Source organism: Buteo buteo, chromosome 6 (genome assembly GCF_964188355.1).
Source record: "Buteo buteo chromosome 6, bButBut1.hap1.1, whole genome shotgun sequence".
Lineage (NCBI taxonomy): Eukaryota > Metazoa > Chordata > Aves > Accipitriformes > Accipitridae > Buteo > Buteo buteo.
This window is the reverse complement of record NC_134176.1, coordinates 42,520,253-42,664,431: the sequence shown is the minus strand read 5'-3', so window position 1 is coordinate 42,664,431 and position 144,179 is coordinate 42,520,253. Positions and strand designations below refer to the sequence as shown.

Here is a 144,179-nt window from a genome sequence, read left to right as displayed (position 1 = left end):
ATGGAAAGAACATTTTATCTTCAGCAAACTTGAGAACAAAGATATGAACAACATGATGCAGCTTTTTTTTGTTTTGTTATAAGGAGTGTATATATTGGGAAGAAAAGATTCTTAACAGTGGATTGGTAGAGGGAGATGGTAGAATTACCACTAGTGCAAAGAAGGTTGGAATTCAATAAGTATTTCTCATAAAATGAGGGCTTCAGGCCTTTTTCCCATCTCTCATGCACATGAGATGATTGGCATCGCTTTCTCCAATAATCTGTTCCCTGTTTGCTACCACTCCTGGCTTAAGCAATTGCTCTGGTTGCTCTCACATAGAAACTTTGGATTATGTTACAGGAAATGGATCTCACCAAACCAACTTACTATTTTTGTTTGGATTTGGTTGATTAAGGTAATAACATTGATATAGTGGATTTAGAATTGTATAAAGCATTCAACTTGATACTGCAGCATGTTTTAGCTAAGAGGCTAGAAAGCCATCAAATCAGCTGGACAAACATTGAAGGAATTAAACACTAGTTAACGGACAGGCCTCAAAAGGTCTTATCACCTGACAGAAATCCTTCTGAAATGGTTCTGCAAGAAAGAGTTCTATGAGGATCTTTCCTCTTACTGCCTGGTTTACTGTTTAGTAATGTCCAAGAAATAGTCATAAAATTATTTCTGATTAAATCTGCAGAATCCAGTAAGACAAGCAGAGTTGAAAATATTAAGCCATAGCTATGATGGTTGATATATCATGATGTGATCTGAAGAACAAGCAAAAACCAACAGTGCGGTATAAGGCTGTTATCTAGATTCTACACTTCATTAAAAATTAAAAAAGCAAAAAACAAAATCCACAAAACCCCCACGACTATGTGTAACAAGAACAAAGCAGATTAATGCCCCTTTTTTAGTATTTTCTACTCTCTTTGGGGATATGTTAGTTCCAAAGAGACATTTAGGTTTCTGACTCCTTGCTGTGTTACTTTTCACTAGAAGATATTTCTGCCTTTCTTTTGAATCCTATGGTACTGTCTTTCCACCTTGCCTGTGGGACCCCATTCTGCTGCCCTTCGGTTACAGCAGAACTAGACTATTTATTATGGAGTTGTTGTGTTAATAGACTCACCACACCTTCACTGAAGAATGCCTTGTAGTTACCAAGTCACCTTAAATCACACTTATTCAAGGTAGGATGAGGTAAAATGCAAATAGAAGTATTAATTCATTACATCTAAAATAGACAACACAATTACAAATACCTGGAGAAGACATAAGTGAAGAAATAGAAGAAAAAGTTCATCTGATCTACTGACAATGAATGTATCACAAAAGTGGGTTTGTTTTGGATTTTTTTCCCCCTTTTTAATTTCCAGGTGACTCGTCCCTCTTCTGACAAAATGGCTCTCAATTTTCTTTCCTCTTATTCCTCAGGTTGCTCTTAGGTGATTTTCATCGTTGGAGAACTTGTATTACACAGAACTCCGTATTGGGGTATCCCATCAGAAAACAACTTCAGAAGAAGCCTTTGGACTTCACCTTTAGGTAGCTTCTCTGAATCATCATGCTGACCTCACTTTTTGATGGATGTTTTTAGCTCTTACAGCCAGTCTGCACTTTGAAGTTTTCTAAGGGGTCCAGACAGATTTCACCTTGGACCTTGTCTATCCCTCCTTATGGTCTGACCATTCTCCTCAATTAAAAGGAGGATTCTTTTGCTTCCACAAATATGCAAATGTTTTAGAAGAGGAGTTGTCTCCTGTGTTTGACTAGCTCATAAACAGCTTCATAAACAAGGAAGCAAGTCTCTTCCATTTCCCTCTGGTGACTCATTGACATGTTTCAACATGAAATGTGTATTATGGCAGACCTTATATTCTGTACCAGTAATTTAATTAACAAATATATATGATACAAGTATCTAAATAGGGTAAATTAGTTTAGTTCATTTTCTGATTCCTGAGACAGGTATGATAACAGTAACTACCCTGAAGTGATAGCATTTAAGGTAAATTAAGCCCAACCTCTTTCTCCTAAGCATACTCTAACAAGGAGTCCCTGTACAGAATTATTTAGTGTCATATTTATTTTAGTTGCTACACAGTGTGAAATTGTGTCCTCAAACCACTTTGAAAAAGAATGAAGAGGGATCACTCAATCTTGGACCTCATGAGATCAATGAACAATCTGACTGACTTTAGGTGGCCTTGAGAACAGCCTTTGATGTGTTAGAAGTCAATAGATCGCACAGTGAAGGGAGAATTGATGTGCAGTGAAGAAAAAGTTAAAGGCCAAAAATCAACCCATATTTTTTCTTGTAGCCTTTATAATGGTCTTACACAGCCAAGAAAATGCAAAAATACTGGCGACATGCCATCGTGTGTAAAAATACTGCATTCATTTGAATGAGTATCATAACAGTATAATGTAAACACAAGTAAATTGTTAATATATGTGACTGCAGATTTGTTCATAACGATGTTTACAGGTCAGAGATAGTGAACAGGCATCCCTCTCAGGTCATTCCTACACTAAGAGAGGTTTAATAATTAGTAATGCTGTTAACTGTATGAGTTTGAAGATATTCTGGTAAAGATGTGTGGTATAATAATCACCCGTCAGCTCTGAAAAGAAGAAATCTTGTGTGCAAGTACATTTTCAGCAATTTAACTAGGGCTGTCTCTACTGCTGTCTCAGAACACACAGGAAACCAGTTTCCATATGGCAGCTGGGGTTTATGTACATCCACACTGCTGGGGAGTGGCGAGGACCACAAGTAACTTCCAGAGTGGTCCTGTTGTATCTTTGTAAAAACAAAACAAGAAATTCAGGCAATGATGTTTTTATTGCCAGCAGATTCAGGGTGAAAAATTGAAAAGTGGAAAAGGAAGACAGTGTTGCTTGACTTTTTTGATGGTGCAGACTTTATGGGACAGAAATAGAATGTCGTGTTTGCCAGTAGTTGTGGCTTTGCACTTAATTTTGCTACTTCAAATAAAAAGTGATTAAAAGCACACTGATGAAGAGCTTTCTAATGGGGGCAACACAGTAAGATTGCACAGAGGACTTAGAGAGCTCTCTCTCCTGGAAGTGCAAGAGGACAGAATGAGTGAGCACAGGAGAGGAAATATGTTGAGTGTTGGACTGCATTGGCCTTCTCTCCTTTTATCTGTGAACAAGGGACATCTCCTTTTCTGTTGTTTCATTTGCTGCTTCTATATGCTTCCTGCCATAGTGAACCATTTGGGGGCTCTTATGCTGCAGCAGCAATGGCAGCAAACGTATATACACTGCAGTGTCTTGAGGAGAGAGAGAATGGAAGAATCCACTTATTGTTAGTAGTTAGGATTCTCTGCTGGAATGTGGAAGAGTTTCTCCTGCAGTGAATATTGATTTATTTGTACAAAGTGGAAAGCTTCAGGGCAAGAGATGGGAAGAATCTCATCCTGAACACATCATAGGCTTATGGATAGGCCTGTTGCAGGTTACAGAAAACTTTGTACTCCCAGACTCCAAGTAAGGTTAAGTAAAAAAAAATACATCTGTGTAATCCTAAATAAGGTAATCATTACACAGTGTGAAGGGAGAGAATGTTTGCTTGGCAGGAAGACCAGCTTTAAATGAGGAGAAAGGAGAAGTATTTGCTCATACACAATTCGTTGTTATGAGAAAGGGGGGAATTTTGTAATACTTTGAAATGGTCATATTATTTGTCTGTTTGGTTTAACAGTATAATTGTAGTGAGTCTTTTTCATAGGAGAATTTTTACTTATTAGAAAAGCCTGTTTTTATAGGGCTTGAAAGGTCTTTCTGCTATCATAAATTCTGTAAGAGAATACCATGTTATCTTTGTTATATCAGTCATACAAAATCTAACTTGTACTATCTTTCCTTGTTGACAGAAAGGCAGATTTCCACTTTAGAGATCACGTCATCCTCCTTCCTGTAAAAATAATATGAACCAGAAGGTGTTAGTTTTCCTTCTCCCAAATTTTATTTTTGGGATATTTCTTTTTGGGTTTTTCTGTAGGAGACAAAAAAACCTAACAGGTGAGTAAAGAATTTACCAACAGAAAGACTTAATGTTTTCTAGAACCAGGGACACCTTCCCCAAATGTATTAGAAAGTGACTATGGAGCCTAAGTGATGAAAATATCCAAGGCCCTGTCACGGTGATAGCTATCTTAGCAATCTATGAGAGGAAGAGCACTACAAAAGCCAGTTGATATTAGAAGTGTTAGAACATCCATCTTACTTAAAGTAATATTGCTAACATGTTGAACGTTTTAATTTAACAAACTTTTCACTAAGCAGGATAGTTTATTGCATGTTTGCCATAGTGGAGTCCGGTGACAGTAAGCAAAAAATTGATTTTAGCATCTTCATCAGCTTTTGTATGCAGGGAGATAGATTGAGTGCTACAATTGTCACAAAGAAAGAGGCTTATATAAGTCTGTTTCACACTAACGGTTTAAATTTCTTCCTTTGCTATAGGTGCTTTTCCTGATCCCACTGTAGATTGGCTGGCAATTCAAAATGATCGCAAAAGCACGCTGGCTTCTGTCTGCCTGAAGAATAACTTTCTTAAATTGAGAAGCAAGTTAGATTCTCATGTTGCAAACCAGCTCTTTGTGGAGCACAAACATAAATTTATCTACTGTGAGGTGCCCAAGGTAGGTTGCTCCAATTGGAAGAGAACTATTTTTCTTCTCCAAGCAGACCTGAATGCAGAAGCTTCTGAAATTGAGCATGATCACATCCACCAAACCTCGCTGATCAAAAAGCTGGGGACTTACCCTCCTGCCATACAAAAGGAATTTCTGAATAATTACACCAAAGTGATGTTCACCAGACATCCTTTGGAACGGCTGGTTTCAGCTTACAGAGACAAACTTCTGCACTCTGAGCCGTTCTACAGTATCACTGTTGCTAATGAGATTAAGGCAATGTTCAGGAAAAACAAAAATTCTTCTGAAAAAGTGAGTTTCCAGGAGTTTGTCAACTTCATTATAGCAAAACCGCCTAATAGTCTTGACATTCACTGGAAACCAATGTTTTTGCTCTGTGATCCTTGCAACATTCACTATGATATTTTGGGTAAGTATGAAACCCTTGGGTTAGATTCTGAGCATGTTCTGAAAGTCATTGGAGCACCAGAGAGCCTGCACTACCCCAGCTTGAAGAGGTATGGCTCAGAGAAACGAACTAACGGTGATATCACCTTGGAATATCTCAGACAGTTGAACTCAGAACAAATCAAGAAAATAAAAAAATTGTATCAAATGGATTTTTTCTTGTTCAACTATACTATGAAATATGAGGATTATTTTTCTCTGAATGACTAATGTAGGTTAAACAAAGAACAGTTTCCTTTGTACAAAATGGGCTGAACCTGTCCTCATGGGTGCTTGATAGATGGGTTGGTGACTGACTGCTGCTGAGATTTTACTGGTGTTTGGAGACATTGTTTATCATCCTAAGCACTCTTATAGCAAATCCCTGGTGTGATCTGTTGTACTGTGCAGTATTTTACCTGTATGAAATTATTGTCTTCCTGTTGATCCTTAATGGCCTATCTTTGTTTTAGGAAGACTGTTTATAAATTATAGATTTTGGTCTGTTGGTAAGAGTTAGGGGAAGGATGAAGAATGTTGTTTTTCACAATGAATATTTTTAGAACACCATTTTTTTATATAAATGATTTTAATTTTTTGTTAGACATATGAAGCAATAAATAATCTGCTTTAGAGTCAAACCACTCTTTGTCTGCAAGAGCCTCAATCATGAATCTTGTAGGAAAGGAGCAAGTAACTTCAGATGCTTGAAGCTGCATTACACAGAACTTAGTGCCAGATTATATTCCCCTCTAGCAGTGCTCTCACCACAGTCCACTGGCCTCATCCCTCAAGCAGTATAAGTGGCAGCAATCCAGCCAGGGTTTCCCTTGTATCTGTTCACCAGCCAAGGTTTCCCTTGTATTTCTTCAAAATCTTCTGATGAGCAGGTCTGGTGTTCATGGTGACTTTGCAAACTCTTTCACCACCTTTGAGAGCATTATGGTCTGATTTAAGAGGGAAGGTCTGAAAAATGTATCTTTTTTTAGAGAAGTTGTTAGAGATACCTTCTAAACTGTACAACTGGGGTGGTGCAGGATCTAAAATCTCAGTGGAAAGGTGACTCTTACCCATTCTCCAAAAGCACTTACCACCCAGTCAACTGACTGGCCAGTCAGCACAGAGGGGACATTTGGGCTTTCCCCATTTTTGCCTGCTGGAGCACATGAGCCCTTGGGACTTACCTGAGCATGGAACTTAGGTGCAGCTGGGTTAACCTCAGGTAATACCGTTGTTCTGCCTGTTGCTTTCTCACCTCACAGGAGGTTGAGTGCAAATCAGTTGCAGCATTATGGTGAGGGGAGCAATGAAGCATGTGGGAGAAGCAGCTCAATCCATTATCCACTTTTTATACACGTAGATGGCTTTGGTTTTAGATCACTGAAGGGTCTATAACTGCTACTATATTAAGTACAAGACTCGCCCCATTTTTTTAAAAATCTATTGCCTAGTCACATGGAAAATTAATTTGTGACCATATTAATTGTAGCAAGTTTTAGAAACTAATCATGAGTATTAGCACCACCTTTAGGAGATGTCAGTCTCTCAGGAGCTAACTTGAAAATCTCTCAAATGCACTTAGTTCCTGTCAGCTATATCTGCAAATGTACAAAGGCTGGCAGGCTAGTCTTGGACCCAAAGTTGGCTGACAGCTTCTCATTACATAGAAAAGGACAGGGACAAAATAACTTAATCACGCTGCAGCTACCAATCTGTATAGCCGGCAGCATGGCCAAGGGACAGGAAAAAGGAGTCTGGGAAAAATGGATACAATGAGATTTTAGTCATGAGGGTTGTGAAGAGAGCTCCCAGTGCAAGGAGTGGGATGCAGGGGTGGTCTACACCAGAGGCAAGATGCATTGATATATTGGACATCAGCTGGAGACACTGATGAGACCATAGTGACAGAAGGAGGCAGAGGAAGACACTGTCTGTGTCCCTCCTTGAAGGCAGATGGTACACAAAGCCAGGACTACTATTCAGTACATCTGACAGCTCTTGCATGGCTGACTATTCCATAAATGGGGCAGCTTTGGCACAGGGAGAGATCCAAAATGAGAAGACCAAGCAAGAACAGCAAAACAATTTTTTTTTTTTTTTTAGCTTGTGATTTTATGTGGAGTGATTCATGGTTCTGGATCTTACCCTCACCACCACCATATTTGGTGTCCCCACAGTCCTACTATCCCCTGATACTGGATTGCTCATGTCATCCTGGCAACCCTGGAGTTCACGTGGATTTTTTTTACTTTTTAATTGTGCTGAGGCAGAGGAAGCTGGAAATTACTCCCATCAAAGTTAAGGCTATGCAGAGTGATGCAGTCTCTCACTCTCCCTCTTTCAGAGCCCTCTTCAGCTATGTGCTTCTACTTTCTTTGCCAGGTCATGCAGAGGAAGAGGCAAACAAGCCTTGCTTCATAACTTGCTTCTACATGGTAGATCCCTCTAGAGCTATAAGCTTCAGCTTTCTGGCACCATCAGCCAGCCTAGGAAAACTCTGAAGAAATGATGCTGACAGAGTTTGATAGGTGTCTCTGCTGTCAGAACTCTAGTGTTAACACTCCCCTCCAGTTTCTTGCTGTTAGATGTGAGTGGCTTTCTATTCTTATTTCCTCTTTCACACAGGATTACATATTCTTCCTACAGCGGTGGCAGAAAACAAATGGCTAATTCATTCATCACAAGCACTAGTCAGTAGCAGAAGGCTATCTGTTGATGCAGAAAAATCTCTGTAACTATTCACAATGGACTTTCAGATTTGACATTTGCCTATAAGAAACTGTAAGTAGCACATTGCCTGGAACCACTGGCTGCTATAAAGCTGTTTAGCTGGTGTGGGTCTCAACAAAAAAACCTGTGGAGGACATGTATGTGCATGTGTGCACATATAACATCAGTTTTAGGAAGGAGTGTCATGCAAGAACAGTATAAGTTGTGCATTACCAATGCTAGCAAAATGAGAATAACGGGTTGATATCTGTTAGAAAAGAGAAAAAACAGACATTAGCTTATAAAGGATCTTGTAAAATTTCCCTGCAGGCATCTTTTAATGTTTAACCCAATTTACTGCATTTCCATTTCTGTGCTCTTGAGAATACTTCCTAACACCCTCACCCAAGAGCTGCTGTGCAGTGGTGCAGGAAACATAAGAGCTCTGCAATATGTTTCAGAGTTAATGAAAACAATGGCGACTTGCTATAGTCACTTGTAAAAAGCTTTCACAGCTTGTGAAGATGGGCATGGAAGTTTGGACTGAGCTAAAAAAATGAGTCTGCAGGAGAAAAATTGCAAGGTCTTTAGTATTTGCATTGAGTTGGCTGTATTTTTTAGCGGTAGTTGTCAAGCAGCAATGCTTGCAGAAAACTCTGGTCTATAATACTTCCTAATGTGTGAGCGACAACCCATTGCCCCAAGCAGAATAGGGACTGTACCACCTTGTTTATTCCCCAGGTGAACCCAAGGCTCATTCCACTGGACAACCGTATAAGTTTGCCGATGAAAGGACTTACTGTTATTTCATTCTTGATATTGTAATGTAATAAAAGTTGATGAAGGCTCTGGACCTTGTCCTAGTCAGCCCACAAGAGCTGCAAAACACCTGTAAACTTTATGATGAAAATGATAAGATGACTGTCCCTTCATGGCCTGGGAGAGAGATTTCCTGTACTGTCTTCCCTACAAGTGTACTGTCCAGAACAAAGGCTCTAAGCTGAGCCGGCCTCCCTCCTGCCTTTGCCTAGAGAAGAACCCCCAGTGGAGCTTCCTTCCTTTGGGTGCTAACTCTGGGTGATGTTTTCCTTGGAGGAAAGTGGGTGCTTGCAGTTGGGAGCAGGGGTGGAAGCAGCGTGGCTTGACTTGGGGCTCGGGCCCCAGGGTGAATTAGAAGGGGTAGGGGGTGCCATAATTCATCTTCTGATTTATTGTTATATGCCTGTGCTATGACTGTTGCTATGTTTCATTTCTAATTACTGTAATAAACTGTAGTGAGTTAACACATTAATCTCTTTGTTCATCCTTCAAGACTCAGAGCTGTTCCATCAATTTGTAACATAGACCACCCTCTATTAGACAACAATAAATACAAAGCCATTTGGCTCTGCTTTGGTACTTTAATATAAAGCTGTCTCACAGGACTTTTAAAGAATTGAAAGAATTAGCAAATACTTATGAGTGTTCCTGTTTGGAGAAAAGATGGAGCTAAGCGGGGAAAGGAAGAGAAACAAAAAAATCTTGCAAAGTCAAGCTTGCAGCTTTCCTACAAATCTTTCAATCAGCAGTGAGGAACTAAGAATTTTTCCATTCTCATGGATATCCACACACACATCCTTTCAGGACAGGTATCCGCAAACCTGACATCGTACTTTCTTCATGAAAGTGTAACAGATCTGATAGTTGATCAGTGTATGTCAACAATGGAGACCATGTCACCAGTTGTTCCTTGAAGCAGACGTTTCCTCCACTTAAAGGTGATGATTCTGCCTGTAAGCAGTTGTAATTTTTCACACAGTTTTGAATGTGAGTCTTAACAGGTAAATTGTGATTAGTGGATATCGTGGTTTTACCCCAGCCAGCAACTAAGCCCCACACAGGTGCTCGCTCACTCTCCCCCAGTGGGATGGGGGAGAGAATCAGAAGGGTAAAAGTGAGAAAACTCATGGATTGAGATAAAGACAGTTTAATAGGTAAAGCAAAAGCTGCACACACAAGCAAAGCAAACCCAGGAATTCATTCACCACTTCCCATCAGCAAGCAGATGTTCAACCATCTCCAGGAAAGCAGGGCTCTGTCACATGTAGCGGTTACTTGGGAAGACAAATGCCATCACGCCGACCATCTCCCCCCCTTCCTCCTTCTTCCTCCAGCTTTATATGCTGAGCATGACGTCATACGGTCTGGAATATCCCTTTGGCCAGTTGGGGTCAGCTGTCCCAGCTGTGTCCCTTCCCAACTTCTTGTGCACCCCCAGCCCGCTCACTGGTGGGGTGGTATGAGAAGCAGAAAAGGCCTTGGCTCTGTGTAAGCACTGCTCAGCAGTAACTAAAACTCCCCTGGGTTATCAACACTGTTTCCAGCACAAATCCAAAATATAGCCCCATACCAGCTACTGTGAAGAAAATTAACTCTACCCCAGCCAAAACCAGCACACTGGATTCCTGTTCAGAGAACTTCCTGTAGGGTTCAGCGTTCGGAAGATCTCGCGATGTCACGGAAAGTTAGAGGGTTAGTCGCAGCCTTGTGATGTACCTGTAATCCCGCCTCCCCTTGTTAGTATAAAAGGAATTAACTGCGCAATAAAAGGGGGAAGTTGGCGCTCACACTGTGTGTGTTATCTGTCTCTTTCCCTGGTCCGGGCCGACCAGTGATCTAAGCGAGGCACCTTGATATGTAGTGAACGCTACACTTCCCAAAGCAGGACAGCTGTGAACAGAATAAAAGACGTAAGCAATGAAACTTTGAGTGTTCGCTGCTCCACAGAAGTGTCCTCTGACCAAGGGGAAGAAGAGGAAACACGACCTGTGCAAGTCATTGCACATCGAGCAAACTGCAGCCCTCATTGATCACAGCTAGAAGGTGATTCTATTTCTGTATTCAGACTGTTAATGCATCAAAAGCTTTTACCTCTATGATCTCCAGTTTTCTTTGCTTGTCTGTCATAGGGGTAGAAGAAGAAAAGCAATAAGAAAAAGGAAATAAGAAAAGAAAAAGACACTAATGCTCTGTGATTGTGGCGTAGGCCTGGCATGATTTCTCCCTGTCACAGCACTTCTTATCTCCCTTCTTTCCAGAATTATATGCTAGGCCATGCTTTAGTGTAAAACAAAAAGTTATTAAATTACATAATGCACATAAATTAATGTAAACCAAATAAAATCAAAACAGGCAGAGAATTTACCTGCTAGAAATGCCTGCAATTTCAGGAAGTCCTCTTGGAAGTTTTGACTGGGTATCGAATGTATACAGGTGTGCAGTTACAATGCCGCTTCTAGTAAGAACTTTTTTTAAAGAAAAAGCTCACGTGATCATAAACCTCAGTCAGTACACTGTGCACTGAGTCTAAAATTCCAATGAATCATCAGATCAAAAATGAGTGATACATCACAGGATCAGGTCTGTGAGAAGGAACCAGCTCAACACCGTTTAAGCACTACCCATGTATGCCTCACTTTTGCTCACACTTTCTTTATACCACCAGGATCCTTTTGTAGCTTCTTCTGGAGATGTACCAAAGCTTAGCAAGATGTAAGGACTTTCTCAAAAAGTCCCATCATCCCACCCTGCAGAGACATTGTTAATGAGATTATACATCGTTTGTTCATGGTGTCCCACCAAAGGTACAACCGTTCAGCCATTACTGGAGCTCAGAGAAGAACTTCCCATAGCCAGGTAGGCATACTCCAGTTTATACTTCTATGATTTAGCAGAAGTATGGGGAAAGCTTTTTACCTACATATATATGACTAATATCCAGACTCCCACCTCAACTAATTGCATTGTCCCCCCTTTTTTCCCCAGATCCCTTCTTCAGTATTCACCTGAACTGCATGTATGGACTCCTGTTGAGTTCCCACAGTTAGGGGCCACCAAACAGGTGCTGCAGACGCCTACTTATTCAGGCACAGGTTGTTGCCAGGTGCATGGTGCTGGATGTATTGCAACTATTGTAAGAAGGGTTTTTGTGTGAGAAAGTCATTCAAACACCTGCTCCATGAGTGAGATATTACTACAGGGTGAGATGGGAATATAAAATTAAGGACATTTTGAAGGCATTTTCTTCCCTAAAAACAAACTCAGCTTCCATTCAGATAGGTTTAGTGGGTAAGGGGGAAAGCTAATTTTGGGATCATCAACATCAAGTCTCAGAGGCGCCTCTTAATTATAAACAAAAAGAGACAGGAAACCCTCTCTCATGAGGGGCCATCATTCTCTGCAGGATTAAATTTTGTTTACCCCCAGCAATTTTTTAAGACTTGTCCCCAGGAGTGCCTACCTGGTAAAGGAGCCCGTCGAGATTTCTGGCTTTTGATAAGCATGGAAAAGTAGAGTGGTGAAGCTGGGAGACAATCCACCTGACACCTGAGCATTAAACAATTGATTCTGGGTCCACCCTGTTCCAGAAAGACAGCATAGGTAAGAAACAAAAACAGGGGGAAAATCAATTAAATTAATATCAACAAATTATTATCCTGAAGATTTTTGGTATTCAGTAACTGAATCGTACATTTTTTTAGTCTTTGTTTATCAGGTTCCTGTCTGGAAGGCTGAGATTATGGGTCTGGCTTTTTGGGGGTCTTGCTGCACAGCAACTATTGCTACAGGTACAGCCCTTTAGGTTTTGTAATTTTAAACAAAGCGTCACAGCGATGCTTTCATTTGTAGTAATATTCTTTTTGCTGTGCAGAGCAGACCCACTTAGCTGTATACTATGTCAGAATCTGGATTTGTTCCTTAAGTTCCTGTTGCTGTGGTTTACATGCCGTGGGACTCTCAGGAGTACCCTGTCTCACTGCTGGAAGCTGACTGTGTGCTACGTGTCAGGCATTTGTTACAGCCTCTACCAAGGCTTTTCATTCTACCCAGGTTTGGGGGTTTTGTTTGTATCTGAAACAGAATTGGCCTCCACATTCTGCAAACTGCAGGTTTAGGAGTTGATGAGAGTATTTAGTCTCTCTAAAATTGTATCAATATACATAAAAATAGGCCTGAAATAGCTGTTTTAACCACTTATTTCAATTGTAAACTGCTCTATAAATTCTTTATATGCATTTAAGTCTTGCAGCCTTAGCAAAGATCATGTATTACAATTCCTGTTTGCTTTGCTTTATCTTTTTCCTAATTTGTATTCTAATACACCTAGGATTTTGTGAGTTTAGAATATTTTTCTGCCTTTCAGGGCAGCACACTGTAAGGCAAAGGTGTAATCAGGTCTACCTAACAGGGCCCATAACTTGGGCACACACAACACTCTGCAGTAACAATTAACAATTGAAATTCATCATTGAAGGGGAAGGTGTCTATATTGATTATAATGATTTTGTGGTGGTTGAAGGATAAAATATATAAACAAATCAGTACATCGATGAATATTTCCTGCTGTCTCTCTCAAGATAAGGCATAGCCAATGTGTGCATCTCTATCTGAATGCAAGGAAGGGATGTACTGTTCAGTTATTGGTAATATTTCATAGGGCTGTACTGCAGTGCTTCATGTTCCTATCTGACTATGGAGACTTCCACAGGACATTGTTCTGGGGTGGGTGACACACGAACTCTGAAAAGCACAGCAACACTTTCTGATACAGGTATGCATTAGCAAATTGGTTCAGATGCTTACACGGCATTATATCAACCTGTCAGAGGACTGAACATGACTCATGCTACAGCTATGTTTGTGGAGTGCTTTCCACATTTGAATCAAGGCTAAAGAGGACAGTAGATGAAAGTTTTTCACTTCCAGGGTTAATGTTCCAGTCTGAAAAGATAAGTAGGATTTGGTTGCTGTGGCTGTTGAGTTTTAGGAAAATCACAGTCCTTTATCTGTGGGACAGATGTATCCTGTGCACACTGACCAGCAAGAAAGCCTCAAGGGCTGTGAGCTCAGGTTTGTCCAGCCTGGAGATTTCAAGTGGTCATAGGCAGGAGACAATACAGATCTTGGAAAGTACCACAGTAGGAATTCAAGCATCTATGAGAATATATTCATGAAATGCTTGGCTCCAACAATACAGATGAGAGATTAGAAGAACTGTACTTTTGACCTCTAGTGCTTACCTACCAAGTATAACAACGGTGTTTTGTTCTTGAGAAATGAAGAGCTAGCAGAGGTCTCCACAACACCTTGCACCTGGAAGAGAAGGACTGGGAAGGCTGAGTTGAATCCTCTTACTGAAGTGTGCAAGAACCTTTGGGACACCAGTGAGGGCCAGAAATTGAGCGTTTGGAACAAGAAGCCAGGGGACTGCAGCGCAACACTGCTGCAACTTGAAGTGGGGCTGATCACAGTCAACACTGATTCATCAAGGACTCCTTGCCTCTTAAATTCCGCTCTGTAATTAAGCTTACATTCATCTGACCTACCCCTGTCTAAAGGCCTGGGGTGACAGATACACTGTACTTCACCTTTTCTAGAAAAGTTTTTGGTGGAATTCCTGCAGGTGTTGAAATTAGCATTCAGTACTTTTCCACTGAATGTGGATTTGTGTGATTGTTAATTCCCCTGCACAGAAATCTCCTAGACATCTTAGAAAATGAACCTGAAGGGGTCCTCAAGAGGCAGTCTGTTCCAGGATTTGTTACCTCCCATTTGCTGGCTCATGGCACCAGAGCCCTAGCTCCCCACTAAACTTCCAGATTTGTCTCAGGGTCCTGTTCACAATGCCAGCTGCTGCCTGCAACTGGCCAACAAAGCTCTTCATCAAACAGCTTAGCAAGCCATTTTTTTTCAGCACTGGTTATGTTTCACAGGACTTTTTTTCATCTTTGCTGCCCTCCTTTGAATCCTCTCTAGTGCCAGGTGGCCTCCACCTCTCCTGAAGCGTGATGCCCAAAGCTGGGTGCAATCCTGTGACTTTACAAGTGCTGCATGGATTGAAAGCATGAACTCAGGTATGTCACATTATAATACATTCCCATTTGTACTGTGAACTCAGTGTCACCCTTGCCTCACCTCTTGTGTCTTTAAGACTGGACCATGATATTGCATCCAAGCATCCCAGGACTCGAGACGTGGATTCTAATGCAAGCTTTTGACCCTCGAGCTGTTGAAACTCTCCAACCTCATATGGCCAGACTTCTGGACGTTTGGGTTTTGGGGTTTTTTTGTGTTTGTTTTTGTTTTTTCTTTTGGCAGCTTGGAAATTAGACAGATTTAAACGCCGTATGTCTTTGGAGGAGTAATCAATTATTCATCCAAGTTCATACGGGGCCATCTGGTGGTTACATGTGGACTAGGCAAGAGAGGATTGCCCGGAGAGGTACTTGATGGCTGATGTGTTTCAATTCTTTTTTTGACTTGAAAATCTTTTATCTCCAGACTCTCATGCCTGTACTTTCTCTCCCTCTGCTTCTCTCCCCCTCTCCCTCTGATTATCTCCCTCTTTCCCTGGAACAAGAATTCAGTTTCAGCTTGGCCACTAGTGGCTTTCTTGTCCCAGTAGTTTGTTCATCAGTTTGCCACAAGCGTTCCTCCCTAACTTGCTAAGATGTGAGCACGGTCCAGCTTCTGACACTGGAAAATACCTTGTGCTGCTCCAGCAAGGAATTCTTGTTTCTGTGTTGCACTTAGCTTGTTCCATGGTGAAAGCCTACTAGCTCTTTTTTCCTTTTTTTTTTTTTTTTGACCTGCACCTGGGCAGGAATATATGGCATTATTAATTTGATTTATCAGCACCCTCATTAAGCTCTAACTGAACTTTATGGTTCAATGTTATATAAAAATGAATTATGAAGACAGTTGATTTTCAGTTGCCTACATTTGAAAAGGCATTTTCTTTTGTGTCCTTTGATTCATGTCTGTCATTTTTTCAGGGAGACTTTTATCCATTCACCTTCTTTGAATATCTCTTTATGAGTTTGAACTTCATGTGACAATCTGAAAAACAGGGTGTGGTGTATGTTTATGTATGAACATCTGACCTGCCATTAGGCATTATCTGTCTAAAGTCCAGCTCAATACCTCTATTATTAATCTCAGCCAAAATTCTGCTGATGTATTTACACGATGAAATCTGCAGATAACATTGTTTTCCAGGAATCCACATTGTGCATGTATCAAAGGGAAAAGGGTTTCATGAAAATGACCAAAAACATCCTGTGAGGGAAATGCAGTTCTCAGAATGAAAATGAAATCTAGCAAACAAACCTCTAGACACTTGATATCAGTGTCCCTATATCATCTTAGCCCCATATTTCCATATCTGAAGGTGCTTATGTCCTCATAAAGCAATTTCTCAAACTCTTTGGCAAGTAATTTGATAACATTGTAAGAGAAATAGGATTCATTACTCCTCCAACTGATTTACAGAAAAAAAACCACAAACCCATTAAGTTTTAGTTAGTAATTATAACTAATTAATAGTCACCCTTGCCAACATTAAAACCAAACCAAACCAAAAAAAAAAACAAAAAAACAAACAAAAAAAAAAAAACCCAAGCTAAAACAAGAGTGTTTCTTCAGGTTGATAACAACTCCACCAAGGAAGCAAAGGTCTTCTCCTTGCAATTTCAAAGAGGATGTGGTTTTCTTTGCTCCTTTTCTGGTCATCATGCAGCCTTGCGAAATTGTACTTACCTAAGGCAACAATGTATTGGATGCATGAGTAAAATAACCTTGACATTTTTTCTTTGTTTTGCTTATTTTCCCCATGATGTTAAAGATCATGTTAATAGTTTTTTTATGCCACTAAAAGCATGGAGTATTTTTTCCCCTTGTACTTTTGCAGGGCTATTTTGTTTATTGGGACAAATTGTGTAACTAGTCCCATCAAAAAGATGAAACAGTGGAAAGCACCATGAGTTCAGGAGGTCAGAGGAATGCTTGATTGCTGAGCCACCTATTCTGTCAGTGGAATCAGAAGAATTTGTTGAAAGATTGACCACCCCTGGCTTATAATACAGTAATGTAGTTCCTCATGAGGAAGAACGGATGGTTTAATCCTGTCTTGCCTTCAGCGTCTTTTCCCAGCAATCTGCTGTCTTGGAAAGAGAAACAGAGATGGAAACCCAATCTAATGATCTGCAATCCCAGTTTAGTTACTGAAGAGAACTCTTTGTGCTCTTAGTAATGGCAGAAACACCAAAGACAAGTGCCAGACGTTAGCTCAGCACATGGATATGGCAGCACTAACTTTTGCAGCAGGATCCTGGGTAGTTTGTTCATGTACAGAATCAAAGAATCCCATCAGAACAATGGTGTAGGAAATCTCAGAATTTATCCACTAGGCTGAAGGAGAAGGCAGAGCAATTTCTATTCTGAGATGAAAAAAAGTTACGAATGAAAAAGACATATCTGTGGCCCTAGGGAAAGTAGACCTTCTCATGGTCCCCATTATTGATTTACTTCAGCACAAATTGAGAGTTGATATTTCTTTAATGCAAAAATATGAGATTATTTTCTGCTCAGCCTATTACCTGCTTTATTTTCAAAATAATATGGAAAAAAAGGTAATTAAAACTTCATACACATTACCACAGAAAAAGCTTGGAAGAACAAGACTTCAAGCATACCTTTTACATGTTTTTTTTATCTACTTCTTATACTGCTTTACTCTTGCAATATTTAGTGGAAGAGGCTGTCCACTGTGATCAGTTACACAGCCCCAATGGTTATGTCGTGCTTGCCTCAGCAGCATCATGACAGTTACAGCGTTATCCTTGCTTGCCTGTTTAAGAACCCTGTCAGGCACTTTTTAGAGGCATTACTAGTAGAAGCAGTTGTGGGGACGACAACAGCATATGTGTTCTCCGTTCTGAAGACAGAACCCCTAGCGTAACTCAGTAGGAACATTAAGCTCTGTTTCGGTTTGAAGCGCTGCTGCTGCGGTACCAACAGCCTCGCAATGCCCGGCACTGCCAAAGCAAGCTACTTATGGCTCGTACGGACACCCGAGAGCAACACACTGGCCGGGAGGACGGGGTCTGCCTGGGGTTCTGCCGAGGCGCGGGGGGGCGGCAGGACCCGGCGGGGTCACCCTCCGCTCGGGAGCTGTCCGCGGTCCTGAAAGGCGGCCGCAGGGGCGGGGAGCGCCCGCCGGTGACATCGGGGGCTGAAGTCGTTCCTGTCACTTCGGGTACAGAAAGCGTGTGTCAGTAAGTACTTCTCACAGGCAAATAAATAAAAAGCATCCAGAGGTTTAATTTTATGAAACAACAAAAAACTCCCAGGGAAAACGTTTCCTGAATGTTTTTGCAAATCGTTTTCATTTTAGTTCTGTCTTGTATTCCTATTTTTATTCTGTATTCCAGCTGATTCCAGAGGACGAATAATCAAGTCCTGTGAATTAAAATCCCTGTCAAGTTCTTCATCGTACTGTGATCTAGTCTACAAAGCTGGGCAAGTGTGTGGATCAACAGGCATGCTGGCAACAGGCAGGAAAAAGTGAGCATTGTTACAGACAGATCGGCACTAATTTGCAATTAGGTCATGCCAAAGACAACCTGTATATCCTAAAAAACTCTAAAAAACATTCTGAGTAATTTTTTGCACAAGTGCAAACTAGACCCTTACATTAAAACAAAGCTGCTTGCTCTTTCCTTAGTAATTACTACAGCTTACCTTTTTCTCAAAATGCACTCACATGGCATCACTAATATCACTAGAATGTGTCTATGACTTTTCGGGATGTATTTGATTTTTAGTGCAGCACTGTCAAATGAACTGGCAAAGCAAACTGTGTGGACGAACAAATCTTTTAACACACTAAACCTCTCTCCGCCCCCCCCCCCCCCAACTGCCCCCAGCTATTCAATTGTTCAGTAGGAAGTTTTAAGAGTTTTCCAGAAATATCCCTCTTGAAAAGGGAAATAAAAGCCTGTGACTCTCGGGATATAAACTTTTGACCATGTTTGTGTAGTAACATCCTTCATTTAAAAGACTATTTCAATTCAGCTACAATGCCAGATTCGTTGTTGTAATAAATACTACCAGTGATGGTTTCTGTGGAAAACATTAGATTCTGCTTTAATCTTTGTTAAAATCTGAACTAGTTACTTCAGACTTTCAGTTTTCTCCAAAATCTGGAGGTGGTTTTATAATTTATATTTTTAAGTGTTTTAAAAGTGGAATAGCCTCTTGCTGAGATGTCTTTTAATCTCTTCTGATAGGGAAGAAGCATCATCTGTTCTTTAAGTACACCCCCGGATTGCAGGGTGAACAGGTGAAATTAAACTTGTAGAAACTGTCTGTATACACAGTGAGACATATCCTGCTCTTTTTTACACTATTATAAAACAGGAGTAAACCCACAGAATTTAATGTAAGCATCACTGTAGGCACAGGCAAATATGTCCTGATGTTCTGAGGAGCTATAAATGGCTAGCTAAAAATAACAGCTGTGCTTACTTAAAGCGTAAAGCTAATAAGCAGTTTCACTGGAGTAATTATCTTTAAATCAATTCTTCATACCGAAGTTCTCACAGTCAGCTCACAGGGAACTACGAGGAACATGGTTGTTAGGGAGAAGTGTTACCTGTAATCATCTCAAACACATGACAGCAAAACTTCCTCTTGTTTTGTTACAACAATTCTGTGTGGATTTTCTGCTAAAATGACAGTCGTGGAAGATGAATCTTTTATGTGAGCCAAGAACAGGCAAAACACAAACAGAAATTCAGAGTATCTCAGATGCTCTTCTACAAAGCTGCAGGCACTTTGAGGAGGGAGCACACAATTCACATGTCAAACTAACAACCTGCAGCCAGTGATGCTGCTACCTGGCTGCTCCTTCCAGCACACGCTTCCCATCATGGAATAGCACACACGGGGCCCCTTCTCCTCCCCTATTTTATTCTGTTCCCTGGATATGCTGGCCCCCAGGCCAGCAGTAAAAGTGTGGGGGAGAAAAGTTGCGGTGACAGGCTGAGAGGGAAGTGGGGAGAAAAGGCCTTACTATTCCCCTTTCATGAGAAAGAACAGCAAGTGTCTGCAGCATGAGATGGGGCAGATGTGGGAGAAAAGTGTTTTTTCTCCCAGGTGTTTTCCCTTCTGTTGCAACCTTCTGTCTCTTCACCTCCTTTGTAGCTCTTATTTCCCATAGTACTTTCCTACCCTTCCCTATGGAGTAACCCTACGCTTTACATACTATCAGACCACTGTGAGTCATTTTGGTAGCAGGGGTGCTGTGTACCCTCCTCCCTTCCCCCTGGCCTTATCCTTGTGTCTTTTCTCACCGTCATGGCTGTCACCTCATGATCTCAAGCACTTGCAACCCCTTTTCCCAGAGGGAAGTGGCATCTGGCTGTGCTTGAAGTATGTTGTCTCCTCCACTAGCTCCCCCTCTTGCATCTGAGTATGTGAGGTAGCTGAATATTTCAAGGTACTGTTGTTCAGGTATATGACTTCGAAATATAATTTTAATTCCAGCTACGAGGGGACCTTCATAGTTTATTGTCTCTTTCCTGCAGGTTCATCTGATCCATACACTGAGATCTACACAACCATACTCACTTCCACCAACATACTACATCTCCCTCCTAGCTGAGGATCTGCTCAAAACCCAGTATCTCCTGCTGAGTCAACTGTCATATCCTTGGAATCTCCATCCAACTTCATTCCACTGCTTAAACCTAACAGTGTCTTTCCTATTTCCCCAGCAGCTTTGGATTCCCCTTTCATGTCACCAACTTTCCACAGCCTCTGGGTTGCTCAGAAGTAATACTATGGGTGGGGTACTAGCAGCTGAGCTGACAGCAAGGCTGGGGAATGGAAAAAGTGATTTCTGCATGTGCTGATCCACAGAGTCTGGGCCAGAGATCCAGGGCAGGGGACAGCTGAAGCATTGTTTGTGTCACTGCACGTCTTAATAATCCAGCCACAGTATGATTTTAAAAATTGCTGCCTGAGTTACCGCTATGCTGCTTCTTAGGTAGAAGCAGATTCCTAAATCTTTTTTTCATATGGCATTCATTGAGAGTTTTCCAGAGTTTGTATCAAAAAGAGTCCAATTCTTGCATAGACAAATTTGGCAAATAGCCTACAAAACTTAATCTGAAAAACAAGTGCTCCCATTTGTTGCAGCAATTGCTTTCACATCAAATAACCTGGGTTTGGAGTCCCATTCTCCTCTTGCGTGCAGTAACTATGTACTTGGATAATTTGATCTGGTTATGTCTGTATGACAAAAAGGATGTAACATGCACTAACTTGCTCACTTAATCTAGTGAGCAGCAAAGAGAGAGCACCTAAAAGACCCAGGCGGGGTCCCCAGCCGGTTTGTAGTCGGTGGCTAGCCGATGAAGCTGTCTACCCTCGCTGCCACTGCTACTCTGCCAGCTACACCAGGCTTGCCAGCTGGTCAGCCCAGGACCTGCTCTGCTCCCACCTTCTCTGTGCAGAGAAGCGTCCTCTGTCCGCAGAGTTGCTCCTGACTGACACCGCTCCTGACGGGGAGCCAGCCCAGCCGGTCGCTTTTCTTTTTCCCTTTCCAGGTGGAGCTGTGATCTTCATTTCAGCCGCTGGGGGGAACCTTAGCCTTAGTCACGAAGGGCTGTGGGCGACGGGGGATCTTCCCTTGGGTCCGACCAGCTCTCAGGCCCACGTACCTCCCTTCGAGTTCTGAGAAAGGGCCTTCCTATGTGAAAACGTACCCATTTCCTCCCCCAATTACATCCTGAAAGAGCTATTATAACTACTTATAAACGTTATCTTGCTTGTATCCAAGAGAGACACGCGAATCACAACTCTCGATTACTTTTCTTCTTAGGTCATGCTCAGGTTGGAAGTGAAGGACATGGTGTTTCTCAGCTGTCATGCTCTAAGCCCTCTGAGAAGTCTCATGTGGGCGATGAAGTATTTTGTATGTGCTAAGCAGGCCAAGTTAACCCCAAAGCTCCCCTCTAGATCATATTTAAACTGTTGTCTACGTGAGAACTTTCAAATATGTTAGAAGTCTCCATAGCATCTTTGCCTCTGTATTGTCAAGGCTTAGACACCCTATGGGAATGCAAACCAAAAGGAAGTAAAAATAAGCAATATGTTAGTGATAACAATGTTTAGAAAGGGATTTCATGGGAATGAAATAGTCTTTTTTTTTTTTGCCAATATAAATAAAGGCAGAAAGTTCTTTATGTAGCAGAAGTGTGTGAAATGTGAAACCCCGGCAGTGAGAAGCAATACCGATATGAATCAGAATGACTGAGATAAACAAAACTCTTTACCCCGGAAGTGGGAACGTGATCTGGTGGTTACAGTAGCAGAGAGCAAATCTGAAGCGTCTGTTTCTGCCCCTGACTCACTGTATGTCTGTAGTCAGCTCATGTACTGTCTGTACACCAGTTTACCCATCTGCAAAATAGAGACACACATATCTCTACCTTATCAGATCTAGCTCTTGCCAAGCATCATTAATGGATGCTGACAGCCCTTTGCTGTCAGGAATGCAGGATTTCACAAGTGGAAAGTACTAGTCATTACCACTTCACCAGGACGGGAGCACCACTCCTTTTCTTAAAACAGTTGTACGCTTATAAGCCAAAGTGGTGATACCCAACTGACTGAAGAATCTCTTTATTCTCCTGGTAGTGTTGAAACACTTCCAGTTAAATCTTACATAAACTTCAGAGATCAGTAGCTCTCTAAAGCTGATATGCTATAAAAGCAGTCAATCAAACCTATCTAATCTTATCCAACCAATCACCACTAATCAATATCATTAAAAGGACATTTTTCTATTTTTATACATGTATTAATTTATTGAAGTTAAATGTATTGCACATATTTTCTTTCTGTCTTCATTAGTTGAAAGTAAAACCTTTAAACTTATAACTGAACTATTAACTAATCTTAGTCCTATGTGGAGTGAGTTGGTGGTCTCAGAACCATTGCTAAGGTTAAGGTTTCCTAAATAGGGAAGCATTTTAAATAAGGTTTTCTAATCATAGACCACACATAATACTGTAACTGCAGAATCAGCAGACAGAGCAACAGTTAAAAGAGGCTGGAAACTGAAATGTCTTTCCATGTGCAGCAGGGCTCCCTAAAGGAGTTCCTGTTTGGCCTGTGAAAGCTCGCACTTAACCTCTCTCCTGTGAATAAACTCTTTTTCTATCTTGCTTGTCTATAGATAGAAGCTGCCACAGCTGCACAAATTAGTTAAATGGGTCCCACCTGTGTGTGTGTAATCTTGGATACCCGTTTAAACCTGTCCTCTGTGTTTCTGCTCTGTAAATTTATCACTGTGAGTCTTTTTATAAAACCATCAATTATGAAATCATGCTTTTGATTAAACTGTTACGACTTTAGGTGTGTATTAGGCCTAATCAGTCTTCACGTTTTGAGACTGCCTTTCTGCACTATAAAATTTGAAACTAATTACAAAGTTAGTAATAAAAGTGGTGACTCTATCTTCTTTCAGAAAGAACTTAAAGCCGTTATGGTCCACCATGAAGGAACACCCTCCTAGAGGCCGTTTGTTTTTTCTCTCTCTCTGTCGGTGAAAAGCTGCACTGCCAGCCATTTTCTTCTGCACCTTACTGCTAGTGTTTTTACATAATTTGGTGGTAGCTCACCCACCACATGCACCTTGGCAGCTCCTTGGGACAACTCCCACAACTGCTTCTACACAAAGAACTAAATCCACCACGGGCTTGGCCATTTAAGCTGGAAATTCAGACTGTCCAAATTCCTGGCTAGGCACCACCTAATTCTAGAAAAGCATCTGAAGGCGCCTTAATTTTTATTTATGAACTTCCCCAGCTGCCTTCGTCTCTGCTCCCGGGCATTTGCAAGCCGTGGGCTTTGCGAGCGGCATGGCAGTTGCCTCACGAGAAGGCATGTCACGTGGTGACTGTTGAAACAGACTTTTTCAAAGACTACCTGCACGATCAAGCCGTAAAAGTCAACTGCAACCAAATAATCTGAACGAATTGACAGATTAACAAATTATTTATAGTATCACAGGACCAAGGAGTCCCAGCTGCGGCCCGGGCTGCGCTGCATTACGTGTTGAGCGAGCACAGCCGCTTTTGCAAGGAGCTCGCAGCCCAAGTACCAGGCAAGAGACAACAGATGGCAAGGGACAGATGGGAGAGTACAAAGAAACAATGAGATAAATGAGCAAAAACTAAGTTGAAGACTTTAGCATTTGGTTCCAAAATTATTAGTTTTACTAATCATCTCAGCTGATGTAACCCAACGGTAGGACGCCTTTCCTGTTCCAAAGGTCTTAATAGCTACGATTACAGCACATGCCGCAGCCCAGCACGGGGTACGTTTTAGGTGAAGAGTGGGAGTTAGGCAGGCAAGAAGTCCCGAGGTGGGGGGTGTTGCTTGCAGAAATCCATTCAGTAAGGGTGGCTGGGGTATCTCAGCAACCTGGGGCTTAAGGCGACCTGCTTAAGCACAGCTCAGCAGGTAAAGCGCTGACTGACGGAAAACCCAGGCTTTCCCGGAGGACGCCTCTGCCCTGCAGCCTCCGCCACAGGCAGGCCGGGCCCGTTCGCAAACCGCCCGAGGATGTCACACGCCAGACGTGAAACCCGACGGCCGCGGTCGGCGGGAACCTCCTGCGCTGCTCCTGTGGCACCGAGGGCGGCCCACGCGAGCGAGGCGGGCGCCCCGCACCCCTCAGCGGCTCCCACACCGCGCACTTCGGCCGTCCCGACTCGCTACGCGGGGCCAGCTCGGCCACCCCCCAGGCATGTCCCCGGGGTCCCGCCACGGCGGCCCGGGCACCCACCGGGGGGGGGTGTAGGTGTCACACACGGACCGCAGACCGCCACGGGGGGGGTCGAAATGCCGTGAGGGCGTGAAAAGCCGCCCACCCCTCCACTCTCCCCCCCTCAGAGCTGGTAGGGGGCTCAGGGCGGGCCGTACCGCCCCTCCGGCCCGCGGGCGCTGCGCAGCCGCCGTGCCCGGGGAGCCGTTACCCGGCGGGGGGAGGGAGGGGGGGGGGGGCGCGAGGCAGCGGCCGTTGGAGCCGGGGCGGCGGCGCGCGCAGAGTGGAAGGCGGGAAGCGCCCCGCCGGGGACACCCCGAGGCCGCAGCCCGGGGGCCGCCTGAGGGGAAAGCGAAACCAAAAGGGCGGTAGGCGGCGGCGGCGAAGGGGCGGGCAGGGGCTCCCCGCCGCTCGGCTCGGCTCGCTCCTCCCCTCAGCGCCGAGGCGGAGCGGGGCGGCGGTGGTGGCGGCGGCGGGCTGAGCGGGCTGCGCGCTCCCTCATGGCCCTGGCGCCGGGTCAGCGGGCACGGTAGCCGCCTCCGGCTGTCGCCGCGGGTGAGTCAGAGCTGCCCAGGGAGGGCGGGCTGGACATGAGCCTCGCCGCCGGGCTCCGAGCAGCGGCCGGAGACTGAGCCACAAAGAAGTTTCCCCGGCGGCGGCGGCGCGGCGTTCCCCCATGCACGCCCCCGGCCGCCGGCCCTGGGGCGCTGCCCGGCAGGCGCCCGGAGCCGACCCCGCCATGGAGCCCCGCGCCGGGCTGCACAGCAGCCCGGACCTCAGCCGGGCCAAGCGGCTGAGCGTGGGGGAGCTCCGCTCCCTCTTCGAGGCTCGCTGCGCCGCCGTCGCCGCCGCAGCCGCCCGGCAGCTGCCCGACCCGGCGAAGAGGGGCTGCCGGCCCCCCAACGGGGTGCTGCCGCCCGTCATCCCCCGGCTCACCGTCACCGCCGAGGAGAGCGAGGAGGCGCAGGGCAGCCCCCAGGCGCAGCCGCCGCACCCGGAGAGCGGCTGGCTGAGGACGGACAGCTCGCTGCACCTGCAGTCCCGCAGGCTTTCCACCTCCTCCCTCTCCTCCACCGGCTCCTCGTCCCTCCTGGAGGACTCGGAGGACGACGTGCTGAGCGACACGGAGGGCAGGAGCCAGGGCATCGTGCACCTGGAGCACGGCGAGGACACCAACCAGGTAGGGAGACGCGGGGGGGGGGGAGGCGGTTCGCCAGCTGGCGGCGGGCGCTTGGCCGGGGGGCGGCCAGGCGGGCCTGCTGGGTGCCCCCCTGGGGAGCCTCGGGGTCACCAGGCGCTCCCGTTTGGAGTGAGGTTTCCGTGACCCAACTCCACGCAAACTCCGGGCAAACTCGTGCCGTGGGGCCACCAGCAGTGCGATACGGTATACAGGTTGATGCGCCTGTTTGAAAAACGCTGCTGCTGCACGTCGGCTCTTCTAAAACCCGGCCAGGTGTGCGCTGTTTCCTTTCTGCAGTGAAATTGTGCTTGATGTCCCAAGAATGTGGGGGCACGTTTTTTGTTCATAAGTGGGTTGGGTTTTTTGTGTGTGTGGCTTTTTTCTTTTTTTTTTTTTTTTTTTTCCCCAGTCTCCTTTATCAGATCTTCAAAATAAAATTTTTCCAGGCATTTACCAGCAGGTATTTTTTGTCTCTTCCAATCCTGGAGTCTGGGGTTGTCAATTTTTGAGCTGCTGCTTGCTGTGAGCATGACAGGAGATGGGGAGGAGCTTGGAATGGGTAGAATGCACGCTTTTGTCCATTCTGGCAGTAACACATTCTTCTCAGTAAATCCCCTCTGTAATTTGGCAGCTTTCATCCATGAAGTACACTTTTAAAGGCATATAGTTAGTTGTTTTTTCATGATCTTTAATATATATTTGCCTGACTCCTTATAGAATGCTTCTTGGGGTTTTGTAACTGAAATATGTTGCTTTAGCAAATTTCCCCTCCTACCTTTATTTGAGACCACAACTTGAATTGTTTTGCTGCCAGCTCATTGGCACTGAATTGTTTTCAAGCAGAACATATGTTTTGAAAAAATGTATAAGCAAGAAGTAATGCAACTTGTAGGTGATACCTCCAGCTGGACTTTTCTCATGGTAATTGTGGGTTTACTACTTTAGAGGACACATAGTACAGGAGCTAAAATGCTGTGCGCAATATTGGTTTTGTTTGCATCAACTTGTGGCCTGGTTTTGGAAGAGAAAAAATAAAGAGGTTTTGTACTTTGTCATATTGCATATCAAGAAACCGGTAATAATGCTACTTAATTTGTACTTTTGATCCTGAGAGAGAATCTGGTGTGTAGGGGAAACAATTACTACTGTTTTGCTTTCTTTTCTAAAATACATGCTATGCTAGTGGGCATTTTGTGAAAGTAGCAGAAGAATAGAAATTAAAGATGGAAAAGGGCTATTGGATTGTTTGACTCAATATCCCTGCTATTGCAGTGGGCTGTTTGCGTGGTTAATAGGGAACAAGAATTTACTGATAACACTTCAGTAATATGGAGAATGCTGAGATAGCATTGTGGCATCTGGTTAACTTGTCTGTGAATATAGAATGAAGCAAAACCAATTCTTCAGACAAGAAACTGTGCTACCTTTAAGGGTTTGCTTTTGCATCTCTGAACTCATTGGTATTGTATGCAATATTGAGTCCTAAATCATTCATTAGAACTATATCCTTCCCTACAGTCTGACATACATGTATCTAAACCATACAGGATAAGTGGATGTGAGTAGTATTACTTTCTTTGAAATTATATGAAGTTTCTAGGCACTGCAAAATTGGAAAAGGCTTTAGTCACCTTTTAATTACAAGAAAAGAAAATTTTAAAAGTAAAGAAGGTCTTTAACAATGATTTATAGGCAAACTAAAAATAGCTGTATTATGAATGTTTTAAACTCCAAGAGAATTTTCTATTCATTTAGGTGTGTGGGAAATTCAAAACTTTAATAGTATTATGCGAATTCAATTTTTGAAAAAGTTTTTGCGGGTTTCCCAAGTTTAATGCGGCTGCAGGATTTTTTAATGTCTCATTGGTAAAGTAAGTATTCACTCAACTGCTAAAATACTTTGTTTTTAAAGGCTGAGTTACTTTTCCATACTTGCAGTGTAGAGGAAGATGGGGCAAACTGCCCACCAAGAGCCTGCATTCTGACTGATGTTCTTTATCTCGTAATCACTTCTGTGGCAGGTTGGCAAACCAGAGCTGGGACTGGTACCTAGGACTCTAAACTAGCAGAACTAGGTATCACCAACTTCATGACAATGCCTAATAAATTAAGTGGGCCAAGTCTTTCACCTGCTTAATGTGTGCTCAGGTAGTTCGTCCCTCCCTTTCCTTGCCACATTGCCCACCAAGAGCTTGAATCCCAGGAATCTGCTGTTTTCCTGGTGGTCAGGCACACTGCCCTTCGTCTCAAGTGGCTGCACTGTGTGCTTGCTGATACCTGGAGGTGACCAGGACAGCCTTGTTCTTGTGTTTGATGTCTTTTGGTACTGGTCAATGCTGTGATACTAGCAATCCCTATGGCCAGCTGTCCAGTCTTCACAGACACTGTTTCTGTAGTGAAGTAGTGAGTACATAGCCTGCCAAAGTAGGAGCCTGTGCTTTGAACCTCTGTGGGTTCAGCTCTATGGCATGTGTCCTTTCTACTAATTCATCTTGAGGCAGGATGAATAAGTGTGTTTTAGAACGGAAGGCTTTGGGTTCAAGGCAGGCGTGTATATGTGAAAATAACTAGAAATTTTAGGATAACCCAAGGAATTATATTTTGAAGATGCTATTTAGGAGCAAATTGGCATATTTTGTTCATATTTATTGGTTTTAGTATATGTGTTTTAATAGATGAAGGCTCGTTCTCAGAGTGGAACACAAAGGATAGAGACTTTTCTGAAGGAAACAGAAATCAGAGGTGGGCCAAACTTGCTGTTTCCCAATTCGAGGGAAATGGTGACGTTTTTAAATTTTCCTTGTATTGGAATTTCCTTAGACTTTTCTTTGGAAATGTTAGAAATTAATTTGGAGCCTGGCACCTTATGACTAAGCTCAGACCAGTGCTCAGAGGACTGCTGGACTGTCAAGCCTACCAGACTCCCCAGTGCCTAGCAGGGACCTTGGAAACTTGCCCAGGTCTTCAACTGCGGGAGTAGAAGTTCCGATAATGTTCCTGTTATCAGGGCTTCAAGGCTTCCATCTGCAGACCCAGGAACTTGAGACCTAAGCTGAAGAAGGCCCTCCCAGGCCTCTCGGCTGGAGGCCTCTCTACTGTTGACCCAGAAATCAAGACCCAGTTGGGTCTTTGCAATATTGTGGGCTCTCAAGTTACCTGTGCAGGCCTGTATGAGAGACGGGAAACTCTGGAACCCTTCCTCTGTGTACGGGACTTGCTGCCATGGAGTTATCAGGCCTTAAATCCTGGGATGGTAAGCCTGGGAGTGCTGTCTCCAGCTGTGCCCCCGAAGGATGGTTCTCACTGACAGCTGACTAGGCAAACGGAGAGCTCTCCAAGAGGATGAGTGATTCAGTTAAGTGTTTCACAGAGCATTCTGGATTGGAGGAGTTGGCACATCATGACAGCGTTAAATTTTTGTTTCTTATTGAGCGCAGTATGTGGGCATCCCCCTGGAGTGTTAGGGCCCCTGTTGGGGGGAATGAATACCTTGGGGCCAATGACTGACAATTACAGTACGGTCCCAGCCTGGCTCAGCAGGGACAAAACACTTGTTCTTGTTCGCATCTAGGCAAGCCCACCTTTGAGAGAAGCTCAGTGGGGTGGTGTTCCAGTTCCTCTGCACAAGTTCCGCATTTAATTTTGCAATAATTAACAGAGGCTTTGGAAACTGGACTGCCCTGGCTTTCCTAGAGGAAGACCCATCCAGCAATGAAAAGTTGGAAGTGTGAGAGAAGCCTGTTCTGCTGCTGTCCTGTTAGCTGAACTTGTGGTTCTGTGAAAACCAATTGCGCATAGCTGTGCTAATGTAATTTGCATAACGCCATAGCTGGAGCTTAACAAATCTTGGCAGTTAACTTAATAAAAAATTATTGGTTATTTTTCAACTAGCCAATTGACAGAATAGATTTTACTCTATGACAACCGTTAACATTCTTGCCTTCCCTTGCATTTAAATGGGAAGCGTGCTTTTCTACCCTTGCTTCATGCCATCTGGGAAGTGTGTATACACAGTTGAATCTTGCAGTGAAAGCACCAGTGGTCCATTTATAGTAATGGAGAGAGTGAAAGAGTTATATATTTTTGTCTTCATTCTGTGAGTGAGCAATTTTAAGAAATACGTGAGTCTGGTTAGCACCTTCTTTGTTGGGACAGAGACTTTAAAAAGTGGTTTTCACAGAGAATAATCACCATGATAATGTACAGCAGCCTCTTGTCCTCTTCATAAAAGAATGTTATTTACTAGATAGAAACATGCCAAATAAATCTACTTGTTCTCACAACTGTGACCTGTCATTCCAAATTCCTAGATCTGTAACCATGAGAACAGCTGACAGCTTGCTAGAGAAAAGGCAGTACAGTTCTTGCTTGCAGTGATACCAGTCCAGAAACTTTGGAGGATAGCTGTTAGTGAGGCTTATTTGGTTTCACTGATCGTCTTGCCATTATTTTTCATAATACCAAGCACCTTAAAATGGACAAACATATAGAGGGGCACACACACTTAATAAATACAGACCGCAAGTTTCAACTACTTCAGCTCAGGGGTGGGTTACATAAGCTAATGCAGTAGAATAGAATTGTTATTTTTAAGTGAAGAATGGGAACGAAGGGATGACATAAGTAAGACTGTTAATGGGTTTTTAGCCTACTTTCCAGAGGAAAGATAGCTTGTGTAATCACTCTATCAATTCCATTTTAACAGCTTTAGTAGATTTTAGCTGAATTTGTCAGTGGCATAGACATCTCCAAGTTTCTTCAAGAGCTCTTTAAAGTTCCACAAAGGTCAGCTTCTGGGTGGAAGAGAGGAAACCAAAATAAGTGCATACCTTTTCTTCTCAGGGGGAGAAGGTGCAAGATGAGTTCAACAGTTGTCTTCTGTTTTGCTTGTTAACTAGCAAATTGGCATGTGTGTATTGGCTAGTTGATTAGTGCTTATGTGCTAGAGCCAGCTGCAGCAGGTAGACTCTCGTCCTGAGGGTAATTAGGAGAAAGTATGGGAGAGAGCATACAGTGTTATGAGCTGGTGAGGTTAGGGAATGTGGAAGGCACTAGCTGAGGAACAGGGGAGGAAGGTGAGGAAATTGAGGGGTGGTGTGTGTGTAAATATGAGAGGGATTGGAGTTCTTTTGGCACAAGTTTATAGAGGACAGTGACAAGCTGTAGTTACTCTGATAAGGGTGAAGGACAGTAGAAACCAGGCTTCATTAGTTTGCTGCTCATGGAACAACTACTTTTTAATGGAATATGTTTCATGGTTCTAAAAAAAAATGCTGATTTATAATGACAGTCCTGTATACTGAAATCTTTCTGTTGTATACTGAACACATATGAGGTGAACAGCAGTAGAGTACATTCCACATTTCCATGCCACACAGTTATTGGACGAAAACTCTGAATTGGGAGCCTTCTCTCAGTTTGAGGGTGGCTGCTTCTCCACTGTACACTCAAGTGGTGGAGTATGTCGAAACATCAACAGTATCAGTTCTAGTGGTCATTAGTGTTTATTAGTGGTCTAGTGTTTATTAGTAATGTGGATTCTTGTCTAGTAGGAAATGATTTAGCTCTTACCAAATCATTTGAGAGGGGCAATTAAATGTCTTATCAGTTAAGAGCTTCTGTTCCTGGATACATCTCAAATGGTGACTTAGAGATTACAGGATTTTTCTCTTTTGAGTCAATTTCCATCTGATAGTTTTCACTTTTCTTATGTTAAAGGACGTGTTGCTTGGGTGTACAGTTTAAAAGTGAAAGAGCTCTATTATAATTTTTTTCTTATGGACCTGTTGGAAACAGAAGTTTCTCTATATGTGCACTTCTACAGTTCAAACCTCCTTATAATTCTTATTACATCTGGAAAGAGGGCAAGAAAGTAACAGCGACTCCTCACCATCGGGTGATGCGTTCATATTTAAAGAGGGCATACCTAAGCAGATTTTTCTCAAGCTATCATTGACTCAGCAGAGTTGAAGATTTATTTGTGAAAACCCATGCCAGTCTCAAAAGGAATAAGGGTAGTGGCTGGAGCAATAGTTTGGAAATTGTGCCTATCTGTATACTTCTGGGTTCTGACATTCTGACCCTATTGGACTGGTCTGTGGAGGGTCAACATTTTTTTAATTGAATGTATGGTAGTTAACATAGAAAAAAGTAACTTCTCAAATCACATCTAAGGTTTATTATAAATGGAATGTGTTAAAGTGAATCAGTTTGATTAAATGCTGACAATGTGATGCAATTTAATACCACTAATATTTCTGGAAGCTGAGAATGCACATAATATTTATGTGGTAGATAGTTGGTTTGTTTAGCAGTGACTGAGAGGAGAACTAAGGATCATCATACAGCATTTTGTGGTGATTACCTATAAAATGTGATGGCAGAAAAGGTAATATTATTCTTGCACATCTTGGAAGGAAAAAGTGATCTTGTCTTATGTACAGCACCAGTTGAGTCACTGTCTCTCTTCTACCTTCTCTGTCAGTGTAGTTTTTGCAGAGAAAGGGGGCTGAGGCAGAAAGAATTGGCTTGTCAGTCCATGTTAATTTGGATCTTGCATAGCGTAGGTTTAGATTGCATTTTTAAGTGCTCTTCTCAACCTTCTCTACCAACAGAGCTTCCTCTAAAAAGCTCATAAGTTGGGCAAGATGGCATTGTCTGCCCATAGCATAGCATACCTGGGGAAAAATATCATTAAAAAAAAAAAGTGAGAAAAAAAAGCAAGAAAAAAAAAGCAGGTGTTAGTCTCCATCAGTTCATTCTGAGCAAAAGCATAGGGAAAGGGGAGAGGCTACCTGTTCATCCAGTGTCAGAGTAGCAAACACATTGGTATGTTGTTTCCACTGCTTAACTGATCCATTCTTGTTAGTAATGGAGAATGCTTTCTGGGATAACACATAGCCAGCAGCATTTGGGTGGGTTTTTGTATGATAAACACTGAGCTTCCCACAAGGGGTGAAATTTTCCTTTACATTCCAAAACATGGAAGTGTGAGACTGATGCTATAGAAACCTACCCTGAACCCATCAGGCCTGGCTATTATTGCCTGTTACCAAACCTTCTATTCCTTGGCAAGCTCGGGAAGAAGTTAGCCAAAGACCAGTTTGCAGCTCATTTGAAGCAATATCGTAGACCTGGCGTGATCCAGATTTAGAGCTTGGGACAGAATCTCCAAGGCAGTTGGTGACTATAGCAAGCATGACACAGACACTGCTTTGCGGGAGCTTGGCATTAACCCAGAATCCAGGAACACTCCTTATCTACAGGCTGAAATACCCAAGTAAGGTGGTGCAGTGAATGCAAACTCTTCAAACTGTTTACCCCAGCCCACTGTTATCACCTTTATTTTACTCACATTCAACTTCAACCTGCCATTCTTCATCAGCCTTCTGACCTCATCCATGCTTGAGCCACATTGATAACAGAGGTGTGGTTACAGGTGATGAAGAATAGGTATAGATACATGTTATGTCTGCATCTAATTGGCACTGTGTATGATTCATCAGTGCACTAAATGATTACCTGTTTAACAGGAAGCTGGGATCTTGCAGAACTATGTGAGTAAGAAAGCTAGTGGCAATGGCACAGTTCACTTGTGATGTATCAGAGGAGAGTGCAAACCACTGTAGTCTTCATACAACTTTCATATGATGAGGGTAATACCTCTTGGTAAATTATGTGGAACACTGCAGAGAAAGAGAATGCCTTTGTTTTCCAGTGATGGTAGGAAATCATCGTTCATTGTTAGTCTGATTCTGTCCCCTGATCTCTGCCATGTCCTGACATAAAATGATCCGGTCTTAGCTTTAGTTGCCTTTGCTACTCTGAGCTGCTACAGAAAACACAGCTTTCTTTGTGTCTTAGCTTTTTTCAAGCAGCTTCATATAGTTCAGAACACTGCAGTGGTTCTTCTCAGTGATGTTCACTGTGGACAGCATGTTATTTCTGTGCTATACTTTCTTTGCTTCCTGTGGTGGAGTGCTGAATCAAATGTAGGTTTCTACTTCTCGCCTCTGAGGTGCTGGTGGTAGTCGAGGTCTGTATGTAGTGTACATAAGGGATTGATGGAGCTCAGCTGTGAGGAGTGTGCTCAGCCATCCCACTCTTCAGACACAGGCAAGCTTGAGGAGGCTCAGCTGTGCACGAGGCAGCTGTGACCTAGGTTTGCCTGATATAAGAGGGCCACCTCTCACTGGGCCTGAAAGAGCCTGTCCAAGTACAGCACTCCTTTGAGTGCCCTCTTCAACACAGGCATGTTAAACAGGCCAGCCAGCTCTAGCTTACTTTGCAGCACACACTTTGGAAATGAAGGGAGGATGAAACATCATTGCCATGTGTCGGCGCCTTCCGCTACTGGAACGTGTTCAGATGCTCTGAAATCACCAGCTCTGCTGAAAATATTCAAAGAACCCCTGGGCATGTGGCACAGGTAGTGGTCTTCTCTTGTGCTTTCAAATGACCAGTCTTACGGGCAGGCACACTGCAACGAGAAGCTGTGTGATTCTAACGCAGGCTAGTTAAGAGCAAAACTTTGAAGATGAGGGAGGTAAGAGGGTTGTGATAGGTACAGGCTATGTACAGGCTAACAGGAGGGGGAGTGATTGGGGCTGGTTGGGAAATGCCACTGGAAATGCAAGGGGAAAGACTAGACAGAAGATCAAAACTTAATAGGCAAACAGACTATTGCTTTAAAAACTAAGGAAAATGTATTCTCAAAAAAACCACATCGGGAGAACATGAGACAACTATATTAAGAAATCATCATTCAGTCAAGCATTGAACAATATATGAAATAAAAGAACTACAGTGATTGCGGTGTGTGTATATTAATGTTCTACAGTCTTTAATTATGAGCAGGTATAGTACTTGATGCACAGAACGCATGTCTGTCAACTGATAAGCAGCTGTTTTATATTTCTGATCAACTCAAAGGACAAGTTACAGTTCCATAGTGACTGATGCCATGTGTTGCAGGACCTCTGTTTCTTCATAGATAGGTATGCAGCCAATCAGGCAGATCACAGGAAGAGAAAGACTGACTTCCAGATATAAAGCTGCTGAATGCTGATGTGGAGAACTGCTTGCCTTTCACAGTGTCCCTTGGAGAGACTAGGCAGATTATTTATGCAGACTTCCACCATAGCCACTAACTGTATTTTTCTCATTCTCCTATTGACTGACTTGAGAGTATGGGTCTTAGTAGCAGAAATGCTGATCGTTTGTACCTGCAACCAAAGTTAGTGGGAGCTGTTCTACAGTATTGTGTAACACTAGGTATTAGGAAAAGCAAAAATTGACACCTCAGATTGGGCTTTCAAAATTAGTGGGTACTTTTCATATTAGCCTATCTTTCCTTCAGTATTTTCCCTATAAGATATGAAAAAAACAGTTTGCATAATAGAGATTGTGAAAACATTCATTAAAATTTGGAAAGCACTCTACTACTGCAGTGATGGCAGTCTTAAAACTACCACACACAACTTAGTAATTATGTTTACAGTAGATTTCTAGGAAGTGAAGTAAAAATGGTAAAGCCAGTGAGGACAGAATTAAAAACCCCTGCTTTTTATAGAATTGGGAATTGTTTGTTTACACTGAATGAATAGGAACTACAATATGTTATTATATAATTAAAGACTGTATCATAAGTTCTGCAGAAAAGGGTTAGCTTTGCCGTAAAGCTGATAGCTTAAGTTTGCACCAAAAACTTTAATTCTGAAAATTTCTAACTTGAGTTCTCAGTTTTGCATTTAAGACATTATTAAAGTTCCAGTGCAAACATAATTATGCATCTGAACATGTTCCAGTAGTGGAAGGTGCTGACACATGGCAATGATGTCTCATCCTCCCTTCATTTCCAAAGTGTGTGCTGCAGAGTGAGCTGGCTGGCCTGTTTAACGTGCCTGTGTTGAAGAGGGCACTCAAAGGAGTGCTGTACTTGGACAGGCTCTTTCAGGCCCAGTGAGAGGTGGCCCTCTTATATCAGGCAAACCTAGGTCACAGCTGCCTTGTGCACAGCTGAGCCTCCTCAAGCTTGCCTGTGTCTGAAGAGTGGGATGGCTGAGCACACCCCACACAGCTGAGCTCCCTCAGTCCCTTGTGTGGGCTGTGCCCAGCAATCTCCACAGAAGGTAACTTCTAAAGACTAAAAAGTGTCTACTGCAAATGAACTTGAGGATCTTAGAGTTTGCCAGATTTGGTCAGGTTGACTTCTGCTCTTCCCATGGCCTACTTCTGCTTTGAAAACTCTCTTCTTGCCAAATTTCAGGCTCCTTCCTCAAAACTCAAGGTTAAAAAGCTTTTCAGAGGATTCGTCAGAAATTTTGTAATAGGATCAATATATATCTTTTTCTAGCCTTGGAAATGGCTGAAGTTTAGTTGGAATTTTTCAGTCTGAAGCAAACAGTTTTTGCCCTTCTTTGAGGTGAGTAACTTTGAGCAATTCTCAGGAAAAAGAGACACACAGAAACAGAAAGACTTCTTGTGCATTTGTGATTTAGAGGCTGTACAGGAAATCTGGGTTTTGAGACCCTGATCTTCTGAAAGAGGCAGAGCTAGAGCAAGTCTTAAAAGGTGGCCTCTGTATTTTTCTCCATTGCTGTATGCTGACGTGGTAGCAGTGATAGAAAGGATAAAAATCTGTGAACAGTGTTCCTGCGTGCAGATTGGCTGTTTGTTATCTTTTGCTGGGTTTGAGTGGGTTGTTGGCTAAGTGCACTTGACCTGAATGTTCTAATCATGATAAGCTCTGCTTGCTGTGGGCTCCCTCCTCAGCCATTCCCACCCATGCACTTTCTGTAGGAACAGCAACACCAATTCCACGAAGGGTCAGCTTTGTTCAGAAAAGAATGTAATCTGAAGAAACTAGGAAACCTTCCTACGCTCCAGCTTTCACTTTTCGTAGCGCAAAATGCTGAGTGTCAGAATTTGGGGCTGATAATTGGATACCGTTTGTATTGTCTTGCTCTATGGAATTTAGATAAGGAACACTTTTTGCCTTCTTTGTACTAACCCAGAAGGAGTAAGCAATTGAATCCCAAGGTATTCATTTCAGGATAGATCTTGCCATTCTGTTGAAAATCCTATGAGAGGATTTTAAAGTAGAGATTCCTGACTTCCAGGTGCTTTTGCCTATCACTTGCTCATGATGCCACCATGGCTAGCAAAGGCATTCAGTAGAAAAAATAATGAAGCCATGTTTTAAATAAGTTAGGAAGAATTGAGTCTCTGGAGTTCTCTCTGGCCTGATAATCTGCATGAATCTGGGCACTAATCAGGCCTCTGTAACAGTTTCATGACTTGTTTTCCCAAAGTTTATAGCAAGACCAAAGAGGATATGTGACTTCAGCAATGAGACGAAGGAGGACGGAAGTCCTGTGCTATCTAACAGCCCTGTGCTTGCTAATCACTACACCAACAGCCTCCAAGTCTTTTTCCAGCAGCAGGACTGGCTGATGTCCTGAGCATCATTTTCCATTGCAATATTAAAACTGGAGTGACAGAAAACTAATGATCTTTTTCCCATCCCTGTTTATCCCGTGGGATTTTCTGCATTATCTCTAGAAATATGTCCTCTCCCATTGCCGTAGTTGTGTGTCTTGATCCCACTCTGCCTTTTCAGTCCTCTGATTGTATAGGCAGCGATCCTGTCTAGGACAGGGGATGGCTGTAGGATGAATGTAGCCAAGTTGCCAATTTTCTTTTTACATTGCATTCTTCAAGAAAAAGAGCAGACAGGGAAGCAAAATCAGTCTTGGCTTGTGAAGTAACTTCTCTGCATGGCTTGTTCCCCTGTGTGCAGCATAAGCTAGAAACCACCTGCAAATGACATTTCAAATGTCTGTCTTTTCTTTATCTGCTGAGCCCTGGTGTATTGGTGTTGGTCACTTGGCTTCTGTTACCTATGTCCAATCTGGCATAGAAGCTGCTGCTTTCTCCATATTTCAGGAGGCTGGTGTAGGTGGTTGTGCAAGATACGGGAGTGTGGCTTGCAGTTCTGTTGCTAGGAGGCAACAGTGTGAGATTCTTTTAAGTTTTATGGGGTTTTTTGGTCTCTTTTACTGTGAGATAAAAGTTTTGGTAGATAAATGGTCTCTTTATAAACTACACCCTGTTTATTTTAGTTTATTTTTAGGTGGGTTTGTGTCTTAATAATTGGCAATTGATGTTTGTGCTTCTAAAAAGGTGGGATCTCCAGGACCTTGATTGTAAACACATTTGTTTACCTTCAGGGTAGAGGAAACATACTCTGTACAACACATTCACTATTGTTCAGACGCCCACAACTCTTCAGGAAGGCAGATGCCTTGTTTCAGTTTCAGTCTTTCGTTGAGTCACTCCTGCTTATGTAAGGTCTGAATTTGACTCTCTTTCTTAAGGCTACATTATGGAAATTAAAATCTTAAATAATCCCTTGTCTGCTGGGACTACCTGCTTCTGATACGGAGGAGGAATTCAGCTTGCCTTTCTTGTGGTGTTCTGTTAACAGAAATTCTCTTTTGATCCTGTAGTTTTGCTCAAGGGAGAAGTCATCTTTTCTCCAGATTCCTTACATAGTTCCTAGTGCTGACTTGGGGCAGGAAGCGTTTCTCTGATCTTAGGTTTGCTCCAAAAACAAACAGCTACCTCATAACCTGAAGGCCCTCTCACTGCTATGGGGGAAGGTGAAGGGTCTCCATTTCCATGTAATTCTGGGTTTCTCCATCATTGCCATGTTCCATTTATGGGCTTCCATCCTATCTGGGACACTGGCCTCACTTGTTTTGTTCTGATGCTAACCCAAATAGGAGTGTGTTTCTTGTTTGTGTGGGATTTTTTTGTTTGTGGAGTTTTTTTGGTGGTGTTTTGGTTGTCTGATGGTTTTTTGGTTTTGTTTTGTTTTAAATCCTTTCAACACAGTGGTTTGGAATAATCTCACAGTTACTATGTTAAAGCTCAGAGTTATTAAAGTGGTTGCTGAAGGATGTGGCTTTCCCCTAGGTAAATACCACACCCTGCTAAATAACAGTGCCTATCGTATGTTGACACTTGCATTCCATTGCAAAGGGTGGGCCGTATTTGAACAGTGGCGTACATGATAGGTGAAGCAGTAACTGCTTACGCTTCTTTAGAGGAAAATGGAGGTGTGAGTTTGGAGGAGACAAAGGAGAAGAGGCAGAGTACTGGACCTTGTCTTGTGATAGATTAGAAGAGCAGATGACAAACTGTTACTAGTGTATGTCTGATCCGTTTTTTACATGACAAATTTTTAAACTCTAATAATCCTTTCCACTTAACACTATATTGCTGATGATTTGAGTACTTGAATGCCTTATTTGAGTGCCTTTAATTTAGTTTACAAATGTTAATTACTTAGTGTTCAACAGTGTTCTGAAGTGGAGCTCTTACAGCCTGCAGTTGTAGGAACTGGAGCAAATTCAAATTTAGGATGTTAGAAGCTGAATTATCATGGTAGGAAGGAAAAAAGTCATGTAAGTACATCTTAAAAATAAATATCTGTAAGTAATCTCTTTATATGTATGTGTATATGTACATGCATGTGTACAGTAATTTCAGAAATCCTGATTTGCAGACAAGTGTTGGTGTGAGGGACTTAATTGTTTAAATGAATGTTTTACTGCATTTTAGGAAATGAAAATGAAGCACAGAAAAGGATCATGTAACTTTCTTCACTGTCCTGCAGGAGATGAGTATCTTTAGACCACTGATGATGAACCAGCTTGGTGCTTGTGACTAGAACTCCTTTAAAAGTACCACAGCTCATTCACACTGGGATCAGCCCAGTTCTGTCTTGGTGGCAGGTGTCCTCTGTGACTGAGCTAGACCACAGTTTTACAGGCATTTGTCAAGCCTGTTTGAAAATTCACCGATAGCCCTGGAAAGCCCTTTTGTGATATCTCACCTGAATGTTCTGGTTTTGTTGCAAATTAAAACCATTTATTCTTGTCCTTCCCAGTGGACATGGAGAGCAATTGACTGCTCTTATAGTTATGAAAACTTGTATATTAGAAGACTGTTGCCATGCTTGGTCCTCTTGGGATAAACAATTCTTTCAGCCTCAGTGATACGCTATTTGTTATTCGTCACTGAACTTTCCTCCAGTTTGCCAAAACTTTCATGGAATAGTGATCAAAATGGAGCACAATCATCACGGATAACCAGTAGGTTCTTAGAGCAACCTTAGCTCTGTCCTTGTGCTTCTTATCCTTTCCTACAGGAAAAAAAAATGAATTATAGCACCATAGTCTTCCACTGTTACAGTGTTACACGCCTTTCAGGCAGAATCTCAAAGTTATGTGGGATACAGCTTCTGGGGCCCTAACACCAGGATACGTTGAAAGCATGGTAAGCTTTCACCAAGCATGCACTAACCCAAGCTGATAGGGATAGGAGGAGAGGAGTCTTTGACCAGTTAATAGAAGACAATTTTGCAGTTTCTGTCTGATGATAGTGGTTTGTGGTGAATGGGGAAGTGTAATAAAGGATAAGCATTAAAAATTCCTTCATTTCTCTTTATCTGTTCGGACTGGACATTCTCCTATGGGCACTGAATCACTGGGCTGTTAAACTGGTGGTGAGCCTAGCCCTGAACTGTTGGGCAGTTAGGATAAAGCTATGTGTCTAGGTAACAGTCTGCACCACCTTAGCAAATAAGATGAAGCGCATGCTCAGCTTCCTTCCCAAGTGCCTGGAGTTCACTCAGGGCAGATTAGCTTCTTGAAGTTATTTCCTGGCTTGTTGCCAGAGCACGGTCTCTCTTGATGTTATGCAGAAACTACACCTGATTTAAATGGATCGGCACTTGTCATAGTACATTTGAATTTGAGGTCATACACAGTTCACAAATCACACGTTTGTGCCTTAACAAATTGTGCTTATGTTTTAGACTGAACCTATTTATTGGTCTCTGTATAGAGAAGTGTGGATGTGTTTGGGTTTCAAATATTCCCAAATATTCATCCTGTTTGGAACTGGTAATTCTGTGCCCTACCTAATAGGATGTTGGGCTCATTTCTTCATCTGAAGAGTGTTGTCTTTCTAGATGTCCCTTTCTCATGACTGGTAATGTCAGTCAGTGACCTGTGACAAGTGGAGAATAAATGGAGGATGGGCAGAGAATTCTCAAATTGCCAAACTGTGGCATAAGAAGTTTCCAAAGACTTAAACTGCAGTTGTTTTGGAGGTTAAGAAAGATTTCTTTCCTTCTGCCACACCATCTGTGAAAGTGAGTTTGATTTACCACAAAATTGTTCTGGGTGATGGACAGCCTGGATAAATCTCAAATGTCTGGGCTCTGAAAGTGAGTCAACTTTCCTATAGTGAGGAACGTTCCATTTACTTCTTGGATAACAACATTTCAGTTTCCAGCAAGACTGATATTCTGGCAGAACCCTGGTAGGGGCAGAACCTCTTTGGTTCAGTTTTCCTGTGCTCAGTAGGGACAGGTGGCAGAGCTCCATCCTGTTAGAGAACCAGTGTCTTTCAGAGCAGAGCACAAGCTGCAAAGGTAGAGATAATGGCCACGTTTAATGCCTGCTATCAAAGGTAGACATTTCAGTATCCCTTAAAACAGAAAACGTTGATTCTTATGAAAATAAAATCTTTCAGTCAACAGTACTGGCTTTTACAACATCTCTGTGGGAAAAGTGAAGGAAACCCTTGTGACAGTGCAGCCATCTAATTCCTTGGCCCTTTTGGCTTTTGGCCTGGGAATGACATAAAGGTTGTAGGTATTTCGCTTGATCGGAAACAAGATGCTAACGTTGATACCTGCAGAATAGTCAGCAGACTGTGACTCTTGATGCTGTTTGCAGAAAGGCAAGCAATGCTTTCACTTCTTTGCACTTCATTTTCCTCTGATTTGGAGAGGGACTGCTGCTGGAATTATGAGTAGAATCCAACTGTGGAGTGGGACATGGGATCCTGTGCTCCTAGTAATTCAGTCTGATAACGACCATCCATTTCTCCTTCCTTCACTTCTTCTTTTAGTCCAGACACAGTGAATATCCAGCAAGCTTACCAAGTATCCGAAAGGGTAGTGAAGCCAAATGATGTATGCATCCCACTGAATGGTGAGGCATGACAGAGGAGAAAACAGAGGAACCTGAGGCTTCTGTCTTGCAGCGTCGTTTCTGCTTATTGCATTAAGTGTTTCTCATGACCCTGGAGGTTTAGCCCAGCCCATCTTGAGTGTGGTACAAACAGGAAACGAAAACCTTGCAGTCAGAGGATACACCTGCCAAATGCTGGTTGAGCAGCTGTGGCCCTCACCCATGGTTGAGTGCAAAGCCGGAAGCATCAAGGGCTAAGTACGGCCTGAGCACCGTTTCCTCTCAAAGGTTTGGAGGCTGGATGGTGAAAGAGAGGGAGGGAGAGATGAAGGTGTAGTCACAGTTTGCCTGGCAGGTCTGATGAGAGGTGCTGATCAGGAAGTTGCCCCTCTAGCGTGCAAACTGCCGTTCTTTAGGAGCGTGCGTTCTCCTGTGCTGTTGATCATCAGTCTTACAGCTCCAGCTGGCACTCGTACACCATAGGAGGATCAACTGTGTGACAAAGCAGTGAGTGTTAGTTCCCCTGGGGACTGAAGCAGATACAAGGATGGTCAAGGCTCCCAAGGCGTCTGGCACGTGGAGATTTCTCAGTGATTTCCTTGATCAGGGACATGGTTACACTGTTTGTATACCTTGAGTGACAGCTGACAGCATTTGAAGTAACACAGCTGCCCTGGCAGAAGGCCAGTTGCAGTGATTTGGCCAAATTATCCGTTGATGTTGGTTGGCATAGCACCTCTGACAGCCTGAAGAATGATGCTGTTGCATATCAGGTCAGGGCACAGACTTTTTAAAGCCTATGCTCAAATCTCCAGACTCTGGGCTGGGCTACCCATTGATGTAAGTTATCATAGAGCAACATTTCGATTCTGGCCCTAAATAGCTTTTTTGTTAGTCATGAACAATCACTACTGTACGGACTAGCGTTTGTGTGCATCAGGAACCTGTTTACTGCCCAGAGACAAAAGAAGATGAAATGTGGTAATAATGGGGCTAAGTCAGTTGCTGTAAGAGCCTCATCCTATCTTGGGAGCTGAATCAAATGTTGTACTCGGAAACTTAGTTCTAAAGGTTTGTGTGAGAGTTTGCTCACATACTCCTGTTGGAGCTTGCTTGGGAGCATTCTTCTTGTTGACTTGCTCTTTCACCTCCCACCCATTGAGATCTTTGTCTCGATTTGTGATTCATGTCTGATTCAGCCAAGTGGGTAGTAGACTTGGCAGCAAGAATCTCCTTAGTTTGAGGATTCCAGAAACCTTTAATAAGGGGCAAAAGCACAGTAACTGGCTGCTGAAAGTATAAAGTACGTACATTATGTGACAAATTCAGGGATTTTTTTATTTGGGGCATTTTTGTTTTAGTGATAGGCAAATCTTGTACCTTGCTTACCTACACAGAGCCTTTGTGGATATTTAAGTTATATTTCTCCCAACAAATAAGGGAAAAATGACACATATGTCTCACTTTCTCCATTGCAGTACAATGCCTTGTTAGGCCTTCTAAGTTTCTTCAAATACTGAATGATCCCAGGCCTAGGAGTTGTTATATTCTGGACAACTAAAAAAAGTCATGGAATTTTGATTGACTGCAATGAAAAGCTTTTACTACCTGCTTTACATATTTTAAAAGTGTGCATGTATGTGTATATATATATATTTATATATACACATCTGTATATACTAGAAGAAAAAACAAGGATAATTATAATTTGCTTATACTGGGCATTAAAATGTCCTTTGTTCCAGGATCTGGATCTGACCAAGTCAACTGCCTGCTTCTTTCAGATCTGCAAAGACAACTACACTAAGCCTCAAACTGAAAGAACTCAAAACCAGTATCCCTCAGTAGGCAAATTCTGTGACTGTAACCGGAAAGATACCATGTTGCTCAGCAACTCTCACTATCTTTTAAAATTATTTTTTTTATATAACATCACTCAAATCCCCAGATCTCTCCACAAGATGAAACCATGTAGTTGGCTGTCCCAGAGCTGCAATCCCTTGAAAAAATTAAATACCTAGTAACCGTTGAAGCTGACTGCTGTGAAGCTGCACCCATGCAAAACTTATTGATTTGGGGGAAATAACGCTGATAACAACCTGTCTTGGTAGAATACTGTGATTCTGACAGAGCAGTACATTCTTTTTTAAAGTGTTTGTGATTTATTTTTTTTAATAGGTTGTAATTATAGTATTTTAGTTATTGATCACATTCACACAGAAAGAGAAGCATATCTAATTACAGGGTAATTAAATTAGGCTAGTAATTGTCTTGGTTGTGGTCCACTCAGAATGATTTCTTATGGAAGTTTTTTGTGGTAATGGCAGGTAGTGGCTGCATTGAGACAGATGAAAGCAAAGTTTTGTTCAGGCTAGGCTTAGTTCATTAAAATAATATGGTTAGTAGCTTTGGACCTACATTTAAATTCTTTGTGCAGGTCCAATATGTCAGGTCAAAGCCAATTCAAATGAAGTGACAAACAATACTGAAAATGGAGAACAAATCTGAATGTTAATTTCATTTTCCAAATTGAATTAAATAATTGAGTAAAGTGGCATAAAGAGTTAAGAAAACAAACTAACTTTCAAGCTAATTTATTTCAGTTTTAAAAAACTAAGTTAAATAAAACAGTCAAAGATTTTGTAGATAAAATTAACTCCTAGGGTTTTAAAAACATTTTATTAAGTAAATGTATATACTATAAAAAGCAAAACTGAAACAATAATAAAACTGTAAAACATACCCAGAATTTAGAAGGAACAAATATTGACAGAGAGCTATTTGCAGGACTAGACCCTACCACCTGCTCACACTGATACTTACGACAGCTCTGTGAATAATCTTACAGACCTCATGAGGATTTGTTGTATCATTCAAAGAGTAATACAGGTGCTAGTGCATGACCCAGAAAGGAAGAAGGAAGGGGGGGGGTGTGGGGAATCAGAGCCAAAAGGTGAGCTACTGGAGAATGACTAATACTGTGCATGGATAAGTCATAGCTGATACCCAGCTTAGTAATGCTTAGTGTTTGCTTAGGGCCTGCTTGCAGAAGGCAGTTCCAGCTAATGGTCTGATGGGTTCCCAGGTGTTACTTTTTCAGTCACTATTGTTTGGTTACTGTGTCCTGACAGAGGCCAACACCCATCACCTTCTCACACACTTGCTCATTTGTACTGCGTTGGTTGAGATGGCCAGGCAAGGTATTGCTCAGGGCTTTTGTGTTTTGGGCACATGGCTCTTACAGAATTATTTTGAAACACATGTAGTAACTTTTTGATAATTATAGTTTTCTGTACTCTTTGCGAGTCCCTGTGGAGGAACCTTGTTCCTTCTAGGAGTCAGTGAGACACTGAGCAGGCGGTGGCAACCAGCATTACAGATCAGATTTCAGCCCCCATGTCCCAGAGTGGCAGAATTTAGCCTAAATGATGTAAAGACTTTAAGAGAACAGTAGATTATGATGACTGACAATTAAGTAGTCTTTCTTAAAGCCTTTTAGGAAAAAAAAAAATTACAAAGAAATTTCTCACTATCCTTTTGTTTCTTGCTGTCATAATAGCTCTCTGTAGGCTTGCGTAGGCTTTGTACTAGTGCACAAAAAAAGACAACAGGATCTTGGATAAAGCAGCTGCTGAAATTTTCCTGGAAAAAGGATTCAAGGGTCATCATTTTACTATAGTCTAGCAGAATTTCCATGAAAATTTACCAGCTCAGGCAAGAAACTACTCCTCCACTCTGCTGCTGATGGAAGAATGAACAGTTTTTCAGGGACCTAGTTGATTTATGTTACGTTTCAGTGGACTTTTGTTCTTTAACTCACTATAGTTTCAAGTAACGTGCTAGGATTATTAAAACTGATTTTTTTTTTTCTGAAGAAAAGGTTTTTCTTATTTCACCTGTCCCTCAATACTTACTAGTTTAGATGTGATTGGTGTTTTTAATTATTGTAATTGCTTCACTTCAGACTCAATTCTGCAAATTCCTGTGTATGTCACCTGTTTGTCAGTGCTTGCCTGAGGGTAGTTACACGTCTTTAAGGTGTTCACCGAACCGAATCTTTGTTTTCATTTTACCCTTAAATAAGGGAGATATTATACTTATTTTTCTACAGAACAGCAGAGGAAGGTTCAGGTCCCTATCCCCCGTTTCCCTTAGCAGTCAGAGTGGCTTTCCTGTCCCTGAGAGATTCAGCATATGCTCAGAGAGATATTTCAGTTGTTCTATACTGCCTGTAAAACAACAACAGCAACCAAAAAAACCCCACCCCATTTGAGGAGTCTGCACTAATCTGTTCAGTGAGCTTGGCTATTAGCATGTTACAGCCCTTGGCCTGAAATGGTGGAAGGCTTTCAGGAAAACCTGGTAGTTCCTGGGGATTAATTCTTGGGGACAGTGAGACCTGAGCTAAAACCCCTTAAAATGGATGAAATGCCTCCCAGTGAGTTTAGTGGGTTTTCCTCAGCCAAGTCCTACTGGTGTATTTGAGGGATCATCGTGGCTGTGCTTCTGCATACTAGTAAAGTATGAAGTTGTGCTCTCATCATAAGAAAAGGCCTGGAGAAAGCTGTGCTTGCATGAACCAGTGGCTCTCAGTTGCTGCTTGTCTTTGCTGTTTCTTAATGGATAGATATGATGGCAACAGCTACCTTTATCCAGGGTTGAGTAGGCTGGGAATACATCATCTGGCCAGCATCTTGTCTGCATATGCCAGTGCTAACACAAAGCAAGTCTGCCACATCTGCTGCATGGATGTGTGCTGCTCCTCAGTGCTGTGCTTCAAATTCAGAAGAGTGATTCAAAAGAGTAATCCAGATAACACAAATCAATGTCAGATACCAAGCCACAGTCCTTTGTATGCGTTGTGGCTGTATTGCAGGCATCAGTTCTCCCATTCTCTTCCCCTGAATTTTTGTTTGTTTGCTACCAGGGACACAATTCCGGTGGCACAGCCCATCACACAGGCTGACCTATTGGCAGGGAACTAGCTTTTCCCCTCTTTAGCATCTCACACCTTTTATCTTTTAGGAAGATATATATATAGTGTGTCAGTTACAGTTCACACTGAGTAACTTACATGCTGGATCTAAGAATGTTAATATTTCTCACGTTTGCCTCTTGGCCCTTTTGGAATGGTTTCCTTTTTCCTATTGGAAAACTCTTGTGTATATTGATCTCAAGAAGCATATAAACCAACACTGGTGATGTCAAGGGCATCTGATTCAGGCAATCCTGATGCAGAGAGATCTTGAGTTTTCCCTGCATATATGTGAATAGCATACACTGGCTGGGAATCTAGAAGAAATGAGGGCTTGGAGAAACCCAGGCAGAGCAAAAGATCAAGGAAGACTGAGCAGCAATCTAGAACAAACGGGGACTGAGGGAGATATGGACTGCAAATACAGATGGGCAGTGGTAGCAGGCCTCTTTGCCATTGCAGCGTAAAGCAGTGATTTGAAAAGCACATAATACCATTGCTAACAAAGGGGAAGAGATCTTGCTTTAGAAATAGAAGTGAGAAAGATTCCTCCTACAGCAGGCACACAAAGTTTTCATCATCCCACTCACACCACTGCTCCAACAGCATGCAGCCCTGTTTGCCTCCTGGCAATTTGCATCCGGGGTTGAGTGAGCTGGGAGACTGAGGAAGATGCAACTGCTGAACCCCTGCTGGTGGCAGCACACCCCATGGGACGGGTCTGGAAGCAATTATTTCCCTCCTAGCTTGAGCCTCATGCTTGCCCTGTCTTGGGGGGGGGGGGAGATTTGAGAAGAGATTATTTAAAATTAAAAAAAAAGTCTGTGTCTGCTTGTTGGATGAGTAGTTTAAACATATTCATTCAAGGGAGCTGTAGAGCTGTAACCTAAGCAGCCAAAATCCACTTGACCTGGGGCTGAATTTGGCCCATTGTCTCTCCTTCACACCCACAATACAAATAAAACCTGCAGCTTCTTAGGGCTAGCTGGGAGGCAGGAAAACCACTGGAGTTGCATTGACAGTTGATGTGCATTCCTGGAAAACCTGTGCTTCTTATCACTTCTGGATATAGCAGTATGACAAGTTGTTGCGAGACAGGCTGCAGTTTGTTAGGAGTGGGACATAATGAGAGTATAGGATCTTTAGGAGAGAGTTATGGAGCAATGCTGACTTCTGATTAAGGGATGGGGAAAAAGCAGTGTTACCCTGAAAATTGGGCTGGAATCTTCAAAAACTAAATCTTTGGCAGGAGTTAACATTCAAAGGGATCATTTTAATTTAGAATGGTGTTTACTTTCAACTGTTATTTAAATAATTTAGAGCTGTGTCCCTCTGGAGTAGAAGCAGCAGAGTAGACTAAAGGGCTTCTGCTATCAGTTAAATCTGGCAAATAGACTATACAAATGTAATTTATCTTTGCTACTTGAATAAGAATATTTACATTGCACTTTCCTGCAGAAGGAGGCTATGGACATTTATAAGTGGTGTACAAGAGTGTCTCATCCTCACTAAACAGCAGCCAGCTCTGTGGTAGAGCCAAGTCACTGTTTAGCACTGCAGGGTTGTGGTTTGGAACAACTTAAGGCAAATAATACAGAATATGAAAGAGTCATTTAAACCTGTAGAAGGTATTTATGAAACTGGAGTTTAGCTAGAGTTAGTAACATCTGTGGAGTTGCAGTAAGTGCAACTGAGTCTTCATGAGTCTCAAACATCCAGGATTTTCTTTGGATGCTTCCTCTCACTGTCACAGTATGTTTTCAGAAGTGTTACTGCTGCATGGGGGCACTTCTATCAGACTAAGAGTGACTTCATTTCGGTTTGAACTGCGTTCAAAACCGAAGTTAGTTAAATAGGAAGCAGCAACCTTATTTCAGAGTAAGTATGCTCATATGGTGATTATATTGTTATGACAGCAGCATAACTTAAAACTTTCTTGTGAAGACAAATCCTTAAAAGAAAGATCACTTGCATCTGTGAGTTCACGTATCCTCTTGATACATTCTAAGATAGCAGCAGGGTTTTGCCCTCACACAGTGAACAAGTTGCTAGAGGATACCTTGTAAAAAATGTGACATAAGTGAACAAGTTTGGGGAAGCGTGGCCAGCTCAGAGTGTGATCTGGAGAGCTATGTTTTGCCTGTGTATCATTGCCTGCAATTTCACTTTTTGTATTTTTCACTTTTGTAGCAGTATAGTGTAGAAGACAATAAAAATTGGGTATCCTAAGCACCTAAATCGTCAGATCAGTATTTCTGCTAGAGAAGGTGTGGTTGTTTTGAAGGTGGATTTTTCAGGTGTTGAGCATGACCTAAATTCATTTTCAGTGAAATCAATGCCTCCCATTGATTTTGATGAATCCCGGTTAGGCCATTGATAAGCACTTCTGTAAAGGCAGCGTAATCCCCAACTATACTTGATCTCAGCAAAAAAGCCTCAGTACTACGTTGTGCACGAATATTATGCAGCTCCATTTTTTTTTTTCTCCAGCAGGGTATCATGTTCTAGTGACAGAAGAGGTGGGCCTGCTGTCCTTGTTTGTAAAGCACTTTGGGATCCCTCAGAGTGTAACATGAACGCCAGTGGGCTGTGGTTCTCTCCCACCCGTGTTTCAGTTCCAGAGCACAAGACTTTTTTTCACATTCTACATTTTATTATTTTTTTTTTTCCTTTCTGCCTTTTTGACAGAGCGCTCAGCTGGTGTTTGTGAGCAGCTGTTCTGTTTCCCTATCTGCCTGCAGGGGTACCCAGACAGCTGCACTGTGGGGCAGCCAAAGGTGGCCAGAGCAATGCCCAGCTTTGTTAAAAAGTAACAAGATTGGGAAAGAGGAGAGGGAGCAGGAAAATCTGTGACCTGGAGTAGACTCTACAGCACACTGTCAATGGGTGCTGAGGGACCTGAGTGACCTCCGTGTCTAACTAGAGATCCATTTTCTATGCGTCTGTCACAGTAAGACTCACCTGTTGACTCGGAGAAAGCAGTTAATCATGAGGTGATGATGAAGGAAGTATTGATGACAGTGGCAAACAGCTCATGTTCATGTCTCACGGAAACTTAAATGTGCATAAGTGTGTGTTCAGCATCCGCTGTCTGCATACTGCATGACTCGGACACGGAGAGGGTCAGGTGTGGCTAAGAACAGGCCTGTGATGTGCAGTATGATTTTTTTAAAATTTTTTTTTAATTTCTTGCAGGCAGCTATCTTGTGGATGGTAGGGCATTATATTTAAGTATTTGTCTATTCTTGGTTTTATGTGCATATTTTTCCAATGATGATCATAGCATCTGTTTTGTGGTTCCACCTTTGAGCGCTTACAAATTAGTGAGGAACAATTCAATGTGTATGAAGCTATGTGGTATGTTTGTGGTATGTCAGGATTTCAGCTTTTGCCCAACTTAATGTTTCTTTTCTTTGTGTTCCAGAAAAAGGCGTGGCATACAATTAAAACCATGGTTAACTTGCCAGTCATCAGCCCCTTCAAGAAACGCTACTCATGGGTGCAGCTGGCTGGGCATACAGGTGAGATGGATATCTTCAATGTGTTTGTCTCTTGAGTCGGGATGGCAGCAGCAAGGGAGACTGTTTCAGTGTTTCTCTATTTCCTTCTTTCACGTAAAAAGGAAGCAGGCAGTATCACATAAATCTGTGAACTAGAACATCTTTCTGTTGTGGTGGGGATAGGGAAGGGGAAGCGATATACCTGAATAATGAGATGAGCAAAGAAGCAATGGTCAGACTGTGGGGAAGGGCCAGGCTCCCGATGCATCCTTGTAGGGTGATATATGTAAAATATGTGTTAGAGGGAAAGAAGAGGGACTGAGGAGTTGAAGCCCCAGTCCATCTGTTGCTGTTGGTTGTGGCATGGGATCATCTTTCTTGACTGAGTAGCCAATGTGTGTTAGTTCCCTAGAGACAAGGGTTACTGCCTGTACCTGTATGTGCCTCAGCCCTGGCAAGGACAGTGTTTCAAATACCAGCCCCAAACCCCTCATCTCAATGTAAACGCTTGGGTAGAAAACAAATCTGGTGAAAATTGACTTGCTGACCAGGTGTTTGCATTGTGAGTCTGTCATTGTTCGCTGTATGAGTGCAAGGAACAGTTCAGTCAGCTAGTTCTAGTTTTGTGTCTGTAGAAGTTGGTAAGTGTGCTCCCGATGTAGGCTTTGTTTCATTGGTAAGGCAAAAAAAACAACAAAGAGAAGTCATCAGGTTTGCTTCTCTCATGCTTCATTTAATTCCTATGCAGTCCTTGTTCCTAAAGTGCTAGTGTGGGGTTTATTAGTACACATGTGGGCAGGCACCTACGCTGCATCGTGCTTTAATGCAGTACCTGAACCACCTCTTTATATGCTAATGCACTAATATGGTGCACTTTAAAGCTGTGCAGAGAAACGTATTTAGTCCTAGAAATGGAGTAGCTGTGTTTTGCACAGTGGTATTGGTGGGGCTGACTTGTATCATGCAGAGTGCCAAGATGACCCAGTCTTATTGCAGTTTTTATCATAGTGTGTATGGGGTTGGCTTGATCTGTGTGGAGTGATGCACTAGTCATGTAATCATAACCCTTCTGGAGGCTTGTGTACTAGGGTGGAAGAGGAGGATTAAGAGGTTACTAGAAGTTGATTAGGAGAGATATTGCTCCAGTTTGCTTTAGATAGTTTTCTGTGGTTGCATTTAGTCCATCCTTTTTGCAGCTGTTCTTCTCTGATATGACAAGTTCTTTCTAACCTAAAACCTGGGTCATCACCACCTTCGCCCTTGTGCTGAGGCAGTGCTGGTTCTAGGATTTGTCAGAGAAGAGCCAGTTTGCAATGGCTGAAGGATTCTGCTGTGGTAAAAGTTGAGCGTTAATCCCAGGATTAATGAGGCTCCTACTTTGGCACCTATTTTATGTCATGTAGACTAAAGGGTACCTCTGAATGAAAGGTGTACTTTCCTCAGATGTTATTGGCAGGTTGCAGGACAGGAGGGCATCTGGACAGGAGATTCTAGACAGCTGGAGTCTAACTACTGCCATTCTTGGTCTGTGCAGGCTGTTATTTGTACTGGATACTATTCAGACACAGGTTGTAAAAAACCAATTGCACTACAGGCTGTACCTGCAGATTAGCAGGGCTCCGGAGGAGAGGCAGTACCTGGAGGTACAGGCATGTGCAGTCACAGCGTGTGTGTGTATGTGTGTGTAGAAAGGGCAGTGCTTGGCTTCTGGCCTGTTCATGGCTGTTTAGCGATCACTGATTGACCGTTCTGTCTCGGTATGTACACGCTCAGCAGGTATACCCTATGTGAGGATTAAGGACAAAGCCAAGACTGGCAGTGTTACGCAGCTTTAAAATAGCCTGTCAGAGGATTAATGAATTCTGGCTTGTGGCTTCTTCCTGTGCATTTTAGTAAGTATAGTAGTGTTTTAATATCATAACAAAGAGTTTAGCATGGAAAAAAAAAGATGGCCTGGAGCAGCTGCACTCCTTAAAGCTGTAAATTCTGACATGGGAATGTATCCAAACGGACTTTCACTGCCAACGGCTGTGTTTGTCCTGGGTATTTTATTTTTTATGAAAGGCATGTTATCTTTTCTGTTCAGGAGAAATCGTTAACTGGTGTCATGAGGCCAAGGCAGATGAAGCTCGAGTGGTGGGGGATGGTGTTTTTCTTTTTTGCAGGTCAGTCTTGTCAGCATGTGTTTGGTTTTCTTTTTTAGGGAGTTTCAAGGCAGCTGATAGTGGGAAGATTCTCAAACGCTTCTCAGAGAATGAAAAGGAGTGTTTTGAGCGATTGATGAAAGACCCACTACGCTCCTGCGTCCCTTGCTTCCATGGTGTGGTGGAGAGAGATGGCGAGAGCTACATCCAGCTGGATGACTTGCTTACTGATTTTGAAGGGCCTTGTGTGATGGACTGCAAGATGGGGATCAGGTGGGGTACATGAAAGAGAAAGTGCTTTCTAACCCAAATACATTTGAAAGAAGGGGGGATGTGATCTGTCTGGAGGAGTTTGGTAATGTTTTTGGAGCCTTGGGATTCATTCCAGACAACCTGGTGTTGGTATGGCAATCACCTTGGACAACCTGAGGAGAGTATATCCCACTGTAGCCTGATTGTACATGGATTCTGGAAGCTAACTGATCTATAGCCTCAAAAACTATCCACATCAAGAAATTTTCAGGGGCAATTTAAGACAAAGTTTCTCTGCAGTGGCCTGATAATATGTGGGAAAAAAATTACATGATTCATTCACTGCCAGTTCATTTAATCTTTGTGTATGCAGTGATTCAAAAACCTCACAAAGAGTAAAATTCCCATCTCCAAATGCAAATGACTGAATAGCAGTGTGAAAGCCCATTTCCAACGCTTGAATGAGTCTTCACTGGTATTGATCTTTTCTGTAAAGAAAAGAGTTGACCATCTGCTCAGGACTGACCTGTGTTTTTCCCTACTCTGACATCTCCATGATGCTATCACCTTGTTCTCCAGATTCTCACTTTCTTTTCCTTATCTTGTCTGTGATTAAGAGGAAAACCTCAAAAATGTTATCTAAGCATAACAAATAGATAAGGAATCTGTTGAGAGCCTGGAGTAACAGTACAGAGAGGTATGAACTGTCATAGTAATCTTTTGGCTGCCAGCTCAGATTCTCAGAAGTTGCTGTCATAAATGAGTTATTCAACTTACAGGACTGCAGACATGCCTTTTCAAATAGATGCAAAACCTTAAATGAATTGTCAGCTAAATCAGAGTAGAAACGTATAGCACTGGTATGGCTGGAAGAAAGAGGAGAAGGATTTGCATCAGTACATATTTTATTCAAAGTAGGTGACATTCTGGTAATGAGTGACAGCATCTCCTAAACACCAGCCTGGTTTATTATGCTGTGATGAAGAAAGTACATTGCAGGCACCTGACAAAGTGCAAGCTTTAGGAGTCCAGTGGAATGTAGAGAACATGCATAGTGTCTTTCTAATGGTTACCAGATTAACAGGTTGAGTGATAACAGCAAAACATGGAAGGTTTGTCACCCTTCACCTTCCTGTTCTTAGTTAACCTCTTCTGGTTTGGAACTGCTGAGATAATCTACTTTACTCTTTGATTTTTACTGTATTAAGAATGATTCTGTCTTTCACTGTGATGCATTAAGTAAAACATTAATTGCATTCTGAGGCCTAAAAAAAAAAATCACACATGGCTCACGTTACGGGGTTTTTTTGAGGAGAGAGAAGACAGTAAGACTTCAGCAGCCCTATTTGCTTTTGATTTCATTGTAAGTGATCTCTCCTAACTCTTCTCTTAAAATACAGTTCTCTTTCATGGCACAGTAGGAATTCAGCTTTCTCCCATTCTGTAAGCAAGACATAACAATAGCATAACAGTAAGTTAATGTATGGTTAGAACAAGAAGTGAATGACACAATTCCCGATTCCTGCGGCTGTTTCACTAAATATGCCTGCACAGTCATTAGTCTGTGTTCTTTATTTTCCCTATAAGCAAAACTGGGGTAATGATAACACTCACTTTCCTGGTTGACATTTCTTGAGGCCAGTTTATAAGTTGTAAAAAGAAATGTTTGGGGAGTCCTTATAGTTTTGTTGGGATGTGATGTTTTTGCAGGACATACCTGGAGGAAGAGTTGACTAAGGCCCGTGAGAAACCAAAGCTGCGTAAGGACATGTACAAGAAAATGATTGAAGTGGATCCTCTTGCTCCCACAGCTGAAGAGAATGCCCAGCATGCTGTCACCAAACCCCGATACATGCAGTGGAGGGAAACCATCAGCTCTAGTGCCAACCTGGGCTTCAGGATTGAAGGGATTAAGGTAATAGTTTCACTTCTGCCTGTTCTTGGAGACCAAACTTTGTTTGATTTGTTGATTAATCAAAAGGCTAGTGCACATCAGTAGCCAGGTTTTCCAAAGGATTATGTGAAAATGCACTAATTGAAACCACAGAGTTCAGTGTATTGTGTTTTTAAAGCATCCATTGTAATTATAATAGAGTAGTGTCAATGAAATTAAGCATCAAATGCACATCAGCCATACTTGGTTCAACCAGAGACATTGCAGGAAGGACTCAAGCAGGTGCACAGCGTAGATAGAATGAAAATGAGACTGTTATAAGGAAGAATTCAGAGCTGAAGAAATAACTGCCTCTCCCTATGCAATTACTTTTTTTTATCCAGGAACTATACATATTTATTCCAATCACAGTAAAGTGGTTTTGTTCCAGTTATGTTTATTTGCAAGGCATGTTAAAAGTATTAGCTTAGATATTCTTAGGATTGAGGAAACCCCTTTTCCTTTTAAATACATGACAATATCCAGTATAGATGGAGCTGGAATAAAGCAAAAACCACCAAAAATAAAATTTCTCTATCAACAAAGTCTATCTGCTGTTCTCGATAGGTAAGTCTGTGCCCCTATACCATTCCTAGGATACTACGTTACAGCCAGAGAAGAGCCTTGGCAATTTTCTTTCATACCCATTGATTCTTTATATTTGTTGTGCCCCATGGCAATGTCAGATACCTACCCAGAAGCCTATTAGGCCCTACTCTCAGAATATCAGCCACCTGACTCGGTTACTTAAATGTTAATGCTTGCGGGAATCCAGAAGTGTGCTTTCTGCTTGCATAGGCCTGTCATAGCTAGCCTTGAACTAGTCCGCTTGGCTTTAGATAGTGGCGTACCTGTAGCAGCACAGAGCATGGTGAGAGCTGCCCAAACCCACCCTACACCCTGGATGAGTATTTGTCACCTGAAGCCCATGATGGGACAGCTATGAAGAAGTTAGTGTGGGTTACCCTGTGTGATTTTGGGATGTTTCCAGAGCATATATGTTTAATTTAGGTATGTTAGGACATTGTAAATTATAATCTGGATTAGTTTTGCTTCCGTTTCATAGTTCAAGCACATAGGAAGAAGGAAGGGGTAAAAGGGGGCGATGCTGACGAGCAGAGGCTCTTTAAACACCCCTTTTTTCTCTGCTTCCCTGTGTTGTCTTCTCCCTTCCTCATTCACAGATTCTCCTGCTGTGACACAGGAACTAGGGCTTCCAGCTCATGCTGTGCTGGCCCCCTGTACGCTGTGCCACCCACTCCTGGCTGTTAGACACAGGCATCCTCATGCAGGAGCTGTCTGGGTGGTAGATGATCTGGCTCCCATCCAGCCAAGACACTTCCTGTCTTACCCTTTAGCCATCTAATGATGTTGTCAAGATATCTGTTTTATTCCTATACCACTTAGGTCTTCGGATGCCCTGTGTAATGGAATCAGAAATTCAGATGATCTTGAGACCTTTTACATACGTTCTTGGAAAGATAGTTGGTCAGGGTAGAAGACGTACAGATTTATGTTGAGTCATGGAGAGTGACTGAGCTAAGGGAGCACAGGGGAGCTCCAGTAAAACCTCCTGGCTTTTTCTTTGTGGTTTGGTTGGTTATCAGAGGTGGGTAGGAACAGTATGGCACACAGACTGCATGATATTTCCCTCTGTTGAGATAATGCTGTTAACTGTGCAAAACGGGACACAAATACTTAATTCTTGATTAAGCACAGGAAATGCTGTAGAGTACTGCAGTACGTTACCTTTTCCTTTATCTCCATGTGCTGTTATGAGGGATGTAGGTGTCATTCTCTTATTTTTTTACATGGAGAAATGGTGACACAGTGTGTTGTTCAAGCAATACAGCTAGTCAGTACTCCCTACACTGTTTCACTATAGCTGAACTGTACATCCAGTTCTGTGTATTTGCAGAAAAGCAAAGCCATGCTGCAGAGATCCCACTTTTGAGAGGAGAGCCTGTAAGGATCAGTGGTGCCAGCTAGTGGTTGATGAGAAAAGGGGGTTGTTCTCCCTGAGTGCACTGATAACTCCTGGAGTGAGCCGAGCAGATATGTTGGGTTTGGTTATTCAGAAATATTCCTGCCCTGTGGCTGCTGGAGTAAGAAGCGGAAGCAAAGAAAGTGAAATCATAGAAGCCATTCTGTGAAGTGGCTGCCGATAAATGAGATCTGATTCACCATATGCACTCCTTCTTCATCAGTGGGGTACCTTTTCTCTTTAGGTCGATCCATCTCTTTTCCTTGCCTTGCTTCCATATCTCTGAAATCAAGTCAGGTTCATTTTGGGGATTTGTCACTCTTCCTCTTATCAAAAATAGTTTGAATTGTTGGGATTCCTTACAGCTGGCACCTGACACTCAGTCTCTTGTGCCTGTCAGATTCAGAATGCAGGTTTCCTCTCTGGAAGGGGCTGTCTAAAAGCTAGGCATCACAAACATTGTCTCTACAACACTAAGCTAATAGTTTTGCAAAGCAGAGATGCATGGGGCTGAGAATCAGGAGTTCTGGTTTCCCATTCTGTACTGAATCTCTCTGCAGTTTGGGAAGTTACTTCTTCCTTTGATACCATTCCTTTAGCTGTATATCAGGGATAGCCATTTTCCCAGGAGGACATATTTGATTCATAAATCTTTGTGAATCCAGTTAGGTCACAACCTTAACCCAGAGCCCTCTAAGGGAAGTCTGCAGAGGAGTCTGAGCAAGACCACACAGGTTAAGATAGGTAGCACTACTTTATGGAGCCGCCAAACCTGCTAGCTGTGTCGCTGTCACATCTAATGAGAAGTGCTGCAAGTGGCCCGCTAGCTGCACTGTGCAATGGACTGCTCTGCTGTGCAGGAATGTATGTAGAGGCCTTGACAAGGGTACAACTTCAAGGAGCGAGTCAGGCAAGCGCCTCCTGGGGATCAGGCATATCCAGAGTTGTTGCAGGGACCTGGGATAGAATATGAGGGATGGTGTCATTCAAAATCTGGACGTTGTTTACAGCAAGTAAAGGCAGGCAGCAGTTATGCTTCCTGCCAACCACTGCAAAGGAAAAAAAATCATAAAAGTGTTTGTAAGCAACAGGGAAGCAAGCAACTGGTCTTTCCAGACAAAAAAGGATGAAAAGGGTACACAGAGCAGCTATTCCAGACTTTGTTCTGGGATTTGGGGCATGGGGAGAAACTATTTTTAAAACAACCTTACTCCAGTGAAGAGGTACGAGGCAGCAGACTAAGTTCCAAATTTCTATGTGCTGTTGAGTATTATCACACATCAGATCAGTTGGCTCCTAACTTTCACTGCCTACCTGCTGAACTTCTCTTGCATAACTTACACATCTCATCAGGCTGACATGCCACACTTGTATCTGGCCCACAGCCTTGGAATAAAATTCTGTTTATTCTGCTGCTAGAAAGTCTGGTAGGTGGGAGGCTGTTCTGCATGGCTTTGCCATTCAGTCATTTCATTCTCTTGCATGATAAATCTGGAAATTTAGCATTATTGGATTTTTTTGTGTGTGTATATACTAGGAGCGGAATTCTGCTGTGGAGTAAATAGTGTTTCACCTGCTGAGACTGGAGCTGAATTTACCCAGTTTTGGTGCAGTGAATTCTAACACGTAGGAGGGAACACATTTTGATGACCTGTTGATTTACTCTTGTAATGGAAATGAGGGATTTCATTGGACTGATACAATGGAGAGGAATACAGTTTGATAATCCTGCAGGCTTTTAGTGGATACAGGCTACCAACTGCAATAATTGCTGTATTTTACGTGCATGTCCTGAAAGCTTGTATTTGTGTCTCTTGAAGCAACAGGGATGTTCTTGGAGAAATGCATATTCATATAGTCTATGTTGACAGATACCTCTGATTCATGCACTGTTCTTACTTGTAGCTCCACAAGCACGAACTGGTCACTATTAGTATGTAAAAAGACTAGTTTTTTTCAGTAGCAGGATGCTTCTGTCCTAAGCCTTACTGCTAGAACAAAAATACTCTGAATTTCTCCAGGACCCAGCTGGATACAAGCATGACTGCACTGTCCTTTGCCAAAATTCACACACCTGATTGTCAGTGCTAGGATTTGTGTCACTGCTGGCATTGCAAATCCTGAGTTGTTCTTATCTGCAACTAGCTTTCCGTTCTGTGACTTCTGGGTCACATTAATGTGCAAAGGTGTATTGGGAACTGAGTCTTAACCACAATTCTTTGATTTCCCCACTGAAAAACAACAACAAATAAAAACCAAACAAAAAGAGCTAGTAAAATTGGGTTTGAAAATGTCCCCTTACACCCCTAGCCAGGGTTTGACTACACCAAGCTAGATGGGAGAACAACCAAAGAGGTCACTGTGGTTTGCCCCATTGAACTTTGCACTGCTAGTACTGCTGTGTGAGAAAACCCTCCTGCAAGCTGGTAATATCATGAGTTGTGTTTTTTCTAACTGCACTCAACAGGAAAGGAAGTGCCATTTAAAGTTATCCAATCAGCTTTTGTATCTTTTCTCCTCCACTTCTTGATTGGTTCATCTACTCTCTTCCTGTGCAACTACTCACTTTCATCTGGTTAGCAAGAGCTGAGCTGTTGATGGCTCAAGAGGATTGACTGATGAGGGGAATGATATGTATGTCATATAATGGTCTCTGTGTGTTTTTGTGCAGAAGGCAGATGGAACATGTAACACAAACTTCAAAACTACGAAGACACAGGAGCAAGTTCTACAGGTTTTTGTGGAATTCATTGAGGGCAACACAACTATTCTGGTGAGTCTGAACTCTTCAGGTTCACTGATCTTTGACCCAATGAACTTGCTTCAGGGCCATGCAGCAGATGGAGTGGACACGGGGACTCGCTGGGCTGTGAGAAGTAGTTGGCTGAGACCAGTTCTGTCAGCTCTTGCCATGAGTTCACCCCGAGTTCCTCATGCTAGCAAAATGTCAGTCAGGCTAATTTATGGCTTGTCATCAGCTTCGACCATGGGTGTTAGATGCATCAGAGGGATGAGGATGTCTAAGCAAGTATTGTGTTGGCAGGAAAACGTGTAATTTGGGAATTCAGTCTGGAGAGGATAAAACCAGAGCATGGGGGCAGGAAGTGAGATCGGTGGCTGGCTGTGCTCTGATGTGTGAGACTTGCCTCAAAGAGCAGTTCCTGTATGCTGCTTCACAGGTAGCACAGCAGGCATATGGTAGATGGCATAACATGTCTCTTGTCTTTGGAACTTCAAGGGATGCCGTAGTGTTCTGCTGCAGTGTAGAAGCTGTTATGAAGGCAGATTAGTCCTCCAGGAGGAGCATGCTTGGTAACACAGGGCAGCATTAAAAATGTATACTAAAGCTTTATGCATTAGGCCTTGATTTTTATTTTTTTTTCAATCTCTCCACCTGCCCCGCCCTGCCCTGGCTGGAGCTCCTTGTCTCTCTAACACAATTTCATTCTCTTTTCACTGTGGAGAACTGAAAGAATTTTAATTGCTTGAAATTTTTTTCTCTTTATTAAAAAGAAAAAAAAAAGGGGGGAGGGGGATGCAGAAAGTCTCACTGCATCCAAAGCAAAAGGGATGCAGGAAGTCTCACTGCATCCAAAGCAAGACAGAGAAGTATGCTTGGTGTAACACAGGCAGCAGAGGAACTCCAGTCTGTTCATTCCCTATGAAAGCCTGTTGAAGTGTATTTTCAGATTGACTTTCAAATGATGAACCTGTTGTTTTGAAGGACTTCTAGCCTAAAATTAACATCATCTCTTCATTATATTGACTCTTGTAAACATAGTAACTTCATTCATTCTTTACTTAAATGTTTATGGGTTGGGGTTTTTTTCCCTCTTCCTCCAGAAAAAATACCTCAGGCGTCTGCAAGAAATTCATATCATTCTTGAATCCTCAGACTTCTTCAAGCGACATGAGGTGAGCAGTGAGTGTAATGCTGTGGCGGTGCATTGCTGCTTTGTTTGGCAATTCAGATGTACCTCGGAATAGCCTGCTGTATTAGTAGAAAGGAGTTTGCGGTAGAAGAAAACTAATATATGTTAACAACACAGATACCACAAACCCTCCACCACAACGATACAGAAAATTAAACCAGTTGAGGAATAATAAATCCTCCCATCTTTGTAATATCCCAGCACTTAACAGCTCTGAGCCACTGCAGGGAATGGTTTATTACTACCAGTTTCTTGTGGTTTCTCTAATCTTGGTGCATTCCAGTGGGAATCTTTACAGAGGAATGGTAAAGTGGAAGCTTGCATTTGGTACAGTAGCATTCAGTTATAGTTTGACAATGAAGGTTTTATTAGTTATACTGGATTTACATTGAAACACTGTATAATTCTGCTCTGTATGTTCTCCTTGTATGCTTTGCTGTGGAGAAGGCATCACTAGCATTGTAAGTTTTGCTTGTTACAGCTCAAGATTTTGAGATCAGGCATTTTTTTTTACCTTGTTGAATTCCTCTTGTTGCTAGAAGCATTTTTGTTAATCATGGGTCATGGTCTTTCTTTGAAAGTAGTCACTGGCTTTTGCTGGATTGCTCAAACTGAGATCTGCTGCCAAGTGAGCTGGAGAACTGCTTTTCTTCCCTTTGTTTACTGGGTCCCTTTTCCCATCTACGTGCCTATTTATACGTTACTGATTGATATGGTTATACAAATGGGGCATGTAAATTGTCAATGTATAAGTGCAGCCCTAAAGTCTGTTGGGTCACAGGTGAGAAGGTCATTAGAGGAAGTCATCTTCTTAGTGGGAAGTGTTAAGTGATGGGGAGAAGAGGAAGTCATCTTCTTAGTGGGAAGTGTTAAGTGATGGGGAGAGCTAAAGATGTGTTTTTAACCACATCATCTCAATCTGTCTTCCAGGTTGTTGGAAGTTCACTACTTTTTGTACATGATGGCAGTGGGAATGCCAATGTCTGGCTGATCGATTTCGGAAAGACCACTCTTCTCCCTGATGGGCAGACACTGGATCACAGGATCCCTTGGCAAGAAGGCAACAGGGAGGATGGGTACTTGTTGGGGTTGGACAATTTGATTGGCATCTTGGAAAGCATCACTGAAAGATGAGTTGAGATTGGCACAAAACTTACAGGGCTTCTCTGTAACTTTCTGCTCTACTGGGATCACTCAGAAAGAAACCTTTAACTCCCTCCAAACTCCTGAGGTCATCAGTGCAGAGGGAGCTGCATCCAGAACCCAGCAGTCAGTGATCAAAATGACTTTGCATCAGCCCTCTATGAACCTAAATAACTCCAGATTGGTCTGTATTGCACCAGCCTAACTTCAGACTGGTCCTCAGAGAATGAAGATCTCCATACTCAGGAATCACACCAGCGTGAGTCAAGAGGTCTACATGGTAAACCAAAATGATTTTCATTTCTGGCAAATGGATGGGACTCCAGATTACCTCTTAGTGAACCAGAGCAAGTGCTTGGGGATTCAGGGTAGGAATACAATTTTTCAGGGAGCTGCATAGTTTTGAAACCAGCAAGAGTGGTTTTTTCTCCCCTAATTCCAAGTCTCCTTGCTCCTGTGTACACCGTAGGTTGGACCAACAACTTCTGCTGCATTGTGTTACAGTGTGCACAAGGTGGAAATGGGTGATAATCACAAGAAACCTGGAGCAAAGGGAGACAGCAATTTGTAGTGGCTGGATGTGGTAACTGCTGTTGACCATTCTTCCGCTTCCCTACCCTAGCCTCGATTCACTTCTGTCCAAGAACAGCCTTTGCTTTTTATGTAGCCTCTCAGGAGATTACAAATACTCTAGGGAGAGAATAGCAGCCTATTGTCTCCAAAAACATTTGACTTTCAGACTGGGTGGGCTGTTGGAAAAGTGCCTAGCTTGGCAAGTTTGGCCTCTTGCAGCTGAACTGCAGTTCTGAAAATCAGTAATGACTCTTTCGCACGCGGACCAGGGAACCTAAGGGTTTTTTCCAAGGTTTGTTTATTTTTGAAGATAAAACTCCTATACACGTGCACGCACTAGTAGCCAGCAACCACTGTGATCTCTTAAGGTCATGGTTTGACTGTCTCCTAATGCATGTGACTTCTTAGCCATGTTCCTGTTCCCAAATACAATGCTGCCACTTAAGCGTGTAGACTGGTGCAGCGATCAGGAAGGTAATGTTTCTCCATTCACAGCACTACACTAATGATGAGATAATTCCCAGGCATCCTTCCTCCATGGTATCAGCTGTTAACTCAGGGCAGTTTGGGGGAAGGAATGTCACTATATCACATCCCTGAGTCCCCATCTGGAATCACAGGGCCACCTGTGGTTCATTTTTCTTTTGCTGTGGCCCAGGCACAGCCACAGAAAATTCACAGTGTTTTGGTGAAAAATCAAGAAAGACTGATGTGATTTCTTGTAATAACTTCACATACCTTCTCTGTTGGTTGCCTCTAGTCACTTGAACAGTTCTTTAAATACTAGCAGTATAAATACTATCAGTATTCACATGTTCACTAGCATTCCAGGTTTTAACATTAATAATGTGATGACGCAGTTTTCAAAATGAGGACAAGACTTATATTACTATTTGATTGTTAATCCCCCTTTCAACATCTAAAGCTAGTAATGCACATTGATCAGAAATCTTTTCCTGGTGTCCTGTGCTCAGGAGAGATTCTGAGAACTTTAGGATATATGAAGGTGACTCTATGCTTTGGGAAACTGCTATTTCAATAATAATCATGATCATGAGCCAAAAAAGACTGTAGACTCTGGATCTGGAATGAAATCTAGATATAACAATTGTAATTAGAATTGGAGAGCCTAAAATAATTTCTAAAAGGAGTTCCTTTAGGTAACACACTACTGTACTAAGAGATCAGTCAGATTTAATGGGTTTTTCATCATCTCTAAACAAAACAGCAGTATTAAAAATTCAAGCTTACTTGTTACCTAAAAGATGACATAGAGTGGGTATTCTGTAGGAAGTAATGACACTTGGAAACATTTCATCCTAAAACAGAAGTTGTTTGAAACTGGTAATTATTTTTGCAGTTCAGACTTCTTCTGTGGCCTCCCAGAGTCCCTCTCAGTTTTATTTTCATGGTAGTATGTTAATGAGTTTTCCACTTGGATGTTTCAGAGAGTTTACACCTTTTTTTAAGTGACAGCAAGCCTTCAATAGAGTGCACAGATATTATCATTCCAGATGCGTCCTAACTTTTGAACTGCTATGAGATGACAAATTAATCTGTGGTGAATTCCATACAATTTAAAAAAAAAAAAAAAAAAGTCATCTTCCTCCTTTCCTGCAGCCAGCAGGTAAGCCATTGGTTAGCAGTGCTTAAGGAGAATTGGAAGTAAATAGGTCTCACGGGGGAGGACTTTAATAACAATACTTTTTCTATGAGACTGCAATTGCAAGCAGTCCTACTGTAATAAAATTAGAAAAGTTAGAAATGAGACTGTTAAGGTGATAGAATTCATTAGTAGTTTGCCTAATTAGTCTTCAGAGTTAAATTTCTTTCTTGTTTTACCACGTATGTGAATCTTCTGCACTTATTTTCTAGAGGGGAGATTTAGAGGGTAAAAGTTGATGCTCAAATGTCAGGTGAGAATTTGAGACAAACTTCTGGAATGACTGTCCACTTCTGAAGGGGAACTAGAAGCAATGTGGTACCAGTAGCTTCAAAAAAACCAACTGCTGTTAGCACCTGGATGTTTTGCAGCATGTGGTCTTGGGGGGGAAAATGCAGAGAATAATCCATTCCTCTGCAGTAGTTGAAAAGGTCAGGGAAAAAAGAAAACCTCTGCTATAGCAGACCTTGGTCTGCAAACTCATTCTACATGATAAATAGTTCTAGCAAGTTAGTTTTGAAATGGCCCTTTGGCTTGCTAAGGGCTTAGAAGGGAAGAAGCCACAATTGGCTGCTGCTGTTCTGGGGAAGGAGAAAAGGAGGCAGCTTTTCATTGGCAACCTGCAAGTGTAGGACTGCAACAGAGCCTGTCTGTGTATACTCACTTGCTAGTGTGAGGAAGCAGTATCGCTGCCTTTCACGATGGAGTAATTTGCCTTGAATAAGCTTATATTTACTAGAGAGTCAACATGGTGCCTTTGCACAGGCATGTAACATAGATGAGTTGATGCATGATAACCAAGGTACTTGTTCACATACAAGTCCAGAATGTAGTTCTTTAATGCCCCTGCTGAGATACTGCCTCACTCTGGAGACACCAAGAGCACATGTGTTTCCACAGCATGGTAAGATATGCTGGCCCAGAGGCACTTTGGTGCTGAACAGCTGACCTCTGATGTGGGCACCAGTGTCTTTAAACTCACTAGTTAGTTAGCTAGTTAGATGGAGCAATGCTTACTGTTGTAGCTGCTGCATTCCTGTGTGAATCTAGCAGTAGGACTTCTCTCCCTCAACTTTGTCAGTGACTTGGTTTTTTTGGCCTTGGACAACTAGCCTAGGCCTCAAGTTTTTTTCCCACTTCACAGATGGGAGTAGTACCTACTTACGTCGCAGGAATGGTGTGAGGCTGTCCTTCGTTATTGCTTGCAAGATGCTGTGAGATTCTTTGGAGGAAGGTGCAATATAGAAAGAAATGCACAAGGAAAGAGATACATCAGCTGAATTTAAAAATGATGAGTGTTGGGGCCCCACAAGAATATAAATTTGGATGAAATTTAACCAAAGTGGTAAAAATCAAATCCCTCTTAATTTTACACAGTGGGGGGAATTCACTTAACATCTGATCCAGTTCCTGTTATAAGAAAAGATTTCAATGGGAGTTGGACCAAACCCTTAAGTATCTCAGAGGGCTCTTGCTATTTTTTTTTTTTTAAATTGGTGGTGTTATTATTTGTTATTCTTAAGGTACTGAGATCAAATGGCCTGTATCATCCACATGCATCCGTTCTGAACACTACAATGCAATGCTGACCATGGTCACGTTTGACATTGACTGTACTGGTTGAGTGTTTGTTACTTTGAAGTGTGTATGCTACTAAATAAATGAGACTGAAGGAAATAACACATCCACTGTGATTTGGTCACAGGACAGTAATATCTTTTCTCCAAGAATTTCCTTAGAGAAGGGACAAAAACTATTTATTTCTTGTGCTTTTAGTCTTTAGCATCTAACATTTCCTAAACCAAAACCAGTTCCAAGACATCTAGAAGCTAACGTTGGAGCTTGGTTCCAAAACCCATTAGGTACGTTTGCTTTAGAACCTGATCCACGCGAAGCTTGAAAGCTTCCTTAGAGGTAAGCTGTCTCAAAAATCTCAGTTCATAGCCTACAGTCTATCAAAACATTGTACATCAAAAGACACTTGGCAGACCCGGAGCAGTTAACTGTTCCATGCGGCAGTTTTGTGTGGCACCAGGGAAGAAGCAGTCAACCCTCCAGGACTGGCAACACTTCTCAGCAAGAGAGAGTCCTCTTACCTGTGTGCAGAGTACTTCGCAGAGAGGGAAACAAATAGCCACTGTTAGTGTCTCTTTATTTTGTGTTGCAAATATAGAAGTATACACTTGTCCAGGTTTAAATTGCATAGAAGCAGGTGTGTCATCTACTTATGTACAGTAGTCACCCAGAAAGGTAAGTTGGCAAGAATTGCTGCCATGGTCAGAAGTAATGACAAATCCAAACCAATTCAACTAAATGAAAAAGTCACATGACGAGATGGGAAGATGTTAGTGATGTCATGCCTAAGGTCTCTGCCTCAGATTGAAAAGGGTAGGCAACCGGGAGGAGAGAGCATGGCCACGTCTACAGGAGAAACTGCCTTGCAGAGCTCTGCTGCTCAAGGGTCTGAGGAAGTGTGGTCCCTGGCTGACACAGCGGTGGAGATGCAAATCCATTGGGGAAAACTGTACTCCCAGCAGTAGCGTTTTCTTCTCTTTCAGGTAAGTAGGGGTATTGGAGGTGGAATAAGGTACGTTTGCAGAAGCCCATAACTGTTTCATTAGACTTGTAAAGCTTTCTTAGTGCACACCTGCCCATTGGCAAATCAGTGGAGAACTTACCTCAGGAAAAGGATTGATATGAGGGGGACACCTTAAATCTGTGCAGTTAAAAATTCTGTTTCTTGAAAGGGAAAATGATGATACAAAACACTTCAGTTGAGGAGAGAAAAGATAACAAAAAAATCTGAAGCACAAATATCAACAAATATGAAAAGAAAGCAGAGAAAGACAAATCGAAATTTGCATTATTATTTCATCTTTTGTTATTCAGTCCCCTCTTTAAAATGTAGGTATGAGGTTGTATGAAGCAACATAAAGTACTAATGCTGAGCCCAGAAGAAAAAAACCCCAACAACTATATACACATAAACCTAAGAACAAGTTGGTAACATGTTGAAAGACAGACACCCCTCAGGAAGAACAACTTATAATAATCCTATAAATGGCTGATTCTCCAGTGGGCAAGTGGTGGAAGGCTTTTCACATGGATTACAGGACTGAATTAATGCCAGATCTCCAGCTCATGTCATTCCTCTAGGAAATAAAATCAGGTTTTGGCTTTCAATTGCCAAAGTAGTCTAATTTTGATACTATGGGTTCAACTCATTGATTATGCACTAAAAGTGTGTCCTTAAAAAACAGTTTTAAGCAAGTTACATTTTGAAATGGTAGCAGTTGAGTGCTATGAAATTTGTGATTGTATGAACAGTAAGTTTCAGTCTTGGAATTGTAGGACTGAAGGTTGTAGAATGTGTCATTGTGATTGTTATTTTTATTTTTAGATAATATGGTTTGGACAGCATATAGCATTCTAGCATCACAACAGGAGCAATATTAGCATCATTTCCTCCAGGATATTAATTAAAAATTCATTATCTGTGAGGGGTTTTAAAAAGCAGCTAAGAGGGCAGATATGCACAGAAAAACTGTTATAGGTCAAAGATTCATGGTAACTGTGCTGACAGAAGATCATTTACATTTAGTTCCATCTGAGGGAGTTGAGAGCTTATGTAAAATGCAGGTTGCTAATGCAGATTCTTTTAAAATTCCCAGCTCTTTCTTTTAGGGCCCATTTGGTATGTGCAGCTCCGTGTTCTGTCTTGTTACAAGACAGCTGCATCTGGCTCCATATATGCTGTTGTAAACCAGCAAAGTATGTCTAGGAAATAAATAATCACTACATGCTCACTCTACTCTTAGAATTGCCCTTCAACACCTGACTATTGGTCTTATCTTAAGAGATAAGATACTGGGCAGGATGGAGTTTTATTCTAGCTCAGTGCAGCTTTCATCTATGCTCTTCCTGTAACTAAGTACCTTGATGCAGCTGTTCAGTAAAAACAGGTATTGTCCAAAGTGCTGGACTGAAGAACTTGTATTTTGTTTATAGAATGAAGGCATAGCTGCAGCCAAGACTGCCTGTGGAATAGGTTATAGAACTGTGCTCTTCTCTCACTTCACTTTTCAGTGGCTTACCTAGTTTTATCACTATTGGCCTTTCTAAATTTGTGAGTTATGTTGAGGCAAGTGCTGTGTATGGGTAAAACAGTTGTAGCTCAAGCTGGTTAACTGTATGGACAGCAGGGATCTTACCTGCTTCTCACTGGAATCTCAGGGTATTGTATAGTCATTTCCACATGAAAAAAATGAAGAACTGTCTTGTGCCTGCTATAAAAAGTCTGCAGGAAGAAAAGGTGGTATAGTTAAGCATCCCATGGCTTCTGAACAGGTCAGTATTTCACTCCTCTAATTTCCTACCTGTGCTGATGGCTAAGGAGAATTGAAAGCAGAGTCATAATATGCCTGCAAAAGTGTGGTCATGACCACCAGTGCTCTGCTCAGGGTAGAGCCTGTTACAAACAAGGTTTGGAAGGCAATCTGGTGTTAGGTCACTGCAGCTGAACTAGGGCTGCTACACTCTGCTGTGGCCTTATCACATATGCAGGGCCTGAGTTGCTGATGCCCAGTCACAACTGTTGGAGAGTTTGATAGCTTACCCTTTGGGGAAAAAACTACTTTACATTAGTCCTATGGTTTATGCATATCTGAAAGGTAAGGGTGGTGAAGATAAACCAATTTTATTCCAATTAGCTAAGATTAGATATATTTATTCTTGACTAGCATGTTCCAGAGGTGGCCAGCCTGAAACATGACCAAAAATGTTAGCCTCTGCAAGAGGAAAGAATGAGAAAATTTCTTGCTAACTGGGCTTTCCTGCCTCATCTAACTGGGCTGTAGCAGCTCCTGGACATAAGATAGGACAGGCAATGAGCTAAACATGAGAAAGGCCAGAGAGCTTAAGCAAAGGTGAAATGGAAAGAAGGGTATGAGGCAAGGGCAACCATCTTCCTTAGTCACTAAGCCCAACAGTCCCCACACCACTCCTGTAATTTGCCCATGCACAGAGGGACCCCTCTGTTCTGACCATCTGTCATTTCACAACATGGATTTGGAATTATTTCCATACCCTACGGGTCGTTGCTGAAAGGTGGCCATCATCACCACTCAGGTCTGGAAATAATGGTATATAAAACGATTCATTCTAAAGCCAAAGGGCCTAAAACTATAAGAAGCTTGGAACAGATACAAAGTCAGACCAACAAAGTATAAACCTGGGCTGAAGATGCATTTCACTCAAGATGAATTGAGACTTCACTCTGCTTTTCTGTACCACATCTCAGCAGTGTCCATCCCCGAATGATGCAGAGGGCAGGAAGTCTGTGTGGTCAAAGCAACCCTCTCCTGCCAGCCCACATCTTCAGACTGTACGTGCAGCTGATCACTAAGGCTGAAGCTTGTACCAGAGCACCTCTTCCCCCAGAAAGGAACCAGAGTCTACAACTGACATCTCACCATACAACTTGATTACACATGAAAGCAGCACATCATTTTCCACTGTAGGTTGGCAGTGCAACATTCAGGAGTGGGACATGGACAAAATGCTTCTGAGACTGTTCAGGCTTAATCCAAATTACTCAGTTTTTCAGTCTCCTTATTTTTCAGGCTTTAACCAGTAAACATCAGTTTAGACCCTAAGCAACAGAAAAAAGTCTTAGAAATGAGCTGTTTTCAAAACAAACAACAGCTACCTTTACCAGCAAGTCTGTATGCTTGCAAGGCAAGAAGAAATGACGACCTGCTCAGGTGCGTGAAGCCAAGTCATGATTTTAGCTTTCTCAAATGGTTGAGATGTTCTACCTTCCTGTGTAAAGGGCACTGTAAGGTAGTGTTTGTATTAGGTTTCCCTTCACTCTGCCCCTCCCTTGCATTACTTTGTTTCTACCTCAGAGAAGTAGGTACTAAAACCAAGGAGAATTCCAGTGCACCAAAGTAACCTGAGAACCTCAGCTTAACGCTTACCAACATAGCACAGGAAATTACTGCAGAATATCAAAGTACTTACAAAAATGAAGTTCATCCTAAGTCCATTAAAAGATAAAGACAGTCCATTTCTCATCATGCCATGCAGCTCACCCTTTCTTGAAAAAACCACCTGCCCCTTCCACGCCGGGAGCTGTGAGGAAAGCAACACCATGAGGCAAGCAGCACATTTCCTTTGCTATTTAAAGGGATACTATCGGCTCCACCAACTGTTTTGTTTTTAATAGTAAATTTGTTTTCCTCTTCATTGCTTGTTTTCAAAGCACATGCTCAGAGGAGCCTGGATTTTTTTTTTTTTCATCCTTTCTATTGCTTCCAATTTGAGCAGTAGTTTTGTTTTCATGTTTTTCCACAGGGTCTGCTAATAAAACAGCTGCAAATGTGGCTGCTATTTATTTACTTCCCTTACAGTGCATGAGCATCATTAGTAAGTCATCAGGACTGTAAAAAGCTCTCAGGAATATAGCAGCCTTTGCAAGTTGGTTGCTGCTGGCACAGCATGCGATTTTGGTTTCTTCGGTCAGAAAGAAGCACAACCTGTGTTGATCATTATTTCCATCCAAATGCTGCGGTTGGATGGTAGGTCTGTTTCTTTTCACCTGAGCAGATTGAGAAGGAGTCCTTTCATTAAGTATTGTATTCTGAATCAGAGCAGCAATGCCATTGTTCTCCACCTCTAAGCTGGCTCAGTGGGACACATTTGATGGACAGAGATAGAAATGCAACTGTCTTTAACGATCTGGGGATCTGGCACACAGAAGGAGGAAGCAGAACATTGCTGATGTTGAAACATCACCCATCTGAAGGAACTTAAATGGAGGAAGTAAGTGAAATAAGCAGCAGTCCTTCCAGACACACACATTCCCTGATCTTTGAAAGAACCGTTTCTGTTATACTGGAGTAACACTCAGGTCATCTGACAAAGAGAGACCTGAGTCCCTCTCTCTCGATGTTTTCTCTGTTTTATAAAAAGGCTTTTCATCTCTATGCAGACTGGAGCTCCTTAGCACAGCTGCTCTGACCTCCGCCAACACTGATGGCTGGTGGTCAGTGCTATAGCACAGGTCATCATAAGCATAATTTACATTGCCGCAGGGGAAAGTCTGGAGTTTCACCAGTTCAATCCCACTGATATCCAGGTGAGGGCAGTTGCTTCGACTTGGAGATGCTGGAGATGCCCGAGAGCTAGGAGAAGAACTGCAATTCCCATCAAAGCCCGAATCTTCCCGCTCTGGAGTTGCTTTGAGCTTGGAGCTGGGGCTGAAGTGACAGATGTTCTCTAGCACCCACGATCCATAAGTTGGGTTCCAAAGATTTTTCGTTTCGTTTTTAAGTTTGTGGGTTGGTGGATTGCTGAGCTCCAACTTCTGGTTCGAGGTCTGCTGGAACCAGGACCCGCTGTTAAAATCGCTGAGGCATGGCAGGCTGGGCCCTCGAACAGTCCGGCTGCTCAGATTCTCCACCAGTAGCTCTTGTGGGCATTGTACAAGTTTGTGCCCAGCATTGTGGGAGTCCAGTGTTCTAGGCATTGTCTGAGGTGTGAGAGAAGGGCTTACCAACAGGGGCACTATCCCACTGGAAATGTTTGGGCGCATGACTGTACTCCCTTCATCCTCTGGCATGGGGCCACACTCCATGGGCAGTTCTGTGTTGATCACATCAGGGTCCTGAAAAAGAGATACAAGAATCTGTTACACCCTGAGCACCTCCAGGGTGACTGTCACACCTGCATTTTAAGAGAAATAGCTACCAGAGCGAAAAAGATTTTGGCAGAGGCTGACATGGGGTTTGGGCAATACTCCCGCATGTTGTACAAGGTGCTATGTGCCATCTGGATATCGCATGCTGTTAGGACTTGCAAAAAAGCTTTCTAATTTACGTGCTTCCTTTGAGCAGAGGCTGTGCTTTATTGAAATCAATGGCTAAGCTGGGGGTCACTAGTACATAATTTCTCCCTCAGGAGGTTGGATCCAGGCCTGTAGCTGTAAAATGCTACCAGATGGTGAACTCACTGTGCCATCTCATTCACCCCCCTCTGCTCCATACCAATTCAGCTGTGGCTTTTGAGCAACATTAGGCAAGGTCAGAATATGGACCTTGAAAGAGATTCTAAATACCTTTCCATCACAATATGAAGGACATTTTGCTACTGAACAAGCTGAGAGCTGAAAGCATCCACTTGCACAGGAACAGTATAACCTCATTTTGGTCGGGCTGAAGATGGGAGAGTGAGGGTGGATAACCAGAAAATCCAAATGAAAAGAGCAGATGAGCCAACAGCACCACCACAATTGGGAAAGTAATTAGACATTCTGTCAGGACTCTTCACTTGTTTTGGGCACTAAAATCTAGTGCCTTTGGATAGTTGGCATTCCATGGATTATCATCCACCTGGATACCAAAGATCCATACCTGTGTGCAATACTTGATTCTTTCCAGGATGGTGGAGAAGTTTGGCCGATACTCTGGGCTGTGCTGCCAGCACTGTGTCATGATCCGGTACCTTAAAATAAGTAAAAAAAGAAAAAGTATCAATCAAGAAAGATAATTATGTAAATGTGTTTCAATATGAAGTGATCATGGGTCCAGAGGGACTGCACTCGGTACATGGCCCAAAGGAGGAGAGCAAAAGTGGACATGTCATTTCTGCATCCTTGGATCCTGAGCCATTAGGGGACCACTAGTTAAAGTAAATCCTATAGTGCTCTAAGCTGTATACAAGAGGCAGTAGTTCAAGAGACATTCAGTAATACCCACCTAACAGTGGGGGCAATCACCATTCCCTGACTAAAAGTGTCTAGTTGCCTTTGTCTAACCTGTTTGACACCCACTATCCCTTGGCTTGTGGGACTAAGGAAATACTTACACCGGTCCCGGACAGTTTTTTGGTGGATCCATTCTTCCTCCACTGGTGACAAATTCCAGCACTTCCTGATTGGTTTTGCAAGGGTAGGGCATGTAGCCTAGAGAGAAAATCTCCCAAAGAAGCACACCAAAGGACCTGTGTCAGAAACCAGCCAACAATATCAATTAGGTTTCATTTGTGCTCCGCAAACCTCGCATGAAGCTGTGTGGGTAACACCACAGCAACAACCTTTCGAAGCTGTAGGCCAACCACAGTAATGCGCAATTAGTGTGATTATGAGTCAACTTTGATATAAAAAACCAATCAATCAAAACCTTTGCTCAAGCTCCAAAACTAGCTTTACAGAGGTTTAAAAATATTTTAATAACTCTGAAGGTTTTTTTTCTGCTGCATTTATTATTTCTAGAGCAGGAAATCCCAGAGCACCCTTTGCTATCTATGTTCTAACTGAAAAGAACTGTGAGATCTGGCATGGTGATGCCTACCTTACTTGGGAAGGCTCGAGATGTTTAAATTGGTATTTGGGAACAGGATGCTCAAGAATAAAATCAAGTAAGACACATTCAGTGAAACTGAAAGGCAGCAGCATATTTTTTTTCATTATACGGTTGCTCTCCTTTTTTACATCCACAGGTTAGTTAGGCAGTGCCATTGAAAATAACTTATAGCTTAGACCCAGGGGAGTCAAGAGGGTTCTGCCAGGACTTCAGCAGGGTCAGACTTGTAAGCTTCACTATTTGCTGCAAAGGTGGAAGAAATTTCCAGTACATGCATGTTACTTATAATAGCCTATTACAGGAACTGTAGCACTTTCCTTCAAAATACTTAGTACTGGCTGCTCACAGTTAGGCGTTGATAAGTAATCCCTTGTTTTCCGGCATCTCTAACAACTTCAGGAAACTGGGTCAGTGTGGCATTTAAGGGAATGTCTCAGTACAGTATATTGAAGAATCTACTGTACAGAGAGAGAGGCGTTCATAAGCAACTGGAAAGCTTCCATTCCCCAGCACCTGTGCATGAATGTTCTACTGCTGAGGGGGTGCTTATTTTAAAGAAAGATCAAGTTACATGAAGAATCAACATATAAATATTGTTTCCTCAGCAACCAGCAAGGACTTCTAATTAAATCTGCTGTCATTTTATATACAACAGAAAAAAATTATACAAAAGAGTAATCCTGGGTGGTACAGAGAGAGTCATTTACAAAATATAGAAGCAGGCCTTGTCTCTGATAGAATCTGAGTGGCAGATACTGAGGGTTGAGTGAAGCATCTGATGGTATTTGTCTGGATTTTTAACTGAGACTCCTTGGGAATCTAAACTGCTTTCTCTTTTCACTTCTTGATTGCCTTTATGTGATACTCTGCATTTATGTATAGCGAATTTTTATTACCTTCATTTACATTAGATTTTAAAATTCTTATTCAGAATTCTTTAGCTATGCTTCTACTGAATGCTGAGGGAAGACTTCTAATATTTTTCTGGGAAATTCTGACATTTTTTAAGGTTCCTGCTGAGCAGACTTTTTTCTTGAGGAATACATTCCTTGACCCCTACCACTGAGTAGCAGAAGTGTTTAAAAGACATCTCTTACCAGGTATCAGTCTTGGAGGTGAAAATGCCCTCTAAAAAAGCTTCTGGTGGCATCCACTTGACAGGAAGCATGGCTCTTCCTCCCTTGCGGTAGTAACTTGCTCTAGGAAAGATAAAAAGCATGGAGAATGTCACACAATCTGAAAGGGCTCAGATATGTAAAAGATCTTATCACCACAGCAACAGCAGCTGGGGATTACAGGTGGCAATGGGAGCCAAGTGAGAAAAAGGAAAAGTCATCAACACAAACAGTGCATTGAAGCAGTATTTTATACCTTCTTTGCAACTGGGATGGAAACTGAGGATATTGTAGGTGCACAGCTGAAGACATCATGTTTGCCAACGCTTAGCACAGGGTGCTGATACAGCAAGTCATCTTGACATCATAAACAAGAATTATGGTTGGGGTTTTTTTAAATTTAACATTATTTATGATGAACTAGCTAATAAATTTGTCTATGCTTGGTTTAGTGTCCACATGTGTTTGCAGTGTTCCCTGAGGCCTAGGCTGGAATAAAACAGTTGAAGGGTATTGGCTAGTAGGCATAGATTTGTTAATTTATAGTCTGTTAACTCCAGTTACTTAACTGGTAATCAAATTCAGACATATAATGGACGGTTCCACTGCTTCAGATTCCATGAGACAGTTCAAACCAGTCAAAATGATACAGATTATCAAGTTATTCACAGGACTGAAATGGCCTTTCACTTACCTGTAAATATCCCTAGCCATCCCAAAGTCACCAATCTTGGCTATTCGTCCTGCTCCACTGCAGGTCAAAAGGCAATTCCTTGCAGCTATATCTCTTTAAAAAAAAATAAAAATTATTAATTCTAATTCTAAACTCTTAAGTAGCTAAAGGAATAAAGAGAGTATTAGTCCTGCAAGCCTTGAGTCATCTTTACACAAATGAAAAGAGCCTTATTAAAAATAAGAAATAATGCCAGCTACATTATCATTTTTATTAACCACAATTCTTAAACTGCATTTACATTACATTTTCTTCCCCGTGTTTTCCAAGAATTCCCCACTCCCATCTCCTTTCACTAAGGCAGAAAACAGGGTCAGTGTCAGACCAGGGACAGATCCAACCTCTTTTGCTTCAACCACATTATGATAGATTTCTGTCTTGCTCTATTTTTTTTTAGAGAGTGGCATCTCAGCAGTGTCTCCATCAGTTACAGATGTGATGCTATTGGTTGGTCTTAGTAAACTGCTTGAAAAGTCAATGTGGGACCAGATTCAGTAAACTGTTGCTTTGTTGCTTCTGGGTATCTCCTGTGGAACCAAGCAAAGCTACATATGGGAGCAGCCGTTTGCTGGGTGCAGGTTTAGCTTGTGACAAATGGCAGTGATGACTGCATGGCCAAGACTGAAGGATTTGCGTTCATTTTAAATACACTTTCTGCAAAGGAACTAATTAAAAAACATAGCACTGTGGGGGTCCTGTTGACTGCCAAGAAAAATGAGCTCCTTGAACAACTCATATGTTTCTTCCCACTGCCAGCCTTAAAAAATCCCTCAGGATTTGAAAATCAAGCTCAGCTTTCTCTGCCATCATCAGCTGTGACTCCTAGATGACAAGACCTGCCCTTAATGACATCTCCACAACCCCACTACACTACCTTTTCCCCCTAGGATACCTTTTATCTGTAAGGATAATCTTCCCTTCCCGACCCACTCTAAGTAATACTGGCATCACTGACAAAATACTAATACGGAACCTGAACAAAATTCCTTCTATACCGATTTCCTGAATTGTTGGCTAAAACCAAATGAGTCTATTCCCAGGTTGCTTATACTAGAGATCTAACGGTCCAAAAACTGACCCTGAGAGTTTTTTTAAAAGTGATATGCTGCTGTTAAAAGAATCAAACACTAGTTTCTTCCATTTCTCTCCTGAAATGGAGACTGGTCTTGTGCTGTCAGCTAACAGCTGGCCTGTCCCATTTGTTGACATAAATGTTAGAAGCTTTATGTGATGACTGCTGGGCTCAGTGACATATGATAAGAAAACCAGGGAACATCTACCTGGCAGGAGATATGAAAATTGGTTTTATAAAACACTTGTGGAGAAAATTTCTGTTGAGTTTATATTGGCCTTCTTGCAGTACAAGCAAAAATTGGCCTTTCACATAAGTTCAATAGATCAGGGTGGGTGGAGGTTGATGAAGGCTATTACTATTACAGTAAGGATTTTTAAAAAATAATGCTGTAGTGCATAACTCTGAAGTTTCCAATTAGAATACAGATACTCTCATGTACTTAAGATATCCAAGAGCCAAAACTTATTGCACGCTCTTACTGCTCTTTTTTAATGACAGAAAACTCTAATCCTTTTTTCAAAGGAACTTATTTATTGCTCCAATATAAAGGAGACTGAAAACTGTCTCTCATGCTCTAATCATAAAGCCGTAACATATCTCATATCTCAATCTCCTGTTTTTTTGCTCCAACTGCTGCTTGCCACTTGTTTCCCTCAGTTTCTCCAGTCGCTACCCACTCTTGCCTAGCTCTGCCTCTTTGCTCTGTGCGATGTCATGCGTACGCACACGTGCTTGCGCATGTGGGTGAATCAGTTGTCTACTTGCATAACTCCGGGCTGCATGTCGGTTTAGTTAAAGCCTGTGTGACCCTCTTGTGTGCAGGCCTCTTCTTTCCCTTACACACAAGGGCTGAACTCAGCATGGAGTTCATACTCGGGAAAGAATTCAGTTGCACACTATGCCTGGGAACATTATGAACTGAAACAACTCTTAATCAGAAGCAAAGGAGTCCGATACCCAACTGGGAATTTTAAAAGGCTACCTATAATCACCTTTACCTGTTCTACAATATTTCATTCTTATTTGAAGCCTACCATAGCAACATTTTTTTGCTCTACAAAGAGGAAAAAGAGGTGTGAACAGACAAATACGGGCTCCCCAAGACTACACAGCAGGTCAGCCGCTGAGCTGGGAAGGAAGCCTTAGAGTTGTGTTTTTACCTCCTATTATCCCTGTTCTACACTTCTGTAGTCAATGGCTCAAATATGATGGGCTGTCCTGTGCTGATGAGATAGGCAAAGCATTAAGGCAAGATGGGGACATCAGAAAAGAGAGAAATGATACCTTATAGTCTTACAAGCTAACGCAGAGTGACACTACCATCTAGTGGACTACAGGGCTAATTTCAAATGTGTCTACATTGCAGGCACCTGAAAGTTAACACTTGGAAACGGTCACTCTGAGCAGAAGATTCCTTTCTCCCCAGCAGTGCAAAGAGCAGCGCAGAGCCTAACTCCTACCAAAACGCAGTGAGACCAGCCCTGACATCTAAGCACAAGCCTGTATTGGTAGAGGAAATCTCTGTCTCCCTCCTGGAGATTAGTTCTGTCTAATCCACTGCAAATAGAAACTGTGTGAGCTTCACACACCTTGAAATACCTCAGAAGGGACTGTTTATTCTCACCTGTGGATGAAATGATTCTCTTCCAGATATTTACAGCCGCAGGCAATATCCCTAGCTATGTTCAGCAGGTCCTGCATTGTTAGCGTGGATGGTTGATTCTAGAAAAGGACACACAGAAAATGGTGAGGGAAGAATAGTAGAGTAGAAGAATATAATTCAGGCAGGGGATAATCAGCAAGGAACAGAAGAAGGGAAAGGGAGAGACATTACATACAGGGTGGAGGAAGGGTTAAATGAATCAGGAGCAAAGAGGAACATAAGCAGATCATAGTAAAGAGTTCAGGAAAATGAGTAAACTCTTATTTAAGCCACAAAACTTTCAGAAGATTTCACTTCTGAGCACAGTGCATGAGTGCAAGCTGGCAAGAGATTTATGTACTGGCCTGAATAGCCTAGTAAAGGGGGTGGGAGAGAACTATTCCCCACTGGTGTTGGACTTCGTGAAAACAAAAGACAAGCAGGTTTAAAAGGTGAGATGGAAGAGAAAAAAAAAACAAATGCTTTTAAAGAGTGAGTTAAATTACCAACAGAAATTAGCACATGAGCTCAAAGAGAGAGCAAAGATGCATGAGTGCACATCTCTGCACCAGCAGTCAGTATTCATCAACTTATCCATTCTTGTGGAAGGACAGAGATTACCCTCAGGAGCAGTATGCAAAAATGGGATGCTTTACCACAGGACTCTGGGACTGGTACTAGCCTTTCACCATCTGCACTTCCCTAACTAAGAACAATAAAGAAGTCTTTCTCCAGGAGCCCTGCGTATTTTCATCCCATCATTTATTTCCCCATAGGGCAACTTCCTTGGTGTTTCTCCAGGAACTTCTGTATTGCTCTCGGGAAGGGTGGGGAGAAATTAACTACACTGCTGATCAAAAGCCCGAAAGATATCAAAAAAATTGTTCTTATTAAAGCTGCTTTTGTTTCTGGATGCTGTTATCACTGTAATTTCTCATGCTCGAACCACATAACACACACTACAGCCATTGAGCACTATTTTTATTGGCTAGGCTAATTATTGTACAGAGCTCTTGGACATCTGCCAGGGAGAATTATTGTAGTTACAAAGTAGGCATTTCTGGAGAGGAGACGAAAGGCAAGGAAGAAAAATAGCATTACAGACTTCCAGACCTTATCTCTGCTCTGGGATTCCTCTGTCAGAAGACTGTGATGGACATGCGTTTTCTCTGCAGCCAGGGAAACTTGTTGTGAAATATATTAATGATGAGGCTAGTTCTGTTCTCAGAAAAGGTGTACAGGGACATTTTTTTGAGTACTAAGGGGACTTCAACTATTGTATTTGCTATCTGCTAGCATACCAGCTAACATAGCAGCAGGTTTGTTTTCACATGATATTTAAAAAGTAACTGTTCTTTTCATTACAACTATACCTGATATTCAAATAAGAGTACTTATTATTCTCTGCTGCCCACAGACTTCATCTACTCACAAAAATTGTACCACTTTCACTATAAATGCCAAAAATAAAGATATACAAACTCCTCCGTCTGGGTGCTGTTATACCCCTGTAAGTACATTTAATTAGTATATTTACTCCTGTATGAAGAAGAGATTAAGCTCGATCTTTCAACAACATGTTAATACCAGCATAAGAGTATACACACATGAAGCTACATTGCCATAACTATTTGGGGTGCATGTGTGCACGGAGGAGAAGCTGTGCAACTGCATCACGCGGCATAGGAGTACGAGGCACCAGTCAGCCTCTTCCTGGCCCTGTAGGCAGCCAGCATAGGCACCTCAATGCAACAAGAAATAACGTAGAATCGAGCCTAACTCTTCTGTTGGTTTTTTTTTTAAGTCTCCACTCAAGCAGAGATATACAGTTACTTAACACAGGTGCCCAGGATCACACTGTTAAGAAGCAAGAACATGTATCTGGAATCAGCTATTCATTGTAAGAACACTGAAACTAATTAATTCCAAATAGTCACTGTACTTGGTTGGCATCAATATAGTATTAAAAATCAAAGATAATTTGCAAAAACCCTCATGACAGCTTTTTATAAGGGTGGGGTTTTTTTAAACAGAAATATTTGACTTGATAATTTCATTTGCATTGATTTAAATCCTGGTCACATTGCTACATACAGGCTCAGCTCTTCAGCTAGTATAAATCTGTGCATCTCCATATGGTGCTGATGCACACCTGCTGAGGACCTAGTGCTACAAATTCCCACTGCATATCAGTGTTAACTTCAGCTCTTCACACACTATCACAGTGCACAGAAAACAAGGTAGACATTGAGGAAAGAAAGCCCCTTGATTTGTAGTCCAGTTGACAGAGAACTCTGGGATGGCAGAACGGGATTTCACTCTTTCCCCCTCAGTTACTAATCAACTGGCACTGCTTTCGTTTTCTCTCACTGACATCTGCTTACATCAAGCAAACAGATGTATGTATCCAGAAGTTTATAGGAGCTGGGACACCTACGCCGCCCTGCTTGGCTTCTTCAGTGCCTTTATCCAATTCATAAAAATAATAAAAACAGTCATACTAAAATCAACCACAAGCCTAGCAGAGAAGTTATCTCACCACCCTGGGTCGATTCTGCCGAAGAAAGCTCTTCATATCTCCTCCAGCCATGAGCTCAAGCAGAATGAAGCGAGGCAGAGTCTGTAGGCTAACACCGATGCACTGCACGATATTTTGGTGATTGAACTTACTGAAAGCCAAGATCACAGCAACATGGAAGAGAAAGACAGCATTAGTACCTGGCCAACATCCATCACACTCACTGTGCCTTGAGCTTTGACAACCTGGATTGAAGCAAATCCTGATGCAGTGCAAGTTACCAAATAAATTCCTACTTCAGCCATATCAAAATGCCTCTCTAAATTATGACAGCCCCAAGATGAGGGTTATACCTAGCTTTTCCCATGAAAAGCTTTCAACAGAATGTATGAAAAGCTGAAAGCAAAGCAAAGCCTTCTGTCTGTGAAGAGAGAATTTAATGGACACACTGACTGCAAGATAGGGGTGACGTGAGAAGGACATGAAAGCTAAGCACTTCAAATATGCAAAAATTACTGGCATTTGTGAAACAAAATCCTGACTGGTGGGGATTTTAATTCAGCATTGGTTATTTTAAATATACTGCTCTCTAGTTTGTTGGACTCAGTTCAGTATCTAGTCTGCCAAAGAGGGACTCAGCTAATACCTACTGCAGCAGCTGCTTATGCGATGGCTTTCTGTCTCTTACAACAGAAAGCTGAGATTGTCAAGCAGCTCAGTAAGACTCAGTCATTAGAAAGCAGCGTCTTCCCTTGGATAGTGATTACCTGGATAATACAGGAACTAAAAATGGAAAGGAAGCTGGGGAAGAGAAAGAGTCCTGTGCTACTAAGTGAATCAAAGCACTCTGTAATTGATTGAAATTGCTCTTTAAAAAAAAACATACATCAGTGTTACCTCCTGTTCAGCTGCCAAAGTTCTTGCAGACTTTAGGAAGTGGCACTATGTCATGAGATTCATGCTTTAATAGCAGATATGAGTTGGGCCAGACAATGAGAAGAGGAATTTCATGTTGCACAAATTAAAAATGCATAAATTCTGATCACAATCAACCCTGACTATACTATTATTTTAAAGTCACCCTTGACTATACTATTGTTTTAAGGTTATGGATTTGGGTTAATGAAGTAAATTCCAAGACTGGAATACTTAAAGTACAGGTGGTAATAGGAATGGCTGTCTTATCTTTTCCAGGGAGGTTTTATAGATCTCATAGTTCACTGTCAGAAGGTCATGCAGATGAGACCTTATAAAGGTTCTGTCAAGCTTGCAAAGGCATCAAAAGCTGGAAGATGTCTAAGATAAGTGGCCACACAGGGAGAGGGCTGTGTTCCATCTGTGTAAGCTACATACACAGAGCCATATTCACTACTTTATCCCTACAGAGGTTTCAGAGTGTTTCACTCAGCTATTTTTGTGCAAAGAAAGTGTAAAAGCTCAGGACTTTCACTGCAAAGAGTGCTTACTTACAGCAAAGAATTCTACAGATAGGAAAAGCAAAAAGGCTGCACGTACGCTTAGCTACTGACTGAAAGCCACAATGGGAAAAGCTTTTCACACTTTCTCCTTCTTCAACTGCCAAATATGCTCTTATAAAAACTTTTACTCTTATTTGCAAGAGATATTATAGTTTAACCCCTAGCACCCAAACCTAAAAACTTACCTTCCTGGCTCAGAGCCTGTGTTGTACCACCTTGGTGCTGGTCTTGCAGAGGCTGAACTTCTGAGTCACTACACAGGTGGCTCTCATCTTTAGCTTTCCTATTGCTTTTCATTTCATCCTTGAAAATTTGTTTTAGCAAGGGCTTCGGGACATGATTTATGCTTAGTAAAAGGGCAATGGATTTCTTTGAAAAGGAAAACATTTCAAACACAGCACATATTTGTAGGAAAATATTGTGCCTTTTTACTCCTCTGAACATGACCAGCAGAACCAACCAGCAGAAGTTTTTGTTGAGATGTTGTACTGGTTTTGGGTGGGATAGAATTAATTTTCTTCACAGTAGCTCATATAGTGCTATGTTTTGGATTTGTGATCAAAACAGTGTTGGTAACACATTGATATTTTAGCTATTGCTGAGCAGTGCTTACACAGCGTTAAGGCTTCTCACCCCACCCCACCAGCAAGGAGGCTGGGGGTGCACAAGAAGTTGGGAGGGGACACAGCCAGGACAGTTGACCCCAACTGACCAAAGGGATATTCCAGACCATATGACATTGTGCTCAGCAATAAAAGTTGGGGGAAGAAGGAGGAAGGGCGGGGTGTCATTTGGAATTTGGCATTTGTCTTCCCAAGTAACTGTTACGCATGATGAAGCCCCGATTTCCTGGAAATGGCTAAACACCTGCCTGCCAATGGGAAGTAGTGAATGAATTCTTTACGTTGCTTTGCTTGCACACACAGCTTTTGCTTTACCTATTACACTGTTTTTATCTCAACCCATGAGTTTTCTTGCCCTTCTGATTCTCTTCCCTGTCCCACTGCTGTGTGGGGCCGAGTTGCCTACTGGCATTAAACCACAACAAATGTGCAACAGAAGAACTTCAGTTACCTTGTTTGAGAGGAACAAGTAGCTGAAACCAGTAACTCATATGCTACTAAAATGCCATCTGGTGAAAAATAAGGCTGGATTTCTTTTCTGAACCCAAGCAAGTGGATAAATGATTCTTATTACCTGCATTACTCTTCCCCCCCCTGCCCCCCATCAGTATAAAAACCTTAAACTATACCTGATAATCAATGCTTCCATCAGGAAATCCATCTCATCCTGCTCAGAACAGACTTCCGGCAGGGTCTGTTGAGAGGTAAAGACAGTGATGACCATCCCACCAAAGAGTTGAGAACGTTTAGGTGACCGCCAAAGGAAAAAGAAACAAAAAAGAATGAGTATGTAGCATGTGAATGACTCCAGGAACCTATGAGGTGGGGCTCATCTTTTCAGTGCCCAGTTTATTGGGCTGCACGTGACCCATTTGGTAGTTAAAAGTTAGAACAGGAAACTGGTGACCTACTTGGAGATTTTTTATGTGCATTTAACTATATAAAGTGTTCTGGAGCAAAATAGCTTCAGGTATACATCAAGAAAGGCATTAGGTGGGGAATTACAGATCTAGGAAGCACTTTAAAATGACAGGTGTTAATTTATTCTCCCTTTTCTATATGTCCACATTGCAGCACATGCTTCCATGTCAAATGGCACATACAGCCACATGATTTAAATAATTGTGTCGCGTGGCTTTATAGCTTGCTTTGCTGCCAGCAGATTTGGACAGCATCTGCCACTGATAAGCATGAACTGAGAGCGCAGGCAGCAGTAGAAGCAGCACCTGCTACTGTGCCCTCTGTTTTAACGTTACGGGATGGTTTGGCCACAGCTGTGCGTAGTGCCCGCTGCCAAACTGCACGCAGAGAAGTGGGATGTTTACTGCTCAGTGTGGCGACGCTGGCATGGAAACAGTTCTTGTCATCAGTAGCGTGGGCTATAGAAGAGAGGGTTGCATTTTGCTATCTGAAATAAGTGATTGCTTCGTACAGGACAGTGCAGATGATCTATTAAATTGGCAGAATACCCACAAACAATATATGGATTATGCTGCAAATATATTTTTTAATTTATTCCCGGCCTGCACCTGCTTCTTCTTCAAACTCAGATCAGGCCTGATACTCTCCATCACGAAGCAAGGTGAGCATGGTCACAGGTCGGGCCCCATGGATACTCTAGTTTCCAGCCAGGGAGAAGAGCAGCGTTTTGGTGATGTTCAGGGGGTCACTTTACAGGGAACTGGGTGAACAAGTGGGCAGGTGGGCAGACAGGGCCCTAACAAGTAGCCATCATTGCTGAGACTTTCAAAATGGGTGACGTGCTCACTGGATTATCACAACTGAACAACATGCCGATCTACTTCTGTTTGCTACTGTGCTGTGGTGCTTCCTCCAGTCTGGACAGTGAAACTGGATTGGGCAGTTACAACTGCTTCCTAGTGTCTGTTCTGGGTTTTCACGCACATTCGTTCAGTGGTACAGGTAAGTTCATAACAAAATGCCATAATGCATGATCTTTTCAAAGAGGCGTTTGAAAGACAGGATGAATAACAATAGAACTACTTTTTATTAATGAAGGCTACGTTTTGGGTTGAACTTACAGAAGTAGATTTGGTTCTCTGAGTCACAAGCTTATAAAAGAACAAAAGCAGGCTATGAGCATCATTAACTTCAGGGCTGAGTAACTGACAAATCCTGAGGCAACAGCAGTAATTTCACAGAAAACCAGCCTGTTATCTTGTGCCATTAATGACATGGAAATTAGCATGATATCACAATATATATTCACAGCAGCATATTGAACACTGTGCAATAATAAGAGACTACCTGGAAGTTTCACATATGGTAGACAAACACTACTCTCAGTATAAAGGAAATGTAACTGAGAAACAATACAAATTTTTAAATACAGTAACATCATGTGAAAAACTTAAGAGAAAGCACACAAAACCACTGAAATGCAGAAGTAATAATACATAAACATTACTATAAATGTTTACTGTTTGCTGTCACATAAATGCTTCATACTAATATTTGCCAAGGCTTTCTTTTCTTTATACAAGATTTAGAAATCCTCTTCTAGTCTGCAATGTCCCCAAAACGTCTGTTTGTTGCTATTTTTTTTCCCCTTAAGTTTCTTTTTTTCTTGGCTACTCAGATCTATAAATCGTTGTGCCAGAAAAGCCATTGTGGCAGATTACCTGCTGGAGTGAACTGATGGTTCTGTGTTGATTTCAAGGGACCTGTATTTATTTATGTTGACAGGCAATTTGTTATTTTTTTTAACTAATCAGTCTCCAGGTGACTAATTCACACAACTTCCCATCGGAGGGCACTGATCTCTCCTGAGCAATGGGAATCGGGCTTACAAAACAGATTGCACTTTTTAGATTCTCCTCCTAGTTCGACCACAACTTACAGCCATTAGGCATGCAGCAGATAAGACAGATGGTTTACTTTCAACCTGCTGCTAGTGCCATAGAGCTTAAAAATCAAAGTTTACAATTCCAGGATGCAACAATTTGTGGAAACCCTCATCACGCACATGCATATGTCATTAAGCACGTGATAAATGTGAATCTCCAACTGGAATAGTAATAAGATAATATGGCTCTTACAAGTAATTATTGTTGTGTAAGAAATTTGTGGGTACTGACCTTGATAGCCACTTGAAGAGGGTTGGGATCCCCCGCAATGCCTACCACGGTTCCCTCATAAACCTCACCAAATGCACCATGTCCTAGTGCCCTGGAAGTAAAAAAAAAAAGAGAGAGAACAGATGCTACTATGTCCCTGGATCCAGCATTGACTGAGCTCTTTTCTTCATCCAGTCCAAGAATAGGAATAGAACCTGCTGTAAGAGATGGAATCAACAACAGAGTTTTGTTTTCATCTCAAAGTTTCTGAAAATAACTTGTCAGTATTTTCTGTCACTGCCACTAAAGCAGGGAGTTTGGATCCTTAATGGTTCTGAACAAATAAAGCAGCCTGCTCAGGGCCCTACCTCCAAGTATGGCAATAGCAAGTCAAGAAAGAACTGGAGAACAACAGAATAAGGTAGCTGCAAGCTAATGTCTTCAGGAGATGGTGTATGCACATAAGAATGATCAAGTTTTTCCTTCTGAAGTTTACATAACTTTGGTCAGTATCATCTGGATGGTGTGGAGCCGAAGAGCAACCTAGCATGCGTTTCCTTGTAACAGGAAATTTCCTTGTGACGGGAAATGCTGAAAAAGAAATACTGCTATAGATTTGGAGGGGAGTTACTGCCAGGTGGCAAGTGTAATCCAGGACATCATATAAAAACATAGAGGTGAAATACCCTATGCTGTGTGTGGGAACATGGAACAGGAGACTCATAAACTTGTACTACTTCTTGAAAACTTTATGGAATCAAAATATCTTAGAGAACATAGTAAGTGTCACATCTATCATATTTTGGCTGGCTTGGACTAGGTGCTTTCCAGTTAGTCAGACAGGTGGCCCTTGTTTTCTTGTCCTGGATACCTGATGCTGAGTAAAACAAGCATGGGATCCCTACCTCTGCCTGTGCTTCAGGCTGCCTTTCCTCTCCTGTGCCAGAGAGCAACCCCTGCAGCAAGTCTTACCGAAGCAGAGAGATGTTCTTCCGTGGGATCTCCTTCAGCTCGCTCAGAGTGGCAGCCTTCCCTGCAAAGCAGTAGTTGGGGTTGTAATCTGTCATGATGGCTGATGTGCGGATTTTGCTTAGTTTATATTCTGGACTCTGCAGTCGTGCTCTGGCCCCTTCCAGCTGCTGCTTCTTAAGGTGATAAACTGCAGGTGAGGAGGCAAATAAAAATGCACAAACAAGATCAATACCTAGAGAGAAAAGATAATGCTGGCCACACAGAACAGAAAGAAACCAACTCCATAATTGTAAGTGCTTAAGAAACATCTTTAGCTTGCCAGTATCACGCTATTCTCCATGCTCTGTAGTGATTTAATACTGGATATGCAGTCTTATTCCTGCAGAGTCCTAATCACCAGGGAGCAACTTAGGTTTCCTCTGCTTTCCTCTGCTTCTGTGCACATTGGGTAAGGAAAGGGTGCTCCACAAGACATCCTGCTGGCATCAAGTCCCCAAAAGCATACTATCTCCCTGAATGAATTATATGCTTAATTACAGACTGTGACTTCAGCCCATATAGCAGTGGCTGCTAAAGAAATGCCTGCTAAGAGGGCTTTCCAAGCTCTTTTCTCTGTAGCAAATACCAGGACAGAGCAGTCCTTACCCTTTAGGACTCTGCTTGTGCCTAACAGTGGGGTGGTGATGTTCTCTATCACTTCTTTCTCCCCGTCCCTCTGATCCACTTGGGAGACCACAACACTCTGGTTCCAAGTATTAAAAGTAGTGGCATGTGGTTGGGCGGTCTCCTTTTGTCTAATTTAACTGGGAAAAGCCAAGTCAAAGGTTGATAAGGAGTAAGTGTTTCTTACTGATAGATAGGCTGCCACAAGTGAGGATCATTCCAAGCACCACAATCACAGCCACCACAGCTAGGAGGAGTGGGAGAGGCAAGTGTCTCTCTGGGATAGGACCCTGGGGCACTGGAAAAAGAAAAATAGAGGTGCATTAATCAGAAAGCAACCAGAGCTGCTGTAAAGTGTCCCTCTGAAGGTTGCTCCTATTTCAGAAAACAATACAGAGATCATGGCCAGACCATCTTACAAAAAATACAGCAAATCCCTCTACAGCCCTGGAGGTGGAAAAAAATACCTAAATAATTTTTAAAACATTGTGAAGATAGAAAACTAACTGATAAAACACAGATTTCTTATCCATTCTTCAATTTTTTATAAATGGGTAACATCACTGCTCACAAGTGGAAACTCTCTACAGTCTTGATGCTTCGGACTTCCAAGAGACTGTGTCAGGAAATAACAGTGAATACCAGGCATCAGCTGAAGAGGCACAGGGGGAAACTGCTGTGGAAGGAAGTGATTTGTGGCTTAAATAACTCAGCAGTAGGTGGTACATTATACCGGAGAGGTATTTACGCTTAAATATCTGATACACTGTGCCCATTCAGGAAATTTACACTGTGTCTCTTTACAGATGTTTTACTTTCTACCTAATCCAAACCTGAATGTTGGAGCTGGTGACAGAGATGCAGCTCAGTGTGTAAGGAAAGGACATGGGGAATTTTCAGTCATACGTTTGACTGACATTTCTCATAACACTGTGTTCACTAGAGCCACTAGCTGTAACTTGGGGAATTGACCATCAATAAAGCCAGGAGAAGAGATAGTACAAAGAATACAAATGTTATCCAATGAGGATAAAACTTCACATCTTACCAGTGCAGGTGACATTGTCATTGGCTAGCACAGCCCCCATCTCACATTGGCAGACTGGCAGGTTGGTGTCAGGGTCCCGCTTACAGTTGTCTGAGTGGCAGTGGCTGCAGTTAAGATAGATCTGAACCTCTACCTCACCGTGACTCTCCATGGCTGAACAAGGAATCAGACACAACAGGTGGGTTTAGTTCAGTTCTTCCCATCTTGTTTCGGTAAGGAAAAAAAAACCTCAAACCCAGCAGGCATCTACAACTTCTCTCCTCTGCAGGAGAGCAGATAGTCCAACACAGTGTGGACATATCAGAAACCTGATGGGGGCCAGGAGGGAAGAAGGTATTGGGTCCCTCAGGCAAACAGAGAGGTCTTGAAGTGAATTGACCTGGAATTGTCTGAGACTGAGGATGTGCAGTTGAACTTGATGACTGGTGTCTCTTCTGCTTTAGAGATTGAGAGGAAAAAGGTCCCAGAGCACTATAGAAATATTTAAAGAAATTACCACAGCTAAAGATCTGACCTGCAGAGTGAAATATGCCTGAATGAAATGCATAAAAAGCAAGGACAGGAGGAGAGGGAACAGGAAAGAGGAAATAGAGAGGAAGAAGGGGAAAGGAGGAAGAAAAGAACTAAGAGGAATAAGAAGTATAGTGTACCTGCTAGGGGATGCAAGAAGATCTCTCCAATGGGGTTCACAAAAGAGATGCCATCCTGCCCACCAGCTGTGATATCATCATTATCAGAGGCATGCCCCCCTGGGGAAAGAAGGGTATGGCTAGCTGATCAGTGCTGCATGCTGCAAAAAATGCGATGCCTCTGAAGTGTTGCATTCATTCCTGGCTCTTATCACCTGGGGTCACTCTGCAACCTTCCAGCGATATTAATATGTATAATGTCCTTGATGGATAAATGCTCACTTGACTCAGCCAGTACCAAGGTTAGTGAAGTGACTTATTCCAGCAAAGGTTTCTCAGTTCAGCAATGTAAAAATACATTTGCTTCAAACAGAAAAAAGAAATGGAGCGTTTTCCCTGGGCAACTTGGGAACAAATAAAGGGATGATTCAGCACACCTTCCAAATACTAAATCACATAGGAACACTTCTATAACCCTGATTTCCCCGACTAAAGAGATGGTGGAGAGTAGGGAGGGTTTCATACTCTTCAGCTTTGAAGTATCTGTGAATCACCTTCTGCAGCAGTGTACCTCTGCACTAAGAGCTCTAGCCCTTAACTGCAGGTGCTCTGAAGGGTACAAAGTTAGACATCATGATTATTCCTCCAGCAGACTTACCTCTGTAGCCCCCGCCTCCTCCACCAGAAGTACAAGCTCCTCCTCCCCCCCCAAAGCCACCAGAGGTGGCCCACTGGAGCTTGGCTAGTGCTTGGGGACAAGCTTGACCCCCTTCTCCACCTTCCAGAAGGGACTTCCCAGCCTGAGGAAGCAGACTCTCATCTTGCCAGCCACCACCTCCACCTTCAGTCAGAGAGTGAGAAAACCAAACAAGAACAGGTGAGGGAAGCACAAATAGAGGAAAGTGGGAGAGATACTATACAGAGACAGAGATTGGCCCTTATTAATTTCTTAAGTGCCTGCATTCAAATTAACTTTTTCTTTAAGGTTAAGAGAATATACAGACAAGCTCCTTGTTGCCATGGACAATAAGAAAGTGGAAATCTAATGCACAGCCTGTGGTATGCCCTGCATAACCAGCACCTTAGCACCAATTTCTAGTGGCATTAGAGAAATAAGGAGCCCACCACTCCCCTTTGGGATAACTGGTTAGGGCTTTCAGCCGTGTGAGATGCTGAGTTCCCCAAGGAAATAAAAACTCACTGGATTTCCTTGTCTTCCTCTAGTGGCCCCTCTATAAGGCTATTCCAGCAGGAGATGGAGAACCACTGGATTTTTTTGTCTCTTAGGAATGGATTCTAGGCACAGCTGTTACAAGACTATAAATAAGCTTCCATCTCTGGTATAATTCCCATAATATAATTCTTGTTGTTAGAGTTTCAGGGGAGTAACAGGGAAAAAGTCTTCTCTTCAAAGGCCATTGTTACAGTGCAAAGGAGTGGGCTTCATCCCCTGACCATCTTTTCACTGAGACATTTTATAGAAGAGAGGAGTCCTCCTATGGCATAGCCTCTACTGGACCACTCATCACCTGCCCTATGCATTCTCTTTTATCTGGTGACATACCATATAAGACGACATCCATTGTAGACTACCACCATATTTCTAACAACTACTGCCACAGAAAAATTCCAAAAGATCAAAAAAGAAGCCCCTCACTTCGTGCATACAGGACAATGTGTGTATTCAGCCATCTAATTCAGACTTTGTGTGGTTTTAGTGTCTCACCTGCTGCCCCAGTCCTCCCACTGACTCCCAGGTACCGCAGTACTGTTCTCAAATTGTTCCAGGGGTACGTCATCCAGTGAGCTGTCCTGAGCCTTCAGGTAGGCTTTCCTCCTCCTCCTGCTGCGATGAGCAAAGGTTCGAAAATCCCATCCTTCTGCTGGAAAACCCCCCATCAAACATCAGAAAAACTTCACATCCCTTGGATATGTGAACTCACATAAACTCATCAAAAAGCCTGAAAGCATCCCAAAGAAGAGTGGCCGAAGGCCAGGGCAATGCTTCTGATTGTCTCCTAAGTTCATTACAAAAATGTTTCACATCATGTTCCTGTGTGCAAAAGTAACTGTTTAACTGAACACCAAAGTTTTGGGATTTATTTTTTTCAGGACTGCTGCCAGTATTAAAGTGGGATCCTGGTGTGGTTCCCAGACCTGAGCCATCGAGAACTGAGGAACCAGTTCAGCTAGCTTAGTAACAGTATGATCAAGGATATGAAGAGAGATGAAGCATTTAAATGAAAAGACAAAGAGGGACAGAAGGATAGGGAGGAAAGGAGGGAGGAAGGGAGGGAGGGAAAAAGAGAAGAGGGAGAGAGACACTCCTTTTTCATCACTTTTTTTTAAGAACAGAGTATCATATGCCATGATTGACCATGAAAGCTATTTGTTCTGCTGGACACTGCTCAGGCAGGATGTAAAGTAGAAATACTTACTCTAAAGATGTAGGTTGCTCCTCCTCCCCCTCCCCCTCCTCCAGCCCAGTCCTTCAGGTCCTTTTTTTTTTTGTAATCTTCTTCAATGAGAGATGACTCCCCTAAGCAGATCTTCTGGGTTTCAGGATTGCCCTGAAAGGAGACAAGAGATGCACTCAGATATCAGCAAAGTCCAACTCTTGACGGTTGTCTGTATATCTCAGTATAATAATCTTGTATTGTTTGTGACATAGATCAGGCATATATAAATCAGTATATATATTATCTTTATGGAAAGTGAACTCTTCTACAAGGACCAACAGCTGAGGGACAAATCTGTTCTTTCCAATTTGCAAACTCACATTACACACGCAAGTGCAAATAAAAATGCTCACAGAAAAAAACAAAGCAATACAGCAATAACGCATTATTGATATCACATAATTCATATTTTGCATATTTAGAACATCTTATACCCAAGAACACTCAAATGTGTTGAATTACAGATTAATTCTCAGAACTTCCTTACTACTGTATTTATTAGGTATTTCTCAAGGTCATAAATGCATAAAGCAGACAGAGGTGACCTGCACATAGAGTGACCTACTGACACATCTTGGAAGAGAAATATGGAGTCCCAGCTTCCTATTCCTGCTAAATACCAGAGAACACTGAAAAGGCTGAAAAAGTGAAGACTGTTTGGCCATCTTAGATTTTTTTTTTTTTTGTGACACCTGAGTTTCATGAGTTTCAATGACTTTGTAAATCTGCCCAGCTTCACTCAGATGATGAAGTCTGAATGATTTCAGAAACTGCTATGTTGCCTCAGTGCAGGTGAAATCCCTACTTGTGTGGGTCATGTCACATATCTAGGCCAGAAGCGTGGTGCCAGTTTTACTGCCTGTGTCCTCTCATTCAAAGAAGAGGACAAGAGATGACAAGGTAGATGAGGACCAGGGAAAAGCAACTGGTGTAAATCTAAGGAGAGAGAATGCACGTTTGGAGCTGCAGAACTTCTTCAGAGAACGGAAAACAAACATCAGTTACCCAACATATAGATTCATCAGGATTTCCAAAGCCAAAGAAAGTTGGGCTTTGGAAGTGGGGAAAAAATGAATAGAAACTTCTTCCAATAGCATCTGCCAGAGGGAGGGAGGTAGTTCTGGGTTATACTTTGTAATTTGGAGAACAAGTCATGAAATGCAAGGGAATAATGGACAGCTTTGAAGACTATGACTTAAGCCTACAGAGCGCACTAGAGAGGGAACTGCAGATATACAAATGTATGTTTTATTTAGATAGATACAATTCTTGTCCTATCTAAAGTGAAAAAAGGCTGGTTTTAGAATCTGTTGCAGTATCTGGGTAAGGCATCATATGCTCTGGGCAAGGTACATGGTAACTTTGAATGCCTACAATAATAGCGTACACATTCCAAAACTCAGCAGTCTATCTCTGGGGAAAAGAGAAAACAGCTTTGTTCCTGGGCAAGGGCTGACAGATCACATTTCTGGAAAGAGGCAATACCAAAGAATTCATGCTGAAAAGAGGCAACTTTTGAGCCTAAGTGATAAAAGGACTTTCAAATCATTGGGTCTAGCATTAGAGGACACATATACAAGCATTCACGTCATCAATTTCTGTTTCTCATGAGTGGGTTTTTTGTCATTACAAATGCCTAATCCCGGGGCCACTGTAGTTAGTGGGAAAATTCCCACTGGTTTTGATAGGCTTTGGATTCAGACCTTAGTCTCAAAGCTTAGGGAGCATCTAACACAGTGCAGCCATAACACTGCTGGATACTCCATAAATAACAGTAAAATATCTGAAATCCTGGCAAAGAGAAAGAAACCTAGGCTGTGGAAAAATAAGAGAGGGAGCATGCAACTCTTGCCTACTAGCTCCCTGCTTAAAATAAGCAGAAGAAAGCTGATGAAGAACTTATTTCAAACACCAGGAGCTTAAAGCAAAGTTCCTGTGGGCTTCATATTTGTTTGTGCATTTTGGGATTGTTTTTCTTTTCAGAGTTCTTTATATTTGTTTTGAGATTCTTTCTAACTTGGTTTATTGGTTCTCCCAGTGTCCTGACTAGATTTCATTGCTGGATTCTGGGATTTCTATCTTTCATCACCAAACCCCAAGCCACCCACTGAATCGTATCTGCAATGTCTCTGCCCACACGTGCTTGTGCTGCCCTCACCCCAGGGCAGGCATCCTCCCCCTGCTGCCCCACTAAGATGTACAGCAGCTCATCTTTCTCCAGCTGGAAGGTGGCTGAGATGAAGACCCCGTGGGACCTCTTATTGTGGTTTTTGGCTCCCTTTCCCCCTGCTGCTCCATAGGCAGAAATCCTGGAAGAAAAAGTAAGTAGTTAAAGAGACAAATCTCACACTTCTCCATCCAAAGCAACTCCATCCTCAAGATCTCCCCAGCCTGCACTTCCAAACAGGCATTGCTTCAGAGTAGGCTCCTCTACTGCAGCATCTCATGGCTATTCTTTGTACAAGACCCGTGTATCTAGGCTGCTCAAGAAGATAAACCAACTCTGCACCAGAGCACTGGAGACAGAGACTTTAGGAGCAAACAGCATGAGCTGGTATAGCCAAATCTAGAAGACCAAGGCTTCGGGACTGAAATGATGGCAGCACTTCCACTTGACCACACGCCCACACTCACTCCTGTTCTGATCTAAGTCACCACTCTACCCTTCCATGCTTTGCAGTAGCTCAGACACAGATCCTTACAGCTAGCGCTCCTATTTCTCTCTTACTTCACTGCCCCCTCCACCCACTCAGGACAGATGGTCCCACACTTGTGCTTGCTGAAGCTCCACAAACAAAAAGTAGATAAACTTGGCTGCCTCTCCAGCACACACTGATACTCACCTGTATCGGTTTGTGGCTGGCACTCTCCAGACTTGCACTCCCCGGAGCCTGCCCTCTTTCTCCACAGTCACCGACACGTTGCTGTTCTTATAGGCACTGTCGCACTGAGCCTGAGTTGGTCCGTGTGGACCACTGGCACCACATGTTGTGAACCACCAGAGAACAACAGATGTGTCCCCTGTGACCAAAACAGCAAGAGTCGGGGCAGATGTGAGCTTCCCTTTATTTCTCAGACATGCGCAATAACTCACAGAACTGCATAAGCAAAGAGCAAGTGTCATCAAAACAAACAACTGTTCCTGTTGATATCTTTCCTTAATGATCCTTTGATAACAAAATTCACATTATTATTATTCACAAAGAACATTAATGATTTTTAGATAAAAAACAGATGATCAAGAGAAAGACCATGTTGCAGCAGTATATGCTATCTACAGGGCTTTAAAACTCAATCCATCTATTTGATCACATGCTTATTATTATAGTCATAACAAATATTGCTTAAACTTGCATTTACAATGTTGAGGACTTAAAAATAACTTTAGCATGTACTGGCTTTCATCTGTTCAACTTTAATGCATCTCCCTTGTAATACAATCCACTAAGATACCACCCTTAATTATATGATCACAGAGTACTTACATTATCCCAACTTTATTCTAGTCATAGCACAACTACTGCTCTGTATATAGTCACTGTTTGCTTTTTTCCCCTCTCACCTTATTTCCTGCACAATATTTAATAAATCATGGGCTGCAGATAAACCCCATCAATTGGGGGAGGAGGGGGAGAGGGGAACAGGACTTCGAGAAGGTGTTTATCCAAATATCTCACAGACTTTATCAAATTTCTCTTCTCAGTGCCAGCATGAAGCAATGAGATATTATTCAATTTTCCAGATGAGAACTGAAGCATATACACAGAAATAAAGTTTGAAAACATCTGCCATTACAACTAGTGACCATCTATGAAACATGGTGAAAATTTAAGTGACTTGTCTCAGGCTCACAGAAGAATCCTGTGGCAGCAGCAACAGGCAGGAGGGCAGCCTCTTGCTACTTTCAGTAGAGGCCCTTTTCCTCCAAGCAAAATTTTTCCTGGTTCTCATGAAGAATTATTCTTTTGTTTCTACAATAATGCAGCAGATAACCAACTCCTCCATTTCACAACCCTTGTCCAAGACCCAAACATATCCATCATGTCCAGTGAATGAGATGGGGCCTAAAAGTAAAACTATTTAATAATGTATCTAAAACCCGTGCGATGCAGTGCATGCACAAGGGCCAGAGTCAGAAGTAGAACCGTTTAAGAGCTGAATGATTAAAATAGCAGTAAAATTCACAAACCTTTAAAAGAAAAATTCTAATCTTATTTAAAGGATAAGGCAAGCAAAACTACCCCCAACATGTCATCCTGCAAACACGCAGATGGATCACCGGGGTAAGTGTGTTAGCTACCTTACAGAAATCTCTGTAAGGTAGCTAACGGCTACTTGAGCTAACAGGAGCTGACAGCAGTACAGATTGTCACATTTCAGGTGGACACAGTCTTCAGGAGGTGGTGCAGTCACACACAGGTATTTGTTGGCAGCAAAGCAGCCTCAAGCACAACCTCCCCTCCTCAGGCCCTCCTTTAGACAGCTCTTCTCACCCACACAGTTGTTATCTGTCCTCCAGAGTGGCAGTCTCTACTGCTACCAGTAAACTGGTCCCCAGTGTGCCCTGTTCTCCTAGTTTTTCATCCAGTTTTTCTCCTCAGTGGATTTCCAGATCCTCACTTACTTCCCCTGCCTGGATCTTCATCTTTACACTCCTATTCTCTACCCATTAGGTTCAGCTTCGCTGCTCACCAAGTGCCAGTAAATCTCTTTCTGTCCGCATCTTTCTGTACTGGTCTACACCTTTCATTCCTGAGCTGGCTTTTGTGCACTCCAAATCTGAGTCACGCAGCTTTTGCTTTTACTTTAAGCTTCTGCTTTTCTTTAAAGAGGTCCTGCTATTTAAGGACTGGTGAGTTGGGCTCCAGCAAACTGCTGCCCTGTAGCCAAACAGAGACTACCTAACATGGTCTCCACATCTTTGGGATGGCTTATATTTAGTTGCCCTGTTGCTATAGGGCAGGCAGATCACACACAGGACATGGGAAGGGAGCCACCTTTTATAGCCAAGAGGCAGGTTTTCAGTACTGAATCAGGTACCTGGGAGGGAGGGCTCTTCCAGGGGGATCAGAAGATGATCATCGAGGATACTAATCTCCCGTGGGTACTGGCGCTTCCCACCAAAATGATTTCGTTGTCTTCCTGTAATAGTTTGTAGAATGGATGAGAGAGATTGGAGGATGGTAGAAAAGAGAGATGGAAAAATCTAAAGATCACATGAATGAACCAAATACAACCATTTGGTTAAAATAAGTAAATAATAACTTGGTCACAAGAGGTGTTTTAAAAAATCATAATTTTTTATTATTCTTTTGGGCCCATGCCTTGCGTTAGCTACTTGTATCTGTGCTGAAGTCAGTGGGTTTTCACATGAACACAAACTCTCCATGTTATCCCATGCAGGCTCACCTGCAGGATAAGCTCCTTGGCCAGCAAATTGCACTGGCTGTGATTACAAGAGACTTTAGGAAAAACATAGTGTGGGAGAACAGATACCAGGTATTGATGTCCTGCTGGTGAAAGGGGTGGGTGACAATTCCGGACAGGCAAACACGTGGAGGTGTAAAGAAGAGGCATAGAAAAAATTGTTATCTTTGGTTCTGAATGGTGTCATGGTAAGTGAACCAGCCTAACAGATCACTCCCCTCTCAGCAACCAACTTTGAGCACCTCAGAGCTTGCTTAGAGAATAAAATACTAAATAAAATTAAACGTGTCACTAACATACACAGCTAAGAAACAGCAGCATGCCCTTGACACAAGCTGGACAAACTTTGGACAAACCTTTTTGAAAAACACAGAGCAAACCCACTACATTTCTGACCAGTGAAACAGGCCCTTAAAAATCAGCCCTTTCTCAGAGAGGAGGGACTTCAAAGCAATTGCTGATCCAAAGCATCTGAATGCATTAAGAACCACATAACCAAAGCTGCCTTACAACAGGAAAAAGTAATAACTGAACCCTTTCCTTATAATCTGTAGGCATCCTGTTTCAATAGTTAATTTACCCATTTTTATGCAGATCTTTGATTGGAAAATGTCTATAAGAAAATGGAGAGACTTCCTTCCATTTTATGAGCCCTCAGTTAATTTAATACTGAGCATTTTTCATCAGTTGAAAAACATTACAAATATTTCAATTTGTTCCAGTTGTGAGAATCTAACAGCTGTTTGATGCTCTATTCAAAAGAGACTCACTCAGTTCCAGCTGGACAATTATCTCTGCTGCAAAGCCACTGCTCTAAATAGCGATAATTAACACCCTTGTTAGCTGTGTCAGAAAGGCCAAATAACTAATTGAAGCATGGAGACCTTGCTGAGCTTTTACTCCTGAGAATATTCCCCCCAGGTCTGACTGAAAGCACATTGATGGATGGAAGTAAAAGGGAGCTTTGTACTGACACACTCTGTTCATACCGAGATAGAGAACTTCAATGGATGAAGTTGTCAAGCCAGCGAAAAATGAAATTAACCCAAAACAAATGAACTGGATCAAAGACAAGAAGGAAAACCAAATGAAAAAGACAACGCATGGCCAGAAAAGATGCTTGGTCTCCCAAGGCCTGCACTGAATTACAAATCCCAAAGGTCACAACAGTTTCAGATACAGAGACGTACAAGAAGTCTGGTTATGTTTGCCAGAACGAAGGAATGTAAATCACTCTCTGAAACAGAGAATCGGTTTGTGTGTCTGCATGGATTTTTTTGCAGCATCCCAACTGAGTATCCTAAGGCAATGCCTCGTTTCCAAACAAACAATCTTTCCTCCCTGTCCAAACAGTCCCAAGCCCTCACGTGCTACAAGAAAGTTTCTGTCTCTTCCGTGCTCAGCAGCAGACAAGCTGCAAGACAGGCTCAGCATCACCCTGTCCACATGAGCTGTTAACTCTTAGAAGGCTGATGTTTTATGCACTGTCAGACATGAATTTGTAAGGTGGCATTTTCTACAAACATGGTGTAGCCCTGGGATCCAGGGGCTGGTACTCCAGTCTATTTTAGCTTCCACTTCCTCCTCTGACAGCCAACATGTTGACTGTAAGTGAACGGAAGGGAACAAGATTTAATTCATATTAAGTTTTACCTATATCAGAAAAATATGAAGAGCACAGGACTCCTTTCTCCAGGATTTAGCTAACGCTGTTGATTTCCACACTGAAAAGGGAGAGAGGGAAGAGTAAAGAAGAAAGACGGGGGATCTCCTGCAGGCAAAGAGCTGAAGTAACTCACTCCTACTTCTCCGTCTCTGGGACTGTAATGAAAAAAGATATAGTGGTCCTGTGGCCAGGATTAACCAGAGTAGGGTGTCCCACAGGATCCTCAAAGTGTGCATGGTCTCGTCAGAGATCCCACCTTACTGATGCAGGTTTGACTATTTCTGGAAGCCTCTCCAGCTTGTCCTGGAGTGGGACAAAGAATGAGGAAGCTGCACCAGCTTCCCCCTACCCCATCCCTTTGGCTGATCTATTGCATTTCCAGTCAACACCTTAAATCAGGGAAATGAGGCAGTAATGAGGCTTGACCCATCCCCCGCAATTCACCTCAAGCAATGAGACTGGTGATCAACAGAACCAGACCTTGTTGGGTCAGGGACTTCGAAGTCAAGAACTAGAAATATGCTGTACAAAAGCTCTCTTTGGACAATCTTGCCATTTATAAACCAGTCTTCTGGGAAATTGTAAATGATGCACAGAACAAAATGTAATCCCTAGGCCAGGGCAAAAGAGTACACTTTAATAGACCGCAGACCTGTGATCTTAATTGGAAAAACATAATGCTCGGAGCACCAAAAGGTAATAGTAAAAGCAGTGAGCACATAAGCACTGAGGCGGGCAACAATCAGCACTCTATTTGCCATGACAGCCCACGTTTTCATATTTAGACACTCAAAATCCAGACCTCTTCCTATGAAAGCTCTAGTTAACTAAAATGATAAAATATCTTTATGCTTGTCCCCTAAAAGTTCTCACAACAAACTAGACCCATGTCACTCGGTCTGTGACACCGTCGTACACAAGGTGATTGTATGAACCAGAAGGTGGTTTCATCTCACCTTTTTCACAGGGAAAACATCTGTCCCTGCCCAGGAGCTGCCATCCAAAGAATGGTCTGTTTGTTTTTTGTCCTTATTGATGTCCCTTGAGCTGCCCTCACTACCCACTTGTTGTCCTCCTGAATCTTACTGAATCTTTCCTCTTGATTTTGAGGTCCATGGAAAACCTCACCTTTTTTCCCAGCTTGCATACAGACAAGCAGTGCTTTCAGAGTCTGCACTGGGTTTGGTAGAGCAATTGAACTACAGGATTGAAATAGATGGAGAAAATAATATTTACATCCTAGCAAGCAGCAAATTCTTCCTTCCTGCCATACATCCTTCCTGCTGCCCTCACGCAAAGAATTCACTGCTTGGATCTTAATTGGCTCCATCTCTGACATCTGAAACCTCTCCTTGCCAGGGAGAAATAATTTCATTACTGAAAACACAACAGAGCTGCTGGGCTTCTCTGCAACCTAACTGAATTAAAGTCATGAGAAGACAAATGCAAGGGGGTTGCTTTCAGAGGCGAGAAAACGTCAATTTGTAAAGAGGATTCAAGGAACAGCAGCAAGTGCAGAGCTTCCGAGAAATATGTTTCCTTTGTGATGTCTGTCTTCTGCCCGAGTCACACATCTCTGGGTCACGCATTCAGATGGGATAAGTGCCAGCTGCTCCTGGACATCAGTGTGATTTATACTAATTGAAAATGAGGAGTAACTTGGGCGGTCTAATGGACAAGCTCCAAAACATTGCTGCAGTGGCATTTATGCCCCACCTATTTGCCAAAGGATACATCCCTACACCAGAGCCAGCAAAATGTCTGTGGGTAAACTGGAGGCTGTATTTGCTCTCAGAAGGGCAGTATACTCCAGCAGCTGGGTGCACATCAGCTGGCACAAGAACATCTGGAATCACTTCCTTCAGTTTCCTCAAAAGATTTCAAAACAAAGTGTTAGCATGGAGGTCCCAAAGTGTTGGGAGCCAGGGGTGTTAAGGAGCTGAAGTGAACAAATGACATTACCATCAAGGAACATCTCTTCCTCTTAATTTCAAATGAAAATGTGCATGCTCAGCATTTTATAGAAGGGTGGTTTCAATGCCCAAAGAACAAAGGGACAGAGAACAACAGACTGAATCAGACAAAGGTGGGAGGGAACAAGGTCTTTTGTTGATGAACTTTTAACACATGTCTGTTCTGACATAAGCCTTCCCATATGTTATGTTAGGCTACAGCTAGTCTCTGCAGGGACATGTTATTACCCTAAATGCTGACACGCTAGGTGTGGTGACACATGAAGACTGGTACAGGACCACTGATGCACATTTTGCCTGCAACAGAAGTCGCAATTCAAGTGCTGCATTTTCTCCAGTTCCTTTACAACAGAGCATACAGGTCTTTTCTCCAGGGACAAAAAGGCAATTTCTAATATTTGCAAGTGGTTCAAGTATCCAACCTCTTTCCACTTGTCTGCTAAGAAAATCCAACTCTTGCTAACATGCTTCAGAGGGTATCACTGGCTCCATTTTTCAGTGGAATACATTGTCATCAGTCACATTTGCAGTAATGAAGCAAAGGAAAGCATGTCTATTATATATCTAGCAGTGACAGTTGATGTACTTCCTTGCAGAGTAAAACAAACTTGTCACAATAATCTAAACTTTACTGACAGAGAGTCACTTTTTTCCTTCATTTTATTCCTTTCCTCCTCTAAAATATGGTGACTTTCCCCTTTGATTTCAACAAATTCCCTTCGGCTATCAATTGCCAGGGTGCACAGGTCAGCAGGGACTGCTGAAGAACAGTGTGATGTAATCCTTCCACTTAGGGGCTAAGGAATGAGTCTAGTTTTTCTTGCCAAGACACACAGACAGGTCTCAACTCTGTGATACAGGATATCCCACATTAGAAAAAAAAAGAGCACTGTGAGACTCTGACACTGCAAAATTGCCTCTACTTGCGATCTTCAGTAAGTCCGAGGTAAAATGGCACTGTGCTGTAAAAGCTAACACAAACGATCCATGCACACTCTGTGGGGAGAACAGACTGTGTGTGTCCTGGATCTGTGGGATGCTGTTTACACTACCCAAATTCTTTATCGGATTCTGCAATATTTGTAGCTCACCTTCAGTGAAGCAGTCAAGGCCAAATGTAATGTTGTCGATAGCAATGTCAGCTTGGGAATTCCAGCCCCAGGTTGCCAGGAGTTGCAGTTGAAACCTTTGCAATAAGATAGAAATTTTAGAGAAGACAAAGGGGCAGGGGAGAAAAAAAAACCCCAATACCTAAAAATACAATGTTCCCTTATCGAATCATGATTATCAATATTTAGAATGTTTCCTCTAGACAAGCCCTGCTGAGCAGCCAAAAGGGCTTGATAGAAATCTTATCCAGACATCAACCATTAGTAAGGACCAGCCAACATTCATATAATACCACATTTCACGGGGAACAAGAATTAGAGGCCTACTTCCCCTGCTATCTGCACACCCATGTAGAAACACAAGCTACAGTCCCTCGCTAATAGTTATACACAGACAACCATCCTTATTCAATTACTATAAATAGTCAGGGAATTAGACATGTGCAAAAGGGAAGGGAAAAAAGAATCTCCTCCTTTCCATCCCCAAAGAGATAGCCAGAATCAAAACTGAACAGAACAACAATATCCAAATGGACAGGAATCTTGGGCTTGATCCTCAGCCAATGTAACATGAGTTTATTTCAGCTGAAGGTCAGGACATTTTAAATTTCAGCCATGACTCCCTGAAGTGTTCGCTTTCTGGGTGTCTCATCTTTTCCCACCATGACCAGGTGTTTAGCTACTTATTTAGGAGGTCTGTCATGTCCCATGTGCATTATCACATTCTGAATTCACAAGGAAGAAAACGGACTGAAGGATCTCCTTCTAATGGATAGGACTGAATAGGTTTTCATTAAATTTCAGAAATAAACAGATGTCTGATGTCCAGTCCACTTAGAGCTTATTAAAAGCATATAGAGAGGACCTCAATTGCTATCACTGGTGAAGCTCAATGATGATTTATGAGAGATCAAGCACTGACCTGCCTAACACATTAATCATTCAGCCTACAAACACACTTGTCCCAAATTAGTGGCAATAAAGTACATGTGCGTATTCCACCCACCAGCCAAATGTTGGTCCATATCCACATTTAATATAATGTTGCTAGCTGCACCAAAATCTTTAGGGATAAGCTGCTTTTACCGCAACCCGAGAATGGCCCCTTGTACTTAAATGAAAGCATTCACACCTACAGGATCTGAGCACTCTGGGAGTAAGTGTTGGTGCAGCAAATGCAAATCAAGGGTCTCTTGAATGACCATTCTCTTAGCTATGGGGTTAGCAGGGGAATTTGCCATTAGATCCGCTTCCTACAGAAACCGGCCTCTTTATTAGCAGGTTGAGCAATACTTTTGCATTTTGAGACCTTGTACATAAGCCCACTGACACAAGACAGTAATTCCCCCAGCCTTTTGATGGAAGGGAAAGTCACAGCACCCTGAGCCCAGGACTAGGGCACTTCAAGGGCCCACAGCCATAGATACAGCACCACAGCCTACCCTTTACTTAAAGCACCCATGTGGCAGTGTACCCTTGGTCAGGTCAATCTGCTGCATCTCATCCACGCAGTCAGAGCAGGAGCCCACGGCACTGTGCTACAAGATAGATTTCTTCTCCAGCGGAGTACAAGTGGGAGCCTGGGGAATGACCCCCCTCTTCCAGTGCATGAGAATAGACATCTCATAAGCTCTGGGCTCTGTATGCCTCCCTTTCCTCATAACTTCAGAAAACGGGGGAGGAATTTGCCTTTTGAACTCTGTGCTGTGTTAGCCAGAGGGGTTTCCAGTGTTCCTGCTCATTGAGCTCATTTTGCTGACTTCAGCATATTACACTCTCCAGCTCTCTGATGTCTGGTCTTCTGCCTGTCTGATTTTCTTCTGATAGCAACCTTTTTCCCTGTGTGTGTGAACCAAGATAGTGAATTTGCCAGCTGATCACCAGAAGCAATTTTCCAAGTAGCTAGATGCCCAACTGGGAGGCTGATCAGCAAACTGTGTAGTTTGTCTTCCTTCTCTCCTAAGAAATAAATTCACAGGGCAAAGCTGTTGCTAAAAACTACTTATATATCCCCTCCATGGCTGCCTCCTTCTATCCGCTAAGGCTACTCTACTTCTGGCCCCATGAAGCAGTTCATGTCCTGCTACAGCAACTATTTGTTTGCAATTCATGTCTACCCCTTCTTCTTGTGTGATCTGTCCCCTCCCACCTACTTTGCTACTGGCTCTCATCACTTCAATGAACCAGGGAAAAATATAGCCCTTTCATATAGCAAGAGGAGGACAGGAGTTTCCTGAAGATTCAGGATACAGGAAAATAACACGCCAGCCCAAACTCTGTACTAAAAAATTCCCTAAACGCAGAATTGCTGGAGTTTGCATTAACAAGGAAAGCTGCCAGCACCCACAGATATACAGAAAAGTAATTCATGGAGCTTTATACCAAACTGTACTAAGATTGTACAGCAACGTTCACCATACGCCTCGGTTTACAATTGTTTGCAACTTCACCAAACTTAAGCAAATTTAGGCTGAACTTTTCTATTTTGGGTGATTTGGTATGACTTGCCTAGCAGTCAAAATGTCTTGCCAGTGTTGAGGATGAGGCAATGTAGGGTTTCATCATTTTGACCATGCTCGAAAATGCTGACAACTTTTCATGTGCTCTGTGCTACCAGGTATTGGAAGTGGGATCTGACATTTGTGAGGCAGAGACTCACATGGCAGGGATGAGGGTTTTTTCCCATTTGAATGAGAATCTATTCAAATTTTAGTAAAATGTCCTTGAAAATGTAAAATCCCTGACACTTCCATGGCTGGTAGAATTTTTGTAATCCTGCAGTCTCCTCTTCCCTGGATATCTTCGAGTCTGGGGTTAAACGGTACTTTCCATGGCAGTATTGCTATGAACTGTGTCAGGTCCTGCCTCAGCTATGTGAAGTGAGAACTGCCCTTCCAAATGAATGAATACACTTTTTCTTCCCCAGCCCTTCTTTCTTTTGCTCATCCTGGTCAAATAGGAGAAAAAAGCTGCCTAAACTGAATCCAGAGTGAACAAGGTGGCATCTTGGAGAGGCTGGGGAGCTCCCTGGGAACTTTACAGCAGGGGAGCTGGACTTGGTGTGCAGGGGGTTTGGGCCTGAGATCTACAGAGAGAAACAAATAGCCAGTCAAACAGGAAGACTGGGAATAAACCTTTACTATAGGTCTGCGATCATCAAAATAAAAGCGCACAAGGGATAACTAGGAGGAGAAAGGAATGGAAGTGCAGGAAAGGGAGTCAGACTTAATAAAAAAAACAACACACAGAGACATAGCACCTGCTCAAAGAGAGATGGAAACAAGAAGCAGGGAGGAGTTCAGAAAGGGAAATTACAACTGGAAGCACGAGACAGATAAAATGGGTTCACAAATGGGAGCTTGAAGGAGAAGGAAGAGAGACCAAATATATGAAAACAAGGAAGAAAGGCACTAAGTGCTCACAGAAGCAGGTCAGGCAGGACAGAAAGAGCAGAGCATGGAAGGAACAAGGCAAGAAGCCTGGGATAGAGCCTATGTCCTGGGAGCACAACGACCAGGGTTTCCTCACTTGGGGCAAATAGCTGCAATATCTTCCAGTAAAGTGTGTGCTGCTTCTGTTTCTGCTATACATTACTGCAGCAAATGACAACTTGTTACTTCTGTTAGTCACTTGGCTAGCTCAGGTAGCACAGGTCTGCTTGCTAGATTGAATAGTTCCAGCCTCACCCACAGTGACTGTCACTGTTGTGCCCCATCAGTTTTAAAGGCATACAGAAAGGTTACATGAAGTGAAACAAGAAGGAACTACTTGAAACAGACTATCATAATACATGCATGCATGACCTACATACTTCTTTCATTTAGTCTAAGTGCTCAACTCTTTCAAACATTACAGTATTTGAATACCAATTTTTTTTCATGCAGTGCTGACTAGTGCTCCCTAAAGCCCCTTGCTGTCCATTCCCTCCTGCCACAGAAGACCCATTTTGCTTCAGAACTGAGGGCTGATGCTGAAATCAGAGGCTTCAGGGGACAGGCATAAGGGACAGTGTATCAGAGGAGGCAGAAGGTCTTAAACACCTTGAAGAGCCCCTAGGACTAGGATGCCCCATCCCTGGCAGTGTTCAAGGCCAGGCTGGATGGAGCTTTGAGCAACCTGGTCTAGTGGAAGGTGTCCCTGCCCATGGCAGGGGGGTTGGAACTAGATGATCTTTAAGGACCCAAACCATTCTATGAGTCTATGACTCTGCTGTGGTTAGGTCCACATGAAAGTGCCTGGGAAAAAGAGATATTCTGGACAAATACACTGGTCATACTTTACATATGCAGAACTAAACAGATTCTAATCCACAGGGCTCCAGAGTGTGTCAGACATGAATATTGAATACACTGCCAGCATGCAGACCTATCCTATCCTAAAGGAATGATTGATGGCAAAGGTACGTATGGTGAACACGTGATAATGCTGAGACCAAAGGTAATAATGAAATTAAACTAGAAAGAGAGTGGAACAATATTCTCTGTCTGAGTTTTTCTGCTGCTTGGGTCTGAGTTGCTATCACTTCCAGACCCAAATCACTTAGCATTTTACACAAAGATGCAGAGCATATTTGAAGTTAAAAGGAATCCCCTCACACCTTCTAATCCGTGAAGTTTTGAGACATTATTTATTGCCAATATCAGGTAGATATTTTTCCATTTGTAATATTCACTGTATAGACTTTGAGGGTTTTTTTTTAATTAAGTGTCACATGACATAGGCCTTCTTGAGGAAGATGCAAAAAAACAGATTGGAGCAATTTAAAAACCATTTGTGTCATGCAAAACACCTTGCTGCCAACACCAACTACCTGACTTGAGATCAAGTGACACTGGGTGAGGGAGGAGAAATACTAGATTAAAATTAGATTGGGTTGAAATTCTTTGAATCTTCAATATTTGACTTTATTTGAAAACCAATGTCACGCTGTATTTTCACATCTAAAACTGTGAAAACTTTAGTGCAAGACAGATTTGGGCAATGGTCTCTTCCTGAGGTTGTTGCATCAGTGTTGTGGCAATGAATGATCTCCAGCTGCCTAGGCTGCATTGATATAGATCCTAGACTAGACAGTTGTATTGGCTAAACTGTGGTTTTACCACTCATTTGACTCACATGCCTGTTTTTACTGTGGGAGTACAAAGTGCAGCTATGCTAATATAGCTGTTTCCCTACTGGGAGCACTTTGCCACTGTGAGTATACTAGCTTTCTCAGATTGGTAAAATGCTTCTAGTACAGACACTTGCTATTCCTAATACCTAAGCACTGTTTGAGGCTGCATGGAAGTGAAGACACACAGTGTGGGCTTGTGCTGAGCTAAGCTGTGTATGTGTACGAAAATATGTACGTATGACAGTATTTCCTCAGCAGGCAAAATTGCAGTACTCCTATAATTTTTTCAGTAGAAATGGCCCTGGAAGAAGGCAAGAATGAAAGTGATGCTTCACAGCAAAGACAGTAACAATTTACTAAATGTCTAGGGATAACCCTGGATGCTGCCGGTGGTGCTCTTACCGGTTCTGAAGCACTGGCATTGGTAAGGTGATGAGAAACCAGTGGTCACTCCAGGTCCCTGCCCTTTCCCACATTGGCAAGGTGATTGGAGCTTCCTGTATCTCTTCCCTGACCGAGAAGGAGATGGTACCATTGTAGCTGCCAAAAACATGCACTGAGAATTGGATCTGTAATAGAGGAAGAAGAGAAAAAGAATGGTATCCTGTGGTAAAAAGGGAAAGGTACTCACTTCTCCCCTCCCTGTGGATTTGAGACACCAAACCTTTGATCTTGGATCAAACTGTTTAAGCACGTATACCACTAGGGCCTCCTCATTGCTTGTGTATGATGCATCGCTGTTGCTAGCACAGAATTTTCTTGGTGGAGACCCTGACTGACATTCCCATTGGGCAGCTGTTCTTTGACCACTGGCAAAAATATCCATGACCTCAGAGACCATCTGGGTGAGAAAGCACTGGTTTTCTTGTTATCTCCTTCAGGAACAAAAAGTAGTAAAGCAGTGGAACACAGGCTTAAACTCAAGAAATGCTTTATCATTAAATGCTTCTACTACAGTTAGGTTATTGCAGAAAAACAATCCTAACTGCATTCCTCTTCAGAGTTCTCACCAGCTTAAAGATTCCTGTGAAAGGGTTTGAACCACAGTTTAAATCTTTTAAGGATTCCCATTGTAACCACCCAGGTTAATGTGTCACACTGATATAGCTGAAGCTATACCCAGGCACTACATAGGGCAAAAAAGCACCCCAAGGAGAGAGCTGTCCTGCCCCAAATGCCCTTGAAATGAGGAATTAGGCTGTCTCTAGAGTCAGGAAACCTCAATCCATATACTTGCTGCAAGTCATAGGCACCATCTGGACCATAGCACCCATATGACAGGTGAGCAACCTGATCACCAGGCCAATGAATATTTTGAAGCAGGACTCATTCCTCTTTCTTTGTAGTGACCACTTCCACTTTGCCACAGAGCAAGAGAGAACTGCTATTTCCACCACTGCTTAGAGCACCCAGCTGCTCTTTATATTACAGAGAGTACCAGCACCAGCAGGAAAGGGAGCACACACATGTATGCACTGCAAAGAACAACCATGGGAACTTCCTTGCTCCTGAAATATGGGTTGAATCCTTGCCAGCGGAGGAGAGAACAGGTCCAGATCTCCTGTGACCTGTACACCATAACCAACAGTTACTGCTTCTCCTCCTCCTGGTTTTGTGAACCTAGCTCCAAGCACATTTTATTTTGTTGGAACTACCCAGCAAACTTGACCTGCATTTATAAATAAATATAAATGCTGAAGTTACGTTTTTGGCACCTGCACTATATTTCTTTTGCCAGCTCTAATTAGGAGGCATCAAAGTTTTCTGTGTTCCCCTAGCAGGGCTGGACTCCAGCTCAAACTTGCAGCTTAATTTTCCTAAGTGTTATGAGTACAATATTATTTAATATTTTTAATTCCAGCACCTCAGAGCTCCCCTTATTCTCAGTAGAGATTTGGGCTGAAGGCAGGTTATGTGATTTTATCCATGCCAGGTTGCCCTCACCTTTTGAAATTCCTAAAGAATGTGAACAGAAGTTTATTATCTTAATCTATTCCTGAAAAATCTAATGCCTAACTTCACACTCCTGTTCTCAGTGAAACTGCCAAGTTTGTTAACTCCCATGAAAGTATTGCAGAATTTATGAAGAGAAGTCTCAGCAGCAGGTATACTGAATGGCTCAACAGCCCAGACAGCCAGCTCCCTTTCCTATAAACCAAGGCCACCCCATACAGTTCAGGTGCTGGGTACCCTTCAGAGGAATAGTAGCTACAGTTAGGCTGGGGAGTTTTCCATACTGAGGAGTTTGATTTGGAGCTCCTGCTTTCACTTACTGGGGATGCACTTCATGTCTCCTTTCCAGTTTTCAACAAGTAGCTAGCTAGGCAGTATAGCCAACTCTCCTGCCTTCCAGTGTTTTCTAGAGTGTGCAGTGTAGAGGCACAGGAGAATTGGCTAATTGTGCAAGCAGTGCCTACAGCCTGATGATTAACTCCACAAAGATGCTAAGACAGAGTGATATACCTGGTAGTCTTCAGTGGCAATACTGGCTGGCAAACTGGTACTGTAAGCCTTGGCCATACCACTTGTCTGATTGCTGTCTGCTCGCAGGTAGAGGAAGTGTCCTGTGAAGGGAAAAGTGAGTCAGAAAAGACAAGATGATGTTTTGCTTTTTTTTACACTCTCTCAAAATAATTTACCATCATTGTGCTGAAGTACGATGTAAGAAAGATGACAAGCGTGACTTGGGAGCAAATCTATTAGTGAGGATGTAATAAGCACTCTGGTAGATTTTAGCAGCACAAAAGTCAACATCCCAAACCCTTTCCTGGAACATGAGTGCATAAACCTCAGACACCATTCAAGCATCTTCCCATACAGGGGCTCACACCAATCTACAGTGAACTCCTGATCAGCCCTAATTCTTACACCATTAGCATCAATGACTATTGCTGAGACAAACACTGGGCTGGTAGAGCTTATTTGTAGTCTTTGTTCCCAGGGACAGTTTATACAAGCTCTCAAGAGACAAACAAGACACTCGTGAGCCCCCTTCATTTTGACAGGGAACTGCGAGGCAAGACTGATCTGTGCTAACGCTTCTGAATTTCAACCTGAACATGTGAGGGTCTGGCATTCCTTCTTATTATTTACCAAGCTGACAGTTCTGGAAATTATGTGACTCTTTTTTTATTGTGGTGTTCCATGGCACAGAATGTGTATGATCACGTGGTCTTGGGATATGCTTACACGTGATGCTCTTCCTAACCCACTGGCAGAGTCTGGCAACAGCCTGCAAAAGATTTGTTTCTACAAGCTGCCTAGTTCTGTTCAGCAATTTTTACTTTGTGATGCAGCAGGTATGTTGCTGCTGAAGTACTCTGCAGTTGCATAGCTCATAAGAAGAAGAATGAGGGAAGAAGTATACACAGAGAAAAGAGAATTCATTCTATAATTTTTTTAAGGTGAAGATGAATCCTAGTCTACAACAGTTGTGTTAACTTTGTTGCAGAACTTGTTTCATATAAAGTTTTGAACCATGTTCAAAAGTTACCTTTAGCTACATTTAAAGTTGTTGTAGATAATACTAATGCTAAAGTTCATTTGCCAATGATGCCAAAAATTTTAAAGCAATTTAAAAAACCTACAGTCAGGGGTATTGTATATATACATACACACACACAGAGTAAGAGACAACTACGAGGAACCTACCACCAGTGGTTTGCAAGGTAGACCCTACAAATGAGTCATCTTGAGTCATATCAGTAAAGCCCCGAATAGACCATGGAGATGCTGCAGTTTCATTCAGCGTCCAGCCACATGGACCCTCTTCAAAAGAGCAATGTGAGCCCTCTGGAAGACTGTCTACAATGGAGAATAAGAAAAAGCAGGAAAATAGGAGAAACTTGATTATGGAAAAACACAAACAGCAGCAGAAGTCAAAACTCATTGTGGTTGTCTAAGCTATCCAACCTATGCTACACAGTTTTTCAATGTCAAAATAGTAATATGTCTCATTTGTTTATTTCCAGAGTCACCATTAGAAAGCCAGCACTTTGCTTCTGGAGATACTGGAGACTTTGCAGTTCTGTCCTGCTCTAGATACTGTACAAAACTGCAGCTCCCACAATCTAAAGAATGGTAAATCACTGCCATATGTTTGCAAAGGCCTTGCTGCATGTGAAATTGCAGGCATCACAAAGCTTCTGTGTCCACTTAAAAGAAGGCCAATCAACAGATCGTTTTAGATGTCTGCCACTGTACTTGCAACAAAGCTAAATGATGCTTCTTAGCACCACCTATACTGAGTCAGGGGATTTCTCTGTCCTGATGCGCAAGAAGAACTCTTAAATGGGATCTTGGAGGGACAGATTTATGACCGTGTTTGTGGCTGGCACTAGAAAGATGACCAGCACTTTCCACTGAAGGGAGGTTCAGACCTCGGGTCCAGAAGGAATTTCTCACTCAGCTGCAGACATGTAAATAAGGTTTTGCCTTCCTCTGAAGTAGCAGCAACTATGAAAGGCAGGTCATTGAGTTCCTTACTGAAATGCTTAAAAAAAACAAACCAAACATCCCAAATCCATTTTATCCTATAAAGGGTGAATTTTCAAAGAGAATCTTGGTATCCAATTAATGTAAATAGGCTAAATTAATTCAGGAGGCAAACCACTGAATTAATCTAGAGATGGAATCAATTTAACTTATTTTTCATTTGAAATTATTTCTTCTAATGGGGATGAAGGTTCCCACAAAGTGCCATGCCACATACTTACCACACCTCACTCCTTCCTGCTCTTTGGCAGGGCAATCACTGATGAATTCACAGATTTGTAGGTGGCTGACACAGCCTCCGTGAAGGCAGGGGAAGGTGGAGCCTTTGTCATATATAGAAAGATCTTGGTTTTCTTTATCTAAAGGAAAAAAGTTAAAGAAACCCAGAGATGAGTTGGCAGAATGTGTATGACCCTTCACGTGTATCAGCCTTCACACATAGGATGTCAAAAAGTGTCCTTTGGGTCATAAATGATACTCATCTCTGCTTTTTACCATGTAGATTTCTACCCAGCATGACATTCCTGCAGATCACTTCAGCTCTCATGGAGACCAAATTTATTGCTACTTTTTCTCTCATGTACTGTCTTCTGCTGTGTTTGTCTTTAGATAATCACTTTTCGGATTTTTTTTTATGAAGGACCTTGCAGTTTCCTACTGTGGTGTGCTCTTCAGTTCTGCACACATGACTGTGCACCTGGCAGGCAGCTGTGGCATGCTGCATGACCCTCTGCTGCTGGAGGCAGAGATACCCAGTTAGCTCTGGTCCTGACAGACACATTGCTATGCCCTGTTGAGACTCAGGCTTAACTAACACTCATGCTGCTGACGCTTTTCTGTGCCAGCTCTGCAGCATCCAGCCCAAGATGATAGCTGCTTCCCCAGCAAGTCGATTCACTTTGCAGGAACTTTACTCATGCACCCTAGCTAGTCTAGTCAGCTATAATCCGGGAGCATTTGACTGACTGCACAAGTACTCAGTGACCAGGCTGAACATAATTTTTAAGTCTGTTATTTCCCAAAAGCATGATTCTTAATGCACCCAGCCTGTCCTGTGGATGTGTGTGTGCATGGGTCCGTTACGGACCTGCAGGTTTGTGTAGGTCTCTTCTGAACCTGCTCCCCTTAAGCAGAGCTCTGCACAGAAGTTCCACTGGGATAGTTACTGCTCTGGAAAAAAATGCAAAAGTTAGGGAACCAATTCCAGAAGAAAGAGAAAAGGACACTTCTGCAGCAATCCAGGTACACAGTCTGAAATAATATTTCTTCATGGCACTGTGTTGTGCTGGGTACATGCATCAGCTTATTTAGGGACTGAGTATTTAGCATAGTCCTTCAGGCTGTATGCATCTCCTCAAAACTCCATGACTGTCAAAAACTCATTACATTAAAAATATAATGTTTGTTAAATTAAAAGATTAATGACTGCAATAAAATTAAATCTCTAATATGATCAAAACCAGTCTCACGATATATTATGAAACAGCTCTGTGAAACCAGTATTCTCTTTTCACATTACATTCCAACCTATTTCTACAGTGTCTGCAAAATGGAGGCAATAGCATTATATTAATGCATGAAAACCAGGAAGTGAAGGTGATTATGTCTCCAACCTGCAGGCTGCCTGTGCCGACAGACTCTTATACTTCCAAGAAGCCTAAATGATATTAGCAAGGTTCTGCACAGCTACTGAGGATCATTTGCACAACATTCACAACAGGACTGCAAGTGCCAGGTAAAACTGAGGATTTCTGAGTACTTTGGAGAGAATAATTACATGCCAATTATTTTCATTTTAGACAGAAGTTCTCAGCCTGGCAGTAGCAAACAGACCCCATGGACCAATGTAGATCAATGTTTGGGTTTTTTTATAGATTTGGAAGATAGAGGCCCAGTATGGAAAAGGCTTTAGTGACACAGGGTAGTCTTTTGTTCTTGATTATTTCAGAAAGAAAAATATTAAATGGTAAAATAATCTAGGCAAAGACTCTTTTTCCCTCCCTGTTGCTGGATGCAGCATAAGCCCTGTTGTTTTCTCATACAAAGATCAAGCAAAGCAAAGCTGAAAAGCAGAGAGGATGACTTAAATCAGTTCTATAATTCTGAGCTTCAGCCCTGCCTTCGGAGCATGTACACGTGTGCACACGCATAAAACACAGGAGAATGTGACCCTTGACAGGTAAGCACTGCCAGAAACCCCAGAGGAGACTCAGCTTTCATTTAAATCCCATCTGACAAACTCCCTGATCACACTCATCAAATTTGGTGAGGATGCTGCTCTTTTCTGACTGCATTTGGTTATTCCAAACCTGACTGTTGCAACATACCATGAAAGCAGTTCCTGAGTTGCAAGGAGCCCACTGCTAGTACTCCAACATCTTGTGCTCCACAGTTTGAATACAGCAAGGTGATTTTAAAAGGTCTTTCTATTCTGCCAATCTGGGCTATCAGGTATTTCCATTTCATCCTAGAAGACATCAAAGAGCTATCAGACATACACACAGCACACTGGAATCCATGGAGTCTCTAGCATAAAGGTTTTGCACTGTACCAAATAGAAGTAGTAGTATCCACATGAGGAATAGATTGATGAATGTAAGCTCCAACATAACAAACAGATATTAACATAAAACAAGTGATGTTCAATCTAACAAGCTCATGTTCAGTTATCTTTGCTGCAGATCCTATTGCTAATGATGAAAAGATCCAAGCATTCCCAATGATTCTTAGGTTAAAATGGGGCTTGAATTACCACCAATTTTGGACACCCCCGCCCCCAATACGTGCCTTCCACATACATGGTTGTGTTCTGTTTGTTCTTGCAAGTACAGATCAACCAAGCAGCTGCACAAGACTCTGGATCAACTCAAGCTAACACTGACATTGTATGTCCTGGAAGTAAATGGCCCTGAATGTTTCTTGGTTGTGTCAAGTGTGAGGACCTTTTTCTGTGCATTCTCTGTCTAATTGCCTGGCTTAACAAACTAGAGTGCACTCACAAAGCAAGGGGAAGAAGAGAAGTGGTGTTCCAGAAAATGCAGATTGCTCTGGCAATTTACATTTCACCACAGAACAAATGCCATAGACCCTATACAGCAAAGGTTTCTCAGTTGTGCAGCACTTGTGGCAGTTCAGAGAAAGACAGATGGTCCCACGCACTCTAATTTTAAAGATGGTTGTTACGCATTGAAAGATAGAGAGAGATACCAAATGGGAATTTTCAAAGTACTTCATTCAAATCAGTCTGATGGAAGTCAGGGTATCCAGGTGTCATTAAAAAAATCCAGCAGGATTCATGAATATATTTTTTTTAAATTATTATTTTTTAAGACTGTCCTTCTACCTCATGTTAACAAGACAATAAAATACAGTTAAAACTATGTTATTATTTTGTAAAGGGTTTGTAGCAAGGATAGTGACAAAGGAATCCTTGCTCTAAGCTCTTTTCTGAATAGAGTACCAGACAGAGATAAATTTACCCATACCCTACAAGCTGCCGCTGTTGCTGGGGGCACCCTGGATGAGTGACTCTAAGTCAGTGCCAGTGGGATGATAAGGAGACTAAGCCACAGTGTTAAGATAGGTGGCTCAGGCTCTGATCCTAGTATTACTTTTTCATTTGGGAAATGCCTTCAGCTGCCATGAAGCTATCATCTGGTCCTCGTCCTGCACCAAAAACACATTAGAAGGCAACACCGGGACAACAAACACTTCTCTACTGGACACAATATAAAAATCACAGACCACCTGCTTTGCAACTTGCAAAAAACCCAAAGCAACTTTAATTTTATCACCCTCTCTGCTTTTGCTTGCCACTGATTCGTTATCTTATTCTTCCCTCCACAAATCAGCTATACAACATTTTTCTGGTGACAGTTTCTTACTACCTCTTCTATGGCATCCCCCCATCTTCCACTTTCACCATTGTACACACACATAAATGCCCACAGATACCCTACACTCATCTGAAGTTGAGCTCCTCTTATCAGGATGACCCTAATTATCCTGTTTCCTGTCCCATCATATCATATTCGACAGTTCAATGTAATTTCATTCAGCTTCAGAAATGTCCAGCCCTGAACCACAACTGCACCATCTCTACTATCCAACAAAGGAGAATGACTGCTTTACTTTTCTTTTGTATTACAGTGCAGCTTCAGGAATGTCTGGCACTTATAAATGTATCTTATAAATACACTTATAAATATATCCCCCCCGCCACACTGTGGCACAGCATCTGAGACCATTCAGCACTGACACAGAACTGAACCACTTCTGCTACATGACACAGCTTCGTTCATCACTCCATTGCATCCTGTTGGCCACAAAAATCAACGGGCCTTAATCAAATTGGTACAATGAGCCACTGAAGGTAAGAACAATCTTTAAATCTTTTGACTTTACCTATTAAGTGTACTAGAACTTTGAAGCACTGAGACATAGTTCTAGTACCTCCACCAAGTTACAACCCACCCCACAGCTGAGGCATCTCAGTATCACCAGTGTTACCACACCCCTGAGTGCAGGAACCTGTAGCACACAGCCTCTGATTCACCACCAGTGTTATATTTAGTAGTAGCAACTAAAGAGATTACTGCCCCACAGCTGAAAACAATGACTAGTTCAGCTGCTGCACCTTAATCCTCCATGGTTTATGAACGAGACACTTTGGAACTTGCCATTTATAGCCTGGTATATCAAAATAAATGAAAACCACTGGCGATCTAAGTCAATGCCGTGGTTTAACCCCAGCTGGCAACAAAGCACCATGAAGCCGCTCACTCAGTCCTCCCCCCCAGCCCCATTGGGATGAGGAGGAGAAAATATAAAGAAAAGCTTGTGGGTTGAGACAAGGACAGGGATGGATCACTCACCACTTATGGTTGTGGGCAAAAGACAGGCTCAACTTGGGGAAAAACAAAATCAATTTAATTTACTACCAATCAAATCAAAACAAGGGTAATGAGAAGTACATCCAAATCTTAGAACACCTTCCCCCACCCCTCCCTCCTTTCTGGCTCAACTCCACTCCCCATTTTCTCTCCCTCCTCCCACCCCAGCAGCACAGGGGGACGGGGAATGGGGGCTGGGGTCAGTTCATCACACCCTGTCTCTGCTGCTCCTTCCTCCTCAGGGGCAGGACTCCTCACCGTTCCCTTGCTCCAGTGTGGGGTCCCTCCCACGGGAGACAGTCCTCCACAAACTTCCCTGGCATGGGTCCTTTCTGCAGTCCTTCAGGCACAGACTGCTCTAGTGCAGGCTTCCCCATGGAGTGGCAGCCATCTTGGGGGGCATCCTCCTGCTCTGGCATGGGCTCCTCCCCGGGCTGCAGGTGGGCATCTGCTCCCCCGCTCCCCTCCATGGGCTGGGGGGGGACAGCCTGCCGCCTCACCACGGGCTGCAGGGCCATCCCCTCCTCCCCCGCCTTCCTCCCTGACCTCGGTGTCTGCAGAGCGGTTCCTCTCACATCCCAATCCCCACTACTCACTGTAGGTTCCCCCCCTCTTAAATCCGCTCTGCCAGCGGCACTACCACCATAACTGATGGGCTCGGCCTGGGCCAGCGGTGGGTCCGACTTGGAGCCGGGGAAGGTTCCAGCAGCTTCTCGCAGGAGCCGGCCCTGCGGCCCCCTGCCCTGCTACCAAAACCCCACCACACAAACCCAGAACAGTCAATAAACCAACCTCTGAAATGTCACAACTGAGAAAGACACACTGTCCATTCTGCCATCTCTGCTGGGAGAATGGTGGCATCTGGTAGAAGAGCAAGGCCACTATCTTAAACCACTACTTGTGTGAACTGGCAGCTCTTCTTAGTCAGAGCCCTAAGGTCTTATAAAACATTCTAGTTCTGCACTAAAATATCTCTAGTACTGAAATTTTACTCCATTTATAACACCACAGCAAAAGCTGGCAAGCATTCAGAGACTGCAAAAATGACAAGTGGCTTTGCATCACCCAAAATACTTCTGTCTATGGAGTCTCATCATCATCAAGGTATTCCCCTTCAGAGAAAGCCTCACCCCCAAGATCCAACTGCAGCAAGATTTCTAATGCTGTAAATAATTACGCTGTCTTTGCTTGGTCCCACTATCCAAACAGGGGCTAGTCAGTGCCAATTTAATTTTCTTAATGGAATCAGGAACGAAGACCATTGTCGATCTAACAGAAGATGGATCATTGCAGCAGGCTTTCAGATATGCCAAGCTTGGCAATACCTTTACTATTGATTTTATGTCAAACTAGATCTCAAGTAACGAGGTAATATTAATCTTCTTCTAAATAGAGATGTTAAAATTGATCTGTATGTATGGAAGGGCTATCACAGTCTGACATAATTTTGAAAAATTTGCATGGATAGAAAGTTTGGAGTTGCAAGCAACTTGATGCTTAAGGCAAGAGAATTCAAGATTCACCCTGCAAACCTATAATTTCAACTTTTGATTTTCATTAGCCTCTGAATCTCCTCTGCTGAGCAAAATTTTTCCTGCCCCTCCTTACCAATCCTTTCTATGCCATGCCTTTCCCTATCCAACAAAGGTAACTAATCATTAATTTTAAGATAGACTTTTAATATTAAGAACGACAATTTCTTCATTAAGAGTGAAAAATTCAATAAAGCTGAACAGGAAAGCTAAAACCTTTTCTGAATTAGGGGGACTCACTGCATCGGTTATTGCACAAAGGTATATATGCTAAATGCTTCTAGGCTCAATCAGTGAATGTATAAATTAGAGGCTTTACATTACTTTTCTACATACAGGGAACTGTTGCCTGCAAGTCTTCACAAACATCCATTTCTAGACATTTGACTTAAAAAGAAATAGATGAGAGAGCAGAACACATGCCTACCCCTCTTGCTTTCACCAACCAGTTAGTGGGTCCTTATTTGACCCAGTGTATTCTTGGGTGCAATTTCAAGAGAAGCATGAGGGACAGTAAATAATACTCCCAGATTAGCATTCAAAAATCATGGCCTTACATAATGGCTGGGCAGCCTCTCCTTTTCTAGCTGCATTTTTTAATTGAAATGACTGTGCTCATTGTTGTCAGTACGTATTAGGCATTTTCTGAGGACGCTTACCAGACTACTACCTTTCAAAGGCTTATGTGGTTGGACACCTAATTTATGAAACTCAAATCACCATACGTGTTTCTAGACATTCAGATTAGCTATATGGCAATGTTTCCATGTATGATAGTAGGAGTTAAATAACTTTTGTGGATAAAAAACAACCACATTAGTAGAACAGAAGTGTCAAAGATGATAAGTTTCTACAAGTGTCTCAGAGAATGGCAGGGCATTTTAGCACCACCACTTCCCCCAAAAAGGGGAAGATGTGAAAACTAAGCAATAATTGTTTTGTGAGGTCGGCTAACTGAAAACCCATGTGTGCACATGGCCATGAACTTTTTGCTTTTTGACCTACCAAGACCACCATGGCCAGTGCCTTATATTTCAGAAAAAAAACAGAACAAAATCAACTTGGCTTATCAACGACAGAAAGGGAAAGGATTACCCCTGCCCCAAGTGACGCTTTTTTATTTTCACTGAAGTGTGAGTACTTAGAGTGAAAGAAACTAACCGTTTACTGAAACAGTTTCGGCTGACAACACTGAAATAATTGTGGTCAACAACAAACACAAACATGTGAAACCATTCAAAACAGAAGCACACCGACTCAGAAGAATTTTCAGCTGTGACTGTTTCTGGGTCTGCATGGTAAAGAGCAAAAAGGTGGGATAAGCAAAATAGTAAAAAAGACATTAGATGTGACCTAAACAAGCACTGCAACTGTAACCCTGAGAAAATGAAGACAGCTTTGTGAGCCAAGTGCCAGATGGAGAAGGCTCAGGCTTGCAAGCAAAGCTACAGGCTCTTGATGTTCGAGCTCTATGGAGATAATGAGAAATATAATTTTATGTATTTTTTGTAAATATATAGAATTTCAAACACCTCACTCCCTCAGTGGTTCTTCCTCGAATGGTAGTAACTCAGAATACCCACACTCTGTACGTGTGGTGTATAACAATAAATACTGTGACTTTGCCCTACTTGTTCAGAGGACATGGTATCTGAAGGTCCATGTGTTTCTTTGTTCTTTCACTAAGGTATATGTGTGAAAAAAGGAGTGTCAGCCTCAATACTACCAATTTAATGATAAATCCTAGTAGTTAGTGAGGTGGACAGGACAGCAACTTTCTCTCACATGTGACATATATCTAAGCTTTTGGGAGCTGTATAGCTGATACATCCTGAAGGAGGAAACACCATCAGAAGATTTCTAGGTCCAGAAAGAGGACAGTTCACTGAAGTGGTCTGGTGCAGCTGTAATTTGTGATGAAGTATAGCTTGATCCTGGAATTGAGGGGTGACAAAGGGACTGAAGCAGGATTTTCTGAAGAAGTGCCACCTAGCTTTTTTCCTAAATCTAAGTTTCTACTCTGATCTCAAGACAATCCCTTGGTAGTAATTGTCAATGTTTAAACTATGTGCTGCACGTAGGTGTCTATCTCAAGGTCATTTGCTCATTTTCCTCCTTGTTCCGCTCTAAATTGTGCAGCAGGGTTTGGTTAACACAGAAAAGCTTGTAGAACTCTCACTCCCTATGGAAAGCCCCTGGAAAGCAGGAACACTTAGGGATGGTCTCTCTTCTTCACAACCAATGTTGTTAAAATCTTAATCATGGAGAGAATGTTCATTTCGGACTACTTGCCTAGTAAGAAGCAGCTCAGTCACTGTGTTAGAAATAAATTTTTGTCCTGCCTGTGTGCTCAGATTTTTCTGGAATTGTGCAGAGATTTTAAAGTTTCCCTGTAATGAATGGAAAAAGGAAGGGTATTTGGCCTAACATGGTTCCTAACTTTGTTTTGTCTCTTTTCTATCCCTCCTTTCCATCTTGATTTAGAACAGGACTCAGACACCTTCCATCTTTAAAACCTTAATACTAAACCCTCGAGGCTTACCAGTGCTTCATTTCACTCACTAAGAAAAAGTAATACCAGTCTCTACGCCAACTTCCAGTAAAGCTAACTGTGTTCTAATAAATCTAAATGCCATCACTTTGACAGAGATGATATCCTTGATTTCATGTAGAATTGTTTTACAGTGCTCAAATAAGCTGTTAAACAACATATCTGATCCATTCCAGAGATGCTGCAGTGATTGTGATCAAAGCCTGGTCTGGTCAGCTAGATGTATCAAAAGAGTATTTTACGAGTTTATAGAGGGGAATGGAGCTATGCCTGCAGTTGCAGAGGCTTGTCAAGTACTCAGAGCAGCAAGGGCAGTTATAAGTAAAAAAGGACATTAGAAACTGATCCCAGAAAATGCAACAGATTCCTTGTGAAATTGGCAAGAAGAAGGGGAAGGAGTAGCCAGGAAGGAAGTGAGCAATAGCTAAAAGCAGGAGGGGGGAGGGGATCTGAAAGAAAATAAATACCTTTTTTTAGTCAAACTCTGCTATCTTTGGCTGACCAGGAGTCTTGGCTACAGATCTCCATGGCAGCCTGGGGAGTGCCAAAGGACTCAAAGAAAACAAGAACTGGGATCTATTGCTTAAGTTCTCCATGGGAGTCAGTCAGGTGATGGAAATGAAAAGCTCTGTTGAGTGTCTGGCCCAGGTTCTTACAAGGCAGATTGCAGCAAAGGAAAAACAAGCACATGGAAAATGGCAAAATCAGATGACACGTGGACTTTTCTCCTACTTTTCCTGTTGTGATTCATTCCCTTTGCCCATTTCTCCTCCTTACTGCATTCTGCTACATGCAGGAATGAAAAAGTAAACCACTGGGAAGATCAAAGAGAAGAGAATACAGGACAAGATCCAGGGTTGCTGCACTTTCTTTTTTTGTCTTCACCTCTTTTCACCTCTAGCCTCTGCTTTTCACCTCCCTGAACTCTACAAATAAAGCAAAATAGGATACTCCTGAACTTAGCAGACGGAAGGAGGAAATTACAAAGGAGGTAATGTTAACCCTACCTCAAAATGAGAAATGTGACTCTTATAAAAATGATAGGACCCCTTGAATATTTAGAGATATCAGTCATGTTGCTAAGGCAGTCTTTGGACTGAGTGGATTTTACAGCTATAGTCCTAGCATCAGTGAGAGAGTCAACTGCTCCTGACCCTTCCAATGTGAGGGAAAAAGAGTGACGCCTAAGCAAGTGTGTTCTTTGCAAACAGGACATACAAAACCTGGGACTGTTACAGACATCCTGTCAGGAAGCTGCACACTTCAGTCCTTACAGTTCTACCTTCATTTTCTGCTGTAACAGCAGCAATGACCTCAAGAAGGGAGAAGACACTGATAAACAGTGGCCTGGAGGACTCCATGCTGCCCTGCAATTCAAAGTCTAAACAGCTGCAAATTGATTGTCTTACCCGGCATCCTCCTCATGGCCAACTCTCAGAGAAATTATTATATTTCTGTTTGTCTCCACATATCTGATTTCAACTGCGAACCTCTGGAGGAGAGGGACAGCATCCTGTGAACATATGGCCAGTTCCAGCAAGCAAGAGTCCAAACTCCCAGGCAGGATGGGGCTATGCAGGCTGAACTCACATCTATCTGGGAGTCTACTGGTGTTCAGGAGGAAAATGTCCCCTGTGAGGAAAAAAAAAAAAAAGAAAAAAAAAGAAGAGACACACAGTGTGGATGGAAGACAGATAATAAGAGGAAAATGGATAAGGAGTTTGAAGAAAGGAATCATGAGAAGGAAGGAAAGGACTATGCACAAAACCCAAAAAATAACAGTAGAGAAAAGAGAATAAAGTAAAAATGGGGGAAATAAGTAAAGAAGTGGTAGAAGGAATGAGAAGAGAAGAAACCAAACAAAGCAGAGTGAAGACACATCCAACAAAACAAAAGCCAAAGACTTCGCAAGTCAGACAGCAGACATGTGGAGCCAGCCATGGCTTGTAAAGGATTGAATTTCCTAAGAAAAATCCAGTCTCTGGAAGCAAAAGTAGCTTATCCTAAAACAGGGGCATACAAAATGAGTATAAAGGAGCTGGCTGTTTACAGGCTACATACATACACAACTCAGGCAATACACATACGTTATATGGCTCTTAGTGACTCTTGGGCACCGACAGCACACGAGTTGTGCACCAGAACCAGCACATAGCAGTATTTTTAGTGATATGTGCCTGAGGCCTCAGCCTGCTGGCTCCTGTTGCTGCCACCCACAGCTGCTACCAGTGCTGGGAGAAAGCAGATGTCCATTCGAGGGGAACTATAACTCTGCCTACCTTCAATATCTCCACGGGAGGAACTGTTTTCCAGAAGCAGCTGCTGCCTCTCCTGAGACACCAGGACACCAACTGAAGATAACACCCAGTCTGGTTTTCCAAAACTGTCTGTAGACGTCACCCATGAACAGCTTGAGCCGATGATACAAGAGATTTCTGTTATGAGAAACCAAAGGTTTCATTGAGGCCTTCCCCAGTTCAAGGGGCAGGTGTGATGCAGGCACATGAATGGGCACGTGCACAGTGTACAGGGGCTCTCCCTTCCAAGAAATGGAAGAGTTGAAAGGAAAAAAGAAAGTTTGTCTTGTGCAATAACAACGGAGTCTCTCCCAGGGCAGGTGAAGGAACATGCCAGAATGAAAAACAACCCTGCAAATTCTTGGCAGGTGTACATAACATCCTCCCACTGGTATCAACTGTGAATTTACATCAGTGGAAGGTCTAGCCCGCATGTACATAAAATCCTGAATAATACCTAGTGCAGCAAGGATATTGAAACTGCTTGGATTTAGCGTTTTGGCAGAAAGGAACAATTTAAACTCTAAGGTCAACCCTCTCTCAGCAATAGAAAGAGCTTGACAGGGTCTCAAGCAGAATTGCTGAGCAATGCAAGCTTTAAATTTTTAATTAAAAAAAAAATTTTTTTTTAAACAGTTTTGCTTTCCTCCAACAGAATGGACAAGAACCCTCTTAACAAAGAACCCTCCAGAGTCCATTCACAGCACTGAGAACACTAGATCATCCTGGCCAGAATTTTTCATAATCAGCATATTAGAAACCAGACAAGTAGTAATTCACTGTTCTCTCATCAATCTAATATAAACTCCCTGAAGGGATGTTAGCTGCACAAAGCTCTCCCACACAGAGTGGTGCTGAATAGATAGGGTAAGCTGATATTAACTTGCATGATATTTATTTTCGGTAGTAATAATAATATTACAGTAATAACTGGAGGACCCCCAGGCCATATGAGAAATAATAAGAGACTAAACATTCGTATTTGGGATCCTAATGTTCAGAGGGTATTCAGACCTTGCAAACATGAATGACACAATGTTATCCCTCTGGTAGCCCTATTCCTGGGGAGGAGAAAAGACAGGTATAAAGAACAGAATTAAGATCAGAGATATAACAAGGATAGGTGGTTGCACAAGCAACACAGGTGGGGCAGAAATGAAAACGTAAGAGCCTCCAGAAGATTGGCTATACTTAAGAGTGTGTGTGTGTGTGTGTGTGTGTGTTTTTTTCCAGCAGGGCACAGGAAGGAGGGCCCCAGCCACTCTCCTGGCTCTGCTGGATCTAGGGAAAAGTGTCTGTGCACAGCTTCAGGCTGTGGTTTTATGATCCAGTAAAACTCATTTAGGGATCTCAATAGCTCAGAAACTCCATGGCTTTATGAGACAAAGCATAGTCCTGATCCAGACCTGTTGTGCTGTTTCAAATTTATTAAAGTTTGACAGGTTAACTCAGGACTCATAGGCTTATTGTCAGTAGTAGTAATATTTTTATTAGGTAAAAATCTAGTTGGTCATAAAACCCGGAAAGCAATTTCTCTCACAACAGCATGACAGAGCTAGAAAGCAAAGTGAGAGCTCAGGAAAGAAAAAATTCCTTTTCTTTTTTAAATAGAGGGTTACTTGAAACTAATATTTATGACAAAATAATTTCATTAAATCTTACCAATACCCCTGCTTGCAGTAGCAAGGACTGTACCAATGCAGGCTTAATCCTTTGAACGTGCCTCACATAACAAAGCAGTTAGAAGCTCAGATAAGTGAACACAATATTATCCTTCAAAAGCACCTAATTCCCATACTCTCCGGGCTGTATAAAGCCTATCTGCCACAACCTGAGGCCTGAGAGGATCTGAATGCCTGGAAGAAGAGTCTGAAATAGATCAGGGAAGTTGTTGACATCCGGTAAAAGAAGGACTCTGAGATTTCTGGCAACGGATCACATGCATTGCATTGTGATGGAAAGATTGATCAACAAGAAACTGTTGTTTAGCATAAGTCCCAGAGCAAAAGAACTGGGTACACTCATGGGGTCACAGTGAAAGAGAGTATTGAAAGCTGCAACCTCTGATACTACTGTGTACCACCTTACAGATGCTTCATATCCAGCTCTGCTTAGCACCTAAGAACTTCAAGCACAGGTCCACAGAAAGGCAAAATGTGACAGAAATGAAAAAGAAAAAAGTAAAATAGAGGGAGAAATATATCTATATTACTACAATCATCAAAGGACGTATTTTAAGATGTTACAAAAGTGCTCTGAAGAAGCTTAAATTGAAGAAAGCTCATGGACAGTCCAGGGCATGTCAGAAAGGAGAATCACCCTTTAAAGAATTAGGTACTGTCTGCAAGATGTTACTATAAGGAACTCCTCTCTGGCAAGGCTAGGTCACCTTGCCACCTCCTGTGAGGAACATAGGTGACTTTTCTAACATGCACAGGCCTGCCTTTATTGTTTAGCATCTTCATTAATGACCTGGACAAGGGGGCAGAGTGCACCCTCAGCAAGTTCACGGAGGTAACAAAGCAGGGAGGAGCAGCTGACGCACCAGATGACTGACCTGCCATTCAGAGCAACCTAGACAGGCTGGAGATTGGGCCAATAGGAACCTCTTGAAGTTCAACAGAAGGAAATGTCAAGTCCTGCACCTTGGGAGGAATAACCCCTCGTGCCAGTACACACTGGGGGCTGACTGGCTGGAAAGCAGCTCTGATGAGAAGGACTTTGGGGTCCTGGTGGACAACAAGCTGCCCATGAGCCAGCAATGCACCCTTGCAACAAAGAACACCAACAGCTTTCTGGGCCGTGTTAGGAAGAGCATTACCAGCAGATTGAGAGATGTGATCCTTCCTCTCTACTCAGCACTGGTGAGACCACATCTGAAGTAGCGTGCCCAGCTCTGGGCTCCCCCATACAAAAAAGATATGGACTTACTGGAACAAATCCAGCATAGGTCCACAAAGATGGTTGAAGGACAGGAGCATCTGTCATAAGAGGAGAGGTTGACAGAGCTGGACTGTTCAGACTGTAGAAGAGAAGACTCAGGGGGATTTTGTCAATGTATACAAACACCTGATGGGAGGGAACAAAGAGGAAGCCAGATACCTCTCAGTAGTGTCCACTGACAGGACAGGAGACAATGGACATGAATTTGAAAATGGGAAATTCAATCTGAACACAAGAAAACACTTTTTTTACTGTAAGAGTGGTCAAACACTGGAACAGGTTACCCAGAGAAGTTGTGCAGTCTCCATCTGTGGAGATATTCAAAAGCCATCTGGACATGGTCATGGGCAACCTGCGCCACCTGACTCGACTTGAGCCAGCGGGGTTGGACTAGATGATCTCAAGAGGTCCATTCCAACCTCAACCATTCTGTGATTTTTTCACTAAATGAAAAGACATCACTTCAATTTCCAAGCTTCCACACCACTGATAACTGGCTCATTTCTCTGAGGCATTTACAAAGCACAGTGTTTGCTACATCTATCTTGGCACCACAGTAAGACCAAATTCATCCTACCTATCTCAGAAGCATTTTTTCCAGCTCACTGGGCTTTTACAATGCCTAGAAAAAGAAAATTCCAGTTGAAAAACTTCATTTGATACCAAGAAATGTTGTTTGTTCTATAGTTGCTGGAAAGCAGCTCCACTAATTAGCTCTTATTTCAAGAACTCCCAACCCCAAATCTGGTGGATTTCACTGTGCTGATGGAGAAGATTATTCTTTTTCTTTCACTTTTTTTTTTTTTTACTGTTGTATCTTTTTTTTTCTTTCTCTCTCTCTTTTTTTTTTTTTTTTTTTTTAAATAAGGAAGTAAGGGATTCCCTTATGGTTACATTGGCCTTTCTGAGTCATTGCTCCATTTCCAGTCAGAAATCCAGTGGCACAGCTTTCTAGTAAAGGGTCCTTGTGACTGCCAACACCTACCTTGCACCTAGATTCTGAAGTAGAAATAAAGAGGATGTAAGGAAGAGGGCTTGTGGTACCTGGTTTAGAAGGCTGATGCAATGAAACCATCCTATTTTTTATCAGGGAGAGCTTCTGAGGTGGATTTGGTGAAGAGTTTTCTTCATGTGATCCAGAACAGGAGACAACAACTATAACAAAACAAAAAGAACAGGGGAAGAGTTTGATGTTTCTATACAAAACTATGCTCCCATATTGTTGAGCATGAACATATATTTAACAAAGCCCTGTTATATTACACTCACCCTCATTACAGTGTACTACTGGTGCAGTACTGTCCTGATGATGTTTCAGAATAGCCCTACCACTTCCCAGAAATGTAACTATGACAAAATATTTTACTTAATAATGTGTTCTTTACTATTCTTTATCCACTCCCATTTTTACCAGTATATAACCACCGAAGAGACACTGTATATTCCAGTAGTGCCCATGTTGCAGTAACAGTACATCTAGCTGCCTGCCGACAACTACACCTCTAAAGCACTCAGGTTGGACAGGGCTTTGAGCAACCTGATCTAGTGAAAGATGTCCCTGCCCATGGCAGGGTGGTTGGACTAGATGATCTTTAAAGGCCCCTTCTGACCCAAACCATTCTATGATTAGAAGAAGAGTTCAACTGTAATATATATGCTATCTATACAATACACGACATGGATTTATTAGCAATCTTTTGGGAAGACCTGCATAAGTGCTCTCACCTTCCCCACACAAGAACAGGCCATCCGAAACTAACACTAATGAAACCTTTGCATCACTGCACACATCCAGAGAACAGACTTTCTTACCGCCAGGCATATAGTCTGTGTAACTTTCCTGTATCTGATATCTAGTAATACATACTCTCTCCAATACCTTTCCTATTAATCCCCGTGCACTGCTCTATCTCAGGGATCCTTTTGTCATGTATCTATAAAACCCTTCATTGGTAACTGTGACATTTGATCATAATTATGGCACTAATACACACACATTTGATCATTTTTATTGAGATCGCATCTTAGAGTCCTGATGTAAAGTTTTGTTGTGCTGGAAAAAAAGATCAAAATCTCAGAAGATACAAAAGGCCATAGAAATTATTTTCTACTTCACCAATATGAATAGTAAATCCCGCATGCTAAGATTAGCTGGTTTTAAATGAAGGTGTTCCTCTTGATCAAATTTTTGTTATTCAAAGTAATACAAATTTATCAAAGTTATTATCCATTGTAGTACTTCTGACAATTAAATATTCAGTACCTTCTGACTTCTCTTTGGAACAACTCATACCAAAAATGGCTTTTTAATTTATTTAACCTGTGCATGTGAAAATACACAAGTCCCAAACTAAGCATGCAGCGATCTTTATTTAAGATTGTCCCTGGTCTTTTCTTTCCTAGGACTCATAAACAAGTTGACTAAAACAAACATATTTGTTTTCAAAAGGTGTTCAAAGACAGAAAGATGCACAATGAATTGCTTTCAAACCTCAGCCATGTGGGTTATGAATTCAGCAATATAAAAATGTGAAAACATGTCAGAGGAGACAGGAATCCTATTCACATGAATTGCAGTTGAGACAAAGATGTGTATACATGCCATTGATAACAGCTAAGATATTCTCAGCAGAACTAATTTGGACAGTAATATTATGAAAACATAGAGAATGATCTAGAAAAAGAAAACAAAAAAAACCCCCAGAACTTGAACATATGTTCAACTTTTTCAAACTTACCAGTGTTTTTAGTTTTTCAGCAATATCTGGTCTGATTTAAAACCACTAAAATGATTTTCATTTTAATATATATGACAATGTGCATCACACAGTGAGTAAAATGCTGTGAAAAGTTTCATAGCATGAGAATGCTGTATCCTTCCATCTTTTATTATAGTACTAAAGACAGCCATCAGTCTTTATGGGGTTCCAAGGAAATGATAACTTTAGAACAGAACAGCATCATGCTACAGCAGACAAATGCTGTACCGATGACAGACCTGTGGTCTCCACAATCCAATTGTCCAACACTACATTTTTTCCTGTCTATGTGTTCAAATATGTAGGGACATTAATGTTGGAAAAGCTGATTCTGCACTGTATACAAGACACTGACACTGGTCTGCTAAGTAAGGTATCTTCATTAATGGCATGAAATCCTCAAAAAGAACGTGAATTCTTATGTGGCACTTAGCTGGCAAAAGTTTGGCCAGCCTTATGAAAAATCCATGCTAAAAATCAATCACATATTGCAAACAAATCTATTTCACCATATTAAAAGAAATTCTGCTGTGGAAAGAGAACAAGACCTTTTGATAACTTGAGTCTGCTTCTCCCAACTTATGTTCTGTGTCTGTTGAGATGTTGCTCAGTTCTATTATCTCCCCATCTTTGTTAAGCACTGCTGTAGCTTCAGTATTTACCTCCCTCAGGGCTTTCTGTAAAGTCTGTTCCACCCACTCATCTCCTTACACGCTCCAAGCTGCTCATATATTTTGGAAATAGCCTGAATATCATGGGACCCACAAAACATAGTACAGTCATGGCAGAAGTTGTGCTAGAGACTTGCAGTCCCCTCCCCCCACTTAATTACATAAACACCTCTAGGATTTTCCTCTTCTTTCTCATTAGCAAACACAAGTCCCAGTGGCAGACTACCATGAACAGAGGCCTAAGCTACTTGAAAAATGAATTTACTGCTTTAGTGTGGAAAAAAAATAAATAAATCCATTGCCATTGGTGATGGCTGAGACAAACAAGGTACAAAAGGGTTTTTTGCACCATTGAGATAAGTGTCTGTGAAGTTCACTATTAACTACTGCTTTGTCACAAAGAGCACTGCGTGAAACTTGATCTGCTAATTACATTATCCACCGTGCAGCCTGTCAGCAACATCCTATTCAATTCTGGCAAAAAGCCAAGCGGGCTCATTCAAAGGCCTGGTAACAACCCTATTCACCTACTCTGGGAAGGTGCCACTTACTGAACTGGGCGTATGAGAGGAAGGAAAGGCAGTCATTACAGCTGAGTTCACTGACAGACCAAATATACTTGGACAGAAGATCCCAGACTCGATGACAGCAAGGAATTTGTTCATATGCACATGTAGAAATATGCCCCCATTCATTTATTTCCTCATAGCAAAGAGTTTCTGGCTATGGCTGAGCAGAAGAGGACTCACAGAATGATGAATCCATGCATGAGATCTGGATAGTGGTTTTGTAACACTCCAGTCCAGCCTACACTCTTACTTTATACCCTAATTATTTTTCTCTCTCACTCATTCAACCTCTCTGATTGAACTGAAAATCTAGTGCACACAGTCACTAACTTCACTTTCTTTTGAAACTGGTAATTGCAGAGATGCTTCCAATAACCCCACATCATATCCTCTCACACATGCTTGTATGTAATTCTTGTATGACATGACTTTCAGCATTAAACAACTAATAAAGACTATTGCTTACCAAGTACGTGATTTCTCTGTCTTGATCAGCAAAAGGCAATTATTTAAGTAAAAAGAAATAAAAGATGGAGAGAAAGGAGATCCATGATTTTAACTGCCATTAAGGAACATAAAATGTTCAGGAAGAAACAGTAAATGTAACAATAATCAACTGTCACAGCAAAAATACGGGATCTTTTAACAGCACAGCACAAATCCATCGCTTTTTCTGTAATCGAACACAGTAAAACCAGAAGCCTCCAGCACTCAGAAGGTAATCCCATTTCTTTCTCTATCTTATAGAAAAAAAGCATTCAGATGCCTGCAGGGCTGAAATTTTTCCTGAATCCTGATGTTGCTTTGGAGAAGAGAAGAAAATTGCAGAAAATATTTATAGAACTCATGATGGGAAATCAATTCCAGGTCAGCCAAGCTATCTTCCTGCCAAAACAGAAATTTCCCTTTAGAGCATTTTCTAGTGTTTTTCCCCATCTAATATCAGAATAGCAACTCAATATTTCTCACTACTTTTCTGAGAAGATAAACTAATGTACAGACTAATAGATCTGACTGTCAGGAAGTCAGACAAGGCAAAAAGAAGACTCTTTGTCTACTACCTATCCTAGTATTATTCAATTACTCCTAAACCTTCCACTTTCAGCTCAATAAATAATCTCTCTCCTTCACGAGTATTTACAGCTTTAAGTTATTAAACTTTCACCTTCAAAATGTCACTATGATCTCCTGCTGCTTGCTATTAAACTCTTTTATTCTTTGCTCATTAGTTGGTTGGTCCCCATGTCCCTTGCTTACTTCATCACTCTTTTTGTACTCTCTCCAGATAGATTGCAGGTAACGACAAAATGCAGTTTTGCCAAAGCTTATTATATAAGGTGATACATCAGCATCTTCTTAGAGCCCTCTCCAGTTTTTCAGGGTTCTTGCTGGAGGGCAGACATCAGCACACAATAATGCCATACTATGCAGAATAGCCATTCTGCTCCCTCCTGAGATCTCCCTGTTTATCTGTGCAACAATCTCATCAGTCATTTTGACCAAAATAAATCCTCTTAGCTGATCATCCACCATGACATCAAGTCTCTCTCTGGCATATTTCCTTCCAGAACAGGTATTACCACCATCCATATCTATTATTTCCCTTTCATATACCTGGTTTTATTGCATTGGTGAGTAGGACTCTGCCTTATTTTTTCTATCTTAATCTTTATGCTATCAGCAGATCATCAGTACAGTTTTTAAGTTGCCTTCTGACTTACTGCTAAAATTGTTAAATAGCACATAGCCCAGAACTTACCCTTACAGGAAACTTACAGGTAGAGTTAATCAACAACGATTCCTATTTATACTTTCATTTTAAACCTACATGTGACATAGTGATTTACACCACCCCAGGCACACACTGAAGTACATATCAAGAGTTACCAATTCAGGTACATGACTGAAGTCAGAATGTCCTACATCCACACTATGACTTTTGTCAAACTTGTAAACTCATTTAAAAAAAAATGACACTACAACAAGAAGTCTTTTCAAATAAGCCCTTTAGATTGACATGTAATTATAAACCCTTTTCTAGTTCTTTGGTCCTATATCAAGTATTCTGATATTTTACCAAGCAGTCTTATTCACATGAGTAGAGAGTATATCAGCACATGTAATTAAATACAGCCATCCAGCATATTGCATTTACCCATTAACTTTCTTCCAGTTGTCAAGAATTTCTTCAGTATCCCAACACTTACTGAAAAATTCAATATGGATGTCTTTTAAAGCTCCTTAGTTCTTTCAAAATTCTTTAACACAAGCTGTCTTGACCAGTTGCTTTACAAACTGGGTAATAACTGCTTTTTCACAACATCTTTGTGATCTTATGAAAGCTATTGCATTATTTCTACATGACAGTGAAACATCAATTATTGGGTTTCTTTTTCCTAGAAAAGAAATTTTTATTGAACTCTTTTCCTTTTTGTCTCTATTACTGACAAATCTACCACACACATCTATGACAGATTCATATCATTGCTGAGATGTTTTTGCTACTAATGCACTTGGAAAAATTCCTTAGAGTTCCTAACTCTGCTGCTGGTTTCTTCTTAATTCTTTTTGCTTTCTTCATCTACTGTTAAACTTTTGACTTTTTGACTTCCTTTTACTGCAAGCAATGTACTTTTTTCCTTATTTTTTACACCAGCATAGCCTCCCCTTTCAGCTATATGTTTGTGGCTTTCTAGCCATTTACACAAACAAGTCAGTTATTATCTGCGTTTTTCTGTCCACAGCCTTTCTTTCAACTGTGTTAGTGTGACACTGTTTTAAACTTTGCGAGATTTAACTCTTAGGGAAGTACCAAGCACTTCAAATGGTATTTAGGTACTAAAGTCCATTTATTTGAATATCTAGGCTGAACTACATATCAGATCACTTCAGATTTTATTCTGTTTCAGTGGGTATTCAAGCCACAATCGCTTCCACTTGTATAACATCTGGGTTTAGTTCTAAGCTCAGTTCTTGCCTTACCTTCAATCTTTTATTTGCTGAGAATAGGTGTAAGACAATATCCTAATATGTGATACAAGGATTTGCATTCAGATATTGTCATCTGCTCAACATTTGCAAAGATGCTTTCATGCTGGCAGAATGAAACCTCCAATATGCCACTTGTATTGAAGGCTTCACACACACACACACAAAACCCTTTTTTTCTCCCTTTACACACAACAGCCTAGTTAGTATTTCATCCAGGTCTTTAGTTGGGTTTGACAGCCTATAGCAGTCATCAGCAAGCAGATCAACATTTATTTTAGGTATTAATTAAACTTTTGGCCTTCAAGATCATTTGGTTCAATGGTTGGGGAAAGAGGAAATGTCATTTTTGCCATGCAATGCTGTTCCCAACCTACTTCGGTCCTTTGATTCCAACCACAGGCATCCTCCCTCCTAGTCTGAGAAATCCAAGCTTATTAGCATTTAGGTTTAGAAATCAGTAATTCCATTCCATTGCCACTTGTTTATTAGCCAGCCTCATCACGTTGGCAGTAGGCAATTAAAGAACTCCTCTTTCAGTCCTTGGTGCCTTGATTAATTTTATTCTTGACACCTTGAGTTTCTGCTAAACAAGTGATTTTTATTCCTCGCTTTTCTATCATTTCCCTTGGTTGCGAATTTAACACCATCCAAACAAGTCTGGCCTAACAAGTCTAGAAGGTTGCTTCCCCTCCAGTGAGCTGGAGGCCAGTCAAACCACACAGTCTCTTTTCCCCAGAGGATATAGACATGAATTTCATAGACCCAGGCCTTATACAACATATCTGGCTAGCAGAATACTTACAGATTTTCTTTTTTTTTTTTTTTTTTTTTTTAAAACTTTCTGTATTGTTTTATGTGCAGAACATGAATGGCATCTAAGAATATACCTTGTACATCCTTCTTTGGCACCGTTAGAAGATTTCTAAAAATTAGTTATATTCTGCAAAACTAAAACCAGTCTTCTATGCTAGTATGGACCATCCTTGGTAGGTCCTTGCTTATTTACTTCAGAGAACCTACTCAGCTGTTGGAATCCTATCTGGTATCCCATCCACAAGAGACAGAACACCACCTCCTTGCCTGCCTGCCGACTGCTGACAAGAATCTTCCTTGAAGGGTGGTAAGTGGATCAGTCTGAAGAGCTTTTCACAACCACACACTGAGCAACTTCCTGTTATAATATTCACTCGGATTGCCAAAGATCATCTGCAGTTTCCATGACATACAGAATGACTAGACATTTACAGTTGTACAAGATTTCTGCAGTCCTCTTTCCTGCTGCTCACGGCATGCCTGTTTCCTGGCTGCCCCTAGTTACATGAAATGTTGCTTTGTCTCTCATTTCCTCGCTTTCTCTATTAGGTCACTCAGTGGCCAGTTCCTTCCCTGGATAGTGATGTTTCCTGAATCATGTTATCCAACTACTCTTTATCCTCTCCAACGCTTTGTAGAGTGCATGCTCATCCTTTCATGCATCAAATCTTTGTTTCTAATAAAATCACTATAATGCACTTAAAAAACAAAGACTCTTTAAGCTCCGTCACAAAATACAGTACATCGCAGGTTTCCACCACTGTGCTACAGCTATTAGACAGAACTCACTCAGAAAAAGTTGTGCCCATGCCATCTACATTTTTCTCACAAAACTCACCTATTAGATAAGATGCAAGATGGAATTCTTGGGTCCTCCTCTTGATACTACTTCCCTAACTTGGCATATTGCCTTTGAATAGCAACTTGCTAATTATGATTTCTTATTCAGTTTTCAGTGTACATGTATATCTACTGAAATAGATCTGAATGACTATTTTAATTACAGTTGAGAAATACAATGCCAAAACCACTTACTGAAATCCAAAAATATGCCATCTACTGCCTTCTCCTTATCTACTAATTGTGTAGTGTATACATGCACGCACACATGTGTGCACATATTGTCACATTAACTTTGAAAGATTTCTCTTTTTATAGCACAGCTGCTCATTACTCATATGTCTATTTTTATAGTACTAACTGCTTCTTACTCACAGATAATAAGGGCTAGGTTTTGCATTGCGTCTCGCCTGTATTAAAGCTGCCAGGAATCAATCATATGCTACCCAACTGTCCGAAGGCTTTCCACAGAAAGCCACAAGGCTTTCTCAATTCTGCTCTACTTTTTACTTTCTCTTCTCTGTTCAGGCTGGGGTGATTGCTAGCAGAAGAGGCATCTACTCCATTTCTGCTAGTTGTGTACAGACATGATACTGACAGCTAACACAGGTTGTACCAATGTTGGTTCTGAATAAGAGAGATTTGTCCATATGACCTAAAGCTTCACTAGCAATCAACTTCTGTTTTTCTTGCTAGAATTTCATTGGTCTGAGCTACAGCCTTGCATCTGAAAGTTGGCCATTCCTGGGGTGATGGCACGTAAAAAACACATTTGCTGCTTATATCACATCTGTGTTGGAGACAGCAGAATTCCAAATCCTGAACTCTTAATCTTGTGCCTTTTCTTTCCTTGCTCCTCCATATGCAATAATGGGGAAAGAAAAATTTAAAATAAATTAAGAGAGGCATAACTGTATTTTTGTCACAAGGAATATTGATCTTCTTGGGTTCCTAAAAACTGGCCAAAACAGAGGTGGAAAAAGAAGGAAAAAAAAAAAGGGGGGGGGGGATGTCAGAAGTGTTCAATGTACCATAAGGTGTAAAAAATTTTTTTTTTATTCTTTGAAACCTTTTATTCCCTTTTCAAACCTTAAAACACTTTTCCATTTTTCTGCAATAAAACCACTGTCCATTCTTAAGGAAAATTTTCCTTTCCCATTGGCTAAATTTTCTAAATTAACCTTGCAATATTATTGATCTAGTTTACAGTCAGGCCACACAAATGGTTACACTGCCAAAACCAGAAGGATGACAAGCTGGGGTAAGTGGAAGGATGCAAGCCTTTCAAGCTGGCTTTGTCATTAGAGGAAAGGGATGTGAAATTGCACCCTAAGATACCTGTTTTAAGACAAACTGTCAATGAACCATCATCACAGAGGGAGCATAGCTTGGATGACTGGTTTAAATTAGATGTATAAGTTCAAGATGAATAAAATTAAGGAGGATGTGTCCAACTTTTAATAGAGGTTTTCAAGCAGCTCCAAAGAAGAAGCAAGAAGGAATACATGATGGAAATACATTTTGCCTTCCAAGGGAACAGCACTTCAAAACTGTTGTGCTCTTGGGCATAAATTTAGAGGAAGAAATAGAATTGTTTTATTCCTTCAGAACAGCACTCATTATAGGGTTTTTCAGTTGCAGCTTAAAAGGAGATACGTATGTGTGAATTCACACATGTAGATGTGACAGGCATAATTAGTCACAAGGGAAGGTGAAGGAAGATATAAAGCTTGTAGATGCAGAGAGAGTTAGAAAGCAGAAGGGAAGGGCTGCCTCGAAAGACTACCTGTAGCCTCACTCTCTGCTGATGACCATAAAATGCTAAGCAGTGACTATTTTCTCATGGCAAGTTTTTATATGAAAATGCCAGTTCCATTACTTAATGGGAAATAGTAGTATCTTCCAAATATTCACATGGAAACTATTATAGCATTTTAAGGTTGAAACATGTCATCTTTACTCTGTAGTCTGCTCTGAGTTCAGAGTTTGTAACATTAATGCAGTAAAATGCATTAGGTGTATCCCATGAGTACATCCCATTAGGTGTAATACCTAGCTGAAGCACTTCAGTGCTTTCAAAACAGACTGTTTGCCATACTGAATGACTCATTTTGATTAAGTCAAAGCATAAATTTGGAACAATTTGGGGGGAAGGAGGGAATGTTAAGATTTTGAGTCTTCATCATGACTAGAAATGAAACGATGTCCAAAATCGGTTTCCCATGAGACAGAATATTTAGTTTTCAACAAACTCATATGCTAAGATGCCAAAAACCCCCTCTGTGAACTACCCAGAGCGACCAATAAAATTAGGCAAAAGAGAAATAGGAGACATAATTGCTAGACAGCTGCCCTCTAGGAGATGTTCAGCTACCAGCTTCAGGATGCCTCTGCATTTCGTGGCCTGTGGCAGGAGCTCTGTGTCCCTGCCCTTCAGATTCCATGGCATGGCAGTGCAACACTTTGCAGCAAAAGAGAAATTGTGTGCCAGCAAGAAAGTGAAAGAAATATAATTTTCAGATCCAGGTTTTGATTGAATTATTACAATGAATGTGGAATTGATCCTGTAGAATTCAATTTAGCAGAAAGAAAATTATTTTCAATTACTTGATTTCACACAACATAACTTAAGTGGAAAGGACAAAAGTGACTTAAAGCTGTCCTTGAGCTCCCTTGATCTTCGAGGTTACTTAATGTTCCTTTCCATCCTTGTTTTACTAGGAACAGCCTTAGGAATGCTCTAAATGTATGCACTGCTCCAAGAATCCCTCAGGGGCTGCTCTGCTCACAGAGGCTATCCAAGCACAAAGGCACATTTCCTGCACTTCTTTTTTCTTTGATCTACTTTTGACACAAGGATCACTGCCAACAGCTCTTCATCATCTAAGGATTCCCCTTTGAGAACTTAACCCTTGCACAGCAGCATAAGTCAGCTATAAGGAAGCTCCATGCATCATTAAAAGCAGTTTTATTAGATACACACCCTTCTCTGGTAACTCTTCCCAGACAGGAACAGAGGCACTCATGCCACAGCATTGTGCCTAGCAGAGACACTACCCAGGAGAGAGTTCCCATTTCCACTCTGCTATTAGCCCTCTGAGTCACTGTGTATAACACCACAGATGGTAGGATCAGCCTCTTCGGGAAGGTGCTTTTAGCAAAACGAAGGGAAAGTTTGATGCAAAGATTTGGTTACTGTTGTCTGATCAACCCTCCCGGTTCACCTAAAAGAGAAGGAAGAACTACCACAGCCAATGCTAATTTCCTTCTCCAGGACTCTTGGCCATCAAATCCTACAAGCTTTTCTCCAACACTCAGCTTCTGTAGGAATCTGTTAGGAGATTATTGAGGGATTGGAAACGAATCCATACATGGCAGATAATTCCATCCTTTTGCAATTTCATATCAGAAACAATCTCATCTCCTAGTTTCATTAAAACCTACCAAAATCCACTCGCTGCTGAAGAGCACATGGCTACCAGTGAATTCTGTGAAGAGAAATGTCTAAAAACTTGCGTGCTCCCAGATGGTTTCCATGCTAATACTTAAAGCCCCATGCAAACTGCATGCAAAGTGCTTCTCAATACAGTTTTGCCTTGAAGAGAGCATGCACAGTTGTGCACTGTGCCCTCACACACAAATGTAATATTCATACACACAAAGCCATTTGCACAACAGTCTGCCCAGCAACGAAACAAGAAAAATATTTTGCCACATCCATTTGTAACAATGAGAAAACACTAAGATATTAAATTAAATAGAGGATATAAAAACCCAACAAGCTCAATATACACAGTTGTTTCCAAGGTGTGGCAGTGACAAATGTAGAAGAAAAAAATGAAACTACCACTTCGGGAAAACACCAGGTGCCATGTTTAAAGCTGAAAAAATCATGTTTAAGCAAAAAAGGACAGTCTAATACACATAATGTCATTTGACCATACCAATCTTTAAGAACACTGTTTGTGAATTCCTGCTATTGGGCACACTGTATTTTCTGTTCTAAATCACAAATCCTTCTTGTGGAATCAGTAGTAAACCTGTGAACATCCTCTAGCTCCTTTTCTTTCAACACCCTTATTAATGACTGACTGCTTTGTTAAGAAGATCAGGCTATCCTTGCCTTTACCTATTCTCTTTAAAACGGGCTCTGCTCTCAGCTTCCTTTTACTGAAAATCAAAGAGGGAAGAAGAAAGTTACACCACCCCTATAGAAAGACAAAAGGCTGAAAGAGCCTGCTAGTTAGTTGCCTCTACTCACCTCTATTCATCACTTCTGAGACTGCCCCAGAGATGATGTTCATCTCAACCCAAAGAAGAGCAAAGGATTAGGAAAAGTCTAAATAAATCTATCAAAAAGAAAACTCACAGGTATTGCAAATTCACCATTAAATAAATAAATAAAACCCAAGAAGCCACTCCTGCCCCCAAAACAACTTAAAAAAACCCAAACAAACAAACAACAAAACCACAAAACAAAAATCAAACAAAAAAAAAGAAACAAGCAAACAACCCACATACAACTTGAGCAGAGTAGTTAATAAGGGAGGGAAGATGCATAGGTACCAGCTGTTTGATTTTTTTCCTAGAAGACTGCGGAAAATGCTATTAAACCATCAATTATATAAGGACACTTACAGTTACATGGCTACTTCTAATATTGTGCTGGTATACAAAGAGCCTCTGTAAAGAAGGCAAAAATTCTTGCAGCAGGTAAAACTCCCAGTTATTGTTCTCCTAGTACTGAAATGCAGTCTGGTATCAGAAGCACAATGTGTGATTTAAAGTACTGATCTGAGTATGAAAGTGTAAGAATGAGGCTCAAATATCTTATTTTAACATAGCACAAATACTCTTGTTGGAAAAAAAAAATCCAGAGGCTTTGTCAGCGGTATGTACTGAGCATAGAGTGTAGAATGAGAGACATTTGCTAGAACCATGATATTCCTGATTGTCCTTGGTCTGATGCTGGTATAGATCCATTCAGAAATGACACGTATTATTACTGAGCTACTACGATCAACGTTTCTTCTGAAGTGGAGTTTCACAGTAATAATATAGCAAAACACTGTAAACTGCATTTTGATTACTATAGTTACGGCTACAACTCTCATTTTGGTTAATTAATTTGAAGAAGTTCAAACATATCAAGGTAAGTGAGCTGGACAAATAGCAAATAATTTGACATGATAGTTATTGCAACATATCATTCATCACTTACCAATTCAGATTCACAAAAGAGAGGACAATGCAATTGTTACTGCCTATGTTTGATGTCTTTACACCTAAAGACAAATGAACTGGCAAGTATTTAAAACACTAACATCCTAGGAAACCAGAACAGCAAGACTTTACCAAGAATGTCACCCAGTTACACAGCTAGCAGAAGTGAACATTAGAATTTCCAAGAGACACTTAATAGCAAACTTTAATGGGTGGCAGCTGTACAACTTGTGTGAAGAGCAAGTGCCTGGAATCCTTAAGAGTTCAGAACCAAAAAATCCAAACTAAACTCAAGGAGGAAATAAAGTTTTTGGTCTCTTTGTAGCCTCTAGAATGCTAAATACATTGCGATACATGGTGATAGAGATGGCCAGTCAGCAGCTGCCAAAGAAAACCCCAAGCCCCCAACTGAGCTGGAAGGGGTCAGGGCACAAGAAGCTGTGTGATCACAAAGTCCAAAGACAGTTGTTGGTGCAAATGTAGAACAAGGCAGATTCGCATGCTGGTCACTTCCCTGATTTCCCATCTTGACCATCCAGATCTGCATTCTACAAAGTGCTAGTGTGCTAGTCTATGAGGGAGAAGTTTTATTTGCATTGTTTTAAAAAGAAGCGAAATAGCAATAATCGGTAGGATTAGTTGTTAGTAGTCTCTTCATCTAACAGGCTTGTTATCTAGGACCAGGATGAAAATTGGCCTTTTATCAGCTCTTTCATGAAATTTCTCCTTTATCTCAGCTAGATTCACTGGCAAGCTTCCTACTCTTTCTCCCAACAGCATCAAGAGTTTGAAAAAAATATCTGACTTCAAAATGTTTCACAAAGGTAGAGCTGCAATGTTAGCCTTTTTTATCAATATGGAGAGGCATACCAGAAAGGTAACATATCCTAGACAACAAATAAAGAATAAGGGGCATTAAAGTTCAGTGAAAAAAAAAGATGTGGTTAACGAGAAACTTGTTATCCAAACACGTGTGTTTCTATAACCAGGAGAGGAATGTGAAAAACAACCAATGTTACTGTTTTATTTACTTTTTCCCTTTTTCCTACTTGGTCACCCTCATGTGAAAATGACTCTGGGTTCTGTGACTTCAAAGCATAATATCTTGTACACAGTGAAAGATACCTTCACCATTTGACTTGTAATTTAATATTATGATAATGTTTTCTTTTAATGAAAGAGCAGAGAGTGTTTATTTGAAAGTTGGCTGCTGGCCACCTCTTTTTAAGCTATATGAGGCTGTGGTTTCTTAGAGCTGTGTGAAACATCTTTTATGAAATTCAGGATGGGAAGAGAAACCCTCAAGACCTGAAGAACTGGATCCCATTTTCAGCTCTTCCATTGATTATTAACAGTTTAGGTAGCAGAAGCTCTGATCAATAATACATTCCACATAGATAACACAGATAAATAGGACCAGGCCCTATCCAATATAGAGGAAGGCAAAATCCCAGCTCAGAAGACCTCACATTCTCAGACAAGAGACAATTAAGAAACATCACAGCAAATAAAGATGCATGGAGAGAAAAGGAATAAACGCATATGCTGGGAGAGAAGAGACAGACACAACTGAATTGCAGTCAAATACTAGAATGCTTTTTTTTTTTTTTAAAGAACTTGGAAAAATAAGCTATCAACCTTAGGTAGTGCCCATTGTTTTGAGAATACATCACTGGGCTCCCAAAGTGAGTATTCAGCTCTCACAAGCTATGCAGTCAATTCCTGCTTTACCAAGCAGAAGACTAGATATGGTATCTCCTGGAAACTACAGAACATAACATGACTGTTAGTGGTAAAGTACACTCAACAAAACTTACTACTACAATGTAGCAAAGCTACTTCTTTAGGTTCCTTTCGGGAGCAGCCAAAGGCTTTAGCTCGATCTTGGGGTAACCACGTAGGTGAGTATAAGGCTTACGCCTTTTTAGAGGAGCAGCACTTGTATTTTGCCATAAAATAATGACTTCCTCAGAATTATTTTGCTCAGAAGCCCCACCCACCACTCTTTATTAAACCCACTGATAAAGGAAAAATATACCACGCCATAATTATGGTGGGCTTCCACATAAGAATGCAGTATCTGAGTATATACTGATACTTCAGTTCACACAATACTATAGCCTTTATCTAGAGGTATCACTGAGTATGTGTGTAAATATACATATGTGTGTGTCTGCGTATATTAGTGACTGAGGCTTGATTACACTTGCTTTGTGCAAAAGAGAAAGTTATGCAGTAGAGACTAATTTTAGTCATGCAATCAATAACTGATAAAACTGACTTTTCTTGTGGCAATGCAATGCTTTTTTTTGGAGTTAGGAAAGCCTTACTGATCATGTTTTAAAACTCTAAAAGGCATTTTTGTGACCAGAAGCTTAGACCTTAAACACATGTCACTACAACTTAAGTCTCGCTGTGAGTTCAGGTAACAGCTTCAGATCTCCTCAGACATTTTCATACCACCCTAGCGTAATCCCCACACACCTTTGCTGGCTGTTCTACCTGCCACATGGCCCCAGTGTGCCTGACAGGCAGACTGTTGAATCTACAAGGAAAAAAGCTTTCTTCTCTGAAGGAAATAAGCAAAAGCAGAAAAAAGCAGACAAAAATTCTATGTAGAAATGGCAAAGGGTAATCAAAGGACTGAATTTCAGAAAGTTTGTATCCTTACAGGTGAGATAAGTTTTTATATTGTAAAATCATATTTTAGAAGTTGTAAACACACAAGGGGGAGAGAATAATTCTTTTTCTACTGCATATTCTCCTTACCTCTTGCTCTTGTCTGCTCCAAAGAATTTACCTGCTCTTTTCAAAGGGCCAGAGACTGCAACATTTCCTTATATGAAATAGTATATGCCCCCAAAAAAGTCTCTTTGTCAAAAGCTTGCCCAGATACCACTAAATGTAAGAAATGAAGCAGAAATATGAATAGCACAGTCCAGAAGAACTGTGCAGGGGGAAAGAGAGCAGAGAAGTTTTGATGGCAATACAAACTTTTGAAGTGTGACAGACTTGCTCTTGCCTGGGATACTTTACCCTAGTTCTGAGAAAAGGATATATCATTACCAGGAATCTTAGGAAAAATCACCTGCATGCAAAGTACCATGGTCCTAGGTACCAATCACATCTTTTTGACTGAAATCGTGACCAAACACATTCAGAATCTGCCCAACACTATGTACTGAAAATGCTCTCCCAGGAATACAAAAGGAGAAGGAATATACAGGATACGCTCCCCTAGATCATGTGAGAAAATGTCTCCCAATTTTACACCCAGTTGTGAAAGTTTGGTTTAGGCCATGAATAATAATAAAAAAGCACTAGAGCCACTTGACTTGCTTGATTTCTTGGAGGAAAAATGCAGTTATTTTTTGTTAAAGGAAAGGATATACTTTTTACCCCCTTCTTCAATAGACAATTTGAGTCTTTCTTCAGGGCACTGTCTGTAATTCCTGCTACTAATGTCCATCACATGTCTGACAGGCCAAGAAGCTCTCTCCCTGTCCTGAAAAGGGCAGCCCTTGTTCTGCCCTCATTCTCCAAAGCCATAATGCTTTTAATTGATCACGTTTCTCTCTTCCTTTTCTTAAGCGTGTTTTAAAGTCATTCTACAATCTATATACACTCAACAATGACTTTAGTTACCTTTCCCAACATGCGTGTGTGTGAAAACCCATTGTGTTATGTCTTAGGCTCAAAACCCCTCAAGCAAGCTAGGAAAACCTTAAAAGCTTTATTTCTCATTTAGCTAGGGTATTTTTTTTCCAGAAGACAGGGAAAGTAGCAGGTGTTGCAAAAGAAAGAAATTAAAAATAGAGTCAACATTGTATCCTGTATCTTCTCAGAAAGATGCCCCCTCCCACCCAGTTTGTGAGCTCTGTTATTGTGAATCAGCATAGGAGAAAAGGCAATGACCATGAAAGAAGGTCCTGGAGCCCATGATGGAGAGCTTTCTGCACATCTGCTGAATTCATGAATTGCACACCAATGTTAGATGGACTAGAAACAAGAGAGGCCCCTTCCTTTAAGACAAAACTGAGAAAGTCACAATCTATTGGTGTCTATAAGACTTTCTGGAAAATGACCTGTCTTGATGGTTTTTGCATTCAACACATAAGCCAAGACTGAATGAAGTGTCTTCTGCCTATGCTTCTTCTGCCATTCCCAGTAATATGGCTATTTGAGACTGGGAAGGAAAGAGGCAGGTCAGTGAACATCCAATTGAACTTGCAGCTCATATGAAGGGGATCAGCAAATACCCTAAAAGCACATCTTACCTTTATATTGCATTATGTCATTAGTGGAGACATCCATAAGAAATATCATTACTGGTGTTAGAACCTAACTCTGCTCTTTCTTTAGAAATCAGTCTAATTACTGAGTTACAGAGGAGCAAGGAAGGATGATCCCAATTTCTTTATTACCTCAAAAAATCAGGGCAGCAGGCATGCTGCATTGTTAGTACTTAATTTCCTTGCTGGTAGGACTGGTACATAGGGCAACTTGCTTGGAAAATTTTAAACCAGCATTTTAGAAATTAAGCAAAGTAATTTCCTTTCAGCATATCCCATTAAACAGGAAGAATCTTAGCATGTGGGATACTGTTATTTACGCTGTCCAAAATTGATTTCAGATGTTTAGAAAAGTTAAGCTAGTGAAAAGGACTTACACTATTACTTTTTGCTGCTCCCACAAGCATTAGACAGAGCATATGTTCAGTTACCCACTTCAGCTTGATACTCCTGCAATACTGCAGTAGTCCTTGTGATACAGTTCAAACCAAGCCATCATTTAATGAGGCAACTATCTTTTTCAGGTGGAATGATGCAACTGGCACATGGAAAAGAGATCAGACTTAATCCTTGGCTCCTACACTTGGCCTGGGTCAGAAAGCCTGTAAGATGGCTCTGCTCCGTTGCCACAGATTTGAGAGTTTAGCATCACAGTCAGCTCTTGCTTTTTTTGCATTTCCAGCACTCCCACCACAGGGTGAATGTTTTGTGGTCCTTACTCATCTAACTTTCCATGACAGGGCTGCCTGGGACTGTGGCAGGCTGTACTCAATAACCCAAGGGACCCAACTGGTCCTATAGTCCTCTGTTGTTTGCAGCATGCTTGGCTGC

The 144,179-nt window shown here is 41.9% G+C and overlaps 3 protein-coding genes across 4 annotated transcripts; 2 read left to right on the top strand and 1 right to left on the bottom strand.

The window, feature by feature from the left end:
- The first annotated feature begins 3,947 nt into the window (after nt 1-3,947).
- On the top strand, nt 3,948-5,622 carry LOC142032461 (carbohydrate sulfotransferase 9-like). The gene is made up of 2 exons (XM_075031112.1): nt 3,948-4,041; nt 4,486-5,622. The coding sequence occupies exons 1-2, from the start codon at nt 3,948-3,950 to the stop codon at nt 5,334-5,336; spliced, it is 945 nt and encodes a 314-aa protein (XP_074887213.1). The 3' UTR covers nt 5,337-5,622.
- A 19,335-nt stretch (nt 5,623-24,957) lies between these two features.
- On the top strand, nt 24,958-79,344 carry ITPKA (inositol-trisphosphate 3-kinase A). 2 transcript variants are annotated; one of them, XR_012650790.1, is made up of 8 exons: nt 24,958-25,651; nt 50,100-50,196; nt 52,379-52,592; nt 54,282-54,486; nt 59,160-59,261; nt 60,332-60,403; nt 61,351-66,357; nt 77,451-79,344. XR_012650790.1 is itself a non-coding variant. In XM_075030705.1 (7 exons), the coding sequence occupies exons 1-7, from the start codon at nt 25,148-25,150 to the stop codon at nt 61,552-61,554; spliced, it is 1,398 nt and encodes a 465-aa protein (XP_074886806.1). In that variant the 5' UTR covers nt 24,958-25,147; the 3' UTR covers nt 61,555-66,914. The 2 variants fall into 2 exon arrangements, 1 of the variants encoding a protein (XP_074886806.1); XM_075030705.1 differs by lacking the exon at nt 77,451-79,344 and having other exon boundaries at nt 61,351-66,914.
- Nucleotides 70,473-127,012, bottom strand: LTK (leukocyte receptor tyrosine kinase). Its single transcript, XM_075029399.1, is given in 31 exon segments — nt 70,473-71,465; nt 72,211-72,301; nt 72,665-72,799; nt 74,259-74,360; nt 74,971-75,063; nt 77,709-77,806; nt 80,266-80,395; nt 82,975-83,039; nt 85,444-85,534; nt 86,395-86,581; nt 87,245-87,355; nt 88,106-88,258; nt 88,756-88,854; nt 89,393-89,575; nt 90,461-90,488; nt 90,490-90,563; nt 90,566-90,617; nt 91,173-91,304; nt 93,352-93,502; nt 94,037-94,214; nt 96,234-96,335; nt 101,351-101,445; nt 106,884-107,050; nt 108,945-109,045; nt 110,133-110,285; nt 111,197-111,334; nt 113,303-113,442; nt 121,360-121,582; nt 122,230-122,385; nt 126,235-126,345; nt 127,003-127,012. Coding segments are annotated over 31 exon segments (4,326 nt in total). The 3' UTR covers nt 70,473-70,688.
- Nucleotides 127,013-144,179: the final 17,167 nt, after the last annotated feature.

What these genes read in the sequence shown, in the direction of transcription:
- LOC142032461 (XM_075031112.1), top strand. Translation starts at nt 3,948, where the DNA reads ATGAACCAGAAGGTGTTAGTTTTCCTTCTCCCAAATTTTATTTTTGGG. An exon ending in GAGACAAAAAAACCTAACAG is followed by an intron (nt 4,042 to 4,485) that starts GTGAGTAAAGAA and finishes CCTTTGCTATAG; the next exon opens with GTGCTTTTCCTGATCCCACT.
- ITPKA (XM_075030705.1), top strand. Translation starts at nt 25,148, where the DNA reads ATGCACGCCCCCGGCCGCCGGCCCTGGGGCGCTGCCCGGCAGGCGCCC. An exon ending in TCAGGATTGAAGGGATTAAG is followed by an intron (nt 54,487 to 59,159) that starts GTAATAGTTTCA and finishes GTTTTTGTGCAG; the next exon opens with AAGGCAGATGGAACATGTAA. An exon ending in ACTTCTTCAAGCGACATGAG is followed by an intron (nt 60,404 to 61,350) that starts GTGAGCAGTGAG and finishes TCTGTCTTCCAG; the next exon opens with GTTGTTGGAAGTTCACTACT.